The 144,179-nt window shown below is 41.3% G+C and overlaps 2 protein-coding genes and 1 long non-coding RNA gene across 7 annotated transcripts; 2 read left to right on the top strand and 1 right to left on the bottom strand.

Annotated features, from left to right (window-relative positions):
* The first annotated feature begins 46,810 nt into the window (after positions 1-46,810).
* Positions 46,811-69,782, top strand: AADAT (aminoadipate aminotransferase). 5 transcript variants are annotated; one of them, XR_004968334.1, is made up of 13 exons: positions 46,811-47,438; positions 48,037-48,205; positions 49,801-49,933; positions 52,430-52,504; positions 55,307-55,516; positions 57,678-57,743; positions 59,477-59,559; positions 60,033-60,129; positions 62,062-62,123; positions 62,375-62,439; positions 63,905-64,011; positions 67,268-67,331; positions 68,775-69,782. XR_004968334.1 is itself a non-coding variant. In XM_036314123.1 (13 exons), the coding sequence occupies exons 1-13, from the start codon at positions 47,372-47,374 to the stop codon at positions 68,814-68,816; spliced, it is 1,278 nt and encodes a 425-aa protein (XP_036170016.1). In that variant the 5' UTR covers positions 46,813-47,371; the 3' UTR covers positions 68,817-69,782. The 5 variants fall into 5 exon arrangements, 3 of the variants coding, with proteins under 3 accessions (XP_036170017.1, XP_036170016.1, XP_036170018.1); XM_036314123.1 differs by having other exon boundaries at positions 46,813-47,438; positions 67,230-67,331; XR_004968335.1 differs by lacking the exon at positions 63,905-64,011 and having other exon boundaries at positions 67,230-67,331.
* On the bottom strand, positions 65,354-73,795 carry LOC118658629. Its single transcript, XR_004968336.1, has 3 exons — positions 72,818-73,795; positions 70,781-70,948; positions 65,354-65,898 (listed from the first exon to the last, which is right to left on the bottom strand). It is a non-coding gene; the product is annotated as an uncharacterized LOC118658629 (long non-coding RNA).
* Positions 73,796-96,823: 23,028 nt separating this feature from the next.
* Positions 96,824-142,742, top strand: MFAP3L (microfibril associated protein 3 like). The gene is made up of 3 exons (XM_036312923.1): positions 96,824-96,957; positions 123,102-123,530; positions 136,954-142,742. Exons 2-3 carry the CDS (start codon positions 123,233-123,235, stop codon positions 137,916-137,918), a joined length of 1,263 nt encoding a protein of 420 aa, XP_036168816.1. The 5' UTR covers positions 96,824-96,957; positions 123,102-123,232; the 3' UTR covers positions 137,919-142,742.
* The last annotated feature ends 1,437 nt before the right edge of the window (positions 142,743-144,179 follow it).

Raw genomic sequence — 144,179 nt, 5'->3', positions numbered from 1 at the left:
GTTTCCCAGACTGCCTTATTTTGTGTTTAGCAAAGAGTCAGTTTGTGGCTCAGCCTCTGGGTGGCAGTGTTCTGGGGTTGGCCTCTGAGGCTATACGGCATCTCTATCGCACTTAAAAGTGATTTGGAGAGGTCAACTATCCAGAGCTGGTTTCTTAATAGTTACCCGCTCTGTGTTGTTGCTGGGATTAGCAATAAAATTAATTTTAGTTCAAGTACCTGTGATAAACTCTGAGCCTTTGCAGAAGTGGCTAATCATAATATGCAGAAAAGCAAAATTTAGCTTTAGAAAGACTCAGAGTTAGAGATCCAGAATACTTGACCATCATGTTGGGAATATTATCCAATCTCTTCTTCCTCCAGTATGCAAACTTATCTTCCAAATGAGGGAGGGAAAAAGAATGATCGATATTTAAGGTTTATGTTTCTTTTCTTTGAAGTAATGGGTAGAGAGCTGGAAAGGAGAAATAAGAGGGGGAAATGCTAAAAAAAAAAAAAAAAGATACATTTCACTGTCAACATTTTTTTAGTGTCATGTTTGTGTCTGGACCTGTTTTCTGAGGGGGGACTGTTTGCTCACAATGAAGAAAACATTTCCTGGTACTGAGAGGACTGTCTCATCCCTGGCCATGACCCTAAATTCTACTTACTCACTTGTACATTAACAGAAAAATGACTCAATAGTCCTTTGAACTCAATATAGCCAAACCTCAACCATTTTCCTAAACAAAGTCAAACTCCTCATGTGCAGCACACCTCCCCTAACAGGTCATCATTCCTGGTCCCACAAGCTAGAAGACTAAGGGTTAGCTCTAGCTCTTCACATCTTCTCTCTTACCTCTGTTATGTGTCAAGCCCTGCCTTAAATTCACCTTCTCATCCATTTTACTGCCCTTTTCCTAATTTAACTGCTCATGATCTTTGTGTGAACTAATGAAAACATTCAGTGCCACTTCCAATCTCCTTCCTCCCTCCCTCCCTAATAAATCCTTAGAGCTATCTTCCTAAAACACATGAAGATACTGTTGTGTTTCATTATCATACTTAAAAACCTCAGATGAGTAATACTGCCAAGCTCTTCTGAGTGGCATTCAAGCCCCTTACAATCTGGCACAACTTAACATTTAGAGTCTACTTCAATATATGCATCCACACACCTCATGCTACACTAAACCACAACCTATTTTTCCAAAAGCAATCTAGTTGTTCATACTTCCAAACCTTTCTCTCACTGGTCTCTGTATAGAGAATGCTCTCTTGCTTATAATACATCCCCAGACTACAGAGGTCTGAAATCTATTGAAAGCCAGAGAGTATGGGCTTGTAGAAAACTAGCCCTTGAAGTAAATGTAGGTGGGAAGACAAGATGTGGTCAAACATCGGCAAAGTTTAAGGCTAAATGACAAAGCTGAATGTGCAGGGGCCTTAAAATCCAAAGGGGGCAAATCCAAGTGCAATACTGGAAACATTTAATAAGGAAAAAAGCCATGCTGCCTATACCAGGTCTTTAATCTATCTGCACAATGGCCATGGACAGTGATTATTGGCTTGGTGCCTTTTTGGAGGATCCAGGACTCAATTCTCATGAGTTTTCTTATAAGCACAGACTTTATAAGGCTAGAGTCCAACAGACTGTAACGTAACAGCCTGTTCATAGCCGGTCAGCCTCAGGAAATGTCACTTGCTTAGAAAACAAAAAAACTATTTTTCTTAGGTCGACTATTAAGTTGGTTTCAAATGTTTTGGGTAACATTTTTTTTTTCATTACATTCTTTCTTTGGCATACTTCCTAACTTGAAGATTTTTTTAATGAAAAAATTACTGCATGCAAGGTAGAGCTAAAAACGGCATATGCAATTTTATATAACCAGGCTTATCCTAGCATGTCAGGTCACCTTGATCCCTCAGTGAATAAGGACTAATTGAACTATTGAAATATTTCCATTCATTATAGTCTTATTTCTTGAATGTCTGAAGCATCTGTAACCAAGAGCCAATTACCATTGTAGGCCATTAATCATCAGTGTTGCGTCACGCCAAAAACTAGAGTGAATCTGCCTAGACTATTTCACTTAAGTTTCTCTTCAAGAGGCATGTAAATGAATAGTTGATCCCATAAGGGGAGGCCAGTCTTGTGTAAGCTCTGAATCAACTGCACATTAAACTTTACAAAAAGTTCTTCCAACAAAATGTGGTATTTCATGTCATTTATCTGAACCTTTTCTAAGTTTTAGCAATAAAGTATATTCATTTCATAAACACCTACTAGACTATCAAAAACTAGTCAAAGTTTTCACTGTATCAAGAGATCAGAAGTGTTTTGAAAATGTTGATGTGTATCAAAAACTGCAGCCTGTTACCCTAACTGGTTTGGCTCAGTGGATAGAGCGTCAGCATGCGGACTCAAGGGTCCCAGGTTCAACTCTGGTCAAGGGCATGTACCTTGGTTGCGGGCACATCCCCGGTAGGGAGTGTGCAGGAGGCAGCTGATCCATGTTTCTCTCTCATCGATGTTTCTAACTCTCTATCCCTCTCCCTCCCTCTCTGTAAAAAAATCAATAAAATATATTTAAAAAATAAATAAAACCTAAAGAATTAAAAAAAAAAAAACTGCACCCTGTCATGTGGCCAATGCACTTACATTTTAAGTCTAATCAATATAAAGTATATGTTTTACAAAATAAATATTACTTCCCACGTGAAAGAATGGTTGTATTTTTAAGAAAGAACTACACTAGTCAAGTGTATCTAGACTTTTCTACTTTCCTAGAACCCTAGACGACACTGGAAAGGGGACACTATTTGTTTAAAATGAACGTCAAAGAATATAAAACCTAATTTCACCCACAAATGGGTAAAAACTCTATGAGATGGATTTTGGCCCAATAATGAAAGACTGCCCCGCTAGTCAGATGTCCTAAAATAAAATGCTGTGCCTTGGGAAAGAAAAAAAGTGGGATCAGGGAAATGAAGGGAGGCTGACGCTTGAGTAGATGAAAACAACATGAATCCCCGGTGCAGAAATTAATGACTTTAAAGAAAGAAGATACCTAAAATTTAAATTTAGGTGTTGCCCTGTGATTTAATTTTTAGTATTATCATCTCCTCCACTATTTCAGATCTTTAACAAAGACAACTATAGAGAATTTCAGGGAGTAAAGAATCTATGTGGGCAACAGGGTGCAGAGAAAGGACAGCACGTGGAAAAGCAGAGTGCAGGATGGAAATGAAGACTCCAAAGACAGTGGGAACTAAAAAGAAATGTAAGTTTCCCCAGAATTCACAAGAGATATTAGGAGCTAATCACAAAATGAAAGATTTAAACCAATTTTTCTTTGGATTTAAGAAAACAGTATGAGCCCAGAATATGTCTGGGTTACCATTTATTTATCCAAAATTCATTGAGCACCCACTATGTGCCAGCCATTATTCTCTAGGCTTTAGTGATAAGGTATAGCAAGTGATCAGAATGGCGAGAGTTCAGTGAGTGGGAAAAAGTATTAGGAGATGGAGCTGGAGAATTAACAGGGACAGGTTATAGGGCCTTGTAGGCAACTGAAAGGGCATGGTTGGTGAGATGAGAGTCTCTGAGTGAGATAGGAAACCATTGGAAAGTTTTAAATGGAGGAGTGACATGACCAAGCTAACATTTTACCAAACTTTTGTCCAAGGTGTTTAAAATAGTTTGAAGGGGATGAGGGAGGAAACAGACCACTTTGAAAGCCAGTAGAATCCTCCAGATGAGAGAGATGGTGGCAGGATGGTTATTTGCAGAGGAGATGGTGAGAAATGACCGTGTGGATATATTTTGAAGATAAAAAGTCAAGATTTGGTGACACATTGGAGGTGGAATACAAGAGAAAGAGAAAATTCAAGGAAGATTCTAAGGTTTTCAGACCGAGCAGCTGCAAAAATGGAAATCAATTTCTAAATCAGACTTTTTACCCAGCCTTTAAACTCTAGGGAGAGACAGAACTGAAAATATACAAATGAACATTAGAATACCCAAGAATTTTCCAGCCACACTGAGCCTGTTTTCTTCCCCATTCTCATCCTGAAACAAGGTTTCTCTAATTTTAGCCTGCTAGGAGTTAAGGCTCAACCATTTAATAGTACTTTAAGTGCAAATGATAACTCTTCAAGAGTGTTTTTATTAAGTATAACTAACACCTTATTTTTATTTTAAGCAACTTTTGAGCAGATTTTCATAATTTATAATTTTCTGACTTGGGGAAAAACTGCCTCTAGTTATGAACAGTCTATACATTTACAAATTCCTTGGACAATGAGTAAGGTGGCTCTGCAAACTTGACCATAGGTCTGAGCCCACATTAATTCTGGTGGAGAGAGAAAAAGGGACAGGAGACCAAGCTGTGCACCAAGGTCTGCTTTTCTTAGCCCATAGCCCAGAGGCAGGTCAGGCAAAGACTTGAACACCCAGAGATCTGCCTCTGCCTGCAGATCCATTGTTAGTCTCAGGCACTTAATGAGCTTCAGATTGTAAAGCTCAGCAAGGCATAAACTACACAGGATGTGGAAAGAAGATTTCCAACAGGTGGGGCAATTTCCCTCCCACCCCCATCCCAGGGCTAAAGCTGCATTGATGGGAAAGGTCAGCCTGAGAAAGGTGGCTTTTGCAGCATTGGGGGAGTGACTCAACACAGGGTCCCAAGTCTGCCCACTCTGCTCTCTCTCCAGAGAACCACCAACCCTAGACTCTGGTCAAGTAGCTCTAGTCCACTCTGTTTGCCCACTGCTGGAGTCCAAGGTAAGTGACTACAAATGAAATTTAGTGTGTTGGCCCTTAAAGGGGGGAAGAGGGGATTCTAGCCATCCAAAAGGAAGAAAAACAATTCAATTACAAAATGGGCAAAGGACCTAAATAGATACTTCTCCAAAGAGGGCAGACAGATGGCCAAGAGACATATGAAAAAATGCTCAAAGTCACTAATTATCAGAGAGACGCAAATTAAAATGACAATGGTATAACCTCAGACCTGCCAGAATGGCTACCATCAACAAACAAGTGCGGGCCCAGATGTGGAGAAAAGGGAAACATAATACACTGCTGGTAGGAATGCAGACAGATGCAGGCACTGTGGGAAACTGTATGGAGTTTCCTCAATAAATTAATATGGAACTGTCATTTGACCCAGTGATTCCACTTCTAGGAATATATCCTAAGAAACCCAAGACACCAATCAGAAAGAATATATGCACCCCTATGTTCATAGCAGCGCAATTTACAATACTAAGATCTGGAAACAGCCCAAGTGCCCATCAGTGGATGAGTGGATAAAAAAGCTGTGGTACATTTACACCATGGAATACTATGCAGGAGTAAAAATGAAGGATCTCTTACCCTTTGAGACAGCATGGAGGGACCTGGAGAGTATCACGCTAAGCAAAATAAGCCAGTCAGAGAATCACAATTATCACATGATCTCACTCATATGTGGTGGAATCCAATGAAAAAAATAAACTGATGAACAAAATAGATCCAGAGACATAAAAGCATGGAACAGACTAACAAATCTCAGAGGGAAGAGGGGAAGAGCAGGACAGGAAGAGATGAACCAAAGAACGTATATGCAAACATGCATAACACAGACAATAGTGGGGAGGGGGGCAGGTGAAGGGTGGAGGAGAGTTAATGGAGGAAAAAAGGGACATCTGTAATACTTTCAACAATAAAGATAAATTTAAAACATAAATTTTAAAAAATGGGACAGGGAGAAAGTTGGAGATAGGAGACTGGAGCTGATTTTGGCTATGTAAGCCCCTTCACCCAAGACATACTAATCTCTGTGCCAGTTTCCCAATTTGCAAACTTAGAGTGAAAAATTGTATCACAGGATGGATGTGAGAAAATGTCTTACTTTTCAAATGAAAGCACTTAATGAAAGCAGTTCGATATGACCAATGTTTGAGGTATACAGAGTGGGCCAAAAGTAGGTTTACAGTGTTCATATGGAAAATAACACAACAATTAATAAGTAAGAATATAAGAATAAACTTCATGTTTCACACAACTGTAAACCTACCTATGCCCCAGCTGGTATTTTTTTTAATATATTTTATTGATTTTTTACAGAGAGGAAGGGAGAGGGATAGTTAGAAACATCAATGAGAGAGAAACATCTATCAGCTGCCTCCTGCACACCTCCTACTCGGGATGTGCCCACAACCAAGGTACATGCCCTTGACTGGAATCGAACCTGAGACCTTTCAGTCTGCAGGCCGACACTCTATCCACTGAGCCAAACCGGTTAGGGCCCCACCTGGTATTCTTAGTAAGCAATCGCAGTGAAATGTGCTCAGAGAAAAGAAACCGTGACTGCTTGCCAGCTTCACCCTGTTGAGCACTAGGATTTGCTTCCCTTTTGAGAAGTAGAGCCACTCTTAGCCTTGATTAAATGCAACAGTTCCAAGAGGGGTGTGCTCAGAATCACGTGGTACTGTGCTCCCACCCTCCCCAGGAAGATGGGTGAAACTCCTTGCAGGCAGACTTCAGCCAGTGTCTGACCAGCTCCCCACCCCCACATGCAGGAGAAAGATAGGACCATCAGTACCAAACCCTAACTCTTCTATATAAAATTGCCTGAGCTATGTTCCATTCCTGACTAATTTTTTTAAAGAGAATAACAGAAAGTCTCTGTCTACAGCTTTCAAGGCAAAGACAAAAGAAGATTCATATGCCTTTTGGATACCACAGGGTCTAATAAAACCCAAAAAGATTTCAGACTTCTAGGATGGGTATGCTCAGAAATTTTATATTTCTTTCTGCTTTTATATTTCTCTCTGACAGATACAAACAGAACAAAGAAAAGAGAAAGGTCTCCAGTAGAGGAATGAAAATATAACAGAAATTAGGCTTTCTCTGAATTGAACGTTATCTGTGTAATTAAAAGTGGGAATAAGAACTACCTTCTTTCATGAAAATTATGAAGATAAAAGATCCTTTCTTTTCCATGGGGGGATCCAGGTTGAATCTATCCTCCTACACCCATAATTATTAACACGGCCACTTAATGTACTACCTAATCCTAACACCGAATTATCTAGAAATGTTGCCATTTTGAAGGATTTTTTTTTAAGATTCTAAAACCCCAGTTCTATCTCTTGAGATGGCTTTAATGTGCTCTTTAATTAGTCAGAAAGATGATCTTAATTTTAGACTTTAAAATAATTACTAAGTTCCCTTCCAGTGTGTAATTATATGGCTTTCTGCTTTGTTTTAAAATAAAAGCTAACTGGATACCACAGCTAAATTTTATTAGACCTTTCCTGAAAAAAAAAAAATGTCTAAACTTTTTAAATTTCTTAATTTCTAAGGAAATTAATTTGGGTGTCATTTTCTATGAATTCAATGCAAATGGTTTCTTAAACAGCAACTTACTCCTCTCAAACTATATGTGTTAATACGTATTATAATAGTCTACTTTGTGAGTTAGGTACTTTTAGCTACACACAATAGAAAATCTGATTTAAAGTGGCTTGAACATATTTACTGTTTGTTAACAAGTTGCCGGACGAGGCGGTGCCATGCTTGCTCCATGACAATGTGAGGATGCAGACTCCACCACGGAGGCTGCATCCTTGGTCTTGTTTTTCCATCCTTAGCCAGTTGGCTGCTGCTGCAGGTAAATTCAACAGCAGAGAGAATGTTTCCTCTCGCCCTCTGTCCTCTCAGGGTGGACAATCTCTCCTAGAAGCTCCAGAAGTCTTCCCCTGTCACATCATTGGCCAGAACTGAATCCCATGCCCCAGCCAATCATGGCGATGGAAAACGAGATTGACATGATGTCATTAAAATCATAACGAATCCGCTGGCTCTGGGCACACTGTCACTCAAATAGCCTCAGGATTCTGTTGGAAAGCAAAGAGTAAGGAAACTCAAGGGTGTCTGCCATATATATCATGTGCTCAATACTATATACACATTTTTTAAATCTTTAAAAAAAAAATGGTACATATACTTATCATTCACAAATGAAGAAACTAAGGCTTCAAGAAATCCAAGGATGACACTGCTCATGATTAGGCACATCTGCACCGAGGCCTGACTGGATGAAAGCCTCTATGGCAGTGGTTCTCAACCTTCCTAATGCCGCGGCCCTTTAATACAGTTCCTCATGTTGTGGTGACCCCCAACCATAAAATTATTATTTTTGTTGCCACTTCATAACTGTAATTTTGCTGCTGTTATGAATCGTAATGTAAATATCTGATATGCAGGATGTATTTAGGCAACCCCTGTGGAAGGGTCGTTCGACCCCCAAAGGGGTCGCGACCCACAGGTTGAGAACCGCTTCTCTATTGGACCGAGGCAGTGGCTGACACCACACCACGAAGAAAACAAGCAGGTTACTGTAGCTTGAGAGCAAGTGATGTTAGGCTCTGTTTGCCCAAATAAGTTAGAGCTCCAGACTGTTTCTTGGGAAAACCTGTTCATGTGTATCTTCAGTATATCCTCCAAACATTAATATGTTTTTGTTGTTGCAAAGAAAAACTCTCTCTGAAGTTGAGCTGACAGGGACCATCGGTTCCAGAGAAGAGAAAATATGACCCCTTCCAGACTCTCCATAAACTGGTGCCAGGCGCCTGGAGACCAGAACGGGTCGTATGTCACAGGTGGCATCTTTCTGATGATTTGAGAGCCTCGTAATTGTTTATTGACTCAGGCCCAGCTTCACTTCACTTCTGCTTTACGAGAAACTATTTTTCTATAATTTAGTGGTAAATGATTTTTGAATAATGAGAACTTCGAGAGAGGAAAGAGGAAGTTATACGAAGCGAGGCAAATAATTGAAGATGTTCATAATGCAAGTCATTTTTCTCCAGAAAATAGTACCTGCTGGATTCCCTTTCTTTCTTGGGTGGGAAAAAAAATAACCAAAAAAAAAAAAACAAGCTTTTTGTTGTTTTAACATATTGATGCCTGGGCATAGAGTGGCAGAGCAGCTGCTATTCACAAAAGTAGGCAGTAGCAAAATTTAATGTTTTCCACAAGATGCTCATTATTTCTTCTGTTGATAAATTCTTACTGAAATTTCCTATTATGTGCTTTATCTGCTCTCTTTAATCTTCCATTAAGGAAAATTGTATCACCATCATTCTATATTTTCTAGATAATGTTTTAGGGCAAATGTTTACTTTACGAATACATTTAACCCCAAATGCTAATGAAAATATAATTATATTGATACATGAGTAGATGTGAAAAAGGCATGACACTGTGGGGCCATATTCCCAGGATAGCTTTGAACTTGCTATATACTTGGTGTTGGTTAGTGGTAGCTCTTTATGTTGTATTCCTTTTTTCTTAAAATGAAGCTTGTAAAAGCTGCTTGAAGAAAGCAGTTTATTTGGTGGTGGTGGTACAAGAGGTTGACAGAGGAATAGCCATACAATTGACCTGTCCTGGATGCCTTCATGTCTACTTTTGCGTGGAAAAATACAAAAACAGCTCTAAGAGGCAGAATTGGTGGACCTCAAGTGTTTGTGAGAAATGAAAAAAAAAAAGAACTAAGCAATCTTTCATCTGAAATTATGCAATACAACCCCCATTCTTCTGTAATTTCTGTAACTCTGCTTTTTCCAACATATGCCAAGAAAATGTTTTTCAAGTTTGATGTGATATCTAAGGAAATTTGTCAATGCTTCCCAAATTTATACTTTTGTGCCTATTCTCTTAGAAATGTATTTTTAAGTGTTTTTAAGTTTGGTGATTCCTCAAACTATTAAACTTTGATATGCCACATGATCCAACAACTCCACTCCCAGGTATTATACAGCCATGAGAAATGAAAAATATAAACACAAAATTGCCACAATGTTCACAGCAGCATTATTCATAAGAGCCAAAAAGTGAGAACAACCTAAATAGTCATCAACTGATGAATGGATAAACAAAGGGGTATGTCCATACCATGGAATGTTATGTGATAAAAAATTATAAAGTACTGATACACGCCACAACATGGAGCAACCTTGACCCATTATTCCAAGTGACAGGAGTCAGCCCAGCTGGTGTGGCTCAGTGATTAAGCATCAACCCATGAACCAGGAGGTCCCAGTTCAATTCGCAGTCAAGGCACATGCCTGGTGTGAGGGCTCAATCCCAGGTAGGGAGCATGCAGGAGGCAGTCCTCTCTCCCTCTCCCTTCTTCACTCTGAAATCAATAAAAACATATTTCAAAGACAAAAAGAAGTCAGTCACAAAGAACCACATATTGCACTGATCGCACTTGTCCAAATAGACAAATCCATAAAGACAGAAAGTAGATTAGTGGTTGCCTAGGACTGGGGGAGCAACTGTTAATGGGGACAGGTTTCCTTTCTGAAGTATTAAAATATTCTAAAACATGGTCATGACTGTACTCTGAACATGTTAAAAACCACATAAGTGTATACTTTATGTCAGTAAATTGTATGGTATATATGAAATAAAACTGTAAAAGAAAAACTTAGTGTCTTAGTTCAGGCTGCTATAACAAACTGCCGTGGACTGGGTACGTGACGTGGGCTTAAACAACAGAAACTTATTTCTCACAGTTCTGGGGGCTCAAAGTCCCAGGTCAAGGTGCCAGCAGACTCCACAGTCAGCCATCTTCTCTCCATATCCCCACATGGTGGAAGAGGTGAGGGAGTCTTTGGGGTTTGTTTTAAAAGGACACTAATCCCATTTATGAGGGCTTCACCCTCATGACATAAGTATCTTTCAAGGACCCCCACCTCCAAATACTATCCCATGAGGAATTGGGTTTTAACAGGCATGAACATGGGAGGGGGTCACAAACATTCAGTCTATGGCATCTAGTACACTTGGGTCAAGTCTTCTAATTTGATGTTCAAGATCAACTGAGTCAAAAGGCCTGGGTATAAATCTTGGCTTTCTTATAAAAGACCGTGTGACCTGGACAATCACTTAATCTCTCTGCTGTTGCTTCCTCCTTTTATGCAAAGTAAGGTTTCACAAGTGACTGAAGATCCAGTCTAACTCTACAAAGTTAGGATTAGGTTGATCCTTACTGTCATAAAGCAGAATAAGAAAAATGTCTCATGGTACAGACAGATCAGGATGGCACACCATGTGCTGCTCTGGCTGCCTTCCCCTGGGGGTCTCAGACACTGTGAGAGAAGGGTAAGCTATTGCTGGGACAGCTTTACAGCTAAGGGAAGTGCGTGTCACCATAATCAGGTTAAGTGTTTCCACCAAAACTGCACACAAGATGTGATGAGAGTGCTGTAATAGAGTAGAAATAGGTGTGCACTTAAACTTTACCTTTTAAAAACCATTACAATGTATGCCTGATACTCCTTCCTATGATGTCAATAGACTTTTTATAATCTGTAGACTTATGGACTTGAATTTGAAATATTCTGTCCTATTTTACCTTTAGTGTTTCCCAGACTATGGAGTCTATGCTGTTTTTTCATATTTGCAAGAAAAGAAAACTCATTGTCATAAGTAGGTAAACCAATATTTCAGTTGCTCGTTTTGATTATTTTAAATGTGAGGGGAAAACATTTCCCCTGGCTGTACAACAACTTGGCTCTTAACTTGTTATAAATGAGCAATTTTACTTAGTTCCCTTTCACCAATTGCATCTCCACTTCTATCCCCTTCCCCAAAGTACAAAGAAGTCTAGAAATTAACAAAAACAGAAAGGGTTTGTTATTTGATTAGCTCTCTAACCACCCGCAGCACAACATGCACACACACAAATAATTAAAATGAGGAATAGTGTCTTGAGTAGCAATCTGAAAGATATACAGACATATTAATAGCACTAACATTTGCAAATGTTCTCAGCAGGCCTTTATCTTGATGCATTTGAGACCCCACTCCACAGGTGGAAGAGTTAGATAAGACAAGGCTATGTCTACTTTCTCTAACCTTCTAGAAGGAACCAATTCATTCACTCCTGAGAGAGAATAACAGGACTGTCAGGAAAAGAACCTGCCTTTGGATGCTCTGAAATCATACACATCACTCCTTCAATTCTTCATTCTCCCGGCGCCCATAGCCTGAAACACAACGCATACACAGGAAGCCCTTGAGATAGTGTTCTGCATTGCACACCTCACCCAAAAGACAGGCAAAATCAGGCTAAGTGTAAGGTCCCAAAGATGCATCCATTTTGATATCTAAAATGAAAAAACAGAGTAAGTCAGTGATTCCAAGAGTGTAGTTTGATTTTCATCCCATCTAGTAAGCATGCTCTCATTGCTACAAGAGGTCCTATCTCTTCCCTCAAGCTGCATGAATCATTGTTTGCAAAGCTCTTCAAGGCAAGCTGGGAAAGCATGTTTGGAAAACAAAGGACCTTTTAATTGCTGCTGACATGAATGAACTCTCTGAAACAACAGCTGTGTCTTGAGATTGCATTACAAGGCATGTGAGCAGGATGCAAAGCATCCTCATAAAAAGACAAAGCCAAAGAAGCCTTTTATTGTTTCTGAAAAATATTCCCAAGCCTCAGATGCCTAATTTCAATTCCTGCAGGAAGCAGCAATCATATGTTTACAGAAAGAAATTGAGAAGCAACCTTTCTATCTTCTATGGCTGATAAAAAGCAAAATCCAGGTAGACAGTTTGGGTAAGACTAGGACATCAGTTCTGAAGGTTATCCTGTGCACAGCCTAAAAGTTGGTTAGTGATGATGACATTTGGCTATTAAAATATTGTCCCAGGAGATTATTTCCTTTCTGTCTTTCTAGTCAAAGAATGTCTGCCTGGAGGTATAAATTATGGACAAAAGAACTCATTTGGAGAAATATTGACCCAGTCATACTTCATAGGTTTATTGCTACCCTGAGAGAAATGAACCTTGTGAAATTATAACTGCTGAACTACAACCAAGATCCTTTCAAAGACAGACCTCCAGGGAAGGGAAGAGAAGGTTAAGGGTGGGGGAGAGGAAAATCAAGAGTGCTTAACAAGGAGAGGAAAGGGCCAAGGAGATGGGAATTCAGTGAACATATCAATGGATCTGGCACCAAGGTAAGGATTTTAATACTATTTCTATAATTTCATTCATCAATTAGCTTTACTGTAGATATTCAAGTCTTCAGTTTAAATGTTTCCACCAACACTGCCCACAAAATGGTGATGAGAGTGCGTTTTCCCTTAACCTTCATCACATTCTCAGAAGGCTCCAGAAACTCAACAGTTAAAAACCATTGTAGGAAGGATTAAAGAAAGCTGCAAGACCTCTGGTCCTCCCTCCTTCCATGGAGAATTGGGTTCTATTTTCCCTCCCCTCAACCTAAACTGGACCACGGCTGCTTCCACCAATAAGGAGCTTCAGGGATGATGAGACTCTAGTTCCAGGCTCAGCCTGGACAAGCAGCTTCTGCACTGGTGTTCTGAAGCCCCGAGCCACTACGCTTATACCACTGTAAGTGGACGGCTCAGACCACATGCAGAAGGCCCTAGAGCAGCAGTTCTCAACCTGTGGGTCGAGACCCCTTTGGGGGTCGAACAACCCTTTCACAGGGGTCACCTAAGACCATTGGAAAACACATATATAATTACATATTGTTTTTGTGATTAATCACTATGCCTTAATTATGTTCAATTTGTAACAATGAAATTGGGGGTCACCACAACATGAGGAACTGTATTAAAGGGTCGCGGCATTAGGAAGGTTGAGAACCACTGCTGAAATGCTGCATGGGAAGAGAGGCTAAGAAGCACAAAGGCATCAGATATGTGAAAGGAGAAGCTACCTTCCAGCTGGATCCTACAGCCCAGCTGCTGCCAAATCAATCAGAGATGAATCACCAGCCAGGCCCTTCCAGGATTCCTGACCCACTGAATCATGAACAAAATGAAATGGTAGTTTTGTTGTTGTTGTTGTTGGTGGTGGTGGTGGTGGTGGTGTTGGTGGTGGTGGTGGTGGTGGTGGTGTGTGTGTGTGTGTGTGTGTGTGTGTGTGTGTGTGTGTGTTTAAATATATTTTTATTGATTTCAGAGAGAAAGGAAGAGGGAGAGAGAGAGAGAGAAAAGTATCAATGATGAGAGAGAATCATTGATCAGCTGCCTCCTGCACACTCCACAATGTTTCCACCAAAACTGCACACAAAATAGTGGAGACCAAGCCCTCAACCTGGGCATGTGCTCTGACCAGGAATCGAACTGTGACCTCCTGGTTCATAGGTCAAGGCTCACCCACTGAGCCATGACAGCTGGGCATGAAATGGTAGTTTTAAACCATGGAAATCTGGGGTAAGTTGTTTTAGAACAAGAGATAATCATAACACACTTTTGAAGAGACTTAATAATGTGGTATGAAACTTAAAACTTTTGGGTAGTCTGTGAAATTATAAACTAAAACGTAATTCTAAACCCAAACTTTTCATAAGGTGTTCCTATACAATTTTTGCCTTGCATGTTGCTTGCCAATGACTTACTTAACAACTCTTTTTTTTTTTTAAGTTGCCAAAACAAAAACATGTAAACAATAAGAACTCATCAACTTCAAACTACCTGTCTTCCATGCAAATGATGTTTAGTTTTATTAACTTTACATTGTGCCTAATTTCTTTCCATTCCTCAATCTAACTTCTTTGTATGTTCTGCTCACTGTTGTTCTTTGTTGACCTTGCCTTTTGATACCTTATTACATGAATTAATTGATAACTCTTATAAAATACTTTTGTTCTCAGAGGACTTACAGATGAGGTTCCTTCTTGAACAACTTGTAGAATTTTTACTGCCTAATAGATAGTTCTCATTTTATTTTGCTAAAGATTGGTTCAGGATGAAATCCTGATATTTTACTTGTTTAAGTTTAAATCCTATTTTTTCTCTAAAATATCTTATGACATTTTCCTTTTGAGTCCTTTGTGACAAAAGGAAATGTTAACTATGAAAGTCTCAACCTGATTAAACTGACTACATTTGCATATAATTTCCTATCCTCCCACTTACCTGGAATGAAAACTTACAAAGATTGGGTAAAACTTACACAATTACAAGTCCTACAACCCAATTTAAAACTCCAATCCTGATTCCAATTTTAAAACTGGATTTTCTAATTCCATATAACAATCAAATCTCCATATTTATTTTTACATTAATTTCCCATTTATTTAGTCAGAGCCTGCTGCAAGTGTAAAACCTAAAAACATCTCTCTGATTTTTCTTTGTTTCCCATCAATTTTTGCCTTCGCCTGCTAACTCTGGCTTCTGCATCTTCCAATGATTTGGGGAGAAGCAAGTGATAGAAGAGGAAGAGATCGTGAGGAAGAGCTCTTACCTAACTGGCATTGGTAAGAGTTGCTTCATGCTTTCTGGACTGGGCAGTTTTTATAGCCCACTCTCTCTTTCGTGAGGTTCTTCAGGAATTCCTTCATTTCTGCAGTACCCTGGATGTGAATCATGCACTCACCAAAGTGGGCATACAAATGGCCAAGAGGCATGTGAAAAAATACACAAAGTCACTAATCATCAGAGATATGCAAATTAAAATCACAATGAGGTATCACCTCACACCTGTCAGAATGGTTATTGTCAACAAATCAACAAATGACAATTGCTGGCAAGGATGTGGAGAAAAGGGAACCCCAGTACATCGCTGGTGGAAATGCAGACTGATGCAGCCACTGTGGAGAACAGTATGGAGTTTCCTCAAAATAATTAAATATGGAACTTCATTTGACCCAGTGATCGCACTAGAACATTTTTAACGTGGCTTTCACCTTGGCCCGTTTTGTAAAAATATTTTTTTATTGGTTTCAGAGAGGAAGGGAGAGGTTGAGGATCCAGCCCTTGAGTCCACAGGCTGACGCTCTATCCACTGAGCCAAACCCGTTAGGGCCCACTTAGACCAGTTTTTAAAACCCTGTGACTTGACTGCCATCTAGAGAAGACTAGAGATACTGACATTGATGGGTTTACTATTCTTTAGCCCTTTGGTGAAAAACCATAAGGAAAAACAGTTGAAAAAAGAAATGCAGAAAATATTTAAATGTTTTATTGTGGCTTTGGATGGTGTCATTAATTTGTTCTTTTACAAAGCAATATGCAGCAATTGCATTGTTCCTATGGAGAAATTACACTATTAGTGATAGCAATCTGCTTGCCTTCAAATTTATTTTATGGATTCCTTATGAAAATATACACCAAGGTAATGTAATTATTATATCGGCACATTTGTGGTGCCGTAATTAAAACTGGGTGGTTGTTCTCATTAAATTCTCCAGATTGTTTGTGGCTTACTTCCTCCTGTCATAGGGTTTTTATCTTAAGACAGGTTTTAGAACATCTCTAAGCTGTTCTTGTCATATTAGTGCTGATGTTACTGAATAAGAAGTTACTTCGGCTTTGTAAAATGTCCATTTAACAATTTTATCATGAAATGGGTTCAATAAAACTTAAAGACACAGGAAATTAAAAAATGATTTCTCACAAAAAATCACCCAAAAGTTTCTTCTGTTTATATACAACAAATATATGTATATGGGTTTTTTTTTTTTCTTGTGGCTTTGACTACCTAGAAACTAAAAGAATTGTCTTATACACTATACTAGGAATTATCTGCTACTCAATTGCCAAGAAGTTAACACTTAAACTTATTGAAATTCTGAACCATTTCCACAACAGGATTTTTGTTTGTCACAATTTGCAAATAATGGTGATGAGAGTGTTAAATTCAGGAAACTGGAAAACTGAAATGCATTAGGACGAATTACAATGAATGGTACACATCTTAAGGCCCTACACTAAAATAAGAAAGCATGAAGGGGCATGAAGAGTTCACAGAGTATTAACCAAAAACAAAAACAAACAACAACAAAAAAAAACAAGGACTAAATTTTGATCCCCTCCTACCGTATGTTGCCAGGTGCCCAATTTTTTGAGCATTGCATCCTCTTCAAAGGTTTCAGATTTAAAAGCTGAGCCACTTGAGTTTATGCGAAAGAGAATGCATATTTGTGAAAGAAAATGCATCTTTGAACACCTATGGATGCAAATTTAGAAAATCTAGAAACTGTAAATATTCCATTTTTCATCTTCTATATCCCAAGGACATTGGCTTATTTTTAAATATGATTAAAGCAAAGTGTCATTAATGCACCATTGGTATGGGAAAGTTCTAGTACAAGGTAATTTATTTTATAATTGACTCTAGGTAAACTTAGATGAAGGTGCTCCCAATAGGGGTCAGCAGACTTTTTCTTGAAGGTTCGGGTAGTAAAAAACTGTGACTTTCCAGATGATATGGTCACAACTAATCAAATGCCACTGTAGCATGAAAGCAGCACAGGCAACACATCAACAAATGGGAGTGGCAGGGATCCAATAAAACTCTACTTACAAAAACAGGCAGCCAGAGTTTGCTACCACTGTGTTAGAGCAAGCATCTTTCACTTGCCCAATGTAATGACTGTCAGATTGTAAAGCCTAGGAATTCTCTATATTCAAGGAGTCAAAACTTAATTCAGGAGATTTTAAGTGTGGTTTACACTGGAGCCAATCTACTAGAACTAGTTCCTTTTTTTTTTTTTTTTTTCATGCTTCTGGTATATCTTCTAACAATATCAAACTTAAAATAGTCTCAGGAAAAATAACTTTTTCTCAGATAGTGAAGAATTCAACAATCTCAGAGAAATTCAGCCACACATCCACCTCCCCTCCACTCCCCCACACACATTCTTCTCAGATTAGTAATGAAGCAGAGGTGAAAGACAAGTAAATGTGGGGTGGACAAATATTTATCTATTTATGTGCATCTCCACGCCTGTTTTAGATTACCAGTAGTATCCTATGACTGGATTCTGTACGAACTATCAGATGCATTTTCATTTCGGAACTTAACTTATATTTATTTCATGATTGGTATTCTCCCATAAGGCATGCCTATAAAAAGGACCTCAGGAAAGAATCATTCCCCTAAAAACCTAAATACCGGAGTAACTGTACTGCACTGGGAATTTCCTTAGAGCCCTTGCACCTAAACAGCTGCTGCTATCAGATGGAGCACATTTGCTGTCAGGCTATGGAGCAATTGCAAATGAGCAGAATAAAAGAAAAAAGAAAACAAGCAGAGACTGACAAGTTCTGCTTTAATCAAGTGCAATATTTTCCATTGTTTGTTTTGTCAATGTTTTACCATCTCAAAGACAATTAAGAGAAAGTCTGATCACAAATTTGATAGATTATCAGTTTCACCTTTTTTTTTTTTACTCTTTTTATAATTGCTTCTTTCCTCTCTGAAGGCACACTACTATGAATACCTATGATCCTTTATGTCAGTGATACTATCTTCTTTCTTCCTGATAGTGGCCAACGCGTGTACAGACAGAGCACACACTGTAAAGAGGACAGAGCTGAGCTGAAATCCCTGCTCCTACCCATTCTTGCCTGGGACCACGGGGGTGCCACTGCACTGAGACTTGGTTTTCTATGTATAAAATAAAGATAATATTAGGTATCATGCAATATTGTTGTTAAGATTAAATGAGAACATTTTGTGAGAGATCCTGAACATTGCTCAATGAATGTTAGTTTATCTCTTCTCTCTCCCCCTAAGACCATGGTCGGCAAACTGTGGCTCGCAAGCCACATGCAGCTCTTTGGCCCCTTGAGTGTGGCTCTTCCTAAGCCTTAGGAGTACCCTAATTAAGTTAATAACAATGTACATACCTACATAGTTTAAGTTTAAAAAATTTGGCTCTCAAAAGAAATTTCAATTGTTGTACTGTTGATATTTGGGCTCTGTTGACTAATGAGTTTGCCGACCACTGCCCTAAGACATAGATGGCTGAAGTTGGGCACTGATTTATTCATATCCCACCTCCCTATGGTGTCAGCTACTAGATTGGACACAGAATAGGTGCTTCATGAGTATTTTTTGAATAAGCAGTGGATTTTCATATTTTCCACTGTTATTGAAGATCTTGCCATTTGAAGCTGCTGTGAAGATGAGTCAAAAGGTATTTTCTGAGTTATGTAAAGAGAACATGTTTCATAAATAAAAACAAACAAACAAAAGAACATACTCATAACATACACATGCTACCCACAGAATAGGTACTGATACGTAAGTGTCTGGATTGCATTAAAAAGATACAGCCATGATATTTCACTCTGCTCTTAAGGGAGATATATGATCCACAATATTACCAAAACTGAGGAATGACAAGATGCTTTATTATGAGGTTTTATTACTTATTGTTAACTTCTGTAATTCACACCATGGTTCATTGGTCAAATTTATACACTGCTGAGCATTGTCCAAGGAAGAATATTTATGTTTATGCTTCCTGTCAAAATTGGCCTCAGTTTTTTTTTTTTTTAATCACAGAGTACTAAAGGCTGAAAAGTTAGTGGAAATGTCATTCAGGGAATCAATCATCAAGATTACATATGACTAATTTGGAGTCATCCAGGCAAAGGAGCTTTGATCAGAAGAGGATATTAAACTAAAGGATCATCTGGGGGATAAACATGGGAAGAGAATAGGACCCAGAAGTTATATAAGGGCTTTATCATGAGGAAAACAAATTGATCCAGAGTTATAGAGAATGTGAAAAAAAAATCACTAGCTGTGGGACACATGAACAGAGTAACTAAGATGCCAATAAAAATAAAATAGGATTTGTGAAATACCTAAAGGTATATAAAAAGAATCCAATTCAATAGAAATTTCTCCTTTGTTTTTCTGTATCCATCCTGATTCTAAGGAATATGATTACAAATTTGTCTCCTTCTCTTTGCATTTCTAGTTCTAGAAAACATAGGAGAATTGAGTTATGCTAAATAAGAATTAAATTTTTATTAGCCACTTTTCTAACTTGAATTTTTCCCGTGAAACACAACTACTGCCTGTTCTGGCTATCATTGTATATATGGTTTTCTAGAGTAGCATCATGAAAATAAAGTAAATTGTCATACATAAGTTACATTAATGGACCTCCCAAACTTGTATAGTCCATGCTGTTCAACATCCCTTATTAGTCTGGCCATAAAAGTCAGCTGATGTTTGCAAAAGTGATTTTACTTATCAAGAATCTCGGAGGGAAAGGGAGGGTGGGTGACTAACCAAAGAACTTATATGCATATATGCATAACCCATGGACACAGACAATAGTGTGGTGAAGGCCTGGCGGGCGGGGAGTACAGGCTAGAAGGGGTCAATGGGGGGAAAAGGGGGCACCTGTAATACTTTCAACAATAAAGACAAAATTTTTAAAAAGAATTCATTATCATTGCATCCGCTTTTAAAGGGATATTTATGTTCTTAGGGGTATTTATGTACACAGAAAAAAAAATCTCCATTCTAGCCCAGTGAAAATCCTAACTGTTCATACATACCCCTATTTACCTAGAAGTCATTGTACAAGTTATATCTGAACGACTCTGTGAAATGCTAACCTCTCCCATCATTTAAAACTAACTATGCATTGCTTTTCTTATTGACTCCCTCCCATATCGGACAATAACCGCGTATCTAAAATGTGAGGGCACTTAGGAAAGAAAAAATTGCAGCTTGATCCACTAACAACTTTGCTCAGGCGCAGCGTTTGTTTTTTCCAGAGAAGTAACAGTCCATACAAGCAGCAGAAGTCACTCAGTATCTGTTCATTATATTAGGTTCTTCAGAATAACTGATGTCCTAACTATTTTTCAGCTAAAACAATCAGAGCTAACACTCACGGATTGTGTATCATGTGTCAAACACTGTTCTAAACATTTTTTACATCATGAAGTAACCCAATGTTCACAGGCACATCAATAAATAAGTTATTACTACTATTCTCATTTTGCAGATGTAGAAACTGAGACCATATGGTTAAGTAGCTTACTAAAAGACGCACAACTGGTAGTCAGGCAGTCTGGCTCCAAAGTTCACACTCTTAACAGTATTCTCCCAGGCAGACTGCTGAGGGGATGGGGATCTAATATCTTAGCTTTTTAGAAACCAGCTTAGTACAACCTAGTATTACAAATAAATACAGAAAGGAAAGGAAGGGGAGGGGAGGGAGGGGAGGGGAGGGGAGGGGAGGGGAGGGGAGGGGAGGGGAGGGGAGGAGAGGGGAGGGGGAGGGAGGGAAGGGAAGGGAAGGGAAGGGAAGGGAAGGGAAGGGAAGGGAAGGGAAGGGAAGGGAAGGGAAGGGAAGGGAAGGTGAGGAGAAAGGAGAAAGAAGATATTTTTTAGATAGATAGAATTAACAGAAAGAAGGAGGAGGAAGGGGAAGGAAGGGGACAGGAAAGGTAGGGTGAGGAGGAGGGAGGGAGGGAGGGAGGGGGAGAGGGAGGGAGAGGAGAGAGAGAGAGATGAGAGGAGAGGGAGGAGGAGAGTGCGGTAGGAAGGGAAGGAGAGACGGGAGTGGAGCGGAGAGGATCCTTGCTGTAAAGGTATTTTTTAATAAAATTAAACAGCACGGAAGGAAGGAAAGGCGGAAGGAAGGAGAGGAAGGAAGGAAGGAAGGAAGGAGGAAGAAAGAGTTAGGGCAGGCAGGAAGGGAAGGAAGGGAGGAAGGATACCTTGCTGTAAAGGTATTTTTTAGATAAAATTAACAGGAAGGAAGGAAGGAAGGAAGAGGAAGGAAGGAAGGAAGGAAGGAAGGAGAAAGAAAGAAAGAAAGAAAGAAAGAAAGAAAGAAAGAAAGAAAGAAAGAAAGAAAGAGAGACAAGTTAGCTAGATGAGCATCTTTTTAATATGGTTCTATAAAGAAAGAACATGAGTGGAGGAAAAGGCTTTACCATTAAAACCTTAATAACCCACAAATTTCTCCCAAGGCCTGTGAGTATTTTGCTCTTCAGAAGCATAGTCAAACTTCTGTGCCCCTTTAAGTTAATCCATGACTCAGCATAATAGAAAATGTCCCACAACTCAATGTCCTTAAAACAAAAGAAATTAAACAAATCACAAAAAGAGGAATGCTCTACTTATAGTTTAAGCAATACAAGAAATGCTTCAACTGAAGGTTACAATTAACCAAAGGCCTTAACCCAAACTGATTAATCAGCAACAATAAAAATTTTAAAAATAAAGAATCATTGGTATCAAAGAGTGATATATCTGTCCTTTTTTAGTCAGGCACTTAGTCAGTGTTACATAAATTTTTATCAACACACTAGAGGCCTGGTGCACAAAATTCGTGCACTGGGGGGTCAGGGAGGGGGGCCTCAGTCCAGGACCCCTCGCTCCTTACCACCCACCTGCTTGCTGCTCCCTACCTCTCAGCTTGCTGCTCCTTAGTGCTGCCGCAAAGGATCCCGCCACCCGCTGCTGCACTTGTTAGCTGTGAGCCGGCTTCTGGCTGAGCGGCGCTCCCCCTGTGGTAGCGCACTGACCACCAGGGGGCAGCTCCTATGTTGAGCGTCTGCCCCCTGGTGGTCAGTTCATAGCAACCAGTCATTCCACCATTCAGTCAATTTGCATATTAAGGTTTTATTATATAGGATTCTCCAAGGGTTTAAAGAAAGAACTCAGGCAGGATAGTGGAATTTATTTCCCAATTTAATCATTTTAAAAGAGTTACATCTTACCCTTAGATTGTTTTTTCATGTATGCCCTCTTCTTATAACCGTAATATCTTTTTGTAAGATAATTGCAAGCAATTTTCCAACAATAATCATCTTGAATGACCTTGAAAACCTAAATTAAGGTTTTGATCTTGTTCACAAATATCTTCCAAGTAAATTAGTCTTCGTAGTTATACAACAAGAAGGAACAACTGCCCTACAGAAGCCAAACAACTCCACTATGGCCCTGGTTTGGGCTTGCTGTCAGATTCAACTCAATAGTAGCTCATAGAATATCAATCCTTTGAGCAAAAACCCCACTGGATCCCCACTGTCGGCAGAATGAAGTCAAACTACCCATGGAATCCCATGATTCCTCTTTCAAGTTTAATTCCCATCACTCCCTTTCTTGTTCTCTTCCAGCCAAGGAAACACTATAATTTTTCATACATACCCTGTTTTGTTTTTTTTCTCACTTCCATCCTTATTTTCATGCTGCACCTTCTATTTCAAATACTCTTCCTTAACTCTTTCTTGACAATTCAGCTTGAATACAATTTCTTGCACATACACACATTTCTCTAGCTATTTGTATGTGTGGTTAATTTTATATGTCAACTCGGTGAGGTTGAAATACCCGGTTTTAGGTCAAACACAAATCTAGATGTTGCTGTAAAGGTATTTTTTTAGATGAAATTAACATTTAAATCAGTAGACTTTGAGTAAAGCAGATTACTCTCCATAATTTGGATGGACCTAGTCCAATCAGTTGAAGGCCTTAAAAGAAAAGATTGAGGTCTCCTGATTGGAGTGTGCAACATTAAGTCCTTCCTAAATCTCCAGACTGTTGGCATGCCCTGCAGATTTCAGACTTGCCAGCCCTAACAATAATGTGAGACAATTCCTTACAATAAAAGTCTATCTCTCAATAAATACCCAGAAATAGACCATGAACATAGATAGATTGAATGATAAAGAGGTTTATATATACACACCAATAAGAGTGTGTGTGTGTGTGTGTGTGTGTGCGCATGCGCGCGTAGGATATATATGGCCAGATTATTATGACCACCTGACATTTGTAGGCAAATTAGTTATAATTTTGCGCTGAAGTTGCTAGAGGGCCAGACCATTATAAATAGGGAAGCAGGTTGTTTACCATGACAGTAGAAGTGACTTTTTCCTGAAGATATGGGTAAACAATGCGATTTAACAGCCTTTGAATGTGGGATATATTTGAACATGAGTGGCCAGATTATTATGACCACCCCATCAGTACTTCATTGGGCCACTTTTTGCCTTCAATACTGCGGCGATTCTTCTTGGCATTGACTCCATGAGATGTTGAAAGGTGATGCGAGGAACCTGACACCATGCCTGATGAATAGCACTGTCCAGTTCTGTGAGATTTGATGGTTGTGGAACCAGCTGCCTGATGGCTCTTTTAACTTCATCCCACAAATGCTCAATTGGATTGAGATCTGGTGATTGTGGGGGCCACCTAAGCAAGGTAAAGTCTCCCTCATGTTCTTGAAACCACTCCTGCACAATACGAGCACCGTGGCATGGCGCATTGTCTTGTTGGAAGAAGCCATCTCCATTGGAATACGCCATCAACATGATAGGATGAACTTGATCAGCAATGGTACTTAGGTATGTTGTGCTATTCAGACGTTGTTCCACACGAATTAAAGGGCCCAAATCATGCCAGGAAAACATGGCCCAAACCATAACACTGCCCCCACCAGCTTGAAGGGTTGTACTCATGCATGTGGGGTGCATGCTTTCATGCTGTTTCTGCCAAATTCTCACTCTGCCATCTGCATGATGCAACTGAAAACGTGATTCATCAGACGACATGACTTTTTTCCAATGCGCGACTGTCCAATCCTTGTGTTCCTGTGTGAATAGGAGATGTTTTATCTTGGTAACTGCAGACAGCAAAGGTGTTCGAACAGGCCTTCGGCTTCCATATCCCGTAAGATGCAGTGTATGGCTAATTTGCCTACAAACGTCAGGGGGTCATAATAATCTGGCCACTCACGTTCAAATATATCCCATGTTCAAAGGCTGTTAAATCACGTTGTTTACCCATATCTTCAGAAAAAAATCACTTCTATTGTCATGGTAAACAACCTGCTTCCCTATTTATAATGGTCTGGCCCTCTAGCAACTTCAGCGCGAAATTATAGCTAATTTGCCTACAAACATCAGGTGTTTATAATAATCTGGCCACTCAGTGTATATATCCTATTGTTTCTATTTCTCTGGAGAACCCTGACTATACAGTATGATGTCTGATTTCTCTACTAGGCTGTCAACTCCTCAAAAGCAATCACTTTTATATTCCTCAAAGAACAAGGCTTTAATAATAGAGTGTGTTAAGGAAATATTAAATGAACAGATTGACTATTTAGATAATAAATGAGGAAGTATTTGGTTACTTCCACCTGAAATATAACAAAATTTCATTCTCTCTTTCCTTTGGCAGTACTGTAATTCATACACTTACCCTCTTTATCTACATTACTTGAGATTCCAGACCCTTGCAACCCCTATCCAAGTGTATCCTTCACATTGCCACTTAGGATTCTCTAGAACCCCTCTACAGCTCTCATCATATCCACTTTGCCTTCATGGCAAGCGCATCTTACTAATCTCTCTTACACAAATGCTCTTAATAGGCTGCTTGGTTAAAAACAAGTTATCTGTGTGCATTATGTATCTTATAACTATCAAAGGTAACTGAAGAAAAAGTGGTTGAGACGTTTTAAGCTATTTCCACTTTAGGAAGATGGCCTTTATTATAAACTGTCCCAAAAGGCTAGGCATTTGGGCTGTGTGCTCTACCATCTTGGCACCTACATTGGCCAGACAATTGCTTACTTGCCTTTGAAGTTATGAGGTTACTGCCTCTGTGAGCACTTCCTTCCCTTCCTCAGTCACGTGGCTGTTCCTCCATCTCCCATATATATGTTCCATGTATTTTTCATGTGTTTCCCACCTAGAATGTGAATTCCTCCCAGAGTCCATTCTCATCTCATTTATTTGGAATCCCCAAATATCTAGCCTGTTGCCTGAGATAAGCCCCCAACTGCTCCCTAAAGTAATTTTATGTTTTATAAGCATGCAGGGATGTGTTAAAGTCAGCTGAAAAGCATAAATTACTGGCTTTTCCTTGGAAATTCTTTCCTAAAACCAGAAAAAAAAAATTAGGCAACATGAAGAAGCATCTGATGCTGTGCACCGATGAACAAACTACTTTTTCCCTTTTCATCTGGGCATTTTGACATGGTATTGAAATTATAACCTCCAGGTTTCTCATGTCTGATGAGAATCCTGCAAGAATCCAAGAGTTGTCTCCTCTGCACCTAAGAAAACTAACTGCCATTAGTTTATACAAAGTTTAAAGTGTTGTTTGTGGTGTGTCATCCAGTCAGTAGCCGTGAGTCTGTCAGGTTAAAGAGTTAATATCGCCATTTGTTAGAAGTACTGCTGTTTTGTAAATGCCTGACTTTTAAGATGGCTGAGCACAAACAAAGCCAGATACAACGCTGAAATCTTCTGATAAATGTCAAGTTGCCATTAGAATGCTGCTCATTGACTTTAGGGCACAGTCAATTGTCATCACTCTCACCAAAGAAGCAATTGCTTCCTCTCGATACTGTGACAGATCTGCGTGGGTCCACAGGTTATCACTGCCCTCGGAACTATCATGCTTAGATCTGTTGAAGTATGAAAAAAAAATCAAGTGTGCCTCACAAAACAGGATTGTAAAAACAAATTTGGCTTCAGCTGTCTTTGATGGGAGATTTTGAATCATGCCCCATACAAATAAATTTTTTTAAAAGATGGGGAAATCAGCTGAAACATTAGTGTGCATTAAATGCAAGAAGACAGGACTGTTCCATTAAGGGAAGACAAACCTCTGATACAAAATAAAACCAAACTTTTGAGGAAATTGCTGTGCAATATTGTCAGTATGAATTAATCTACATTTGAGCCCTTGTACAGCTTAGATGGATATTATATGCCTTAAAGGTAAATGATTAAATACTGTTTTCATTCCACATACAACATGAGATCTCTTCAGTGCCTTCTACTTTACGTACTCGCTTAAATAGGTGAAGTCTCATTATTTCTCTGTAACACGTTCTGACTGCCCGTGACACATGGATGCTTCTCACTTGCTTTCTATACTTTTCCTTTCATCCACACTACTTATCAGTGTGCTTTCTCACAAAATTATATGTGTCCCCAGACCTTGTTATCACTAACATCTTATTAGACATGTAAACTGATAAGATGAAAATGTAAAAGGAAAGCTGAGTTGGACATAAGAAAAAGCAATGAAATTTAGTCACTGAAAACATGCTATTATTTGATATCTGGTTAAGATCATTGTAGCAGTAAAAACATGAAATTCAGCAATCACATTGTTTGACAAGAGAAGAGAAGAGAAGAGAAGAGAAGAGAAGAGAAGAGAGGAGGGGAGGGGAGGGGAGGGGGGGGGAGGGGAGGGGAGGGGAGGGGAGGGGAGGGGAGGGGAGGGGAGGGGAGGGGAGGGAGGGAGGGGAGGGGAGGGGAGGGGAGGGAGGGAGGGGAGGGGAGGGGAGGGGAGGGGAGGGAGGGGATAAAGGAAAGGGAAGGAAGGGGAAAGGAAAGGAAAGGAAAAAGAAAGGAAGAGAGGAAGGGGAGGGGAGGGGAGGAAGTCAATAGGCACTCAGAGATGCCAAGCTGTAGAAAGGGAGGTGGGTCTGGAACTCCCTCTGTGTCTTCCCAGTCCAGATGCCGCAATGCTCGAGCATTAAGTCTGCCCAGTGCTTCATCTTGTCTGTCATACCACTGGCTTATTGAGCTGCTTGTGAGGACCATTATGAGAGACATGCATGCCCTTTCCATTGTTACCTCAAAAATATGCAAAAACCGCTCCACTGGGCTCTCAGCCTCTCCTAATTTCCCATCAAAGAAATGGAACTCCAGCTACTTGACTGACTTTTCATATTGAATCCTGAGACATCAGAGATGCTTCATGTATCTGCAACACTCGAGGAAATAAAATAGCTCACACTTGGTCATATTTGATGTCTGGATTCACAGCCCTTTCTATTTTAACATAATTCATCACTTTGCTTTCTATTTTATTTCCCTTGGTCTTGATTCAATATCAGGATTTCTATCTTTTTAACCTCAAAAATTTACCAACTATGACAATTCCAAAAACATCAAAGCATAAAATTAATGCCAACTTCATTTATTGGCTGTGTGTATGTATTATGTTTTAGTTCGGTGGGTACTGTTTTGACAATTTTGGAATTTGTGGGGCTTCTGAATAAATGATTTCTATAGAATTATGTTTATGGGAAATATTTTAAACCTCTCAGATTAACTATTAAAGATCCTGTTACTTCTGAATTGAAAGAAATGCATTATCCTTATATTTGGAAAAAAGTAATCAAATGGCACTTCAGTGACTATACATGACAAGAATGAGCTTGGTCCTTCTTCCATTCCTTTATGTGACAAAAATGCACACAGCCATCAATAACAAAAAGGAAATACAAAAGAATAAAGTGCTAATGACCCGTAACTGCTAATCTACCAGAGCAGCGAGGGAAAGAACTGTGCTGAGCCGTGTAAAAGGCCTGATTCCCTGGGTGGCTTGTCACATAAAGAACAAGAAAGACCCTATCCTGTTTTGCTCAGTTGTTAGAATGTCGGCCCTCAGACTGAAGGGTCCAAGGTTTGATTCTGGTCAAGGGCATGTACCTCGGTTGCAGGCTCAATCCCAGGCCCCAATCAGGGTGCACGCGGAAGGCAACTAATTGCTGTCTCTCTCTCATATTGATGTTTCTTCCTCTGTGTCTCTCCCTCTCCATTCCACTCTCTAAAAATCAATGGAAAAAATATCCTTGAATGAGGATCAACAACAACAACAACAAAAGAACAAGAAAGAAGTCAGCAACATGGAAATGAGGATGAGAAAGCCAAGAAGAATTAAAATTCAACCAAGAAAATGGACACTGATAAAACCATGGTGAAAACATTGAAGGGGTGTCTAAGACTGAGACCTACTGATTTATTCTTCCATTAAACCACACTACAAATTTCCGGGTAACTGTGCTAGAAGCCACAAATAAGTCAGACTCTCTGTCCTCAAGGATTTCACAGTCTAGGACAGAGACAGAAGAGCAAACCAAATACAATGAGCAGAGGGCTCAGTACAACAGAGATGCACATTCAGGCACAGCCAGAAGAGCAAGTTCAATGATTCTCCCAGCTGGTGCGGAATGTTTCTTACACTTCCTGTTTAGAGGTAAGTGAGTCTGTGGACTAAATTGTGTCTCCCTGAAATTCATATGCTGTAGCCCTCACCTCCAATGTGATGGTATTTGGAGGAGGGACCTTTGGGAGGTAATTAGAGTTAGATGAGGTCATGACAGTGGGATCCTCATGATGATATTAGTGTCCTTACAAGAAGAAACACCAGAGAGCTTGCTCTCTCTCTCCCCCACCACATGAGGACGTAAGGAGAAGGCCACTGTCTATAAGCCAGAGAGAGCTCTCACCAGAAACCAACCGTGCTGGCACCGTGAATTGGACTTTTAACCCTTTGCGGTCGTATTAGATTTGGACATGGGTGTTGTACTGGTCAGAATTAATTTCCATTGAAAGAGCAGTGATACATAACATGCAAGATTATGAAGGATAAACAAGATTTATTAATTCTTTTTTGGAACTACGTCACTACTAGTAGAATCACTACAAACGTTATCACTTTCTACGTCAGAGTCAGTATTCAAGGTGCCAAAATAAAACTCTTCATCGTTACTTTCAGATTCGCAGTACACTTCTTTCAGTAACTTTCTTTTTGCCATTTTGGAGTATTATTTTGAAATATCTTAACAAGCGAGAATGCCTAATTACAGTTAAACGTAATTTGTAAAGCTTTATTTGAAATTCTGCGAAGTATCTCTGAAGCTTGTCGATTTCTTCACTCTCAAAAGGCGACTGACTCGCCACGGTGTTTTGCATGGCGAGTGTGGAACGACCGCGTTTGTTTATATTGGGTTTCGATATCTCCGATTTGTCGGGGCATTGTTTTGGTTCGTGACAAGGTCGCTTAGACACTTAAGAGCTTTCAGAGAAATTATGAACTGATACATGAATGAACAGAGTTAAGATTCGTACGGTTCCTTGCTGTGGTGGCTGAGAGCAGACATATGACCGGAATGGTAAAAAAGCTTTGGTGGCTGAGAGTAGACAAACGACCGCAAAGGGTTAATTATTTGTTGTGGGTATTAATCCTCACTGGATGGTACTTTTCCCATTGATTTGTAGATAGAGTGGAAGGAGAGAGTAAAGGGGAAGAGAGGGAGGGGAAAAGAGAAGGGGGGACAAGGGAGGCAGTAAATGGGGAGAGAGGGAGAGAGCAAAAGAGAGAGGGAGAGAGGGGAAGAGAGAGAGAGAGGAAAAGAGAGGAGAGAGAGAGAGAGAGAGAGAGAGAGAGAGAGAGAGAGAGAGAGAGAGAGAGATGTGAGAGAGAGACTTATCGGTTGGTTGCCTCCTGCACATGCCCTGACCAGGGGCCAGGAATCCAACCTGCAACCCAGATATGTGCCCTTAACTGAGAATCAAAATCAAAACTCTCCAGCACTGAGCACACTGGCCAGGGCTTAAATTGGACTTTTAGACACTAGAACTGAGAGAAAAAATTTTTTATTATTTAAGCAATCCAGTCTATGGTGTTTTGTTACTGCAGCCCAAGCTGGCTAAGATAGCATTCTTTAAAAATTAGAAAGAGCCCTGGCCGGTGGCTCAGTTGGTTGGCGCATTGTCCGGTACACCAAAAGGTTGCTGGTTCAATTCCTGGTCAGGGGACATCCCTAGGTGTGGGTTTCCCCTAGGGAGCTTCAGAGCCTATACCCCATGCATGGTGCGGCACAGAGTACTTATCTGGCTCTGGGAACATAAAGTAGCTGAACCCATGATGAACTGCCACAGCTTGAGGAAGGTGTTAAAGAAACATAAACCCTGATTCCAAAATCTGGTGAGTTTTCACATAACAGCCCTCAAGAATGTCTGAGCACCATCTCAAGGTTGAACATGTCTCCTCTGATGTCAACAGAGACTACACAGCAAAGCAACTTCCCACTCACTGCTGCCGAGGAGTGATTCCATGAGACAGTAGACACTCTAAGGCCAAGGGTAGAACTGGAAAAGCTCAGGAACCCAATTCTTTGTTTTTTCCAAACTCATGGGGAAAAGTAAGAATCCACTGCCTGGGAGTCATAGTTGTAAACGTATATATTTTATTTCCAGCCTAGTTAGCTTTATTTATTTTCTTTTATCATCCTGTGCAAATCCTCTATGATTTGCAGCACTCTCCTACTAACATGCATTTAGATCCTTACCTCTGGGAATTGTGCCATGGCATCTCTCTTCTAGACTGCTTCCTACTTTCATTTGTCTACCCACTTCCTACCCAGCCCTCAAATATAGTTTCAAATTCTATCTCATCTTAATAGTCTTCTAAAAACGATTCTGGAAATGATTTCTTCCTTCTATGGGTTTAATAGAATTAGTATTGGAGCACATCTGATTCTATAGTTCAACATTTGACTTTTAACTGTCTACTTCATAGGGTAGTTTTAAAATGAAATTGAGAGCTAAAGTAATTAATGTAAAGAGTTTAAGACAGTTTGTGACCTACAGGAAGATTCCTGTGTTGCTATTATTATAATGATTTCTGATATTTCTCCCATTTACATTATTTTATGTTATTATTAAACTATGATATTTTATTTTATTTCATTATAGGCTTCCTTTGCACTTACAACAAGAATAAAGTCAATATTATATCTAATTTTCCCATAATTCCTTAAATTCCTAACATTCCACTAAACACAAAAAGTATTAGATGGTTAAAAACAGAACACTAAATTGTTGACAAATACTATATTTTACTCTCTGCAATTTCTGAACCATGTTCAGGTAGTAAAACAGATGGGACATTCTTACCAAAGATTTACAGCACAAAATAGTTGTTAAAATCTCTGTCAAAGCAATAAACTGTCATTCCAAGTAATAACTAGGTGGTCTTGACCCCAAGATTTCATGTGAGCTGTAAATCCTAGGGAGAAGATGATGTATAGCCGACCATCAATCTGTGGACAGGTTTCCACATAAAATTTCAGGATTGATTGGCTCACAAATTTTATCGTCAGATGTAGTCCACAAGATTCTAAAACTAAGGAGGCAGACACATTTGACAATGTACATAATTGTGTTTTAGAAATAACCAATCTGAAAACAGCTTAGAAGAAATGAATCGTATGAGGAGAGCTGAAAACAAGAAAAGCATTAGAGGCTACTACAGGGCCCAGATGAGATACACTGAAAGCCTAATCTGAAGTAATGCAAATGAGAACCCAGAAATCTGAAACGCCACTCTCTTGTGCCTTTCCAAATGCTTTCTCTATGCTCAAGCCCCGCTCCTTTACGAAGGATTTCAGTATCTGGATTCTGAGTGCAATGAAGTCTACCAGTATGGAGGTCATGTTTCCCATCACAGATCTCCTAATTTTTCTCTTAGCTTACAAATTAACATATCCTTAGAAGTCATTGATATCACTCAAAGCACAATTCAGCACTGAGAATTTCCATTTGATGTCTTCTTTCTCTACAGGTCTCATCAAATGTCCTCAACCCACATGCTTTGTTTGCACTTGTGGAAAGAGGTGGACATTGGAATAATTAGAAAAAGAAGAACTATAAAAAGAAATAAATGACTGGCCAAAGTCATGAAAAATGGAAGTATATTATACATTATCTACAGAGGGACATGGTACTGTTTCTAGGTGTCTCTACATAAAATGGAAAATCAATTTGAAATGCACACCAAAAAAAAAACAACAACAACAACAAAAACCTTTAGGTAGCAGACAGTAATTGTCAAAGAAACATTGTGAGTTCTCCATTAGTTTAAAAATTCTTGAAACAAATGTGATTGAAGAAATCTCAAAAAATGGAAAGATATCCTGTGTTCATGCATCAGCAGAATAAATATTGTTAAAATGTCCATACTACCCAAAGCCATCTACAGATTCAATGAATCCCTATCAAAATTACAATAGCAATTTCACAGAAATGAAAAATACCCTAAAATTTGTGTTTTTCCAAAACCCCATGTAAATTATTTTCTAAAAACATAAAAAACAAACAACAAAAATTATCTAGTCAGGTATTCATTTATTACAAAAACTTTCTGCTTAGGACAAATCACTGACTCTGAAGGTTAAAAGAGTCCAATCCACGTTCAGCCCTGAACACCTCCCAACTACATTCCTTGTTAGTGACCATCTGCTTGTGCTTGTGCGGCCAAGTTCAGGCCACTCTTGCCCTGGAGTCACTCTCATCCAAGTTGTAATGGCCCTGGCAATCACAAGTGCTTCTGCATCACACTGTCTCCCTATAATTTCAAACCACTGCTACTAAATATTATACTGTAGAGGCACATAATTCCTCTTCTCTTTATGACAGGCCTTGAAATATGTGCAGAAGTTTGAATCCCCATTTTTCTCTTTTTATTTTCAATTATTCTCTTGCAAGTTTCTCCAATGAAAGAGTTTCTAGTCCCTTCATAAAATAAAATAAAGACACTCTCTTCTGAACATACTTCATGTGTCCATGTACCTCTTCAAGAATGATATCAATCCCCTTTTTATCCAGAATTTACACTTCTAAGAACTTTCTCCAGGAAATTTACAATTCTAAGAACCTTCTTTAAGGAATTAATCAGGAATATGAGCAAATATTTACATATCATAATGTTCATCACAGCATTCATTACTTACAGTATTTTAAAGTAATAGCATGGTATAATATACATACGTGATAAAATTAAAAAGTATGTTGAAGAAGTAATTGAATGGCATTGAAATGTTTACTATAGGTTGTCAAAAGATTACAAAAAATGTGTAAGATCACGTATGTTTATGTATGTATTTCTGTGTGTACATAAACCTGAAATAATATACAACAAAATGTTGACAATAATTCTCTTGAATCAATTGGATTATAGATGATCTTAACTTGATGTATTTTTGGTATGTTTCAGATTTTCTGCGGTGAAAACACATTACTTTGTAATAAAAACAAATAATATTCTTTTTAAAAGAAAACTGTATTGCTAAAAACAAAAACTGAAAGATGGAAGTAGATTATCACCCCCTACTCTAACCCATTTCTACTAATATGTATAATATGCTGATGCTTTTGCAGCCACTTTTCACAGTTAATTCATTTTGAGAATGGTCTTAATTATAGCCTCTAACACATTTTCAGAAATATTACTGCTGAATTTCCTTCATCTTGTTCTTGAACATTAGTTGTTTTTTGGGGTCTTGTGGGGGGCTTTTGGAAAATCATAAAATGTTTATTCTCAAAATAAGTGACTTCCATTAGCTGGCTTGTACTCCCACCAACTCACCCAAGCCTCCACCATGCCCAACACTGCAGCGTTCAGCAGCAGCTTACCCCCAGACCTGTCCCAGAAACTGGGGAAGAGGTAGGCATGGGTCTGAGCAAGGTGATCACCAAGTTCGGCAATCAAGACACCCAAGTACAGAGTAGTGACAGTGTAAGAGAGAAAGCTGTCTATATCATAGGGTGTGACTGTGAATAAATTAGGATAACTCAGTGGAACCTATCGTCATAACTAACACTTGCAAAATTGCATCATCATCCAAAAGGATGTTTCTATCTACCCAACAAGACAAAAAACAAAACAAAAAGAAAAACTATGAGCTATGCTTCAATTTATGCAAAACTTGTAACCAATACAACTTCAGTAAGGAGGGAGAAGGCACACTTCTCAGGCAGAGTTTTGGGGTTTCTTTTTATTATAATATTCCTGCAGATAGTTTATATGCAGAATCTACAGTCTGCAGTGGATTCAAGAAAATGTTGCAAAGTATCATTACTTCTCTTCATGCAAGTGGTTCCAAAAGTGCTACTTAATTGCAGATAAACAGATTCAATGTGGAATGTACTGTGATTCACAGAGAGAAAGAAAGTCAACGAGATAGATGGGGTGGTTTTGTCTGTTATGTCAAAAAGTGTATGACTACCCTTGTGAATGACTAGACGGATGTTTTCAGCCAATATGCACAATGTAGATAAGCTACCCTTGATTGGAACAGTGAAATTGAAGCTATTCTTACTCATGGAATCTTCTCTCCCCAGCTGTCTTCAGAGTATATAAGTCAACTCTGAGGCTGTCATTGTCAAAAATGTAGTTCCCAAAGAGGACAACATGAGACAGTCATCCAAGATTCAGGCTGTTGCTCTTTTAATGATCTTGCTGTGATCAAGGTGAATCTGTGTCTGATCTATTTAGCCATGTCCCACTGTAAAATGCTGTGTTTTGAACTATTTATACTAGTATAATAATAGAATATGAGTTTTAACCATATAATTATATCTATATATATAAATATATATATATATGTTTTGAACTAATATACTCTGATATGCTTTGCTTGTGTTTCTTTTTGTTATGCTTTTAATGATGAGACTCAATAACTAAAGCAAAAAAAAAAATCCACACAATTATATAGTGCTTGCTATTTACTCCTATCAAACTATTTTTAAAGTTTGGTTCATCTCTCTACCATGTGAAGGCCTCTTTCATCTGATTCTGTCATTTTGGTTTTTTTATTAATCCTCTTAACTCTGCATCACTCACAGATTTGATGAGTGTGTCCTCAACACGTTTATTTAAATCCCTGATGAATGTATCAGACCAAATATGGGCCAAGATAAGCCATGACACCTGCAGAAAGCTGTCATCAGATTTGACACCTCCTGGATGCAGGTATTCAACCAGAAACTCATCAAGCTAGCAGCATTATGATTCAGACTGTAATTCTCCCTCTGTGTAATGTCACACATCAACAACAGACTTTACAGAGACTATTTGACTTTTTAAAGAAATTTAGAAAGTGACCTTTTTGTTTCACGCATATACCAGTGAACTTGGGTCAAAAATGTATTAAAACACAGTTGAGGCCTACCTGAGAAGTGAAGAGACCTGTCTCAAATAGGCAAATATTCCACCAATGCATTTACTTTCTGACCTGACATTTCACCGTAGACGCACAGTATTTCTTCTGCCCCATAAATATGAATCAGACAGAAGGACCACATCTTATTCGTTTCCATTTATTCCACAATGCCTAGCACACAGCTTCATACATGATGCTCCGGCCCAAATAGAAGCTCCTGTCACTGCCCATCTCACTGGAAGTCCAGGAATCATTGCAGACAGAATCACATGTACAGGATGCCAAAATATGTGTCATGCTCAAGGTATGGGGCATAACATTGATTCCCCACTTAACAGATTTGAGATAATTTGCTAAAAATATCTGTATGTGTAGGCAGGGAGAAGTTGCTACCACTGTCCAATTAACATCTTAGTTGTTAATATTAGCTGTAGGGGACTTTGAATGAAGTAGCATAATGCCTCCATTTATATTTGTTGTTGTTATTGTTAATCCTCACCCGAGATATTTTTCTATTGATTTTCAGAGAGTGGACGGGAAGGGAAGAGACACAGAGAGAGAAATGTTGATGTAAGAGAGACACATCAATTGGTTGCCTCCTGCACGTGCCCAGACTGAGCCTATGATGCACACAAAACGCAAACTCAGTAAATGCTCTGAGACTGAATCGATGACACAATATACTGTATATAAGATACCATGGACCTACTGAGATAAAAGAACTGTGGATAGAAGTCTAGGCATGTTACATGAAAAGAGATTTCTGAGAAAAGAAGAGCAAAAAATGTCAGGCTAGGAAGCAGTGAAATGGGGAGAATCAAGGCATTCTCTACATCAATTGACCAGGGAGCTGCAGGGGAAGAATGAGGGGTAAGCAGGAGACTGGCACAAACCTCAGAGAAGAATGTCTCAGTGCAGGGGAAAGTGCGGAAGAATCGAAACCAGCCGAGCTGAACAGTGTGGGCAAACGCAAGTGCGGAGAGACACCTAGTGTTCCAACGCGTAAACGCTATTCGGTCTGACCGCTTCCTTTCCACACCCCCGCTCTGCACCAGCGCACAAAATACACAAATGGATGCGTCAGAGATTAAAGCGTCAGCGGTGTCTTTAACCCGTGGCATTTCATAGCCCATCCACTCCCTTTAGATTGGGAGAACAATTCAAAAGAGAAAACAGCTTGCTATATAGAAGCGAGACGCGAAACCCGCAGGACCAGAACCCAGACCGTCTTCCCTCGCTCTCCCTAAGCTTTGCCTCTTACTTGGCCACCTCCAACACCCAAGTAGTCTTTTCAAAGTAGTCTGCTATGGAAACTAATAAAAGCAGTAAACGGCTGATGAAATATATTTGTGTAGAATAAATTTTGATTTCCTCTCTTGAGCTCACCTTGAGAAGATATTAAACCCAGAATTGCTATTTTTTTTTTTATATTTCAGTGTTCAATTACAGTTGACGTACAGCATTACATTAATTTCAGATGTACAACCCCGTGATTAGACATTCATATAACTTACAAGGTGATCACCCAATAAATCTAGAACCTATCTGACACCATGTATAGTTATTACAATCTTATTGACTATATTCCCTATGCTGTACTCTACATCCCCATGACTATTTTGTAATTTCTAATCTGTACTTCTCAATCCCTTCACCTTTTTCACCCATTCCCTACCCCCTTCCCAGCTGGCAACCTTCAAAATGCTCTCTGTATCCATGAGTCTGTTTCTGTTCTGCTTATTTATCTTGCGTTGTGTGTGTGTGTGTGGGTGGGTGGGTGGGTGGGTGTGTTTAGATCCCACATGTAAGTGACACCATACTAAACATGTTTCTGGGAAAGTTAGCCCTCATAAACTGCCACCCTCATAAACTGGGGCTAGTTAATGGCTCCCTCCACAGCAATGCTAATATGAGTGCAGTGAAAAAGAGGTTTCTGAAGGAAAAGGCTCTAATGCAGACATACTGCTTTACTATTAATAGTTATTAATAACAATATCTGCTGATTCCATATTGAGTGCTGTATGTGCTATTCACTGTACTGAAGACCTGATCAGTATTATCTCAAATCCTTGCAGCAGCCCTGCAAAGCAGACATTATCCTACAGAAATTCTATGTGTGGAAACTGCAACTTGGAGAGTGTAATCTACCCAGACACATATCTAAATTGCAGATTTAAACCAAGGTCTGTCTCCCAAAATTCAGGTGCCTCCCATATGCCCCACTTCCTCTTTGGACTTTGTGCAGTGTAGGAAAACTGGTCTAAAGGAAACATCTCATCATGGACATTTTATGATCTCTTTTCTAGATAGAGGTGTCTCTCTCAGGGTCTTTCCCCTTATTTCTTAACCTTCAAATCAGTATATACCAAACATCATTTTAACAACTCATAATTTTATTAGCACTTACGTCTATATTCATTTTCAAATGAAATATTTAATATTTCTTCTCAATTAAAGCTCCCTAATTTTCCAAAAGAAAACTTAATTAACTTACACCAGCTAAAGTCACACAACCAAGCCAAAAATACATCGTTACAGTAAGTTCTCAGTTAAAGTTCTCAGAATTTTGAAACTTTGGCAAGGTGAGCCGGCCAGCATGGCTCAGTGGGTGAGCATCGATCTATGAACAGGGAGGCCACAGTTCTATTCCCAGTCAGGGCACATGCCTAGGTTTCAGCCCAATCCCCAGTGGGGGGCATGCAGGAGGCAGCTGATCAATGATTCTCTCTCATCATTGATGTTTTTATCTCTCTCTCTCCCTCTCCCTTCCTCTCTGAAATCAATAAAAGTATTTTTTAAAGCATCTGGGGGAGATGATGAGTTACCCTGGGTTCTGAGGTTAGAGAGAAAAGTTTGTCCTCTCAGCACCATTCAGTCCTCAAAACAAAGGAAGCTTTGCTGCCTTTCACACTGTAAGCTTCTGGCTGTCCTCTTATCTCCCAGACTGTTTTATTTTAGGTTCCTCTAGTTACTGGCCGAAGTGGGTTAAATAGTGACCCCTCTCCCAAAAGTACATCTCTGCACAGAAGCTGTGAATCTGACCATATTTATAAAGAGGGTCTTTGCAGAAGTAATGAAGTTTAGATGAGGTCATCCTGAATTAGGTTGGCTCTAAATCCAATGACCAGTATCCATATAAGGAGACACACATAGGATTCAAGGCCATGTGAAGACAGAGGCAGAAATTGGACTGCTACAGCTACACACCAAGGAATGCCAAGGATTACAAGCAACCACCAATGTCCTACTCTGTAGCCAGAGGGACCTTTAAAACACAAAAACAGATCCAGAGACAGAGAAGCATCGATCAGACCATTAAACCTCAGAGACAAGGTAGGGAAGGGTGGGAGTAAGGGGGAGAGATCAACCAAAGGACCTGTATGCAAGCATATAAGCCTAACCAATGGATACAGACACCAGGGAGGTGAGGGCATGAGTGGGGGGCGGGGTGCAATGGGGGGATAAGGACACATATGTAATACCTCAATAAAGAAAACATTTTTTTAATTAAAAAACACACACAAACACAAATCTGAACACAAATGCCGCTCTCTTGAATAAAACACACCCTTTGCAAATAGGATAAACACTAATATCTTCAATACAGATAACAAACCCTTCTGGAATCTAGCCTGCCTACCACCCCAAAGTCAACCATCGGCACCCTCTTCACTACTCTTTCAACTCCAGTTATACTGGGCTTCTTCTGGCTCCTCAGACTGGCCATGCTTTCTCGCCTCTTCTTACTCACCTTCTATTGCTCAACACACGTTCAGTTATGTGTGTAATGTATAAATTCCACAATTGCATAGACTGCATCTGTCATATTTGCTAGGATATCCCCAGTGCCTAACATTTACCTGAATAAACTGCTCACTAAGCACTTTTTGAAATAATGCCACAGAAGGCAATCACATTTCCTCAAGTTACACTAGACCAAACCTGATCAGAGGTATTTTTCCCATAAATCCAAGTTTCAACTCAGAATAAATGTTAACAGAAATAATGTTTGAAAAATTAAATCACCATTTATAACATTGTTTCTAGGGGAATAACAATATTAAGTTTCATTCAAGCAGCCAGAGAACTAACTTTGGCCCACCATCTGTTTGAAAATCAGGAACTCTCTCTACTTAAAGCATGCTCATTAATCATTACCACCTTGCCTTATCATTCAAGCTAAACATGTACACATGCATGCTTTGGGGGTGCCAGGTAGAACCATAGGTCTTAACCCTTCCTGACATAGGGTACCACTACCGTAGAGAGTTTAAAGACAAGGCAGAAGGACAATGGACATCAATATTTCTCAGCCTGACAGGGGAGCACATTATTCCATCTTTCCCTTCCTTCCTTCTTTCCTTCCTTCCTTCCTTCCTTCCTCCCATTCATTCAAATACTCCACACAAACACTAATGTCAGCTGATAGCTTCAAAGAGATCTCTGCAAATAAATACGGTCCTTTTTTTTCTCTTCTCCTTTACTGCATCTTTCTATTACTTGCCCAAACCAGAAAGAAAAAACAACGCAAATCCTGTTCTCACCTAATCCATTCAATACATTTGTGATTACAATGTCCACCATCCTTTGCCCTGATATCCTAATATGTAAAAGTAGTAGAAGCACTGTCATACTCGCAACAGTACCACCCAAATCTAACCTCTCCCCATGATCCCTAACTCAGTTAATAGTGCCACTGTCCACCTAGCTCTGCCAACGAGACCTCGAAATCATTTTGTCACTTCCTTCTCCCTTGAATCCATTTCTAATCCATCAAGTACTACCAACTTTACTTCCTAGTCTGTCTGCTCCTCTCAATTTACACCATCAAAACCAATTTTCAGCCAAAATAAACTCTCATCTGGATTATGAGAGTAAATTCTTAACTGACCCTTCTTCATCTACCTTTGCTTCCTGTCTAACCCATTCTGCATGTTGAAAGCAAAATGCACTTATCATCTTCCCCCTCCAATCCTTCTATATCTCCCACAATATCTCTTCCATCCTCCAGCTTGAACTCTTCAGTATGTTCCCTTACTCTTGGGATAAGAACTAAAATTTTCACTAGAGCCTACAAGGACCAGTGAGATTTGACTTCTGGCTATCTCTCTTGTCTCAGCTCTTACCATCAACTCTTTAATTTCTAGCTTCCTTTCACTTCTTGAATAAACTATATTTCACTCACCCAGGAAGTACTTGCACATTCTCTTTCTGCCAGGGACAAGCAAAGTTACGCCAACGGAGCCGCCTAAGCCCCCAGCATTCCCGGCAGTGTGCCAGGTGATCAGGATGTACCACTACACCGCTCAGAATGACGACGAGCTGGCCTTCAGTAATGGCCAGGTCATCAACATCCTCAACAAGGAGGACCCCAACTGGTGGAAAGAAGTCAACAGACAAGTAGGGCTCTTCCTGTCCAATTACCTGAAGCTGACCACAGGTAGCAATGAATGAATCATATGTTGTCCACCCCCACTCAGGCTTAAAACTCCTCAGAGACCCACTTTCCCATATCACTATCTAGAGAGATGATGGGAGATGCAGCCTTGATCATGTTGAGATCATGACTTCCAGCATGATCACCTACTGCTTTCTTTTTTTTTTTAAATATATTTTTATTGATGTCAGAGAGGAAGGGAGAGGGAGAGAGAGATAGAAACATCAATGATGAGAGAGAATCATTGACTGGCTGCCTCCTGAATGCCCCACACTGGTGATCGAGCCCACAACCTGGGCATGTGCCCTTGGCTGGAATCGACCCAGGACCCTTCAGTTTGCAGGCTGACGCTCTAACCACTGAGCAAAATTGGCCAGGGCAATCACCTACTGCTTTCTAAGTAGAAGAACTCACTGCAGAGCAGTTTACCTCATTTGACCTTAGTTGCATGTGATGGCAATGTGGAGTTATCACTTATAGAGAGAGAAGCAAAAATTACAAAAATCCACAGGGTAGTGGTTCCTTTTGTGGCTTTCCTGGTGACTAAAACTGACTCCCCCTCACCTTTGCACAGGTGCTTTCTCAACCGTTTTTTAAATTTTTTAAATATATATTTTAGCCTTTCAAATAAATAAATAAATAAATAAAGTGCACTCTCACCCACTCTATTTTTGCCTACTTCTACTCAACCTTTAGATCTCAGTGGAAACATCACTTTTTTGAAGGACTATCTCCCTTCAAACCCTAGGACTACATCACTATGCCATCCTATATAATAAAAGCTAATATGCAAATCGACCAAAGGGCACAATGACTGGTGGAATGACGGGTTGTTATGACATGCACTGACCACCAGGGGGCAGACGCTTAATGCAGGAGCTGCCCCTAGCCTGCAGGCCCCAGGCTGGCCAAGGTGGGTGCCAGCAGGGGCCCCCTGATCGCCCTGCTGGTTGCCCCACAGATTGGCCCTGATCACCAGCCAGGCCTAGGGACCCTACCCTACCCTGTGCATGAATTTCATGCACCAGGCCTCTAGTTATATATACAGCACTGTGTGCCTTTCTTCTCAGCCCTTACCAGTGCCTATTAAAGCACTGGACATAGGAAATGTCAAACAATTATTTTTCAAATCAGTCCTTGTCCTGGGGCCTTTGACTTGACAAAAGGAACAATATCTTGCTGCCCACCTTAAGTCTTGCTTCAGCTGTCACCTGAATACTTCTTTTTGCTAAGAAAAAAGTCAACAGCCCCCAAATCCCTATTTCTGTTCTAAATTAATGTCCATACTGCAGACCTGATAACAGAGTACATGAGATAATATTGTACATCTCTCTTTGCTACAGATTTTAGGCCAGAATGCTCACAATAAATTTGGTTGTCTAAAACTTAAATCTCTCTCAGATTATGGCTAGATTCTGTGATAAATGTGTTGAATGAGAAATAAGTATCTCCTTTAAAATTAATCACTCCTATCTCTGTGTTTTATATATGTACTCTGATCAGAAAATTGTACTTTTCACATTGTTCTATCATTATTTGTTGACTTTTAGCAACCCACTGAATATACCTACATGTATACTTGCTCATCAAAAATAGTGACTCTATGTTATTTGTCTTAGTAAACTCAGTCCACAGTTTGTATTTGGTAAGCATTTAATACTTCTTTTTAGTATAACTGATTTACTCCCCTTAAGCTTTAATAAATCATTGAGATAAATCTTTCTTAAGTAGTATTTCTCAGAATATTCTGAGTTACCCCTTTTATCATTATTACTATTGCCAATAATAAGAATGAAAATAGCTGACATTTATTAGGCACTTATTATATATCAGACCTGCAAGGCAAATTATATGCACTTGATACTCATAATAATCCTATGAAATAGGTAACAATTTTATCTTATTTTACAGGTTAGGTGACTTAGACATAAAGAGGTTAAGTAATTTGCCCAAGGACACACAGAGTGGTAAGCCTAAGATTTGAATCAGGGCAGTCTAATTCCAAAGCCATAATCACTAACTACACTATACGGTCTCCCATCCCTTTAAAAAAAAATCCACAGCCATAGGTTTACACTTTGGATGTAATCAAACATGTCCCTACTGGACCCAAACCTCCTGCAGCTAACAAATATAAGTTCTGTGCAAAATACAAAAAGGAAGGAACGGAAGGAGGGAGGGAGGGAGGGAGGGGGGAGGGAGGGGAGGGGAGGAGAGAGGGAACAAAAAGAAGGGGGGAGGACCCTGAAGTTTCTGTAAAGTAAACAAAAGCCTGAAAAATCCTATGGGAATCTACACATGGGAGAAGAGATCTTCATTTTTACAACTTCCAGCAAAGAACAGACTAAAATCAACCCTTCACGAGGCAGCTAACTCCAATAGAAAACCTCCAGTCTCTCTGGTCTAAAGAACGAACGGATAGAAAGTTCAGGGCAACTACAGATGCTGGACAATGAAGAGCAAAACCCCATCAAGGAGAGAGACTGAGAGGAGGCATCCCAAATTCTCTACATAAACTCGGCCCAAGTCCCTGGCTGATCCTTGAGCCATGTATGCACAGCGAAGACTCAAAGCAGCCGAGCTAAAGGTAAAACAGCTGAACTGAGATTGGAACTGCTACCCAAGAGATAGGAATTACACTTTGATTCCAACCAAGGTAATTAAAAGCTAAAACAAAAACCTCAACACTCTTTGGAGGAAGATAACAGAATTCAGAGCCTCTACAGAATTACATTCACAATGCTGAGGTAAATTCAAAATTCCTCAACATGTAAAGGACCAGAAAAGTATTACTTAGTGTGTGTGTGGGGGGGGGGGGGGGGGGGGCAAAGGAAAGTAACATCTGAGATGAGCCAGAGGTTTGAATTAGCAGACAATGATTTGAAAGTAACTCTTATAACTATGCTAAGCCAACTATTAGTGTTTTCCTTGGCCCAGAATGTTCTAGGAAAACATGCTTCCATGAATGAAAAGACAGTTAATCTCAACAGAAAAATAGAAACTTTATAAAGGACCAAATGGAAATTATAGAACTGAAAAGTACATCATCTGAAATTTTTAAAAGGAATAAGGTAGAACTTTATGCCCCAGAAGAATGTGGAGAAAAGGGAACCCTCGTGCACTGCTGGTGGGAATGCAGACTGGTGCAGCCACTCTGCAGAACAGTATGGAGTTTCCTCAAAAAAATTAAATATGGAACTGTCATTTGACCCAGCGATCCCACTTCTAGGAATATATCCCATGAAAACAGAAACACCAATCAGAAAGGATATATGCACCCCTATGTTCATAGCAGCACAATTTACAATAGCTAAGATTTGGAAACAGCCCAAGTGCCTATCAGCAGATGAGTGGATAAAAAAGCTGTGGTGCATTTACACAATGGAATACTACTCAGCTGTAATAAAAAAGAACTTTTACCATTTACAACAGCATGGATGGACCTGGCTTATTTCATTTATTATATACTAAGCGAAATAAACCAGTCAGAGAAAGATAAGTATCACATGATCTCACTCATATGTGGAATCTAATGAACAAAATAAACTGATGAACTAAATAGATCCAGCGACACAGAAACATGGAGCAGAGTGCAGAATCTCGGAGGGAAGGTGGGGGTATGGGTCCGGGAGGGGAGTGATTAACAAGGAAACTTGCATGCATATATGCATAGCTCATGGACACAATAGAGTGGTGAAGGCCTGGGAGGGCCAAGGTGGGTGCAGGATAGAGGGGGTCAGTGGAGAAAAAAAAATTGTAATACTTTAAACAATAAAGATAAATTTAAAAAAGAAAAGGGAAATTTGGACACAGACATGCACAGAGGGAGAATGATGTGGTGATGATGGCAAAGATTGGGGTGCCACAACTATAACCCAAGGAACATCAAAATTTGCCAGCAAAACACCAAAATCGAGGAGGGAGGCACATTCAGATTCTCCCTTGCAGTTCTCTGAAAGAGCCACCCTGTGAGACCTTGATCTTGTATTTCTAGCCTCCAGAACTGTGAGACAATAAATTTTTTTTTTTTTTTGGTACTTTGTTACACCAGCCCTACAAAATGAATACATTGTGTGAACAAACCACTTTAAAAGCAGATAGATCATCCAATCCCAACCAGGCTTTCCGATGACTGCAGCCTTGACCATTATCTTGACTGCCACTTCTTGGGACACCCTGAGCCAAAACCACCAGCCAAGCTGCTCCTGAATTCCCAACCCACGAAAACTGTGAGATTAATGTTGGATGTTTTAACTTCTGTTAAGGACTTAATGAGTCCCCCAAAATTCATATGCTGAAGTCCTAACCCCACAGTGACTATATTTGGAAATAGAGCTTTGAAGAAGGTAATTATGGTTAAATGAGGCTGTTAGATGGGGGCTAATCCAACATGGCTGGTATCATTATAAAAAAGAGGAAGAGATAGCAGGGATACGTGCTCACACAGAGAAATGGCCACTGAGGACACAGTGAAAAGGTGGCTATCTGCAAGCCAAGGAGAGAGGCCTCAGGAGAAACCAGACCTGCCAACATCGTGATCTTGGACTTCCAGCCTCCAGACCTGTGAGAAAATTAATTTATGTTGTTTGTCACTCAGCCTGTGGTGTTTGGTATATGTGGCATAACTAAAGACACAGTCTGCCTTAAAAACTGTCACATAGTTTCTCTAGCCAATAACATGCGGAGGCTGAGTCCTTAAGTTCTGCTAAAAGCATTGTTGCTATTCATCATAACAGCTAATATTCACGGAGTGCTTCTACAGTGTGTCAGCCACCATGCTAATCAGTTTAATATGGATTATCTCATTTAATCCTGCTAATAGCCCTGTGAGAAAACTGATGCACAGAAAGATTAAGTAAGTTGGCCAAAGACGTCCAGCTGGTAAACCATCAAGTGGGATTTAAACTACTTCAAATCTCTGAATCCAGAACCCTACTGCCTCTTGGGTTTCTAGCAGCTTTACCGAAGATATTCCCTTGTTACCCAGCTGCTGGCATGAAGATTTCGCCGGTTACCTCATCTTTCTGTTGCAATGACCTAGATAAGTACAATTAGCTAGGTCTTCTCTGGACCGGTCTATTTTCCTCTAGAAGGGACCCCTGTGGCAGTGTCATTGCTCATCCAGGAAGTACTCAATCAAAGTTTACTGAATGAATGAATCCAGTTTTGAATTTGTGTGGTTTTTTTTAAAGTAAAATGACTTTTTTATACCCATTGAAGAATACGAGAGATTGTCTCAAAATCATTTTCACATGGAAACCCTGTGCATTCCATGTCGGTGGTTCAGGAAGGAGAAATCACGGAGAAAACTGGGTGGCGAGGAGAGAGGTGGAAGACAGGGAGGATTATTCTGTAAGAAAAGAGGGTGAGGTGCTTATCTCAACTAGATGAATCTCTGGACATACGCATCTAACCTAAGGCCATATGAATGGTCAAAAAACCCAAGGGGGAGAGACACTCTAAAACTTGAGGAGACCCTCCGAGTGATTCTTCCAACATTTTTGTCAACATTCCACCCTCTCCCTAAAATGCTCCGATCTTGGAGAAAGTGACACTGGCAATCATCTGCTCCCCGTTGCCTTCCCAGAATAGTGCCTATAGTTGTGTTTTGTTTTTGTTTTTGTTTTTGTTTTAAAAGGACAGTATTTTACACAACAGTGGTCCAAGGGTAAAATGCACTGTCTGCGTGGCCAGAGACCAGCCAGAAAAGCTGCGCGCAGCAAGCGCCAGGCTGAAAGCAGTTCAGGGAGCCGCTGCAGTGGACCACAGCAGCCGCCAGGTGGTACTCACGATCAGTATCGTGGGGGACTTCCGGCCCCGCTCCGGGGAGCCCTCCCGCTGGATTCCAGCCGGTTGCGTTTGCCTGCTGGGACGCTTCCTTGCAGCGATTCCCAGCCGCAAGGTCAAGAGTCATACTCACTTTGAATCGATTCAGGCACCGGCCCAGGTCTGCAGATGCCTCGCAGCGCGCCCTCGCCCCCAAGGCCCGTGCACCGAGGGCCATGACCCAGGCGGGCGGTGCACGCGGCCCGCCAGCTATAGGCTGCGGCGCGGGGCGGGAGGGGGCGCGGCCTCGGCCAATGCTGCGGCCGCAACACGTGGGGTGCGGGATCGCGAGAGCCAGTGGACCGATCCTCCGCGGGTGGACTTTGCTAATCTTGCCTCGCGCCTCAGGCCCGAGCAGAGCCCAGGCTCGCGGTGCCGCCTGGATCCAGCCCGGAGTTTCGGAGGCGCTCTGCCGGCACTGCGCTCGAGGACCCGGGCTAAGCCTGGCGGTCAGCCACGGTGTCTTTTCAAGATTGAAGAGGCAGCCCTTGACGCGGCTGTTCGGTTGTAGTCTGCAGCCACTGAAGAAGGCGCCTGGTGCTTGGGGATCGGAGACATGAATTACGCACGGTTCATCACCGCGAGGAGCGCAGCCAGACGGCCTTCTCCCATCCGCGTCTTTAGTGAGTGCTGGGGCAGTGTCCCTCCCCCCGGGATGCGGGTGGTGCCTACAGTCACCATTTGGTTGCATTCATTCAACCGGGAAAGCTCACTGTGAACCAGGCTCTGAGTGCAGACATGCACTGGAGTTAGAACTGAAGGCGGAGAGGGAGCAGCAGCAGCGAGAACTGGCTGTTGTGGGACTTGGCCTTGTAAGAGAGGATGTGCTGTCTAAAAAGGCTCTTCCCGGGACCTAAAGAGGGATTAGACACAGTGTGCAGCCGCGTGCAGAGTGAGGAAGGCCTGGTAAATTGGAGAGAAAAGGGGAAGCCACGAAGCTAGACAGACAGGTGGGGGCTAAATGGAGCAGGGTTTTCTGGTATTGTGGCTCTTTGCTTAACTAGATGATCCTGATCACTCTGCCTTCTTAGTTGGACACCTCTACTCCTCAGCTCCGCCACCGGTGAAGTAGGTCCCGACAAAGTTATTTTATGTCTATGTTAGATTAGCATCCTATCACTAGAAATTGTTTAACTTGACAGTGTTATTGAGTGTAATGCAACATACAGAACTAGGAATGTTTTCCGTGAAAGTTTTTCTTCTCTTCCGTGTTCATTGTAGCTGAGCTACAGAACAGGGCACCGAAATCTGTCATCTCCTTGGCTACTGGATCACCAAATCCAAACACGTTCCCTTTTAAGACTGCTGCTATCACCATAGACAATGGGAAGACCATCCAGTTTGATGAACAGATCATGAAGAGAGCCCTTCAGTATTCTGAAAGTGCTGGGTAACTATAGATAATACAATTCTGCTGGCTCATTTTCATGAGCAATATTCTAAAGGCCACTGATAAAGTGACTTGTGTCTTTTTTCTTAACTGGAGTATTCAACAGTTAGGAAGGTTTGGGGAAGAGTTTTCAAAGAAGAATGAAAAGCAACAGGATATTGAATGCTCCTTGGTGACTGAGAGAGAGAGAGAGAGAGAGAGAGAGAGAGAGAGAGAGAGAGAGAGAGAGTGAGTGTTGAAGAAGCAAGTTAGAAGAAGGGAAGAAAAGGATGCTCCAGGAAGCAACAATTTTAAATGCTGGGCAATTTTCTAAGATGTTTGTTCCCTTCCCAGCTATTCAAACACATTGCCCTCAGTTCAAATGTCTTTCATTCTTAAAGGCAAGCTACAACACATTCTTTAAGATTTTCCTTAGCTGATCCTAAAATGATAATTTATAGAGTTACTGTGATGAAAAACTATATTGAGATGTAATAAAGGTTTTATACAGAGTATCCCCCCAAAATTTATACATACTTTAACAATCTGATAGCTCAATTTTGAAAATGAAATGTATTTTAATGAACACTGCCTTTGTAATTATTCAAAGTGTGTTATGCATTTTGGGGGACTCCCTATATATATGAATTACTAGGGGTCCCTTGGCCTGGCATGCACCCTCTTGCAATCTGGGACCCCTCAGGGGATGTCGATAGCAGGTTTCAGCCCGATCCCCTCAGGCCCGATCCAGACAAAAGGGAGCCCAATCCTGTGCGTTAAGCATCTGTCCCCTGGTGGTCAGTGCGCATCATAGTGACCAGTCGTTCGGTCATTCAGTCGCTTAGGCTTTTATATAGATAGACTAGCGGCCCTGAGTGCACAAATTTCGTGCACTCAGAGGGTGGTCCCTTAGCCTGGCCTGCGCACTCTCAGTCTGGGAGCCCTCAGGGGATGTCCGACTGACAACTTAGGCTCACAACAGTCGGATTTCCTTAGCGCTGCCACAGAGGCGGGAGAGGCTTCCGCCACTGCTGCTGCGTTTGCCAGCTGTGAGCCCACTCAGGGCTCCTGGCTGAGCGATGCTCCCCCTGTGGGAGTGCACTGACCACCAGGGGACAGCTCCTGTGTTGAGTGTCTGCTCCCTGGTGGTCAGTACACGTCATAGCAACCGGTCATTCCTCTGGTTTATTTGCATACTGGCCTTTTATTATATAGGATAGGTATGTATTATATACATAGGCCTTCCCTTCCATGATACAAAGAACTTTGGGGGCCTGAATTTCTAGGTAGCTTATGGAAATTTTCCTGAGTAGAACAAAGAATCAATTATTAAGTGTTTGCTCTATTGTAAAATAAACACTAAAATAAAAACTATAGGTTTTTAGACTAAGAAAGATGTAGATTCAAATATCAGCTGACTGACTTTATGTGAATTTTTTAATCTCTACATCTGTTGCCTTATCTTTGAAATAGGGAATATTAATATTGGCAAAAAGTGTTTGAGGATTTTGAAATTGAATGTATAAAGTACCTAGTATATGGCTACCATTTAATTCCTCTCTACTAATATTATGACATTTACTTCTATAAATTTGAAAATACATTTTATGCTTTAGAATCCCAGAGCTGTTGTCCTGGCTAAAACAGTTACAAGTAAAATTGCATAATCCTCCCACCCTCCATTATCCATCCAGTCAAGGACAAATGGATATATGTGTCACAACTGGCAGCCAAGAAGGTCTTTGTAAGGTAAGACTGAAAGGTACCATACATTAAAAATCAAGTATTTCCATAAATACAGTCATCTCTCACTGGCAAGCAAGAGGATCATGTTTTGTGAATTTCTGGTAGTCTTCTTGTCTTTACTTAGAATTATAAACAGGGAACTTAAAGACATCCACCAACCTGATTTTTCTTACACCTAGAACATGTGGTCACTGACTGAGAGCTATGAGTCATTCAAACAGGTTCCCACCTAAAGGAGTACTCAACTCCTACCAAAACCATTAGTGATCATTGCTTAATTTTACCTGGCTCAAAGATTTGGGTTACATTTTGTTCTATGTTATTTTAGTTATGAGATTTCAATATAATTTTTAAATTCTTTAGAGGGCATATCCTGATACTCCTCAGGTGAAATGTGATGCCTGTGCATGTCTGCTTACATAATTATCTGTGCTCACCACTGCTTGTATCTTGTCTTCCTACTGTCTGTGCTTCTCTAGCTCTATAGGGTGTCCCCCAAAAAATGTGTACACACACCTTGAATAATTATAAAGGCAGTGTTTATCACCCAGCCTGCATGGCTCAGTGGTTCAGCATTGACCTATGAACCAGAAGGTCACAGTTCAATTCCCAGTCAAGGCACATGCTTTGGGTTGCGGACTCAATCTCCAGTGTGTGGCATGTAGGAGGCAACCGATCAATAATTCTCTCTCATCCTTGATGTTTCTATCTCTTTCTCCCTCTCCCTTCCTCTCTGAAATCAATAAAAAAAGTTATATTTCTTTTTTTAAAAAGAGATGTAAGTTGTTAACATGATAGAAAGGAGAGGCTTGAACTGGGGATTATGAACAATACAAGACAAGAAAGGATTATTCCATGATTTATGTAAGATTTAGTCATAATAGACCCCTTTGATTAGGCTGGAAAGATCTATTGTCTGGCTCTATTGATGTTAGTATGCATGATACCGACTGCAAAACCTACGATTTCTCAACCTTTGTCTTACTTGACCTCTAAATATCCTTGAACACTGTTGACCTCCCATCCTTTTGAACCGCTCTCCTCCTCTAGTGCTCTCAGCACCACATGGAACAGCTCTCTGCCGGCCCACCTGCCTGCCTCCATGGGAGTGGTCTCTACACAGCCATTATTTATTGGAGTTCCTCAAGGCTCAGCCCTGGAGCCTCTGCTCCCCTTCATCTGTTCACCATCTCTTGGTGCTTCCATTCACACCCATGTGATCAATCAGGTGCTAGTAACTGCCAAGCTCCTTTCAAGTCCATTTGTGTATCTGTCCATCTGACATCATCACGAGATGTTTTGAAGACACCTCAAACCAGAACACACTCCTCAGACATGGACAACTTTTTGGGTCTGCTTTTCAGTGAATGGCACCACCCCCACCATCTATCTAGTTCCATTGCCAAAAATCTAGGAGTCATTCTTGACACCTCCTCTTCCTTGTGTCTCTGTAGTCCATAATTATGTTCTGTTGGTTTTGACTTCCAAAATAACCTCTCAGTTCTCCTCTCCAAATCCCCTGCCGTTACCCTAGTTCAGACTACTCTTCTCTGTCCCAAATAATCACAAAACCTTCCCAAACTCTCTACATGTATTCCATTCCTCTTTAATCCTGTTATATTACAGCCAGAATGATCTTCTCAAAAAGGAGATCTGACCATGTGATTCCCCCTTTCCACACTCTACTTAAAATTCTTACTGGCCTCACTTGGCCTAGCGCCTGCATGGTATGGGTTCTGCCCACTTTTGTCTCATCTCATTCCGTTCTCTTTACAGTCTGCTTCATGCCACAGAATTCTTTCAGTTTCTCAAAATGTACTTATTGTTACCCCTACCCCCAACTCATCACTTCCTCAGGGAAACTGTTTCTGAACACTCTGAGTTTCCTCAATGCCCAAGAGCTCCTACGATGAGCTTTTATAACATTGCACACCTGTACTTAATAGCATTCATCACTTTTAAATATACATTTATTTGAGTAATTATTTAACTAGTGTCTAGCTTTCCTGGACTAGTACCTCTATGACGGTAAAAACTATGTCATTATGTTCATCATTCTATCATCATACCTCATACAGGACTGGCTTATGGTAAATATTAATACATTTTCAAAGAAGGAATAAAAGGATAAAATGAATTTTGGGAGCCAAACCAGTTGTTATTTTTCATCTAAACCTAGAACAGAGGTTGGCTACTATGGCTTGAGAGGCAAATCCAACCTTCATCTGATTTTGTAAGTAGGGTTTTATTGCAACGTAGTCACACTCACTGGTTTACATATTGTCTGTGGCTCTTTCTCACTACGGAGACAGAGATAAGTAGTTACCACAGGGACACTATGGTCCACAAAAATATGTACTCTCTGACACTTTACAGAATATTTGCCAACTCCTACTCTATAATCCTAATGAGTTAAAACTAAAATGGGGGGTGGTGGAGGGGAGGGGCTCTAAGAATGGAAACAATACTATGCAAGCCAACCTATTCTTCTTTTGTTAGGTGTTTGAAATGATCGTTAATCGTGGAGATAATATCCTCCTAAATGAACCTGTTTATTCAGGAACACTTCAAGCTGTGAGTATACATTTCTACAAAAGGCAGCTCTCTTTCTTATACTAAATAGGAAAAAAACCATTGCATCATTAGAATGACCTGGCCACTGAAAAATAAAATAATGTCTTTCACCTGTAAACAGGAGAATCGTAAATGACATATGCAAGCTATATTAACTATTTAAATATACCCTCCACTTTATACATTTCTTTTTACCAAATCTAAATGAATACATGCTTAAATTAGGTTGTACAAATCATGTCCAGTTTTCTTAATATTTCACTTGAAATGTGATTTAATTTACAAATATTTATTTTTTCATTACCATCTTGAATTGCCATATGCCAAAGTATAATCATGTTATATGTCAGTTTACTGTAACTGTAAACTAATACAGTATAATTAAGACTTTCCACTCCAGTGATAAATTAATGGGATTGTAATAACCAGAAAGAGGAACTGACCATCTGGCGCTGCTGTGCACAGGTCAGAACACACTGCTGAGAATTAGGTTCGTTTAGGGCACAACACCCTAGGATAGATATGCACACAAACTAGAGCAGTCAGAGAAGAGTAGTCAGAGTGAATAGGGAACTGGAAACTATACCGCATGATGAATGGTTTTAGGAACTGTGGCTGTTTTCCCCCAAAACAGAAGACTCAACAAACATGAGAATTATCCTCAAATACATAAAAGTTAGCCATGTGACAGAAGAATTAGATTTGCTTGCACATGTCCTTAAGTTGGGAAAGGCTGGAAACTACAGGGAAACAATTTCAACTCAGTATAGCAACTTTCTAACCATCAGCCTTCCCTGACTCCCTGAGCCTTCCCTGACAGCCTTACCTGACTGCCCATCACTGCAGGTGCTCAGTTACCCTTGATAGCCACTGAACACAAATGTTGCAAAAGTAATTCTAGCCTAAAATAGGGAAGTTGAAGGAGATGACTTTTATGCTCTATTGATTCATATTTCATTGGTTCTCTCTTTTAATCAAATTTAATATTATCTTTACAAAAATATATAAAGCAGTTAGCTAGTCGTAATGAAAGGCATATTTTCTCAACATTCCTAAGTAGAAATCAAATTGATATTATAGCCCTAGCTGGTTTGGCTCGGTGGGTAGAGCGTCAGCCTGTGGACTGAAGGGTCACAGGTTGGATTCTGGTCAAGAGCACATATCTCAGTTGTAGGCTTGATCCCCAGCCAGGGTGCATGTGGGAGGCAAACTCTGTCATATAAGCGTTACTGTCTGTCTCTTCCCCTCCTTTTCCATCCCTCTAAAAAATCAATGGAAAAATATCCTCAGGTGAGGATTAACAAATAATAATAATAATTGATTTTATAAAAATTTCTTTTTCCAGTGAACAATCTGAAAAGAAAATTTAAATACATTTTACATTTATAATAACATCCAAAAGAATAAAATACATCACCTATTTATGGGTTGGAAGACTTAATATTGTTAAGATGCCAAAACTGCCAAAGTGATCTACAGATTCAATGCAATCCCTATCAAAATGCTAATAGCCTTTTTGTAGATATAGGAAAGCCAATCCTCAAATTCACATGGGATTGGAAGAGGCCATAAGAATCCTGAAAAAGGAAAACATAGTTGGAGGCTTCACCCTTCCCCATTTCAAAACCGACTGCAAAGCTACAATAATCAAAACAGTATGGTACTGGCATAAGGATAGACAAATATTTCAATGGAGTAGAAATTGAGAATCCATAAGTAAACCCATACATCTGTGGCCAATTGATTTTGACAAAGGTACCAAGTCCATTAAATAAGAAAAGAAGTCTCCAACAAATTGTAATGGGACAACTGGATTTCCACATGCAAAAGAAAATTGGACCCTTACCTCACACCATATAAAGTTTTAACTCAAAATGGATCAAAGACCTAAATGTAAGAGCTAAAACTATGAACTCTTAGAAGAAAACATAAGGGCAAATCTTGACCTTGAATTTGGCACTAAATTCTTAGATATGACAATAAAAACACAAGCAACAATAAAAATAAATAAATAATTGGGCTTCATAAAAAATTAAGACTTTAAAGCATCAAAGGACATTATGAATAAAGCAAAAAGACAGCCTAAAGAATGGGAGAAAATATTTGCAAATCATATATCCAATAAGGGCTTACTATGCAGAATATATACTAGTCAAGACCTCCTATAACTCAACAACAAAAGACAAATGAATTTAAAAGTAGACAAAAGACTTGAATAGACATTTTTCCAAAGAATATATACTAATGGCCAGGAAGCACATGAAAAAATATTCAATATCATTAGTCATTAGAGAAATGAAAATCAAAACCACAAAAAGATACTATTGCACACCAGGATGGCTTTTATTTTTGAGTGGAACATAGTAAGTATTGGTAAATATGTGGAGAAATTGAAATCCTTGTACATTGTTAGTGAAAATGTAAAATGGTGCAGCCACTGTGTAAAACAGTTTTTCAGAGAACCACAAGCTGGATTTTGAAGCTTCTGCTTGGGAGGAACACACATCACTTCTACCCACAATTTATTGGCCAGAGCAAGACACACGGCCAAGCCTGAGCAAGGAAGTAGGATCCTTACTCTGGAAATTGACAGGGGCTATTGTTGAACAATAACAGAATCTGGCCCAGGGCAACAATAGAATTAGAATGTACAACCTAAACCCTCGGGCGGTAGAGCTGACTGCAGGTTATATGTTCAAGGGCATAAAGGGTAACATTCTTAGTTATTATAAGAAGAATCAATGACACATTTTGTAATCAGGTCTGAATCTTGGGCTTTCTTTTTTTCTACGTGCTCAACAGCTGCAACCACTGGGCTGCAACATGATTAACATTGCCAGTGATGAATATGGGATTATTCCAGACTCCCTCAAAGAAATACTTTCCAAATGGAAACCAGAAGATTCAAAGAACCCCGGGAAAAACACCCCCAAATTTCTTTATACTGTCCCAAATGGCGACAACCCTACTGGAAAGTCATTAACAAGTAACCGCAAAAAGGAAATCTATGAGGTATTTTAAAAGAATGTGTTATGTGGCTATATTCCTGTTTCTTTTTGACCTTTTAGAAGAGCACTATGCAAGTTTCATTTCTTATTAGCCTCTTGCTTTCAAGGGAGATAATTTTTAATAAGAGGGAGTCATCTATGCCAAGAATCCTAATAAATTTAAACACAAGAATTTACTACAGCCTTTGTTAACGCTAAGATTTTTCTTTCCCTTTGATATTTTCATAAAAAGAAATAGCATTCTTGGTCTGATGTTAAATTCTATGAGGTCATTTGGTATTTGACTCCAATATTTGATTTTCATTATTTTATATATTTGTATTTCCAACTTGTCTCTTTTCTTTCTTGCTCATTGTCACTTCAATTTACAACGAAATTCTTTGAAAAATAAGAGGCATGTGCCTTTTGTAAAGTCTATTTTAGGGACCTGACAACAATGCCTAAGTTCTTCACCATAAACATTTTTTTTGAAGTATCAAGCAAATATGCAGCTATGCAGGAATCTTTGAAAAATAAGAGAAACATGCTTTTCTGTAAAGTCTTTTTTATGCCTATTGCCTAGACCAGTGGTTCTCAACCTTCCTAATGCCGCGACCCTTTAATACAGTTCCTTATGTTGTGGTGACCCCCAACCATAAAATTATTTTCGTTGCTACTTCATAACTGTAATTTGGCTACTGTTAATCATCGTAATGTAAATATCAGATATGCAGAATGTATTTTCATTGTTACAAATTGAACATAATTAAAGCATAGTGATTAATCACAAAAACAATATGTAATTATATATGTGTTTTCCGATGGTCTTAGGTGACCCCTGTGAAAGGGTCGTTCGCCTAGACAATCGCTAGGTGGACATTAAACGGGGTGATGTTTGAGAGAGACAGCATAAGCACTGACTATGATCCCAACCCTTGCACATGAATAGTTTTTCAACATAAGTACCAAGCCTATGTTAAAGTAATATAGAAATTAATCATATAATGGAATCATAAGAGATATTTCGAAAAATTCCTTTTACTGAGTGTGTGTGTACTGCCGTATTCTTATTTTTCACACTCCTGGCTCCATCGCTCATCCAGTTCTGTGCCTGTAAATTGCGTTCTATGATGGAGATGCCTGAACTCCAGACTTCTCTATCCAACTTCTGTATACAGCATCCCATGTAAATGTCTAATGGGCATTTCAAACCTAACATAGCCACAGAAAGCTCTTGATTTTGGCCAGCCACACCCCAAACCTCTCATTCACAACCCCTCCCATTCTTCATCTCCATACACTGTGCCAGCATGATTCATTACCTTTTATTCCTCTCTTTCCCCGTCTCCTCCCCCCACCCACTACATCTAATCCATTCTGTGGACTCTCCTGACAACATATTTATCCAAATCCATTCGTTTCCCTCCACTACCACTCCTCTCACTATCTTCTCACACACCAACTTCTTCCCTTGCTGGTCTACTGGGACGTTTCCTCACCGGACTCCACTGCCCTCCACTCTTGACCTCTAACCACGCAGCAGCCACTCATGTCCTTCCCCTGCTGAAATGTAAATGCAAAGCCAGTCTATGGTCCTCTTTACAGGCCTCCAGTGGCTTCCCCTTGCATTGAAAATAAAATCCAAAAGCTAGGTGACCTGGTCAGCTATTCTCAGTCTCTTACCATCATTGTTGCAGCCCACTGGCCTTCTCTCTAATATGCCAAATTGTTGTCTCACCCAAGGGTCCCTGCTCTTGCTCATCCCTTAGTCTATAAGCTTCTTCCGTGATATTTGCACAACTGGCTCCCTGCTGTCATTCTGAGATCTTGTGTTATCTTGTCAGGAAGGGTTTCCCCATGATTCAACCTGAAATAGCTACTCTGTTTTTTTTTCTCTCTCTCTCTCAAACATCACCCCGTTTAATGTCCGCCTAGCCTTGAAGTCCTCCACCCAATATTTCTTCTGTTCATGATCCATTGGCTTATGTATATTCTCTCTTTCCCACTGGAATGTAAGTTCCAGGAGAACAAGAGCTTTTGGAGCCTTGTCTCTTTATCTTCATGGTTTAGGGCAATAGGCACTCAATAGCTTCTTGAATGAATGAATACAAAGAATTTTGATTCCAAATACTTTTAATTTTAGGTAGCTCTTAAGAAATAATTGTATTACTTTAACCTTTTCTTAGCTTGCAAGAAAATATGATTTTCTCATAATAGAAGATGATCCTTACTATTTTCTCCAGTTCAACAAGGTAAGTAACGATGTGAAGTTGTTTCACAATTAAAAGATAAATTATTGTAAGTTATTGCCCTGCCTTTGAGTTTAACCTGGTTGCTAATCCACTTTTACATTGGAATTTTAAAAATGATTCTTAATTTGCTACCACTTCAACATTTTTAGTCTTTAGTTTTATTATGGAATTAGTACTTTTCATGTCTTATATTACACCTCTTTCCAGAAATTACTTAGCTTAAAAATAGTATGTGGTTCTCTCTACCATACATTTGGAGAGAGAAAGTCGGGGCTAATGGTCTTGAACTCCAGATCCTAGTGCATAGCTCCTTAATCATCGTACCAGGGATCTAAAGTGGGTTTCCTCTTGGGTGTCAACTACAGTCTCTCTCTCTCTCTCTCTCTCTCTCTCTCTCTCTCTCTCTCTCTCTCTCTCTCTTTCTTTCTCTCATCTTTTGTAAATCCTCATCTGAGGGTATTTTCTTCATTGATTTCTAGAGGGAGTGGTGGCAGGGAGGAAGGGGAAGAGAGAAAGAGAGGAATATCGATGTAAAAGATGCATTCATTGGTTGCTTTCCACACATGCCCCCACCGAGGCCAAGGATAGAGCCTGCAACCCAATATGTGCCCTTGACTGGGAATCAAACCCATGACCCTTCAGTTAGGACCAATGCTCTAACTACTGAACAATACCAGCCAGGCCTCAACTCCAGTCTCTTGATAGTAGTTGACTGGCATGATGTCTGAGAAGGATTTGGAAGCTGTGTTCAAGCTGAAAGAGAAGGGCTGTGCTCAATGAGTGATGTCCATTATGGACATAGATAAGGCGTTACTGGCAGCAGAACACTTTTGCCAGTCCTGTCATGAAAGTCCTGGATAGTATCTGCAGAAGAATGGGTTTTTAAGTTTCCTTCCCACTCTATATGTATGCCACTTTCTATGATCATTTTTTCCTCATGGACAGTAGTAGTGACACATGATCCCAATGCCTGATTTTTCAAAATCAAACACTATCTTTAGTTGCTCTCAGGGCTGCAGAGAACATATACCTGGACTTGGTTCCTTCTTTAAATCTACAGAAAAGAAAAACTCTTTATTTTCCTACATGTATTGCCTGAATGAATATCATGTCTGCCAACCTGTATCCTACTCTCAACTGGATCATGCCCCCTTTTCTTGTGTGCATCTACTTCTTAGGTAAAAACTGAAGTCAGTATTTCATGTTGACTACATTTCTTACCCTTGGTCTCATCTTTGTATCTTTCCAGTTCTAAGAGGCAGCATTCTTTCTGTAAACAATCCTGAATGCTGCTGGTCCCCTCTGCTTATATTTTATCCAAACTAGTTTTTCTTTTTTTATTGAGATGCATTTTATTTCAACAATCAGGCCAGCCAGGCATCATGGGGACCTTACAGGATTTCAGAACCTTGGTTCTCAGCAAAGCCCATATTTTTTTTTTCTTCCTCTAAATCTGTTCATTCAACCCCTGGGGCAAATTCATAATGGATCTTGAGCAAATGAGTAAACCCTTGTGTGCATTTTTGGCAGAAAAGTCATGAAGACAGGCAGATAGTAATAAAAGAACACGCATCTGTTTTTATTCCATTTGAAAGGGTTTGGATAAAGGTAATGGAAATGATTGTTGTGCTACTGTTATTTGAATCCATATCCTTTCCAGTCTCTACATGAAGGAATTACATAGTCACTAACAGAGTTCTCAGACCAACAGTGTTTATCTTTTCCATGTCAAGCCCTGGGTACCAACGTTTCTTTCCATGGACGTTGACGGGCGTGTCATCAGAGCGGACTCTTTCTCCAAAGTTCTGTCCTCTGGGTAAGGCGCTATGTCTCTAACTTCAGGCTGGATCTAACCGAGATAGAAACTGTGCCTCAGTAGCTTTCTGTCCAAGCAATTCTCATTTAAAATGCCTGTATTCTACTTGCCTTAAAACACCAGTTAAATTATTAATATAAATATAGGCCTTTTCTCTCTCTCTGTCCATCTCCATCATCAAAGGAACCTGGGCATTCATCAAAAGTTGTAGAGGAACTGGTCAGGTTTGGAGTTTCATATATGAAGGAGCACATTTAGAAATGCTTAGTCAGACTTGCATTATGTTTTAAATGTACACTTGAATTTTAAGTAAGTAGTGGTTAATTTTATCAGGATGCTTTCATTGTCTAGGTTCATTTGCCCCCAGGCCACAGCTCTCTTCCTAATGAAATCAGGAAAATGACATGGATTCATTGTTAATACAGTAGTATTGTACCTTTTCTCACTCTCTCTTTTTTTTTATGTGTGTGCAGGTTGAGAATAGGGTTTATAACAGGACCAAAACCCTTGATAGAGAGAGTTGTTTTACACACACAAGTCTCAACATTGCACCCCAGTACTTTTACACAGGTAAGGACAATTTAGAAGTAGAAAAAAATTTTAATTAGGTAAGAATAGAAAATAGATCTTGACAAGTAAGATTGAGTTAAGGTGCCAGGGAGGGAAATCACGGATATTGAATCTCTAGTTCCAGTATGTAGTGAGTCAGCAAACCTGGCACTGCAGGCGTTTACTCTTAGAGATAAACTAGAGGCCCGATGCACAAAATTTGTGCAAGAGTAGGCCTTCCTTCCCCCGGCTGCTGGCACTGGCTTCCCTCTGGTACCCGGAACCCGGGCTTCCCTCCAGCTGCCAGCAGGCATCCGGGACCCAGGCTTCCCTCGCAGCCCCGGCTTTGTCCAGAAGGACGCCCGGAAGGACGTCCGGTCTAATTAGCTTATTATGCTCTCATCATTATTATAGATGAGAATCAAATTAATCTGGTGTTATTTTGTGGCATAGACTAAACTCCATGAGAGTTGGCTATCTTATTCCTCTGCTGTCCCTCACATCCAGCCCAGGAACTCCATAAAAACTGTTGAACTTCACATAACGGAACTGGGCTTGATGCAGTAATATAATTTGGGCTTCTTTGTCTTAAAGTTTGTAATGAGAACAAGAATTGCAAACCTGAATAGTGATTCATTGACTTCACTGCACATGTGCTAACCTGTCCTAAAGATACTGGTTGGTATGTACTTTAATTTTTAAAAAGTTAATTTTAGAGAATGTGTAAATTTCCTCACAAGCTTTGAGAAGTTATTGGCTCTATCCCTAATGCAACCATAGAATTAGATGTTAAGGATAGAATTGCTACCTAACTGCACAGAAGAATTTATGTAGAATAGGATGTTTGTTTGATATTTTACATTCCATAATGTACTTTATCATGTTTGGGAACTTCCTCTCCCCCCCCCCCCCCCCCCCCCCCCCCCCCCCCCCCCCCCCCCCCCCCCCCCCCCCCCCCCCCCCCCCCCCCCCCCCCCCCCCCCCCCCCCCCCCCCCCCCCCCCCCCCCCCCCCCCCCCCCCCCACCCCCCCCCCCCCCCCCCCCCCCCCCCCCCCCCCCCCCCCCCCCCCCCCCCCCCCCCCCCCCCCCCCCCCCCCCCCCCCCCCCCCCCCCCCCCCCCCCCCCCCCCCCCCCCCCCCCCCCCCCCCCCCCCCCCCCCCCCTCCCCCCCCCCCCCTCCCCCCCCCCCCCCCCCCCCCCCCCCCCCCCCCCCCCCCCCCCCCCCCCCCCCCCCCCCCCCCCCCCCCCCCCCCCCCCCCCCCCCCCCCCCCCCCCCCCCCCCCCCCCCCCCCCCCCCCCCCCCCCCCCCCCCCCCCCCCCCCCCCCCCCCCCCCCCCCCCCCCCCCCCCCCCCCCCCCCCCCCCCCCCCCCCCCCCCCCCCCCCCTCTCTCTCTCTCTCTCTCTCTCTCTCTCTGTTACTAACAAAACTTCATTATCCATTCATGGCATTTAGAACTTCCATTTTAGATAGAAAATCTCCAGATATATTATGTAATTTTATATATTACACCTACTATGTGTTTTTTATATTTAGAGAGGAAGTGCAGTGTGGTAATTAATGGCATGGATCTGCAGCTGGGCCCTCTGACTCGCACCCAGGCTCTGTGACGAGCTCTGTGACCTCAGGAAGGTTAACAACCCTCATGCCTCATTCGCTCATCAGTGAAATAGAAATAATAGCCTGCCTACTAGGGTCATTACAAGGTTAAATTAGCTAAACTATTTTAAAGCATTACCGTAGTTTCTGGCACAGCAAGTACTCTATAAATATTTGTCACTTTATTAGCATTGTCTTTGTTATTAACATTTATTCTAAATCACTGACTGACTAAAGCTTGGTTGGGTCAGCTTGTTCTGTTTTCTTATGGTGCTTTACATAGACTCAAGAGTGACTGGCAGAAAATACCTGGTAGAGGATGAAGCATGACCCCTGTTATTGTCTCACCTCTTTCAGCTCCTGGTGTCACAGCTTCTTCACCAGTGGGGACAGGAGGGCTTCCTGGCCCACATAGAGAGGTAAGGCATTTCAGGTCCCATTTTCCACATAGAAATGGACTCTGACTTATAATTTTCTATTTTTAATTATTCCACAATAGAGGAAAAAGCATGGTGGTAAAAGCTTACCACCAGACAAGTCAAATAAACATGCCCTATTTCCTTATATGGCATTCATTTTCATCAAGATAGAAAATGGATTCTTATAGAGCCTCTTAGTTTCGGCAGTCAGTGTACTAAACACATCTTTTTTCACTGTTTTCTTCATCTAGGGTTATTGATTACTATAGGAAGCAGAAGGATGCATTACTGAAAGCTGCAGACAAGTGGTTAAGTGGTGAGTAGAACATATACCCCCGTCCTTCGATAAACAGCAGTACTATATAAGTGGGTGATAAACACTGCATAGTATTGTTAATAATCCCGGGGTAAAGAAACAAGAGTCCAGGAGTGTTCTTGTCAAGAAAATATTACCCTATAAATAATCTCAGAAGGAACAGTCTGCAAACCCTGACCCATTTCTACCTAGCTGCTGTGAAGAATTTGTCCTTTAAAAAAAAAGACCAATTCGTCTAATAATCAACCAGCAATGTTAGTTCAAGATAAATAACATCTATACTCAAAAATTTTTAGAGTTATTTCAAAATTTTCCTCTAAGTAGAAGAGGAATTGTGAAACAAACAACATACTCTTTTTCTAGCTGGATTATCTAAAGACAAAATGCTAATACAGTCTACAGAGGATTTCTCATTACAAATGACTTGCCTTTTAATCACTAACCTCATTTATCTGTCTACTACTCTCTATTGCTAATTTAATTGCAGGGTGGGTTTAATTTTCTATGAAAAATAAGGAAGTAAAATGAATTACGTGGCTTTAATTATATCATGAAAAATACCTCTGGTGTGAATAACAGTAAGCAAAATATATTAATTCCTTAATACTGTCATAGCTTATTTCCTATGAATTATTGATAAAAATATAATTTTTTTTTTTATAAAGAGTACTATTCTACCATTTTGTACAGTGGAGCTGAAGAAAAGGTTTTAATCAACAGCAACAAAAAGATAATTAAAGTCAAAATAATTATCCTTCCTTCTTGGTTTCTCTATCCTAATACTCATTGAAACATAAAGCCTACAAATGCAACTGGAATGCCTGATTTTAAGTACTTCTGTTCATAATTAATTACATTCTGATAAAAACTTTATTCCATGGGACTTCTAAACTATTACATAAATGACAGCACTGATTGAAACACTGGAAGAATCTAGAAAGAGTTGAAGAATCCTCTTCTAAGATTGAAAGAGTCATATTTGGCTCAGGTATGGTTCTAACTAAAGGAAGTAGACATAGACACTAGACTTGTGCCACCCTAAGTCTGACTAAAATTGTAAATAGGCACACACGAGTCTCCCTCCCTGCCTTCACCCCCTTTCTCATTCACTTTTTATTTTATTTTATTGAGAGAGCGAGAGACATCAATTTGTCTCCTTTTACTTATGCACTCACTGGCTGAGTATTGGTTGTGCCCTGACCAGGGCTCAAACCTGCAACCCCAGAGCATCTGGACGACGCTCTAACCAACTGAGCTACCTGACCAGGGCTTACTTACTTTTTTAAAAAAAATAAAACTCAGACCATCAATTTTCAGGACTCATAAAACTATATATTTTTAAATGCTATCACTGAAGGAACTTTTATGGAAATACTAGTTTATAGTCATTGCAATTATGTCATTAAATGATATGTGATATCAAATATAGCTTCAGCAGATATTTATTCCCTTCTTCTATTTGTAGGTTTGGCAGAGTGGCATGCTCCTACTGCTGGGATGTTTGTATGGATTAAAATTAAGGGCATTTCTGATGTAAAAAAACTGATTGAAGAAAAAGCCATTAAGAAAGAGGTAAAAAGGCAGAAATAGTTTTACTGTTACTATAATGTAATTTCTTACTTAAATAAAAATGGAGAGATGTTTATCATCGCCTAACACCCCAACTCATCATGTTTTAATATCAGATATGTTATCTCATTATTAAAATCATAATAGATTTTTGGGTTACATAGTTATTATTCTGGTCTAAATTAATGGAAATATAGTCATCGATCTCAGCTGCTGGTTGGTTTAATGGCTAAGAGCACAGTCCCTGGAGCCACACTCCTTGGGTTTGAATCCCATTTCCACCCTTTACTGGATGTGTGGCTTCAGGCAAGTTACCCTCCCTGCGTTTTAGTAATAATGAGACTTTCTCCCTCATAATGTTGTTATGATAATTTAGTAAATATATATAAAGCACATAGACTAGTAAATGCTCAGTAGGCATTAGCCTTTAGTATTTAAAATAGAGCCCCCTACCCTCTCCCCCCCATTATGAAAGTAAACCATATTCATGGTAGCAAACTTAGAAAAATATAATGAAAAATTTTTAAATAGCTCAATTTCACCACCCAGATTTTATGACCATTTGTGGTGTATTTATTTGAAGAGCCTGTATATAGCTGATATTTTGGCTACACAATTATTTCACATGGTTAAAATTACCCAGAAAAGTTTCTATCCTGCTGTTTGTACTTCAAATTAGCCCATGATGATTTCTTCTATGTTTTTTAATTCTCCCTTTATACTTAAATCATAAGTCTATTTAGATTTCATTCAGGGGCATTGAATAATCTCAGAAATCCAAGTATTTTTCTGTATAGCTTTCCAATTTACCAAATAAATTATCCTTTCTCCATTAATTAATTCTCTTACCATGTTTATCAGTCTTTTGTAAACACTAAGATCTATTTCTAGTATCATTTTATAGTATTAATTTTTGCCATGAAGCAATAGAATAAATGATACAAAAGAATAGATTGTAAAAAAAAAAAGAACAGATTATGTTGATGATAGCAAGTGCCCTGCTAGTACCTATGAGATGAAGCAGTCTAAAGGTTAGACCTAGCAACTGGCTGGATTTCTGGGCTAGCCCCACTCCCTTGGGAAACTCATTCATCCTCTCTAACCATCTTACTGGAGGGAAAGACTCATGCTTTATGCATTGTTCTAATCCTAGCAACAACACATAGTAGGTACTTACTAAATATGTAACTGGTTTATTTCAAATAAATATATTTTAGTATAACAAATCAATTTTATATTTTCTTTAGTTTTCTATCAATGCCATTATCTTTAAGAACATTTGATAAGTGGCTATTTGTATGTATCTCTGAGCTACATGCTAAGGATATAGACTTCATATTTTATTGCACTTCTTTTTTCAGTCCTTTTCATTTATTCCAGATATCCTGTTGCCTGTACCTTTACTTTTTCTAAATAATCTCCAATTTTATCACCACTGCCTTAGCTCAGACTTTGGTCATCTTACAGAGATTTTTACCACTCCCTCCTTCTCATACAGCAGTTTGTTTCTAGCACATCCCAAAACTTTTCGGCTAAATTGGGAAAAATGATTTTCATTTTATTGTTATTAAGAACACAAAAACCTATCTTCTCCATTAAAATCTCTTCCCCAGAGTGCCCCCAAATCATTCCATTCCCTACTCCTCTTACCTTAGCAGACACTGCCCATATTTGTACCATGTAACAACAAGCAGTTACTAATACTTTTGAATATCATGATTGTACTACATTAACAATCTCAAAGATTGAACATAATTGACGTTTATTTCTGACTCACATAAAATTTCAAGTAACTGATCTTTAGGCAACTGTACTCCAAGCAGTGATTCAGAGACCCTGGTTCCTTCCATCTCCTTGCTCTTCAGTCTTCAACACAGAGAGTCCACATGGCTACAAAATGGAAAGAGCATGGTGGATCACACAGGGGAAGAATTTTATGGATCAGGCCTAGAAGTAGCACACATCACTTCACATCCATTGACTAGGATTCAATCATGTGTCCACGTATAATTAGAAAGAGGCTGGGGAATAGAATATATTTGTGCTTTGCCACATATATATGTTACATGAATATGTATAAAAAAAATATCCAAAAGGACCAATGATAAATGCTGACAGCAATTGTCTTTGGGGGGTGAGAAAATAAGTGGCTGCTTTTCCTTTATTCCTTATATAAAGGAAATGTGCTTTGCCACAGTGAGCTATCTGCCACAGTGGTCCTCAAGAATCACAGTGGTTTTCACCACTGCATCTTGACACACTTACTCAACATTGTTATTCCTTTGCTTTAAATATTAAATTTTTTACCTTCTTTCAGTTCTTTTCTTCCCATCTCTGGGCCTTTACACTCTGTATCATCTCCCTAAAATATTCTTCCCCTACTTTTTGCTTGGCCAACACCTTTCAGATTCCAGCTTAAAAGTCACTTGCAAATTTGATAACTTAAAAATGGATCTCATTGTTTGAACTTAGTTTTCTAGTTAGGTTACACATTTATTCATGGTTGTTACTGTTTCCATTTTTGTAAGCTGCCCTTTGGCTATAAAAGCTAGAATTCTGGTGTGTTTTTTTCTGTTTCTATGCATTCTTTTTTTTTTTTTTTAATCCTCAACCGAGGATATTTTTTCCATTGATTTTCAGACAGAGTGGAGGGGAGGGAAGAAGTGAGGGAGGGAGAGAAACATCGGCATGAGAGAGACACATTAATTGGTTGCCTCCCTCATGCACCCTGACCAGGGCCAGGGATCCAGCCTGCAACTGAGGTATGATGTGTCCTTGACTGGGAATAGAACCCATGACCCTTTGGTCCACAGACCAACACTCTAATACTGAGCCAAACTGGCTAGGGCTCTGTGCATTCTTTCTTTTCTTTTTCTTTTTTTTTTTTTTTTTTTTTTTTTTTTTTTTTTTTTTTGGTCTAAAGTTTTACATATGTCTCCTGTTTCCGCAATTGACAACCCCCACCCAGCCATTCTGCATTCTTTATATGTGAAGATGTCGTATTTGCCATATTTATTGTAAACATTTTTCCAGTTTCTCTGTGTTTATTTTTGTTTATTGTATGATATACAGGATTTTACATAAAATTATTTTTTCCTTGTGATTTGTTTAATTGCCTTTAATTTTAAAAAGTCCTTCCCCATTCTGAGATTTGATTTACCTATATTTTCTTTCAGCTTTTCTTTAATAGTATGTCGCTTATTTTCCATAAACTCTCTTAGATATTAATGGTTCCTGGAAATGCTTTCTACATTGACAGCTCAGCTCCTAGCCCTTACTTTAGAGCATCCTTCTCGTTGGCTTCTCCAGAACAAATGGATATAGTAAGTACAGTATTCTCTTCAGCATAACACTAGATATCAGTTCTAATTTGTTGTTGTTGTTAATCCTCACTTGAGGATATTTTTTCCATTGATTTTTTAGAGAGAGTAGAAAGGGAGGGAAAGGAAAACATTGATATGAGAGAGATACATCTATTTGTTGTCTCCCACGCATGCCCGATGGGGCCAGGGATCAAACCTGCAACCCAGGTACATGCCCTTGACCAGGAATTGAACCCACGACCCTTCAGTGCATGGGCCAACACTCTAACCATTGAGCAACACTGGCCAGGGCTCAATTCTGTTTTTGGGACATGTGTTCATTTTGTGAGTTACATTATGCTTTTAGGTCTTGGGTTTCTGGGGGGCGGGGAAAGTATTAGTTGAAAAGTCATGAACTATCATAAAAAGACACATTTACTTTGTTGCTAGACTTCTATAGACAAATGAAGATACTGACTTTAATTTTTTTGTTTTCAAGAATAGTTTTCAGACCTACTAAACAATGTTCATTGATCACCAATATATTATGAAGAAAATATCTTCCCTTCCTTCATAGAATTAACATGAGCCCAAAGTGCAAATTGAGGCCAGTCTCCCTCATTGAGGAAAAAAAATATCAACAAATCAAAGGGAATAATACTCTCAAATTAATCACAAATCTAGCTTTAAGCAAAATAATAAGAAGCAAAGAAACAAGTTCCTCAGAACTGTATGTCTGGGAATCCAAGCAGAAGACCCATAAATTGAATGGTGCCATTAACCTTAAAATGAGTTGGTACCTATCTTTGCAGATGGATTGGTTCTTTATTTATTTGCTTTCTCATGTCATTAAATATGCTTTTCATAAGTTTTATTTTTTTGTTTTGTTTCATTTTCACCCAAGGATATGTTTTTATTGATTTTTAGAGAGAGAAGAAGGGAGAGATAAAGAAAGAGAAACATTGATGTGAGAAAAACATCAGTTGGCTGCCTCTGTAGGCACCCCAACCAGAGATCGAACACACAACTTAGGTATGTGCCCTGACCGAGAATCGAGCCCACATATACAGGGTGATGCTCCAACTAATTGAGCCACTCGACAAGGGTTTATATTTTTTTATATAATAGATTTGGGCAATTTCAACTATATATAATGTATATGCAGGTGAGAGATTACATAAAAAATAAAATAATAGGTGGTGTAGAGAAAATCAAAAGTGGTGACCTTGAGGGCCACACGAACAACAAAATAAAAATCCTGGGAATCTGATATGCTTATATCTACATATATTATGACACTGACAGCATCCGACCATGATAAAACTGATGCTTCTAGTAAACTTGGTTTTCACTGCTTTATCTCACCCTTAGATGGATATTCTTTGTTTGAATTTTTAACATTCTGACAAACCTTTCCTAAATAGTACCCTACTTTCATTAATTCTTATCTATTTTCTATTTTAGGCCTTCCAGAGATTAGCTGAACTTATAAAAGAATCTTTGTGAAGACATCAAACTCTTCATAGTACTCATGGACTTTTTAAATAAATTACTTCAATGTTTTAGCAGCAAGAAATGATCATTGATTAAGACTTACAGATTGTGTTTCATCAAACATGTCATATCTGTAGTCATTAACTAGATAACTTTTAAAGTGCCCTTATATCCACCATATTGCCAAAATATATTTATAATCCATGTATACCTTTTGATAAATTTTCAACTTGAAAAAAATTATTTTTATCATGAATTTTATTGTAAAGAACTTTGTAACTGTTTTATAATTTCTCTTAAATTTTCTTTGAAACTAACATTTGCAGTAAATTATTTTGAAAATGTAAAAATATAAGTCCAAAATGGTATATAATGTAAACTTTTTCTATGTTTTAGGAAAATATAATAAAATCTTGTTGCAAAAATTGTTAGAATTTGACCATTATAAATGATTTTAGTAAGAATACCACAGATATTATGTTATGCCATAAAAATCCCTTTAAAATAAAATTCTGAAACTAAACATACCTGAAGGCATCAGACTTATTAATTCCAAGTAAGGAGGAGAAATCAGGACTTAGAAAAATGTACTACATTGCTTTTTCATAATACTGCACAATTTATAAAAACATATTATGTAATTTGAATCATTACAACCCCTTGAGATATTTACGACATATTAATTTGATTATTTTCTTTCTCACCTTTTAAAAGGTTTATTTTTCCCATCAGATTACTAAAGTAATATATGCTTATTTAAAAATTTCAAAACAAGCCAGGAAATATAAGGAATAAAGGAAAAGCAGCCACTTATTTTCTCACCCCCCAAAGACAATTGCTGTCAGCATTTATCATTGGTCCTTTTGGATATTTTTTATACATATTCATGTAACATATATAAGAATAGGATCTCGTTATGGTAGTGTATCATAAATACCCTGTATTTTTTAATGCCATGTAATTATCACATTGTTTCAAGATCCAGTAATTGTGAAGTTATAAGTTTCTTAAGGAATTAGTAAATTTATGTCATCCTTTGTGTGTATAAACTTCAGTATTATAATTTTTTTTCCTGGCATCCAGTTGAGATGTTACATCTTCCTACAGTTAAAGCTCTTGAGCAAAAATCTCACCTCAGAGCTCAAATCAGCTGGCTCAAATCCCTTTTTCTAAGACAACCAATGGTAGTTATTTAGAATATTGTAAAGACACAGAGGCTGGAGGAGGATTGAGATGGAGAACCTAAGAAGAAAGTGTAACTTAGAGAGTTAATAAAAGTAAAACTAGCCTTCCAGCCCTGACCGGTTTGACTCAGTGGATAGAGCGTCGGCCTGCGGACTCAAGGGTCCCAGGTTTGATTCCGGTCAAGGGCATGTACCTGGGTTGCGGGCATATCCCCAGTGGGAGATGTGCAGGAGGCAGCTGATCGATGTTTCTCTCTCATCGATGTTTCTAGCTCTCTATCCCTCTCCCTTCCTCTCTGTAAAAAAAATCAATAAAAAATATATATTTTTTTAAAAACTAGCCTTCCACTTACTTTATTCAGTTTTTAACAATAACCAAAATTGCTTAGCCTGTATTATATAAATGAGTGCATTGTTAGTCACCAACATGGAGTAATTGATTTATAAGTTGACTTGTAATCCCCATATTAACCACAATCTATAGGAATCTGTTTCTTCCAAGAAAAACAGAGAGAAAGGCAGAGAACACAGGTGACGACGAGACTGTCCCTTAATATTTATGTTTGTCCATTGACTTTACCTTCCCCTGATACTAAGAACTAGAAAACTAGAGCCTCACATGTCATGGCCATTGCAAATGTTTCCAAACTTTAAAAAAAGCAATTGGGCAGTATCAAGGAACATTAAAATGTTTATGTTCTTTAACACAATGTATGAGATACTGTGGATTGACTCGGCATAAATTCTGATTTCCTTCTTGTGTCTTTGAGCACTGTAAACGTGAAATACTACCTTTGCAGACTCCCTTGAAGTTCCGGGTATGACTGAAATTCCTTCATTCAGGTGCCTGGATTCAGAACTGAGTTAAAAGGGGGTCCAGGCAGGATGCAAGAATCCTCTTGCTGGCATAGTTGAGGCAGCGTGAGTTCATAGCTAGCCGCTTCTTGGTGGCTTCTGCTTCTGCAAGAATGAAATTCTGGGGCTAGAAATTGTTCCTGGAATCTCCATCTACTTTTTCAGCCATTCCAACAATGTTGGAAACCACAGAATACATGATGATAAGCACTTTTTGCCTAACCGGCTAGACTAGTTCTCCTTAACGGCAACTGAAGGCCATTGGGCCAGTGTGTCAGGAGTCTCCAAGACCATCCTCAAGCTTGGTGTTTCCCTAAAAGGACCCAGAGGATGCAGAAGTTGTTTTTGAGGTACAATTTATTACAGCAAAAGGATATATTAAGATCTCAAAGGGGAAAGGTGCATGCAGCAAAGTCTGCAGGAAACCAGACACAAGCTTCCAAGGGGACCCTCCCGGTAGAGTCACACAGGATGTGCGTACGTCCTTCAGCAATGATGTGTGACAACATGTGCACAGTCTTGTCAACAAGGGAAGCTCAGTTGAGCCTGGTTGTCCAGAGCATTGGGGGTCAGTCGCATATGTATAACCCTATATGACTAACCTCAGTTACTGAGCTCCAAGCCCACAGAGGGCACGCAGGTGTTCAACATGAATCACTTCGTTAGTATAAACCACCTGGAAGAGCTATTATAGCAGGCTCATGACCCCGCATGCAAAACACTCTTATCAGTCAGAATATTCCAAGAACTCAGTTCCCAGGAACCAGCCAAGGGTCAGTCAGGAAACAGCCTTTCTGGGAATGTTTACTGTTTGGATAACCCAGAGCTGCTGAGTTATCCTTTCCCACCCACCAGAAATCCTATGTCTAGACATTTATAATAAAGAATGACCCAAAATATGGAAGAAACTAAAAACCACAAAGGTAGTAATTATAACTTAAAATTCTCTAACATGGCCCTTTAGTTTTATCACTTAAGATTAATGTTTTTAATATAACTTTGTTGATTTCAGAGAGGAAGGGAGAGGGAGAGAGAGGAAGAAACATCAATGATGAAAGAGAATCATTGATCGGCTGCCTACTTCACTATTGGGGACCGAGCCTGCATCCCGGACATATGCCCCTGACCAGGAATCGAACCGTGACCTTCTGGTTCATAGGTCAATGCTCAACCACTGAGCCACTGTGGCCAGGCTAAGAATAATTTTTTAATGCCTTAAGCAAACCAGTCACACTTGTTTCATTTGGATAAACAGAGATTCTTAAAGGCAATCGTAAAAAATATATCTGTCAGGACTAGGGGGTAACTGCCACATAATGGAAAATCAAATTGGAAGTCATAACCACACAACAACCATCACCAATTTGAATCTGGTCAAAAATTGCATAGGTTTAATTTCCTATGGTTAGTCTATGTAGCTTCTTTATGGCAGCCATGGGTCACTATTCATGGTCCCCAGTTAACTGAAGCAGCTAGAAGCAGATGGCTATTTCAAGTTGGCCTAAAACGGAACAGTTATCACTTGGCATGGCTCTCTTTTGATTTGAATTTGAGTATTTATTTGTGGACTTTGGGAATTTCCTCCCCTCTAAGTAAGAAAGTCTTTAATGTTTCCCTAGAATACTTTTATAGCAGAGTGCATCTTCAAGTTCCTTTTTAAATGCTAACTAAATCTTCAGTGGGTAGCCATGATTAACTTTATCAAAAGTGAGTGCAATTAAAAATTTTAGAGAATCTAAAAATCTCCATGAAAATCAAATATTGGCTGAACCTCTCATTTTAACTAGTGATATGTATTTATGAAGAGTTTACGTTTCCTGAGGTCAAGAACTTCCTTCTCTGGCTAAATTGCTTTTCTTTCCTATTCCTGCCTTCAAATTGTTTAATCCCCATTTTATATCATGTACTTTTCGTAAACAGTTTCTTTTTTTAACTTGTAATTTACAATTGAAATTGAGAAATGTAAATACTAACCTGAAATATGGCCATAATTTCAGCAACACTTCGTATTTCAATAGTGCCTTTGCCCAGACACTATAATAGTGTGTTCATTGGAGTCCTTGGAAAAGCAATAGAAATTAGAACCTAACAGAGCTCTGACTGTTACATGTAAGGCAAAACTAAGAGAAAAGAAGGATATTTTTGCCTACACTTCAGGGATATGGGCACCTGATGTGAATGTGCAGACCTCTGGCTACCCTCCTGCTTGTGGCGGGGCAACTGTCCACCAGCCTCAGCCCCCAAAGACTTGCCACAGGGTCTTCTTTCCAAGGCTCCTGGAATCCCACCAGAGCCATCTCAAGAAGAAGGCAACAGAGTAGCAGGGCACCTCTAATTCCATAGACACCTAACTACCACCCTTCCAGCAATGTAATTCATAGCAGAAAGTTAAGAAAGAAGAAGGGAGGGCAGACCTGCACACACTTGACCTGGCAACTTTAGTTCCAAGAATTTATCTTAAGGAAATAATTTCAGGACTTCCATCACAGCGTATATTAGTGAAAGAATGAAGCCGATGTTCAGCCGCATCAACCGTCCTTCTAGTGCCCCTACCTGGCCCTACTTCCTTCACCTGCTAATTCCTACTCACCCTATAGGGCTCAGTTTAATTTCCACTTCCTGAAGGAACCCCACCCTGGGCCCCAAGACAAGGTAAGGGCCTTCTGTGAGCTACTCACACAGCCCCCTATCTTTTTGTAGCATTTACCACAATAACAAGTAATTAACTGTGCAATTATTAGTTAATGTCTGCCTGTTTCCTTCTCCTCCCAGACCATAATCTTTGTGAGGATATGAATTGTCTCCATTTTCTTTACAGCTATACCCTCCAAGTCTGTCACAGTGCTTGGCAGGTAGCAGACTCTCCAAAAATGTGTGTTGCTATTGGATTGTTCACTCTAAATGGTTAGAGGGGGTTGGGGAAGTAATACAAACATTAAAAATAAAAATAAATAAATGGGTAAATTTTATGGTATGTAAATTACATCTCAATAAAGCTATCAAAGAAGATGTTACCATCCTATACAATAAAACCCTAATATTCAAATAGAACGAATGGCAGAATGACCGATGGCTATGACGCATACTGACCACCAGGGGGCAGATGCTCAACGCAGGAGCTGCCCCTGGTGGTCAGTTTGCTCCCAGAGGGAGAGCTCTGCTCAGCCAGAAGCCAGGCTCACGGCTGGTGAGCACAGTGGTGATGACGGGAGCCTCTCCTGCCTCCACAGCAGCACTAAGGACCCTTTAGGGGATGTCCGCCTGCTGGCTTAGCGGGGAGTGGGCCTAAGCCAGCAGGTGGACATCCCCCGAGGGTCCTGGACTGCAAGAGTGTGCAGGCCGGGCTGAGGGACCACCGTCCACCCACCCCCGCCCCCAGTGCACAGATGTTGTGCACCGGGCCGCTAGTTAAAACATAAATTAAACTAATAAAAAAAATTTACTATTTAGTAGCATACAATGTAATTAGAAAAAAAAATATTTGGGTTGTGTGTCTGTTGGCATGGGAAAATATTCAAGAAGTACTATGCAAAAGTTTTTATATAACAGTTTATATATGATCCTTTTTTGCTTAACAAAAAGATATATCCATGTATTTAACTAATATTTATTGATTGCCCATATTTCCAGCACAGGTCTATGTGTTTGTGATACATCAATGAATAAAGATCCTTGTTATCACCTGGCCTGGTATGGCTCACTGATTGAGCATTGACCCAGGAACCAAGAGGTCACTGGTTGATTCCTGATCAGGGCACATGCCCAGGTTTCAGGCTTGATCCCCAGTAGGGAGCATGCAGGAGGCAGCCAATCAGTGATTCTCTCTCATCATTGATGTTTCTATCTCTCTCTCCCTCTCCCTTCCTCTATGAAATCAATAAAAAGAAAAAATTAAATAAAGATCCTTGTTATCATGGAGCTTACATCCCAGCATGGGAGAGTGACCACAGGTAATAAACATAAGTACATACATTATACAGTATGTGAGAAGGTAAAAAGGACCATGGGTGGCAGAAGAGGGTTTGGGAGTGTCAGGGAGAGGCATGCTGCAGGGGGATTTTGTTGTTGTTTTTATATACATTTATAATGTTAATTTATTTCAAATTTCACACATCAGGCGAGGTGAGCTGTGTCCCAGAAGATGGAATATAAACAGATCTATTTGGGACCTCATTCAAGAAGTCAACTTACCAACAGGAGGGAGGGGGGTAAGAGATCAACCAAAGGACTTGTATGCATGCATATAAGCATAACCAATGGACATAAGACACTGGGGGATAGGGGAGGCTAGGGGACTGTCAAAGGCGGGGGGAAAAAAGGACATATATGTAATATCCTTTGTAATACTTTAAGCAATAAAAAAAAAAAGTACCTCAATATAACATGGCCTGCACATGGCTTGTGGCAGGCACCATGGCAGGTAGCAGGTTTAAGTAGGGCAGTTAGCCTAATCCTTTGAGAAGGTAAGCAAAGACTCAAGAGAAGGAGCTAGCCAAGCAGGTATTTGTGTAAGCAGCAACCCCAAAGCAGGTTTGAGCCTCACCTGTTTAGTGTGGCTGCTGCAGAGCAAGCAAGAGAGAGTGCATTAGAAGAGAGTGGGGTAGCTGGAGAGTGTCTTATTGCCAGTGTACGGCTTTCACTCCATGAGGGGTGGGGAGCCATCATGATTTTGACCCGAAGAGAGAGGTCTCCTGAGAGAATGGTGGCTCAGACCAAAGAGAGGGCAGAATGGGTGGTTAGGAGAGGTTAGTGTCCATAATTTTAAAAATAGAGCCCATCGGATATCCTACGGATTGAATGTGAGACATGAAAGAAAAAGGGATCAAAAACAAAGCGTTGGACTAAGCAACTGGGGAATGGCATTGACAATAACCAAGAGGAAGGCAGAGGGTGAGGCTGATTGCAGAATTGGAGTTTAGCTTTGGATGAGTTATTTTTGAGAAGTCTAGACATCTGTGACAGTTTGTTTTCAACTCATTATCAGTAGCACACTCTTCTGAAGCACAGCAGGTCCTCAAATAACGCTGTTTGTTCACTCACATTTTGTTATTACAGTGATGAAAAAAATCGATTCCTGCTGGCCTGAGGCCACTGTCTGTGGAGTTTGCACAGTCTCCCCTCGTCTGCATGGATCTTCTCCAGGGTCTCTGGTTTCTTCCCACATCCCCAAGTTGCACATGTCAGTGACTGGTATGTCTTCATTGTCACCGTCTGAGTATGAGTGTGGATGGGAGTGCACCCTGCAATGGAAGGGTGTTCTGCGTGGGTCCTGCTTTGCACCCTAAGTTGCTCAGAGAGGCTCCAATCACACAAAACCCTGAACTGGAATAGCAGGTTGGAAAACTTGTTTTTATTAATCTTTCATTTACCTGCTCACATGTATCTGATAAGAGATGGGACTATATTTCCCAGAGCTCCCTTCCCCATCAAAGTCAGCTGATGAGAGGCCTGAGATTTGAAGCCCCTGTCCTCTGGAAGTTGTTAAAGCAGGAATGAGTTCCAAGTGGCTTCTGAATGAGCTCTTTGAAAATTGCCCACATCAGGGATAGTTGGTGGGTGCATGTTATTCCAGCAGCTCCATAGCTTTGCTTCTGCCTGAGAGAGTTGCAGGGGGAGGGAGGGGAGTGGGGGTCCTGCAGTGCTTACTGCAGGCTGAAGCAGAAGTGACAATTCTTTGACAATTCTTTTCTTGTTAATTTTTATTAAATTTATTGGGGTGACATTGGTTAATAAAATTATACAGGTTTCAGGTGTACAATTCTATAATACAACATCTGTATATGGTATTGTGTGTTCACCACCCCAAGTCAAGTCTCCTTTCAACACCATTTATGCCCCTCTACCCTCTTCTACCTGCCCCCACTCCCCTTTCCCTTTGGTAATCACCATACTGTTGTCTGTGTCTATGAATCTTTGAATTCTTTTGCCTGCCCCTCCCCGAGCCTTCTCACCATTGTTTTAACTTCCAGACCCCTTTATCCAAACCCTTCATACTCAGATGCATAGTGGGTCTTCTGATTTCCTAATTTATAAAGTATTCAAATGGGGATGTGAAGTCAGCAGTTGGTAATGTCCACTGGGAGTTTGGGAAAGAGGCCAGGGCTGGAGATGAGATTTGGGAGTCGTCAGCAAATATGGATGTTTTAACCTTGAGCTTGAATGATCAACAAATGTAGAGAGAAGTTCAAGAACTGACCTTGGATCAAACCAACACAGACAGTCCAGTACAGGAAAGGAGAGACCAAGTCGGCTGAGGAGGAACCAATGAGGCAGAAAGCCAGGCCAATGCAGTGCTCAGGAGAGAATCACCAACTATGCCAAGTGCTGCTGGTGGGTGAATTAGCCAAGGGCCGAGAATTGGCTCATTGGATCACGAAAAGTGAAGGTCATTGGTGACCTAGACAAAAGAAGTTGTTTGAAGTGGAGGGGGTTTGTAACGCTGGTTGGAGTGGGCTTAAGAGACAATGGGATGGTCCTGGCTTGTGTGGCTCAGTTGGTTGAGTGTCCTTCTGTGTACCAAAAGGTTGCAGGTTTGATTTCCGGTCAGGGTACATTGATGTTTCCCTCCTCTCTTTCTCTCCCTTCCTCTCTCTCTAAAATCAATGAAAAAACCATTTTTTTTAAAAAAGAGAGAGAATGGGAGGAAAAGAATTGCCCTCAGCTGTGTGCACTGCCGAAAGCACAGTGGTATACATGAAAACATGAACAAGCAATAGCTCTGGGTTGTGAGGTTACAAGTAAGGTTTTGTCTCCTGTATTTTTTTTATTGATTATATGAAATGAACATGCAATCCTTCTATAATAAGTAAAAATTATTAGCAACATCCCTCTCTGAATGCTTCAACCACCGGCCTATGCTGGCCTGAGGCTGACTCTTTAGTTCCAAGGGTTCAGGTCTTAAGAAATAAAAATAGAAAGTTCTCAGATGTGAGTCTCTGTTCCCTTGCTCCGCCTTCCCAAGAACCCCAAATGAACATCTAGGCTGCTGTTCCCCAACTTCAATTATTGAAGATTTTGAAATTAAATGACAACTTGAAAATTCTTTTTAATAAGTAAAACAAATGTTTATGGACCACTTTCCATGTAGCAAGAACTTGCTAAACACTACATTTAAAAAGAGGAATGCACTAGCTGGTTTGGCTCAGTGAACAGAACACTGGCCCATGAACTGAAGGGTCCGGGATTGGATTCCGGTCAAGGGCACATATCTCCGTTACAGGCTCCATCCCCAGCCCTGATTGGGGCTTGTGTGGGAGGCAACCAATCGATGTGTCTCTCTCACATCAATGTTTCTCTCTCAGTCTCTCTCCCTCCCTTCCACTCTCTCTAAAAATCAATGGAAAAATACCCTTGGGTGAAGATTAACACACACACACACACACACACACACACACACACACACACACACAGGAATATACATGCCAAATGCTTAATTTACACCATGAACACCATTTACTCAGGAGAGCCACAGACCTATCCAGCTGTTAACTCCATTGAGAAAAGAGGGCTAATATGAGAAATTTCAGGCACTTGAAAGTTGTAAGACCTAAAAAGGTAAAAAAGAAACCTTGGGACATCCAAATGTGACATTATATAATAGCCAGGAATGTCCCCTTATGGGGATGAAAATAGCTGGGAGATTTTTGAGAACTGCTTCTACAGAGGGGCTCTTTTCCTCATCTTGTATTCCCAGCACCTCTCCCAGTAACTGCATATGGTTGGCACTTAATTAATATTTACTGAACTAATTGCCTTACTTGCTCTTCTTTACTGAAGTCATGATGATTACCCCCTCTTTCGGGCAAATATAAAGTTGGGTTTAAAGAGCACACTAATTACAGACGAGTAAAGCTAGAGAAGTTTCTGAGGACCCACGGGGGCATTGCTCTCCAGCCTCCGGACGATTTCTGGAGGCTGTCATGCTGTGTTGATGCGCTAAGTTTCTAGTCCCTGCGACTGCAAAGTCTGTCTGGCAAGGAAGGGGATCTTCAAAAGGGAAGAAAACAAGGATACAAAATGGATTAGGCACCTGGCTGGTGTGGCTCTGTGGATTGAGCATTGTCCCATAGACCAAGAGGTCCCAGTCAGGGCACATGCCCAGGTTGAGGGCTCCATCCCCAGTAAGGGGAGTGCAGGAGGCAACCAATCATGGATATTTCCATTTCTCTCTCCCTCTCCCTTCCTCTCTGAAATCAATAAAAATGTTTTTTAATGGGTTAGGTAATACAAATAAGGTGGAAAGTCATAGTCATATCTTGGTGAATCTTCTAACTACTGATGATAGACAAAAAGAGTAAAGTCTTCTAAGGCTAATAATAATAATGAAGCTAAGTGCTGCTCATGCATTTCCTAGTTTAATGCTCAAAACAACTGGAAGCAGAATTATTACCCATATTTTACAAACGAGAAAACTGAGGTTCTTGGGTGGCCTGAGTAATGGGTGACCCCAAGGCTGTGCTTGGAGCCAGCCAGAGGAGTGGGGGACAGTGCAGGCTGGGGTCCTACATGGGGACACAGCAGCATTCCCAGTATGTTTGTGCGGTTTGGTCAGAAAAAGAAGAGGCCGAGGAGAACAATTCTTCAGGTTTAGCAGCACTGAGCCACCTCTCGCCTACAGATATGTTCTTGGCACACAATTACTTGAGAGTAAAAGCCTAAATCAAACTTAGACTCTACAGCAGAAACTCAGAAATATATAGCCATAGATTTGTTGTTGATGGTCATCAAGAGGCAAGGATAAACATGAAAGGCTTGTAGTTATGACAATTATTAGAACATTGAGCTTCAATACTTTGTAACAACCTAGGAAATCTCAAAAGTCTGTATGTAGGATTGCTTCAAACTGTATTACATTCCTGTGCTGTGATGAAAATGTCCTTTATTTGAAATGTAAAATGAAGTAACAAATCTTAACCAGCAGGTGGCAGGCTTACCCCACAACTTCTTTAAAAGCTTGCAGAAAGGATTATAGTACATTTTTAATTCTGAATGATAACCATTACAAAAATCCAAACATATCTTATATTTAACATAAATTGTGAATACAATGTTATTTGATAATATAATGACCTGGAGATTCGTGAGTAATGTTGACTAAATCTGTTCATTTAATTAACTGCAGGAGTACAAGATAATACATTTGGGTATTGATATAAATCATCAAGACATTTCTGTACACTAGATTATGAAGTACAATGTCTAAGCCATTCTAATTAATAGTATGGGGAAAGGCATATGTTTAAATATTGATTTTCCTATTAAGATATTTAATATATTCTGTTTCCTTATGTGAGATCTGTATTAATTTTATATTACATACTCCTGTTTCATTTAATCCATTAAAAAATGCTTTCATTCATTCTAGAGGAATATTAAAATGTATTTTTAACCTTTCCTAAAGGTTAATATGTTCTTTCAATTTGTACAAGTATTTAAAAGTACACTTCACATACTGTTCAAAGTTAAAATGGCAAATCTCATTGGATAATCATGGTAAATGTATGTTTACTCTCAAAATATTTGCTGAGTCTAGTACAGTGAGATAACACATTGTTCATCTACTGACCTTATCTATATTAATACAATCTCTGGTTTCACTATCCAACACAATAAGTTAACCATCATGCCCCACCCCCGCAGCATGCTGGGCACTTAGAAGGAAAAGAGATGGTTCCTCCCGTCAAGGAGCACATAACCTTCTCACAGAGACAAGGCCAATAGAGTGTGATGTCCCTGGGAGCTTTCTAATATGATTACACACACATTCCCACCAAAAGGCTTACATCATCAAAGTGGAAAATGGCAGCTAGTGTGACTGGGGTAAGGAATGGTCAGCTGGCCACTCATTAACTCAGCTACTCTTACCACCTCACTCCACAGCCCGACCCCCATACATTCACACAACTACTCCTCAAAACTCAAGTGATTAAAACACGTATCTCAGAAAAGTTTCCTGTGCCTATTGGAGTTCCTTTTAATAATAGAACCAGAAAATGTTCAATCTACCAATGCCAGGAGTCTTATAAATGCATGGCATGATAAAAACATAAGGTGATAGGTACATCTCAAATGTCAGTTGATACAAATCAGGAGACAGAATGGGCCACGTTGCTGAAGGTTGCTGGTACAGAGTGCAGCGTTGGGCAGTCTGCTGGTGAGAATAGCTAAGGAAGATTGCCCATGGTGAGGAAGGGGAGCTGGAGCAGGGATGGTGAGGGAGATTCTGAGAAAGAGAAAGAAAAAGAGAAGGACCACATTTGCATTGGGAAAGAAACATGGAAAAAAAAAAGAAGAAAAACTTTATTATGGAATATTTTGAGGACCCTTTACCTAATTTAATTTTTAAAATATGTAATATGCCCTTTATTGCCCAATGATCCCATGTGGAAAATAAGAGGGTTGCAGCCAATAATCTTCCAGGATCCTACTGGTGCTAACCTTCCATAGTTGATTATCTTCATGTCAATCACACCTTTAGGGGCTGAACTATGCCACCTCCCCAAATTGATACGTTGAAATCTTCACTCCAAGTACCTCAGAATGTGACCTTATTTGGAAATAAGGTTGTTGCAGATATAATTAGTTAAGATGAGTCACAGTGGGGTAGGGTGGGCCACTAACCCAACACGAGTGATGTCCTTACAAAGGGGAATTTGGGCACGGACATGCACACAGAGAGAATGCCACGTGAAGGCTGGAGCTGTGCTGCCACAAGTCAAGGAACTACCAGATGCCAGGAGAGACTGGCACAGATCCTTCCCTACACCTTCATAGGGAGGATGGCTCTGCTGACACCTTGATCTTGAATTTTTAGCCTCCGGAACTATGAGGCAAGTTTCTGGGTAAGCCACTCAGTTTGTGGTTCTGCTACAATAACCCCAGCACACTAATCATACACCTCAACCAAAATTCACCGTCTTTCTCTCAATATTTTCTATTTATAAACATAGACCGTGAAATCCAGCGTAAGTAGTCAAATGTAGTCAGCACATTAGAATTGCAAATTAGGGGGAAATTGTTTCACGCAGAGGCTGTATACATTCAAAGGCTGGGTAAATCCTCCTTTGCCAATTTAAAATGAAGTGCGGCTGCCTATGGAGGCCAGTGACATAGCAAAAGGGACCAGCTTGCAGGGTTTCGAATCATGTGGAGGGCTGGCTGCTCCGCTGTTCTACCAATCAACAGCATGTTTGGGACAAACATCAGCTTGACTCTCAGTAGTCACTGCTTTCCTTGGTCACTCTCCTTGTTCCTGGTCACACAGAGCATCAGCTGGCATACGGAGCACCAGGTGTCCAGGACTGGCTGTCCCCCGACTGCTAACCTGAAAGACGATCAGTGTTCCACACCCTGGCCCGTGACTCTCCATCTTCGGTGGCAGTATTGCGTTAATCTGAAACACTGTCCACATCTCTTTGTTTGGTGATTTATTTTACTGACCTCTTTATTTCCAAGAAGGACTTGAGGTGACTTAAAAACAAAAACACCTGGCCAACACATACATTATGAACTGTGTGGTCTGAAATAGGCAGGGTAGTTACACATAAAGTCTGTTTGTTTGGGGTTTGTTTGAAGAATTGAAAGACTTTCTCAGATACCTAATGAACATGTATGCCTATCTGTGCTATTAGAAGACATGTGCTTTCAAACTCTAAAATAATAGGTTTTATCTGCCAACATTATCACATAGAGCAGATAATCAGAGGTAAACTGATCAATGTAAATGGCAAAGAAAAGGTGGGGGGAAATGTTCTCATTTCTCATTCTTATTATCTCCAGAGCACATTTAACAGGCCCAGTGATACAATAGAACTCCCTAAGCAGGAAAACTCACTGTGGAAATGGTGCTTTCTTTTTGTTTGTTTGTTTGTTTCTAATTTGTTCTTGTACTAACTCTAAATATGATAAAACTAAAAAATATGAGATACGAAAAAAGTAAGATAATGGACAAATATATAACAGGAAAACAAGGAATATAAAGAACAGGAGAAATAAAATAATTGAGTGAATAAGTACTTTTTTTAATAGAGAAAAAAACATTCAAGCACTACAACTCCTTACAAATATTTACACAGAGAAATGCAATTCAAGAAAAGAGGTAGGGGTGAGGAGTGACTTCAAAGTTTTAAAATTTTTTATAAATTGATTTTTTAAGAAAACTTTAAAGGAAAACAAGAATTTTGATGAGAAAAAAATACTCATAGTCCTTTTCTGTAGATTCTCTGAATCATCCTAGTGTCCCCAAACAAACAACAAACAGAACTATTTATTCAAAAGACATATATATGCCACCGTTGCATTCTAATCACAGTTCCATATATACCACGTACAAACTACTCCATGGCAACACAGCCCACTCTATTCTGAAAGCTGCATTAAATTGCATCTTTACAAAAGGAAAGCTCAGTCCTTCGTCATAGCAGCACACTGCAATAGCATGGCACAAATGTTGGCTCCTCCTTAAATTGTTCCTTAGTTGTCCTGATGTAAGCTAATTCCTCTGTATTGGGAAACATGAGTCAGAGTAAGGATAACACTATGTACTAGACAAATGTTTTCTGGAACCATACCGTCTGAGTCACTTTGGGCTGCTTTAACAAAATGCCATAGGCTGGGTGGCTTAAACAACAGACATTTCTTTCTCTTAGATATGGAGGCTGTAAAGTCCAAGCTCAGGGTGCCAGCATGGTTAGATTCTGGTGAGATCCCCTCTTCCTGTCTTCTCACTGGATCCTCACCTGCAGAGAGAGGATCCTTTCTTAACTCTTCTTCTAAGGGCATTAATCCCATCATGAGGGCTACATCCTCCTGACCTTAACTACTCCTGATACCATCCTAATACCATCACATTGGGGGTTAGAGCTTCAACATATGGATTTTTGAAGACACAGCTCAGGCCATAGCACAGATACAGGACTAACCCAGTTTGCCTGCCCTACGAGGTCCTCTCCCATGTAAATTACTCATGTGTGCACAGCTGGCACACCAACCCAGCAGGACTCAAACCAATGGGTTTTGACTCTGCACCTCTGCTAAGATGGTACTACATGTGTCACTCAAACATGGTGGTATGTTGTATGCATTTGTGTAAAAAGCTTTAAAATGAAAATTTATACACCATACAGTCAGGACATTCCTACACAAGACCACAAGCGCTTGAGAAAAGGACCACTGTGCCTGTTTTGTAAATGAAGAGCAAGTCAAATGGTGAGCACCCACAGGTGGCAGGAGAGAAGTATCCATGGTAGGCCAGTCAGAGGGCACTGGCAGGATTCACAGTAAGATAATGGGCAAATATATAACAGAAAAACAAGGAGTGTAAAGAACGGGAGAAATAAAATAATTGAGTGAATAAGTACTTTTCTATATAGAGAACTAGAGCCCAGTGCATGAAATTCATGCACGGGTTGGGTCCCTAGCGGCCAGCGGCCACCGGCCAGGGCCTCCCTTTCCGTGGTTGGCTGGCCTGCCCTGCCCCCCGATGAGGGGGTAAGGCTAATCGGGGGCAGGGCTGGCCGGGGGGAGAGGCTGCAGGCAGTTGGGGGCCCCCCCCCCCCACCCCCGGTCGAACTCGTGGTTGAACTCTCCATCAAGGGGACAATTTGCATATTAGGCTTTTATTATATACAATTACTCTCACTCCCGAGTAATTCAGCAACTGGAGGTCCAGCTACTCTGCCACCATGGAATGCAAACGTGTCAGATAGGGGTTCATTATATTCCACTCCAGGTTGTGGATATTAAATGTTATTAAATGAGAAGAGCACAAAAACTCATGGAGCTCGGGGAGTCCATGCTCTCCATCATTCAGTTTTCACTCAACAACATGGCACGTAGCAGTGCTCTTGTGATCCCCAGAAAACCATTCTGTAGCTGAAGCTCGAAGTAAATCTGGTTGCTAGAATAAGCCAGCATGGGCACTGATATTAGGAGCCTAAACTTAAGTCAGAATTCCTGGCATCTAAACTGTGAAGTTTCAGAGAAAATCTTGCAAGGGTTTTGATCATCCAGGTTCCTTAAGCAGGTTACAAACAGCCCTGGATAACACTTACATTAGTAAGGATGTCATTAAAGGAAAGGCTGGGAAGCATACAGTGCACTCACACAAATGGAACAGAAATAATACATCTTCTGTCCAAAACCATTATTAATAATGAACTTCAGACAGATAATCAGCTTCAGTTGGCCCACCAGATTTTGCATTTTTTCTAATAATGATGACAAGCTGCACTAATCCTCTACGCCTTATGAAATCTCCCATGTGAGACTATCTTAAAACGGTTAGACAGAGGCTCCCTAAAACCGAAACAAAGTGAGATTAAATTCCAAACATAAATGATGTCTCGGTTTTACTGCCCCACTGTCGTATGTTGGGATCTGAGCATAGTGACCCACTGAGCAGGCCTTCATCAAGTAGTTCCAGCTGGAGCAAGACCTCTCTGTGCCAACCCTGCTCCAGAATAGGTACAGCATGGAGCGCCAGCAACTATCAAGTCATTTCACTGAATCACTGAATTGCCATGGACTTCCAGTTTCCCTTCACACCATGAGAAAACTCTACAAGACAGAGGCAGTGGGGTCTCTGACTTCAGCATCTGACCCTACAGAACATGTAAATCCTTGTTCGGTTGAACCCTCACAGTGACATGTATTAAAGTTATAGGTGTAATATTAAGACAGAATGGAGTGAACTCTGTGGGCAACAGGAACTTTCGGGTGTCTCTCCCTAGCCTCCATTCACTTGGGATCTTGACAGATGTCTTCAAACAGATGGATCTGACTGCCCAAACATTTGTATAGAGACTCTCATTTCATCCCTCCCTTTGGAAATAGGTTATATACTCAAACGAGTATGTTAAATTTTATGGTCAACATAAGGGATATTCTAGATTAATTTTTACTACATACTAATTTTAGAACCTAAACCTATATGAGAAGCCCCAAATACCAACTTTCTTCTAGCCAAATCCTCATTCTTTTATTTATTTATTTAGTAAACAGCTATTCAAATTAAAATCATTGCCTTTCTTTCATTTACTTCCTTTCCTAATATAGACTAGTTTATTTGAAAATTGTATAAATCACTATGAAGCTCATATTTTATTCAACAGACATTTAGCAAGTACCTACTATGTGTAGGTAATACCTTGGATGCAGAGGCTGGATGTGGCCTCTATCCTCAAGGGGTTTTAACTAGTTTGGGACTATAGGCAATGTATGTTAAAGGTATTTTGCATAAGACAATTTTAATGTACCAGATAAAAATAAAATCATTTAATTTGTTGTTCCATAAAATTCTTTAGACTGATTTAAAATGTAACATTTTATTTTTTATTGTTGCTGATATTTATTCTTACTACAATCTTGTCACTGAAAATGTATTCATCATGCTCAAAGTTTTTATTAATCTTCTACCATAAATAACTCAAGGGACAATAGCCATTCTCCAATGTTCTTTTATCGTTTAAAAACAAAGGGCCTTCTAGTTCTTTTGTAAATGAACTGTCACAATAAATTACTCAATGTTCCTAATTTGTTACACAAATCCGGCATATTTATTTTATAATAAATTAAAATGTATTCATTAGAGTTGATTTTTCCATTTATTTTCAATATTAGTTTCAGTGGTCCAAAATACCTCACTAACCCATTCTAAAACTCATTAATTATATGGTTAGTTTCTTGTGATGACATTAAGAGCCAAGTGTACTGGAGCCCATGTAACATTGCCCAGTTTACTACTATATCACAGGAGTGCTGGTGATCTACAGTCATCTTAATGTTTAGCATGACACCAGGTGACAGTTAAATGCAACAGAAGAAAAATGTTCTCACTCTAAAACTATCGATATAAATTTATAGATATTAAAAATATTGATCGCATTTCAAGTTGCACTCAGTTGACAAGAGTAGAAAGTGAAGATACACATACCCCCTTCTTAACTTCCTCTTTCCTGTCACTCTGAGGTCCCGCCTATAGCCTCTCAAGGAACTCAAGGCTCTAACTGCAACTCCAAATTGAACAGCTCTGAGAGGCCTCCTGGCTTTTGAGGGGCTCTGAGGAGATCCCCAGGAGACTAGGTATCTTTATCAGGACTGGGTCAGGTGTCAGTAACAGGTGCTTGGTGAAGCAGGGATAATAAGAGGACAGTGAGGAAGTCATTTCAGCCCCAATACCAGGCTTCAACCTGATGCCACCATGAAGGGTTGGGAGGTTGGAGGGAAGTTAAGGGCAATGGCAAATGACCACTACATTCTTCCATCACCCTCAACCCTGATGACAATAGTCAGGGGTCATGAAACAGATGGAGCCTGAAGTATGACAGAACACTCCTCATCCAGGGTGACCTTGGGCACGCAGAAGGTCCCAGCACCCTGTTCCTTTGGTCTTCAGCTTCTTGGCCTCCAGACACTGATTGCAGAGAGGTGCACTTAGACCATGGCCTTCTCCTAGATGAAGTAAGAGTCTGGCAGACCCAGGGGCAGGGGTGTCATTGGGGAAAGCTGGGAGATTGGGCAAGGAAAGCTTAAGAAGGGATTTGACAGTACAGCAGCCTCATGGAAACTAGCAATACTGATTTGCTAATGTAGATTCTACAATTAAATGCATTAGTAAGCCCAGCATGGCTCAGTGGTTGAGTGTCAACCTATGAACCAGAAGGTTCAATTCCTGTTCAAGGCACATGCCTGGGTTTCGGGCTTGATCCCCAGGAGCGGGGCGTGCAGGAGGCAGCTGATTGATGATTCCCTATCATCATTGATGTTTCTATCTCTCTGTCCCTCTCCCTTCCTCTCAGAAATCAATGAACATATATATTTTAAATGCGTTAGTAAGTAGATTTCACAAATACAAAAAAAAAAAAGTGTATTTTCATACAAAATGCTGGTGTCAAAAAGCCAGCGATCCTTAAATTACATAACTTCTTTGACTTGCCTGTCATATCACATTTTGAAATCTTAGGTTAGATACCTACTATTTGAAGGAAACCTATGCTGAGTCAGAATCTTACAAGAAATGAATCAATTCAACCATGTAAGCACGTGGTATTTGGGAACTGTCCTGAACGCCAGGCCAGCAGGAATGCTGAGGGCTACAGCCTGGCTTCCGACAAGTTTCTGGGATCCTTCCAGTAACGACTTTGGTTCCTCATTTCCCCATTGATCTTCTCATGAGTCTTCCTTAACATTATGAAAGGAAAGCAATTAACACTCTCAAGAAAAATAAATAGCATAAGAGTAAATACAAGTGAAAGTAAGAGACAGTGAGAGAAAACCAAATAAGACCTTTAGAACCAAAGCACCTGGTACTGAAAAAAGTACACAGGAATTTCAACATGCCAACAATGACAAGCTGAAAACCTAGAGTAAGGCTGGATAAAGGGGTATGATTTTCCCAGGGATGATTACTGTGCCGCTCTTCTGTAATACTAACACCTTCCAAACTGTTTTTGGTTCTCCTGCATTCCTGGTGCCCTCAGGAACAGGGGTCCAGTGCTAGGTGAATGACAGGTTGGTAAAGGCCTGAAGATGACAGGCAGTTCTGCTCTAAGCGAACTCATTACCTACCGTGTGTCTTATGGGTAATAGGCAATAGTGGACTTTTAATGTAATTAAATGTAATATTCATGTAACAGTAGAAGATTCCTAAAGACAGGCTGGGTATTCCCCTTTCAAGTGTAATCCATTTCCAGTAATTAGTACTACAGGCCAAAGCACACACAGAGAATTATTAATCACTGCAATCAATCACACCAAGGCAGGTCTGCAGAGTCCTTTTATACCGCACTCTGTTTTCTCCCTGTCATTGCTACAGCCAATGTCATTATGCTTATTAGCAATTCTTAGCTGCTCTTCTGAGGCACCTTACCCTACTTTGAGCAGCAAATAGTAACTTCTATTCAGCTTAAGGAAACTGGCCCATTTAGTTCTTAAATATTCCTCAAGTTTTAGGGATGGTTAATTTCAAAACACCTTTAAAATTCCTATTAATGCAAAAAAGGAAGGTTCATTGAAGTTAATAGCAGAAATGCTGTATTACAATAGAGAACCCATGAACCATGATACTGAAAAATAGACACCGTTCCTTAACCTTGCTCTTTAAATGTGTTCATGTATGTGGCCGACTCATCCACGTTTATTATCAGCTTTGCCTTTTTCATCAATTGACCCAGCCAAGGAGAAACACGCTGGTAACAGGTCTGAAACCCTCTTCAGAAAGAAAAGCAGAATCAATACCATGCAGACTGGGGCCAGAGTTTGAATGGCGTTTCAGAAAACCAAGTGACTAATGGTGTTTGGATTTTAAAATGCCTGCCTCCGAGGTACGCCAATGTGTAGTTCTAGTACCAATCTCCAGCACATAACTCAACAAAATTTACTGGCATCTTTATATGCCAGGACCTATACCGGATTAAATTGAAAAGACTACTAAAGAGAAGCTGCAGAGCATATAAATGCCTGCGAAGCAGGTGTGATCCAAACAAAGGAACAGATTTCCCTCGGCCGGATAACTGCAGTTCTATTATAACCACCACGTGGTCCATAAGTGAGGAGAAACTGTTCATCCGTATGGAGAACAAACCAAGCACAGTCGTTCCTGTAATTACAGCCAGACGGGGAAGGTGAGATCATACTGAAGGTGAGCACATTGTGGTCCATGTTTTTTGTGATGGGGAAGGAGAGTTTCAATTATAGGAGAAGCAACAGTAAATTTTAGTCCCCACTTCAGTCCTTTCCCATGGTGACAATTCACTAGTAGATGTCCAGGCCTTCACGCTCCCCACTGTGTGGACTCTCAGGACAGGACCTGGCCTTTGGACAGCAGCTTCCTGATCTATCCAAACCTCACCCCGCAGAGGGGAAGGCCCGAGGGAGGAGGCCACACATCCACAGACAACAGCGCTTCTGAGCCTCCTAGTGTCCTTCAATCTTACCAAGCGAAAACCAGCTCCTTCCACCTACTGCCAGGCCAGCATGGCATGCTCATCACTCCTGCCTCTGTAGGTCTCCTAAACCCCCAAAAGGGCTCCTACTCCCCTGGCATCCAGCTGGCCCTCCGACCTCTCTGCCTTGGCCACACACCAAGGCTTCTTCCCAGCCTCCAACCTGGCCAGAACCCCCATGTCCACACCGAGACTTTTGGTGTCACGTGTATGCATAGGATAAAAAGAAAAAATATGGAAGTTACTATCCTCTTAATTCTAGTCAATAACTACTCATATAAGAGAGAGGCTTGAAAATCACCAGCACAGAAAATCCCAATTCTGCATCCCGTATTTACAGGACATTTCTCATCATGCAGGTTTCTCTGGTTACTCCTGCTAAGGTTGCAGTGAAGGTGCAGAGGCTCACCTGGACTCGGGGGGCCCTGTTCTTTTATTTTTTATTTTTATTGATTTCAGAGAGAAAGGGGGAGAAAAACATCACTGATGAGAGAGAATCATTGGTTGGCTGCCTCCTGCACACCCCCTACTGGGGATTGAGCCCGCAACCCGGGCACGTGCCCTGACCAGGAATAGAACCGTGACCTCCTGGTTCATAGGTCGACACTCAACACCAGCCAGACCAGGGGCCCTCAGTTCTGAGCCATGTTCCAAAGTGGGTGCTATGGCCTCCCTGTCAAGTGTTGGGGCAAAGGATTATCCTTGTGGGCCACATTCCTGGGCATCATGTTGGCTTCTTTGGGTGTCTGGTTTCCCACTTGCTGACCAGTGATTTGTTTGTCTGTTTGATTACTTGCATCACCCAACTTTGACCTCTTCTATCCTATGGTGATGAAGTGGATGTCTGGCCTTCTGTCCTTCCTGAGGAAATTATAAACTAAAAAAACAAAACTTCAAGCTATGTACATGACAAAACTTTTCCAGAATCCAAGGTAAAGCCCCTGTGAAGTCAAATTTACACAAAGGAGACTCCCTCTAGGACTCACTCCATTTCCCCAGTGAGGCTCTCCAGGCCCCTCTTCACAATCTCTCTCACAATGAGAATCCCTCTTCCAACCTTCCTATGCAAATATCCACCCACTTTCAAGGAAGTCCCTACACACAGGAGACTTGGCTGCAATGCCCAGGAATGTCCCAGGTTGGGAAACTGTCCAGGAGAGCAGGGCTTTGGAGTGGTCCCACAGGGAGGCCCAGAAAGGGCATGCTCCTTCCAGTGGGGTCTCCTGCCCCACGTGAGCTGCAGGCACACCATTTGCTCTCCTGATTTTTGCAACTGGCTCACGTTTAGACCACACACATGCACACACACCTCCAAAGGACCAACATCAATGCTCAACCTAAAGCAATACAGAAGGGAGTATTTCCCAAATACTGACTCAGACTTTTAAAGAAGCATTGTTCTCTCCAGCAAGTCACGAGATTATAGAGAAGTGTTGGTTTTCTTTCCTTCCTCCCCCATCCTCCTTCCTAATTGTGCCCTTTCAGTCTCCCAGGAACCAGGAAAAAGCCTAATGTAGGGTCTCACATCTGTGACTGTCCTTTTCCAGGAAGGAGGTAAGGTCAGAACCTTCACTGCCCCATCGCCCTCTGTGAGAGGAGGCTGCCTTAGGAAAGAGATGCTGGAGAATAACCCTGGGCCTATATGAGTCACCAAGTAAAATCCCCCTGCAGATCAACACATGGAAAAACAAGCAGCCCCCATATTACATACAGTCTATATTCTCCAGACTCTCTAACGTGAATAAGAACAAACATGAATAACACGTTTAATAAATAGGCCAATATTCTTCCCACCCATATATATCTTTCTGCCAATGAAAACCAATTTAGGAGCTACTTGAAGTTTTGGACTAATAGGTTTTTTTGTTTGTTTGTTTTCCTTTTATTCATATGACGTAAAACTGTGTTTCTCGAGTATACAATGAGGACCAACTGGAGGGGCTATGAACATCACTGTCCCTGGCCCACTCTATTCAGGAGGTCTGGAATGAATTCACCACCTCTCCTTAACCTAAAGGAGGCAGTCCGTCCATCCACAGTTATCTCTGGGTGCTCTCAGCAGGCAATGGGAGCTGGTAGAACTATAAAAATCATGTTCATTCCTAAATGGTTAATCTGCCCTTCCAAAACGCCATACTTTCAACAACAAACAACAAACTCTGTTCTAGGAAGTAACCCTATAATTATGAGTTTATAACTACACTGTGGAAGGAAACCCAGTAAGAGAGAACAATGGACTTTGTGCTTAATTAGCAATACCATGCTGGCTTTGTGCAGTTACAGGCTGCTAAAACAAGTACATCAGACTGGCTTACAAAAATACTTCCTGATTTCTGAAGCTGAAGAAAATCACTGGGTTTAAAGTCACATCTGAGATCTTGCTTTTATTACTCAAAGGAGCATAACCATTCAGCAGGTTATATATGATGTGACTGTTCTGGTTTTTTTTCTTTTCATTCAATTTACTATTCTCAGATAGAATTTTAAAAATTAATAAACTTTAAATATTACGTGGGTATATATGTCTATAATTCATTTATCAAGTAAAATTGTATTGAGGACTGAGAACAAAGATACAAAGACGGTTGAGATGAGCCTTTGTGGTCATGTTGCCTACAATATAACAAAGGAAAGTAAATCAAGGTTAGGTGTCAAAATGGAGACAAGGTAGACCAGACTAGGCAGTGACTCACACCCTTCTTGGTTCATTTTCCCCGTGGCCCTGAGTCACCAAGTAAAATCCCCCTGTAGGTCAACACATGGAAAAACAAGCAGCTTCCTTACTACATAACCAGTGATTATGTAGGAGCCCCAAGAGTAGGAGGTGGAGGCGGAGAGGGAGCAGGTTTTCAGGTCCAAGTGTTTCGGCAAGAATTGTGAGGAGGAGCAGACAGCAAGGATAGGCCCAGGAGTGATGGCATCCAAAGAGGTACAGGCAGTAAAAAAATCTCAACAAGGAAAATGCCCAACAGGAAAATGAAGGAGGGACTGGCCCCTATGCAGAATGAGGAGGAACCACACCATCTGGAGGGGGTGAAGCCCGGAAGCCAGGAGGAGATGTCTGGCTGGGGTGGGTTAGGTGACTGTCCCTAATTTTCCATGGGCCCTAACTATCAAGCCTATTGATCACAATGAAGTGGGAGATAGTGTAGAAATGAATGGAAATCAGAAGAAAGACTAGGGAGCAGCAAATGAGTCAGGATATGCACTTCCAAACTCCTGAACCCGATAATCATTATGACTTTTACCTTATACTTTGAATCTGAAGGCTTTCCCTGAGGTTAACAGTGTGGCCTCTGCCACGGAACAGACTGACAAATCTAGGAGTGGAGGGAGGGGATCGGAAGAGATAAAACAAACAATTTACATGCTTATATGCATAGCCCATGGAGGCAGACAATAGTATGGTGAAGGCCTAGAGGCACAGGGGTTGAGCAAAGGGGCCAAGGGAAGGGGGAGGAATGGGTAACATCTGTAATACTGTCAACAAAAAGTATACATGTTTTACAAATAATAAAATAATAAATAATAACACAATATGCAAAAATAATAATAAAATAACGTGGCCTCTGCTCTAAAACTTAGTAGTTTTGTGATTTACTTTTCTGTAAACTTGTTGGTGTTTCCTCTTACCAGTTTCTAACTGAATATTGTATGGCCTATGTGTAAAACTCTGTGTCCAGCAGGTCAATTTCATCCAGTTTTGGGGGAAAAAATATTCTTTTCATGATATGAAATTAATAAAGCAGTTAAAAATTAAGTTAAAAATGGAGACAAGGTATATGATGCAGGTGAAGTATTCAAGAGGAAGTCATCTTGGGGAGGTTCAGAAGAGACCCAGCCTGAACTGAGTCTTGAAGATGTTGCCAAGGGATGGACAAGGAGAAAAGACAGAGGGAAGAGTAATGGAACCCAGAGGCGTGAATTTACAGGACAAGGAATTCGGGTTGCTAGGATGTGGGGCCCTAGGGGACACTGGCTGGAGGCTAATCTGGAGAAGGACACAGGGACCAGTTCAGGTTTGAAACTTAGATTCTATCCTGAAGGCACTATGAATCCACTTAAGGATTTTTAGCAGACAAATTGCAATATGATTTGCTTAAAAAGAAAATATGAGGAGGTGTGGAGGATGGATTGGCAGGAACACAGAGAGAGGAAAGTGGAGGAGGAGGTGGAGGTGGAGGGTCTGTATGCAGAGATGTCTAAGGGCAGGGTAGTCAGTGCCAGTGACTAGCAAGATGATAGGGGAAAGGCAGATGGATGAATCTAGGATAACATCCATATTTGTGGTGTGCATAGCTGAGAAGGTGGGGGTCCCAGGAAACAGACATATAGGCAGAAGAGCAACCACAGCTCCCGAATTCTGTTTGGGACATACTGGGTTCAAATTTCCTGAGGGTCATAGCAATTAGGATATTTGGTAGATTACATACAAGGGTCTGAACTCGGGTAGATGTGTAAAAGAGGTTATGGCTTGGGGCAAAGATAATATTCAAAATATTACCAACTGGTATGGACAAACAGTCAGGCATAAATCATCAGAACAGGTGCCTGGTGGAGCAGAAAGGATCCCAGCAATAAACAACTAGCATGGTCACACGTGCACACCCAAATGAACACCACCTTGGAACTGACAATCATCAGAGTGAATGAGAGCCCTCAGAGAAATGGGAAGGGAAGAGGCCACCGGACCGAACACCTACAATGGGGAGTGGTGCCGAGGAAAGGAACCTGGAGAAGGAACTGTCAGACAGGTCATGGAACACTGGACCATAAAGTTTCAGCTGGGAGGAGTGGTGGAATGGACTGTTGAAGAGATGTCAACCTTTCCCAGGCTAGATTATCTGTGATGTGGATGTCTATGGGGACCTGGGAAACTCAAGAGCAGTGCTCAGAGGTACCAGCCACAATGACATGTGAAAGCTCAGGGCTGAGGATGGCTGCAGCACAGATTAGGAGCCTAGCGGGAAGTACTTAAAGATGGTGTCTCCAGCCATGCTTATGCTGAACTAGGGCTGCACAAGGGAAGACATTGAAATGGAGCCAACCCTCACTGAGGGTATTTCCCACTGTCACCCCAGACCTCACTGGGCAGCTGTCCCATGTGCCCATCTCCCTCTTCCCCAGACAAAACACACAACTGTCCCGTTTCTGCCTGGACTCAATGCAAGGCTCTCTGGGTTCCCAAGTTTATCTCAAGCCTATAAAATCTCTTCCTTGGAAGCTTACTCCATTTCAGTCTCCTCTTCTGTGACAGAGAATTAAAAGCAAGTTCCCCACACCTGCCTCAAGTGTATCCAAGACAGTATGAGAACATTCTGCAGGTTCTCTGAGAATTTGAAAGGGAGGCAGGAGAGTGAATGCAGTACAGCCTAAATTTTTAAAAAGAAATATAATATTGCAGAATTGATAGTGAGGATAAAAATTTAATCTTTGATAAAACAGGTGAAATTTCAGTGTTTGAGTGCAACTGTAAAGAATGCCTATTAAATACTTTAAAAATGTATATGAAAGAAGGCTTAGGTTGCCTGGGAGCAAACCAGGCTGAAAAATTCTTAGAGCTAAAATGTGTTGTTATTCGAGATGTCATAAAAAGTGATGTTAAAATATCATTTCTAATGTCAGTCTTTTAGGGAAACCAAATGTCCCGCACCCCCATCCTAACACACACACACACACACACACACACACACACACACACACACACTCGTCCCCGTCCCACCATGGGCCTCAGCAGGGGCGACCTGTCCGGGCTCTCGCGCACCGCTAGTGCCCAGCTTCCATCGGCCTCCTGACCTTCCACGTTGTGATGAGCGAGCAACCTTGGGCAACCCGACGCAGCTTTTGCGGCTGCCTGGCACTGCCCGGAGCATGCTCAGTCCGGTCCTGACCCACTTCTGCGGGTCCGAACTTGGGGCAGGGGGTCGGCGGCGCTATTTTGTCTCATTGGCCAGGGACCGGGAGAAGGAGGAAAGCAACTGGGAGTCTCTTAAAGCCTCCTTTCTCGGTGACAGCGGTCCCTGACCCGGCGGCGGAACAAGCCCAGTCTGCCTGCAGGAGCCACAAGCGTCAGCGTGCAGAGTCCACCTTTCCGGGTTTTGGCAGCAACCGTAGGCGAAGGGGGAGGTACGGAAGTAAAAGATGGGTGTGGGTGTGGCCAAGGGCGGGCCTAGAAGAGCCGGGGAAAAGGAGCTCGGTCCTGGCCCCAGAAATTGAGCCTAGCAAGTCAAAAAAAAAAGGGGGGGGGGGGGCGGCGTGCACAGAATATTGCTGCCAGACTTCTGCAGGAGTTTTAGACTAACCTACCTTGTTTTAAAAGCATCATATTGTACATCAGATAAAAACTTAGAAACGACAAATAATAAAAAAATAAGTAAGTTTTAAAATCCCTGGAACCACACCACTCAGAAGACGCCAGTGAACGTCCTGCGTGTTTTCTTCCAGCTTGTTCCGTGCGGGCTTTAGAACTGACAGTAGAGTCGCCCGGGAAGGCTTTCGAGGCCTCTGATCGCAAGGTGGCTTGGCAGGTGGCCTTGGAGGCGGGGTAGGCTCGGGGGTTGTGTGGCTGGTTCTCTCGTGTCCCGGGATGGGATTCTAAGAAACCTCTCCCTGAGTAACAGTGCGACGCGCCGCTCCACAAAGTTGCAATAGAACCCCTGGTTGTGCCCTGCATCTCAATTACCAGTCATGCTGCCCGAGCACGACAGCATCCGAAATAAATGCCCTCCGCTCCGTTATAAGCTCGGCGTCCTGCAGCGGAGGCCGGCGCCAGAAGCCGCGGAGATCGAATGGGGGACTCCCTGGCACCCACAGCCCGCCCCCTCTTCTGCGGGAGGATCCGCGGCTCCCACAGGTTGGCCCGCCCCGCCCCGCCCCGGTGGCTGCTGCGAAAACCCGGCGTTGACACCGCACCCGGTTCCGCGCCTCCGCGCCGCCCGGCGAGCCGCACTGGGCATGCTCAGCACCGGCCGGCTCTGGCTCCAGTGGGTGGGAAGCGCCGCACTCCCGGCCGCCCGCCGGCGACGCAGCCCTCGCTGCACGGAGCTGGCGGAGGGGGCTCACCCGCTGTAGGCGCTGCGAGTCCTCGGACCGGGAGCGCGGCGCGGCGGCCACTCTCAGGCTGGCCATGGCGAGCGGTGCACGGGGGCCACCTGAGTGGCACGGCGGCGTCAGGTTAGCGGGGGCGCCCGGTGAGACCGGGCTGCGAGGCGCGGATAGCGGGGAGCCCCACACCTGGTGGGCGTTCGAGTCGCAGCTGCGGCTGTCACCGCGGAACTTTCTCGGGCACTTAGGGTGGCGGAGCCAGCGGCGCAGGCTGCGCACTGGGAGGCGCGGCGAGATCCCTGCAGCAGGCTCCCGGGGGTCGCAGGATGCTTCAACATACTGTGGGGCGGGACCCGGGGAGGGGGGTGGGATGGGCTGGGGACACCGCCTCTCAGGCGTATACTATAAGCCTCCTGTGGCGTGGAACGCGGTGTCTACCGCGCGCTACCGAGGAGCCTCCCGGGTCTCCCAGGGGAAGGGGAAGCCAAAGTGCGCTGGGGGCCTTCGCCTGACTCCAGGTCGCTCCGGTCACCGTGCCTCAGTTTCCCCGAAATAGGGGGTAAGGTGTATTGTCCTGGCCCCCGAAGGCCCTGAGCGGGGGTTCTGGGTCCGGTTCCAGGAGAGCGCCTTGTCCTGCTGCTGCAGGAGTGCGGGAAGCTGTGGGTGCCTCCAGCCGCCGCCTCACGACTGGAGCTCTCTGAGTTTGTCGCATTTGCCTCCATAGCAAGTTGACACAGAATTGCTTCATGACGTGGCAAGGGAAACGTTATTTCATCGGCTTAAAAAAAATAAAGTATTTGCAGAGCTGATTTATTTTACGCTCGACCATTAACCTGCCTTCCCCATCCAAAAAATTGGAGCTTGCAAGTTGCAAGATTTATAAAGCAAGCTAGCAAAAAAAAAAAAAAAAAAAAAAGGAAGAATGTTTGCAGGTCCATTATCTGCTTACACTGTAGAAAATAACCTTTTATGGTTGAATTGCCATTGTTGTTAAGAATACTTGTTACAGAAAAGTTTGGTTACTGTAGCAATCTTTATTTTGTGTTAGCTTTATATTAAGAAGTTGGGAGGCTATCGTTGCAGAAGAGCAGTTTTTTGTAAAGTTTTCTCACTTTTGTTTCTACATGAAACACATTTTTTCCAGTTGCTACTATGCTGAACATAGTAAAATTGTTCAATATGAAATGCAAGATGGAAGATTCATTTTCAGAAAAGTTAGACCAATGTAGTTTTACTGGCATTTTACTTATATATTTTTTAAAAAAGACAATTTGTAGATCCCACTGTGGTTTCTACTGTTGGTTCTTCCTAAAATATTTAGTACCATTACCATTACTAGGATTTTTGGACCTATTAAGAGCAAGGTAAGCCATCCTTGTTTTAGTAGGAACTAGTTCTACCTCTAAATTAAAATTATGTCCTCAAACCTATTTCCATAAGTACCATTTAGTGGGTTCAGTTTTTTCTTTATTAAGCTTATTATCTTGTTTGTATTCTTGATAGACCTTAATAGATTTTCAAGGTGCATTGACTTTTCATTGGGCTGTGAATAGCTTTTAATGTTTGTTCTTGCCTGCTCTGGTTCCCGCTGTAATTCCAGCTATCCTGGATGGTTTTCCCAAGTGTGCTCTATGCTATGCCTAAACATAACCAAGATTTAATAACAGGAAAGGCTTGAAATTTCCAGACACCTACAATAGCAACAATATGATTTCTATAAGCTAGGCCCAAAGTCCTCCATTTTAGCCAAATAGTTTGGTGTTCATTGCTCCTAAATGCATTTCTAAACACATTTATAGATAACTTTAGAATTCAGTGGTTCTCAACCTTCTGGCCCTTTAAATACAGTTCCTCATGCTGTGACCCAACCATAAAATTATTTTCATTGCTATTTCATAACTGTAATGTTGCTACTGTTATGAATCGTAATGTAAATATCTGATATACAGGATGGTCTTAGACGACCCCTGTGAAAGGGTCGTTCGACCGCCAAAGGGGTCGCGACCCAAGGTTGAGAACCGCTGCTTTAGATAATTGAGAAACACATATTGAGAAATTGTGCTTCCCTTTTCTATAAATGTGCACCAGGTTAAAAATCTGCCATGAAGTAACACATATGTGTATAACTTATCCTGTACAGCAGGTCGGGTGTTCTCAGGCTGCATTCCCAAGTGGAAGATAGTACTGGCTCTGCTGACCTTGAGGAAGCACTAAGCCTTTGTGAATGTGAGGGTTAATATAGATCAATAGGCCCCTTCTAGATCTATATATATGGTTTTGTTTTTTAGTTAGGAAGGACAATGAAATTTAACAAAAGACATATTTAAACTCCACCTTCTCCTAACCTAAAAGCAACAGGGTTTAGATTCAAGAGGGATTTTTATATTGCTAATGAAGAGAAAGTAGCAAAGTAGATTTTTGTATTCAAATTAGAAAACAGGTAATAATTTCTTCTCTTTTGTACCTAACTGTTGGGTTCTTGCAGCTCAAATGCCAAGCACATAATTATTTTTTCATGTCTTTATATTTCTGTACTTTATAGAAATTAGTAACATTAGATATTCATAGCAAATTATTACCTTTAAAAATATAGTCAAATCTCACTTCTGGAATGTCTCCCATCTCAAATAATTTGGTTCTCAACCCAACAACCCTTTCAGACACCTGTATGATCAGTCACACGTCTCTTAGGTGACAAAGGAGAGAATGTGTGAGTATGAGTCAGTTTACCCCTAAATCTCGAATTGTTAATTGTGCTGTATTTTTATGTTTTTTTGGTGTCGTTGTTGCTAATTATTATTAAACTAGAGGTCTGGTACATGAAATTCTTGCACGGGAGGGGGTGTCCCTCAGCCCGACCTGCATCCTCTCCAATCCAGGACCCCTCGGGGGATGTCCGACTGCCAGTTTAGGCCCAATCCCTGCAGGACCGCTGGCTCCTAATCGCTCACCTGCCTGCCTGCCTGATCACCCCTAACCACCTCTGCCTGCTGGCTGGATCGCCCCTAACTGCCCCCCCCCCCCCCCCGCCAGGCTGGTTGCCCCTAACTGCCTCTGCCTTGGCCCCTGCCACCGTGGCTTTGTCTGGAAGGACGTCCGGATGGATTTCCAGTCTAATTAGCATATTACTCTTTTATTAGTATAGATACATACAGTATGACACCATGGGCCCTAAGAAGATTAGTAATAGCAGCAAGGTGAAAAGAAAACTTATGAGAAAAATGATAGAACTTAAGAAATAGCCCTGCCGGTGTGCTCAGTGGCTGAGCACCAACCTGTGAACCAGGAGGTCACCAGTTCAATTCCAGGTCAGGGCACATACCGGGTTGTGGGCTCAAGTCTAGTGTGGGGCATGCAGGAGGCAGCCGATCAATGATTCTCTCTCATCACTGGTTTCCATCTGTCTCTCCCTCTCCCTTCCTCTCTGAAATCAATAAAAATATTTTTTTTTTAAAAAAAGAAAGAATTGCAAAGTATGATAGAGGTGTTTGTGTGTCGGACCTGGCTACTAAGCATGGCATGGCGAAATCCACAACTAGCACAATTTTAAAATAAAGAGGCCATCGAGAGTGCTAATGTTGCTAAGGGTGTGAAAGTGCTCACAAAACAATGATCACAGGCAATTGAGAAAGGTTAAAACAGGGAATCACTTGGGGGTCTGGAATGGATTAATTCAATTTACTTTCTTTCAGATGGGGAAAATGATTCAGATTTTGAACAAATGGTTTCTTGAACAGCCTTTGGGAATGAATTAAGTTCGAGAACCGAGGTTTCACTGTAGATCTTCCCCGCCACCCCATTCACATGACCTTAATTTATTCAACTCCTTGTTTGGCTTGCAATTTAAATATTTGAGGCTATATAAACTTGGCTTAATTTGAACTTTCTGTTCTATGTTTTTAATGCAAGAAATTCCAGACACTGAGATACCAAGTAATTATTGTGGCAAAGTTGCTTTTAGCCTCCAACATAGTACAGTCAGATTTGTTAGATGAGTGTCATTTTCTTTTCTTTTTTTTTAAATCCATAAATCAGGCAGATAATATCTGCACTAACTGGACATCTAACTAAGCACTTGGCGTGTGGCCTGTTCTTTTCTAGCCAAGCCAAGGACACTTAAAACTATGACCACATTTTGTGACCCCTGGCAAATCATAATGAAGTTAAACATGGCCTTAGATGCAAATGGTTGCTCTAATACCTCCTTGGAGTGGTTAAAGGATTAAGGGGTTTGGTTGATCATCTGATGATAACCAGGTAAGAGCTGTCAGAAATAGTTTCTAAACTGTACTCAAAACAGAAGTCCTCTGAATTTATTGGTCTTGTGCCTGTCTCCACCTGAGGTCTTTTCTCATCAAAATATCACAATTCATTTTTCTTCTCCACAATCTTTTATAGTTAGGCCCCTGAGGCTGCAAAAATGAATAAGACAGTCACTCACACCCAGTCAGCGAGACATGCTTGAGGACAGATAAACTATAGTTCAAAGCAAGTGCTGCAGGAGAGGTGGTTGTACATGGAACTGAGGAGACTTAGGAATGAGCCCCTTGGGTTGGAGGAAGAGGAGGGGTCTCATGAAAATAGTGACATTTCCATGGGACTTTCAGGAATGCCTAAGGAATTGGATGGGGGACTTCCAAGCAGAGAAGGAGACTTTCCAGGCAGGAGGAACACCATCGTGGTATTTAGAATGATAGCTACCCCTCCCCTAAAAGATACTCCCTTTGGGGCTTGGCAGATGTGATTCAGTTGAGGATCTTGACATGGAAGATTTTTCAGGATTATCCAGTGGGCCCAGTATAATCACAAAAGTCCTGATAAGTGAAAGAGGGAAGCAGAAGTCAGCCTCTGAGTGATGCCATGTGGGAGAGACTTGATCAGCCCTTGCTGGCTCTGAAGGTGGGAGGGGTCCATGAATCAAGGAATGAGAAGCTGGCACAGGCAAGGAAACAATGGTCCCCTAGAGCTTCCAGAAGGAATACAGCCCTGCCAACTCCTTAATTAACCCATTATGACCCATGCTGGACTTCTAACCCACAGAACGGAAAGATAATAAAGTTGTGTGTTCAGTCACCAAGACTGTGACTTAAGTGCCCTAGAAAGGAGCCATAGAAAGCAAATGCAGCCACACACAAAGAAGGATTTGGTGTGATGGAATAATAGACAGGGGCAGGAGAAGGGGAATGAAGTGGTCCTTTCATTGTGAGAAATTTGATGTCATGCAAACGAGTTTGGATTTGATCTATTATAGATAAACAGCGGGAAACCAGCAAACGACTTTTAAACAGGAACGTGCAATGACGACTGCTGCCAGATTCATCTAAAAAAAAAATGCAATGTACAGCTGAATCTCAGGTTTCACAGGGCATTTTGACAGAGGGTGTCTAACCAGAGGTGGGTAGTGATGGATAGAGATCTGGAATCAGCATGTTATGTGATTCGGTTCTCTGAGTTGACCTGAAAGGACATTTGTAGGCATGAGTTAAATTAATTAACTGAAGGAAACTCATTCACAATTTCCAGCAGAAGAAGGACATAGACAGTAAAGCAGAAAGGCCAAGTAGCACTTAACTGCTTTGTTTCTGCCAGGCAGCTGCTGAGTTGGCTGCGTACCATGCAGACGTGAGCAGAGAGCTGGGAAAGCTCAGATTTAACATAGTTAACTTGGGAATGATGTTAGGTCATCTGGACCAACTCTGACTAGTGGGTAGTAGCTGCTTGTAGCACTGTGGGCTTATACAGGCTCAGCTGAGGAGTTGCCATGATCAATTAGCAATGTTTACCATGGGCTCCATATTCGCTGGGGCTGGGTGACAGCTATAATACTAACTGACCTAACTTCTGTGTTTACATATATGGAATGTAATCATTCTTTCCAGACATATTTATCCGGCCTCTTTAATGTTCAAGGGCTTAGTATCTGTCCTGAAAATCCTTACAGTCCGGTTGAATTGACATCTCTGTGTGTCCAAAAACCTAACGTGAAGAAATCTTCTATCTTAGGGTCACAAGAGTGGCTTTGAATTGAAACTAAACTGTATGTCAGGAAAAAATGAGTAAGAGAGAAACAAATTTTTCAGGAATGATAAAGGAAGCCCTGGGCTGGCAAAATCTGACACTGGAAAGAACAGTAAAACTTGATTAAGATTGATATTAATGAAAATAAAATCCTACATCTGTATTGTGTAGCTTCCATTTGCATAACTTTGTAAGATTTTTACCCAAACTTCCCTATACAGTGATGCAATAATTGTTGTCCACTGCAGAGGAAGAGTTCAGCGTGAACTGTTCCTCTTTTTTTAATCTCTTCTGTCTTAGTTTCTGGGATGTGTGCCTTAGATATTTTTTTGTTTTGTCTTTGCTGTTGATGATTCATGTGTTTCTTTTTGTTGTTGTTTGTTTTATTTTATTTTTTATATTTTATTGATTTCAGAGAGGAATGGAGAGGGAGAGAGAGACAGAAACATCAATGAGAAAGAACCATTGATCGACTGCCTCCTGCACACCCCACACTGGGCATCGACCCCGTAACCCGGGCATGTGCCCTGACCAGGAATCAAACCGTGACCTCCTGGTTCATAGATTGACACTCAACCTCTGAGCCATGCCAGCTGGGCATTTTTTTGTGTGTGTGTGTTTTTTTTTTATTGCTCTTCCTCTGAGTGTTTGCCTTTCAAATTTCCATAGCTTCTACCTCACCTTCTCATCTTGTGGCCTACTGTGTTCTTCCCAGGTAATTTAATTTTTCCTGAACTGCATCAGTCACCCATACACCAGTGTCTCCAAATCTGTATCTCCAGATAAGCCTTTCTTATCTATTCAGTAATTAATTCATCATTTAATTCAATAAATATTGGTAATCTGAGAGCTTATAATCTAATGGGAGGATCAAATGTACAAAAGACAATTACAGTGAAAATGTAGAGTTATGAGTAAAGGTCAGTGAGAAAAGGAGTGTCTGGGGCTCCCCGGGCATCCTGGAGAGCTTCTGAACCATGACTTGAAGGCTAAGTAGGGGTTCACCAGATGTGCAAGCTTATGGAAGGCAGCATGGTGAAAGACACAGAGGTTCTGGGGGGCTTCAAGGAGTTCAAGAAAGGGAATGTGATGGGGACCGGGGAGGGGATGCTCCAGAGATGAGGTGAAAGAGGCCATGAAGGATCATCTATGCCCTGCCGAGGACTTTATAGTTTCCTGCTTCTGACAAAATGAAGACATGGAATATGTTTTAAATCAGACTTTTTAGCATAAGCTGACTTCCGCAACAACATGGCCATGGCGTATGGACGAGAGGACAGGCAAGACTAGAGGCAGGTCAGCAAGAGCAGGTAAACTAGGGAGTGGTAGCCATGTGGGCTGGAAAGAAAAGGATGTCATTGGATGACTTGGGTCAAGTACTGCTGATGTGTGGCAGGCACACCCTCTCAATGGATTTCAGGCTTAGAGCAATTCTCAAGGGCTCTCCTACCAAGTGCAAGACTTTGCATTACCAGAGGGACTAACTTCCACTGCACTGGCTTAGGCAGAGGGACCTAAAGTAAGGAAAGAGTGTACACAGCTGCGTGTGAGGGAAGAAGTCGGAACTTCATCATCACAGGGCACAGAATTTCGTAAGAGAGGATGGAAGAGAGAAGGAATTAATTCCCTGCTGGCTCTCCAGCTTCCCGACAGAAGCATTTGGGGTTTGCTGATGAGAAAGAAAGAAACTTAGTGTGGGGTGGGCTTCCCTAATTCTGGATCACAGAGTAACTGTTTGAGAGTCTGGGCTGAAGTTGACTCTTTGTAATCGGTGGGAAAGAGGAAGCTGGCTGAGATTTTTAAATATAATCCCAATTCTTTCCTTCCATTGAGGATTTGAGTGGCTCTTGGTCCCGGGAAGAGTATAAGGGAAGGCTTTGCCTCTTAAGGAAATAAATGGGTTGGAGTCAAGTGCTCCTGAATTACCCACTGAAGGGGCCCATCCAGTTCCAACAAGGCCAGAGGAGCCTGGGGCTAATTCGAATCATTCTTATCTGTTTATTAAAGCAGTGCCTCTCATAGACAAGCTGGGAGGCTGCTGTTCGGGTACCCTCCTGAAACTAGAGCTCTATATTTGTAACAGTGGAGACCATCCCAAATTGACCAGCAGTTAACTCTTATCCCAGAGGCCAGGCTCCCCTATAAAGAGGTAGGTAGATGCCTAGAGACTGTGCCTTCTTAAAGACCACTTTCCCTGGTCCTCAGCAGAGGGAGATATTTGAATGAAAACTGCATTAGTGTTTGGCTCCAAGAGTCACTGTTTGGCTCCAAGAGTCACCCAAGCCTTGTAATAACTATTGATGTTTCTTGCTGCTCAGCTGCTATTGCTAATTTTGTTTTGTAAATTTCTGCTACCCTAGGGAAAGGGTGGGCTGGGCTGCTTTGCCATGTTACTGGGCAGCCTGCACTTCCGCTCTTGCTCTCTCCCAGCCATCTTTTTGTTATTCCTGCTGCCAGCCCCAAGTGGGAGGGAAAGTTTTTCCCCCCTGAAGGTTGGTTCAAGCCTAGATTACTTGGTCTCTGAGTGAGTCTAGCTCCTGTTAGACTTCTGAATGTTTTTCTCCTTTCTAAAACACTTTTGAGGAACTTGAAATTAACGAAAATATTTGAGTATCACCAATCCTTTGCTTTACTGGAGGCGGAGCATTTCTCCCCAGTACATCTGAACCCAGGACTTATAGTGGATTTCTGGTCCTTTCCTGCCTTCATAGGACATCTCATCCCCACCTCCAGGTTATGGCCATCTATCTCCCCTTCTTTACTGGGGTGGTAGTTTTTACTTCCTAAGTAATGGATCATGTATCCCAAAGTCTTTTTTATTATTTCTCCTAAGAGCCCCTAGAGGCCTCTTATTAATAGAATTTCTGGAGGGGTGCCTAATATCCAATAGCATTCTAGAGATGGGCCTTGCTAAAAGATGCTGTAATAGGTTTCTATTCTTAATTGGCATGCCATGTTTGTTTCCCCCCCGCTTGTCTAAACTGCCCTATCACCTTTATTCATCTTTCAGGACTTGGTCAACCCTAGGAACATTCTGTGACCTTTCCAGCTAGCCCTGACTGCATTTCTGTGGTATTTACCCAGTTTGGTGCTTAATTATATGTGACTTCGTATGCAGATATCATCAAAATTCTAGGCACCTCTAGGGTAAAGACCTGATCTTAAAATGTTTTAATCTGCCCTGGCCAGTGTGGCTCAGTTAGTTGGAGCATCATCCCTGTACATATCAAGGTCACGGGTTTGATTCCCTGTCGTTGGGGCATGTATGGGAGGCAACTGATCTCTCTCTCTCTCTCTCTCTCTCTCTCTCTCTCTCTCTCATAAAAAAAAAAAAACAACCAAAAAAAAAAAAAAACCATGTCCTCAGGTGAGGATTAAAAAATAACAAGTTTTTTAATTCCCACAGGAATTGGTACTAAATTGATAATAGTAGCCTCATAAATACTTTGTGTTCAATTAATTGATATGACTGGCTCCTAATTGTTTTCCTCACTTGCATGAATCTGACTGCCCAGCTGAGAAATGATTGAGAACACACGGAAAGTGTGCTCAGCCTAAAGCAAATCTTCCTTCAAAAATTCTGTGGAAACCCTCGAATCTACATTTTCATCTATCTTCTGATGTTTCGTTTAGTGTATTTCCCATTGTCACATTAAAAACCACTTGACTTGGGGGAAAGGGTGATCTTAGAATATGCACTAAAGTATTGCTCTTTGTACAAATATTAAAACAATACTTTTTAAAATAATAAATAATCACAATATTTTTTAATTCTTTTAAAAAATAATAATTATGACAGTTTGGAGGTGCGCAAGCTGTGGTGTTCCTCACCGGTAACTGCATGCAGACAGCTAGAGTCCTGAACTGAGTCAGATGTGTTTCTACGAGGGTTGGTGGCTTGGCCTCTCTGCTCTTTTCAGTGCATGATGGATAGAAACACATAAGCCTGCGTGTGTCCTGGGACAGTGGTAAGACCCAGAGGGCATAACTTCTGCGGTGGTGTTATGTAAACCAAAAATGCTAGGGGAACATAAGGGACATCGTCTCATGCTCATAGTAAGAATTAAATTGAGTAGAATGTAAATTAAAGAGCCTCTTTTGGTCTGTTTTTCAAGAGGATCCAGTTCTTAGTGAATGTCTGTTAAAAATACTTGGCATGAGTGATTTGGAGAAATGCTCATTATGCAATTCCACTTTGTGATAATGGGCTGGTAGAGAAAGGAAACTAAAAAAAAACACACTCGCCCTAACCAGTTTAGCTCAGTGGATAGAGCGTCGGCCTGTGGACTGAAGGGTCCCAGGTTCGATTCCGGTCAAGGGCATGTACCTGGGTTGCGGGCACATGCCCAGTAGGGGGTGTGCAGGAGGCAGCTGATCGATGTTTCTCTCTCATCGATGTTTCTAATTCTCTATCCCTCTCCCTTCCTCTCTGTAAAAAAATCAATAAAATATATTTTAACACACACACACACAAAAACATTAAAGCTTTTTAAACTACCCTCTCCAGTTATAGAGCATATTTTTTTCAAGTAGATGAAACTTTATTCTGATAAAAGAACAAACCCCGGGTGATCCAGATCTGAACTGTGGCTCTGAATGGCCCCAATCATAGAGCCAAAGAGACAAGGAATGCAGATTGGTTTTGACATTTTGAAATCTAAATTAAGTAGGCAGTTGCTTTTCATTTCAACAGTGGGAAGAATGTATATTTTGGGGGATGGGGAAACTTTCCCCTTTTCTTCCCTGTTAGTTCTTCTGACTGGTCGAATCATTAAAATGACATAAGGCAGATTGGCAGGAGAAAATCAAATTTGCAAAGTGCTCACAGGGAATTCACACAAGCAAGAAAATTCCTAGGACAGTAAGGCAACCTGAGCTATAGATGTCATTCTGGATTAAGGAGGAGGAAGAGGGGGGCTAGGACTTTAAAGGGAATTAAGCAGGTCACAGGGAGATGAAGAGTTAATGTTTAGTAAACAAATATTTGTTGGGCCCTCATGAATCAAAGACACTGGGTGGACTTTAATGAAATAGCTTTGCTGGGTTCCTCCCTGTCTACCACTCCTAGATCAGGTTAAACTATAGTTATCTATGAAGATCATGCCTTCCTGAAGCAGGTATTCTAGCTTAAATTCTTTTAGGCAGTAAGGGGAAGGCCAGAGGGTCTTTCTGATCCTGCTGGACCGTGACTGTTTCTAGCACAGAATAATCTGCCTAACAGAGTGACACATCTTAGGGCGGCTCATCAGAACCTACACAGGCTTCGGAATTATTCCCCACAAACTTACTCATCTCAGACCACAGCCAGAGTCCAAGGACAGGCTGGATTCCCATAGCCTCCTTCCACGCTCCCTGAGCCTCGCTCCCAGGGCCGAGTTTGGAACACCACAGCTGTCACAGCTCATATTAGGATAAGGTGCGTTTCCCAAGACTGACTTTTAGAGAAATCTTCATTGATATTTTAAAGTTAGTTTTGTCCTAGAGAATATTTACCTAGAATTTCTAAGAAATGGGTGGAATTTGTCAGAAATGCAGGGCAAATGTAGCTGCCCAGTAAATTAGTAATATGTCTAAATGAAAGGGCCCAGAAGTAATATAAATTCAGGTGCTTGGCTATGTGCAAAGCACGTCTCCAGACATGGGGATATGACAGTGAGGAGTGTCTACTGCAACAGAAGCCCAGCCCTCTGGGAACTTATATCTTTGCAGGGGCAGACACGTGCACACATACATGGTAGAAAAGGGCAGAGTAAATGTGGACAGCAGGTGATGGGGTGGGGCCCACTATCTATAATAATAAAAGCGTAATATGCAAATCGACTGAATGACCCAACAGCAGAACGACCGTCCAGACCATCTTCTGGACGGCAATGCTATGACACACACTGGCACCAGACCAGCCAAGGCGAGTACAATGCGATTGGTCGTGGGGCCCTGCCATTGCCCCAAGATGGCCCCGCAGAGGGAGGCCCAGGCCACCGGCCAGCAGGGCGATCAATTGGGGAGGAGGGGGCTCCTTGATCACCCCAAAGAGGGAGGCCCAGGCCACTCTCGGCTTGGTGATCAAGCACGGAGCCCCGGCCGGGTGGGTGGGGCCCCCCGGCTGGCAGCCACAGAGGGAGGCCCAGGCCACCAGCCAGCAACACTGTGGCAGGTGTGCGGGGCTGACCAGTGATCGCCCCGCAGAGGGAGGCTCAGGCCAGCCAAGCGATAGCACCTCATGCCTGTCACCCACAGAGGAAGGCGAGCAGTGGTGGGGGAGGGGGGGTGCAGCACCGCACAGATGGCAAGCAGTGGCAGCGGCGGGGGCAGGGCCAGCTGCTGGCAGCCAGGGGAAGGAAAGCTCTGATAGGCCCTGATCACCAGCCAGGCCTAGAGACCCTACCTGAGGAGTCCTAGATTGCAAGAGGCACAAACTGGGCTAAGGCACGCCCCCACCCCCACCCCGTGCACAGATTTCATGCACCAGCCTCTATCTAGTTCTATATAAGATGACTAAGGAGGGCCTGCTGAGGAGGTGTCATTTGAGCTGGGACCCAAGAAGTCAGAAAGGAAGTGTGGGAGTGAGTTTTGTAAGTACCAGGGGCACTGCTTCCAAATGAAGAAATAGCAAGTGCAAGGGTTCCAGTGTATGAGGCATATTCTAAGATTGGCAGAGCCCAGTGTGGCTGGCAGGAAGTGATAAATGAATACTGCGAGGCAGCCAGACACCAAATATCCTAGAGGCCATGGAAGGGCCTTCTCTAGCTTTTACCCTGGAGTGAGGAACCGTTGCAAATGTAGATTGTAATAACTAAAGTGTTAGTGTTTTGTTTTAATTTTCTTTGAGGCATTCCCCATGCACATATTGTTACTAATCATTCAAAAAAAGAAAAGTCATTCATGCCTCCTGCCTAGCACAGCCAACAAATATTTGAGCACCGACCACATTTTGTTATAAGGGAATTTTCATGATAAAAATTATACCTCAAGTTGCAAGAGCAGACAGACTACTCTGTAGTGAATTATCAAGTGAAATTTCAAGGCCCCAGATGAGGGTTGTGGTAATCATCAGCCTCTCCGTGGTACAGCAAAGATCCTTGTGGTCCTTGGTCTGAAGAGGAAAGGCTGGGTAAGTGGCGTGGCCACAGGTGCTAGGGTGATCATCTCCAGGTAGCAAGGTCCTTGTACTGAGCTGCCCCAAGAGTGGGGTTGAAGGGAGAGGTCTGCATCAATAGCCATGAGGAGCATCCATCTGTGCGTGGCAGCCTAGCAGCTGGTCCATCCTGCCTACCTTAAGCCCTAAAGCAGTGGTTCTCAACCTTCTGGCCCTTTAAATACAGTTCCTCATGTTGTGGCCCAACCATAAAATTATTTTCGTTGCTACTTCATAACTGCAATGTTGCTACTGTTAAGAATCGTAATGTAAATATCTGATTTGCAGGATGGTCTTAGGCGACCCCTGTGAAAGGGTCGTTCGACCGCCAAAGGGGTCGCGACCCACAGGTTGAGAACTGCTGCCCTAAAGGAATCTGAGCTGATTCACCTCTGTAGTATGCTGAGGACAGCTGGAGGTTGTGGCTGGGGGTGGGGGCAGGGGGTCCAAAGGCTTTGGAAGCATGGGTCTGTTTTCTCCCTCATCATACCGTCCAGGATGTAAGGAATACACAAGAGGATGCTTTTTCTATGGAGAACAAGTTCCCTTGTACAGTATGGTATACAAGCTGGCTCCTGGACCATCCATCAAGTCACAGATGGCTTGGCAATCAAAGTACTTCGCCCTGGTTGAAGTCTCTGTAGTGGGATCTTTATCTGAATATGAACAACCCCCTTGCTCTTTCCTTCTTCTCTCCTCACCTCACCATTTCTTTCCTTCACCAGCTGCAGTCACACCCCTGGCTGTGTGGTCACAGAATGGTAGATTTGGAAGGGACCTAAGAAAGAGAAAGGTCTGTGGCTCCGAGGATCAGCTAACTGCCAGGGGCCATTTACTAGTAAGTGGCAAAACTGAGGAAAGGAGCTAGTAGGTCTTAATCCTAAAAGGCTAAACTGTTCCTCTCTTCACACCTCACCTCCAAATTTCTGTTCTTGATCTTAACCTTAGGGCCCATCCCATGTTATATATATCTCAGGAACTTAATTCCACCCTAATTCTGATCTCAGCTCCTAGGCCACAGGGAGACTTGTAGTTGTCACTTGGAACATTGGCTGTTCCTATTGCTACTCTCTGTCTTGGTTAGGCACTTATTAATACTACTAGTGGCCCAGTGCATGAAATTCGTGCACAGTAAAAGGGAATTAATTAGAGGAAATATTTTAATATTGCTATTTGCCCTTTATCTATAATAGAAGTGTCAGAGATGAAAGAAAATTAGTATATGAAAATCTCCCTCCTGTCAGAGTCTGGGGCACGCTGCGGGACCCAGAGTCAAGTCCCTGCCCACCCATGTGCACCTTGAAATCGCGCGAGACCCAGACCCGGCCGGCCCCACCCCCATTGGGCGAGATCCAGACCTGGCCGTTCCCAACCCCGTCAAGCCCCACCACATGGGGGATGCAGCCTCAGGTCCCCCAGCCTGGCGCCAGGCAGGGGGCGCAGCCTCAGGTCCCTCATCAAGCCCCACTGGGTGGGGGGGGGGTGCAGCCTCAGATACCCTGTCAAGCCCCGCTGGGCATGGGATGCAGCCTCAGGTCCCCTGGCCTGGTGCCGGGCGGGGGGCTTCAGCCTCAGGTCCCCCGGTGCACTCTCAGGTCCCCCGGCCTGGTGCTAGGGCAGGGGGTGCAGCCTGAGGTCCCCCAGTCCGGCGCCGGAGCAGGGGGCATGGCCTGAGGTTCCCTGGCCCAGCGCCGGGGCAGGGGCCTCAGCCTGAGGTCCCCTGTCAAGCCCCGCCGGGCGGGGGAGGCGCAGCCTCAGATCGCCCAGCCCGGCGCCACACAGCCTCAGGTCCCTGCTGATCGTTTGTTATGGCTCATTATGGGAACCCTGCCTCCACTGTGGGCGCAGTCATCTTGTGTTATGGGAACCCTGCCTCTGTTGTGGGTGCAACCATCTTTGTGATGGAGTGAGGGTCAATTTGCATATTACCTCTTTATTATATAGGATAGGATCCTTCACACTCAATAATGAGATAGCTTTATCATGGGCAGTCCCACCACATAATAACCAACCTATTTAAGAGTGTTCCTATGAAGAACGGCCCTCCGAGGTCCAGACAAGTGCTCTGTGTTTGGCTGATGGGAAGCCATCTGTGTATAATCAAATGGGGGGGAGAGGGTTTGAGAAAGGCACTTTCACTATCAAGGCTTAAGAGTTTGCAAAGTGTGCCAGAATCTGCAAAAAATGTAAACTCACAGTTGCATCAGGCCATGAATCACATTTAGGAACGCATGGTAAGAATATTGCTCTCTGATTTATAGACCTGTGTATTCTGCAGGCTGCCCAAGTTGGGGCAGGGGGAGGTGGGGGGGCGGGGCATGGGGTTGCCTCCTCCATCCAGGCAGAGTGCTGGCCTACCTGGACTTGCAGGCAGGCAGCAAGGGGCCAGCACTTTAATAAAATAGCTCCCTGATGCATGGGATGCTCCGGCCATCTTCCCAGCCAGAGGTGAGTTCTGACTCATTGAGATGTGGAGGCTTCCAGGGATCCCTCAGCTCCTGCCTGGCTTCACTCCGGATTTAGGTGCTTATGTATAAGATACATCAAGATCTTGGGAAATGGGCCTGCGATGAAGTTAAAGCAAGAATTGAAAACTGGCAGAAGTAGTGCTATAGGTTAGCAGGTAATAGATTTGGACTATAAATGAACATTTTAATCTCCCTATATACATCTATAATAATAAAAGTATAATATGCTAATTAGACTGGATGTCCTTCCAGATGAAGCTGGGGCTGTGAGGGAAGCCTGGGTCCCTGGTGCCTGTCAGCAGCCGGAGGGAAGCCCGGGTTCCGGGGGCCAGAGGGAAGCTGGTGCCGGCAGCCAGGGGAAGGCAGGCCTACTCTTGCATGAATTTCGTGCATTGGGCCTCTAGTACTCTAATAAATGAGTAGGGAGAACATTTTGAAAAGACATGCTTTTCTTTGGGGTGGGGACACTTTCTTTTTTAAGATGCTGGGGAGATGCTGAAAAACTATGTAGTGGAAAAGACTGGCCAAGCAGGACAGAAACAGCTAGAGAGGCTTCTGAACCAGCTTTGGGTGGACTAGAGAATCTGGTAATGATGGTGTCAGAGATGAAAAAAAATGTTAAGACAGTATTGTCAGCCCTTTCATCTACGTGTTTATGTGTTTGGGGAATTGGCTTGGGCAGCATAAAGGCACCATCCACCAGTGTGTCTATCCCATTTGTATTCCGTTCCCAGGTTTGATTTATTTCCTGGACCATCAGACTTCTGAGGAAACATCTCTCTGATCAATTAAGGATTTACATTAATTGGGCCCAAAACTATTTCAGGCAACTCATTTAGAATGAGAATTCGAAGAAATAAATACACACTAAAACATCAATAAACTCTTCTAAAAGATATACCTGATTAGAATAGCCCTCATTGCATGTCTCAACTGTTAGAGCCACGTAAACATTGCCTATGTAGCGAGAGATTTTAATGCAATATCAGACCCCGTCTGGGCAGGAACTTTGTATCCTGGTTCTATCCTGGGACTCTTGGTCATTGCTTACGTTCTCTGGGCCTCCCTTTCTTTTTTATTTTTGTTAATCCTCACTGGAAGATATATTTTTCCATTGATCTTAGAGAGTGGGAGGGAGTGGGGGTGAGGGAGAGGGAAACATCTATGTGAGAGAGGCACACTGATTGGTTGCCTCTTACACATGCCCTGTCTGGGGCTGAGGATCAAACCTGCAACCCAGGTAATTGAACTCGAGAGCCTTCGGTGCTCGGGGCAGCACTCTAACCGCTTTGGAACACCAGCCAGGGCTGGGCCTCCCTTTCTAATATTGTATAAAGAAAAACCTATGAAAAAAATCTGAGTTTTTTTTCATACCTCAAATTCTAGTTTTGTAAACAAGTATCTATGGTAGACCTATTTTATCTGGCTTAACGATAATCATTTTATTTGTAGAGGAAAGCCTTTAATATCTTCTTTCCTCTTCTCCTTTTATAATCATTTTATTTCTGAGAGCTTTATTTTATATCATTCTTACTTTTAATCAGAAAAACATACCACATGAGGGAAAAATATGACGAAGATCCAGAAATGGTTTCTTAATATTTTGCAGCATCAAAAATTAAGTACCAGAAAGATGGTATCTGAGCCAATAGTTCATTTTTAGGTTTGAAAACCAGTGTCTTAAAACAGATCAGTTTTTTGAAAAGTATGTGCCTTTTGCGTATCAAAAATAGCAGCATAAAATTCTGCACATGCTTTAACATTAGTGTAGTCCTGTGATGGCGAACCTTTTGAGCTCGGCATGTCAGCATTTTGAAAAACCCTAACTTAACTCTGGTGTCGTGTCACATATAGAAATTTTTTGATATTTGCAACCATAGTAAAACAAAGACTTACATTTTTGATATTTATTTTATATATTTAAATGCCATTTAACAAAGAAAAATCAACCAAAAAAATGAGTTCGCATGTCACCTCTGACACGCATGTCATAGGTTCGCCATCACTGGATATCGATAGAATAAAATGAGATCTTTTGTTCTAGCTCTTTCTAAATTATTCAGTGAGCTTAAAGAGCTCCTCTGGTGGTCATTCACAACAGTCCAGCAAGACGGGATATACTTCGTTCTCCCCGTTAACTATCGAAATCATCCTAATACCACACAGTTAAAGGAAAGGGTGTACGAAGAATGCTATGAGGTCACCTTCTCTTGGTCTCTTATTCCTCCTAGGGAGTGACTATTTTCCTAAGACAGGTCCTAGTTCCTCCCATGATATGCTGCCTGCCACGTAGCTCTCCATTGGTGACAGTTCATAGATGTAAGAGGCGCTGCTGCTGCTGGTCATCACGATTCCGTCCATCAGTCAGGGGTTCTGGAGAGAGAGGCGAGTGGACCAGGCAGGAGCCACCATGGTCTGCTTGGCCAGCGGCAGCTGGCAGGCCCTCCTCCACGTGCAGCAGCGCCTGCGCAGTGCTGCCCAAGGGAGTTGTTAGGTGAAATTGCTCATTCGTGTACTTATGTGCATTCCACTTACAGTGCCAGGCATTGGTTCTGGACACAGGAGGCACTCCTTTCTGCAGAGAGCTGTCTGTATAGCCATAGGCCCCGCCACTCGGGAAGTCTGGTGTTACCTTCACCTGCTCTGCAGTCAGCCAGTCATTAAGTCTTGTATATTCTAATTCCTATTCCTCTTCAGGATCTGCCTACCTCTTCCTTCCCCACTGCTTTTAGTTCAGGCCCCTCTGCTTTCCCTTTCCTTCCTGGATATTGTTGTAGGCTCCTAGCCATCTCTACCTCACCAGCCACACTATGAACAAGGTGATCTTTCTAAAAACAAAACTGGCCATGTCACTGCCCCTTTCAAGACCTGTGGGTACGCCCCATCCTCAGTATTTCATACCATTCCTTCCTTATCTGGACCAGCCTCGTTTCCGGTCGCTTCCCCTCCCTTCTTCTGCACACTACACGCAGTGCCTAATTATATACATTTCCCCAATTATACCAGATTCTCGCTAATCACCATTTCTTGGAATATGCTTTTCCTCTTTTTGAGTCAGCTTCCCTTCCGTGTTGTACTTGGTGAAATCCTTGAAAATTAAACTAAATGGTCACGTCTTCTAGGAAGTTCTTCCTGGACCCCAGGCCACTTGGGTCTTCTTATCTATACCACGATGGGTCCTTGGCACCTCCTTGATGGGGCAGTCATCACACTGTGTTAGGACTGTTATTTTACTTTTCTCTCTCCCTCTCTCAGATTCTTGGATGACAAGTATAGGACTATGTCTTACCTTTGTTTTCCTTACCCCTGGCATAGTGCCTGACACAGGGAAATTTCTTAGTTAATGTGTATTGATTTGGCCCGGCCAGCGTGGTTCAGTGGTTGAGCGTCAACCTATGAACCAGGAGGTCATGGTTCGATTCCCAGTCAGGGCACATGACGGGATTGTGGACTTGATCCCCAGTGGGGGGAGTGCAGGAGGCAGCCCATCAATGATTCTCTCCCATCACTGATGTTTCTATCTCTCCCTCTCCCTTCTTCTATGAAATCAATTAAAAAATAGTTTTTAAAAATGTGTGTTGATTTGGATTGAACTGATCTGTCTGGATGCTTCTAAAAGTAAAAACGATGCTCTTCCATACTTTTGTGTAATGATCACATTTGCCATCTAGGTCAGGAATTACCTTTGTGTGATTAGAAGTATCAAGAATCTCTACACAACCCTGGCCGGTGTATCTAAGTGGTTAGTGTCAGCCTGCACGCCAAAGGGTCATGGGTTCCAGTCCCAGTCAAGGGCACGTACCTGGGTCAAGGGTTTGATCCGCAGGGCCCCCTTCAGGGCATGTGTGGGAGGCAACCAATCAATGTGTCTTTCTCACATTGATGCTCTTTCTCTTTCTCTCTCTTCCTCCCCCCTCCCTCTCTCCCTCCCTCCCACTCTTTCTAAAAATCAATGGAAAAATATCCTTGGGTGAGGATTTAAAGAAGAAAAAGAATCTCTACACAAATAGATTCTTGAACATGGATAGAAAAGAAAATGGACAGTATGAATCTCTTTCTGTAATATGACTTTGGACACTGAGCTAAAACTTAGCTGATTTAGCACTTAAATGATTTGATTCTAGATGGCAGTAATTGCTACAGGAACATTCTTCTCCTATAAATTTCTTGACCTTTGATTTGGGGTTCCCATAGTCCATATTCAGACATCACTTTAAAACTCAGCATATGCTGATCTTGAAAGAAGTTAGAGGAGAAATAATGGGCTGGTGAGAATTTTGTTGTTGCAAAAGAAAATTATTTGTTTTTTAAAAAAACTAGTGTGTATAGTTTTCATTAATTATAATATGTGGGAAAGGAAGTTGGAGAAATATATCCATAATTAAGGTGGCTACCAATTTTGAGAAGTTAGCATTTATGACATAATGAGTATTTCAGTGCCTCTCTCCATTTCACATCAAGTTGGAATTTCCCCTTCTTGCTTCAGGAGTAGAAACCCTGTGAGAATGTCTTAAACTAAAAGGCAGCCTTGTGGTTGTGGCATCATTTATGCACAAGTGAGAAGAGTGGAAACTCTCCGTAGATGTTGTGAGAAAATCCAGTTGTGTAACTATAAAATTATTCATCATAGTTAATGGGAAAATGCCAGCATGGACACTGCCAAGAAAAAACAATAATGTATATTCATTTAGTTCAAAACACCCTTAAACAAGGGGCCCTTTTCCTCCCAACTCCAGAAATACATAGTCAGTGTTTTATTACTGGTAAAGAAACAAACAAAAAATAAGACTCAACAGAGCATATTGTTAAATATTTTTAGATACAGTTCATTTGTTGGGAGGTAAGGAAAAGAAAGGACATTTGATGTTTGCTACATATTTTCTCTTTTATTTTAATTATAAAAATATTCTGTGAAAGTTTTCCCTAACACACAAAGCTTAACAATTTGTCCATTGTTGCTTCTGTGAAACCCTGGTTTTGGAATTGGTGGCCTTTGTTCTTGGTATTTTGAAGGACTGCATTTCGAGCTGCTGGATTATAGTCCTCGAGGTTGATTCCTTAGTGGCTGACATGTCTTTCACAATGCTGTATAGTGTGATTAACTGAACTTTTCATAATTTGGTCTGTAAAATCTGACAAGCTGAACAAAGTACATTTATTTGTAGGCTATTTCCCCAGTGTCCAAAGTGACATGTCGTAAACAATTGCCATCAGATTCCACATAAGTGTGGCTTCTTAAGGCAAGTGCACAAGCATTCCTGTGGCCTCACAGTATTGGAGAAATTCTAAATCGAGGAGCTATTCTCGTCATTGAAGACGTTTCCTTAAGACAAAATTGAGACAAGGGCAAGCTCCCGTGCCAGAGAAGAGTGTTCGAAGTTTGGTATAAACTGCAAGTGCCATGGGCAGATTAGAAGACCTCTGAGCTGTGGGATTCGTGAGAAGGGGAAGATGGAGCTGGGAATGGATGCTGGGTTATGGCCATAGCTTATGTCTGATTGAGCTTCGTAGGACTCCCAACCCACCCACCCCCAAACCCCTGGCCATGTGCCCAGCACATAATAAATACTTAAAATATACATATGAACTGAAGGGTGTGTGGTATAGTAGAGTCTTACCAAAAATGATTAATGTATTAGTGTTAATTTAATGCTTGATTTTCAAAAATAAATGTTCGCAAAGAGGTTTAGGATAAACATGCTTTGATACAAACAACCTATAAATTATACATTATGTTTTCTGTATCTTAGTAACTTTTCAAAATGAAAAAGGAGGAGAGAGAATGGGGGGAGGGAGGACTGAGTTCGCTAACAGAAATTCTTGCATTCGAGTGACAATCTTTCTCTGTACATCTCAAGGTCTCTGAGGGAACTAGATGCAGCTTCAGAAAGGGTTACTTTGTTTCTAGCCCAAAGCTCCTACCGACATTATTAAAATAAACTAGAACATCAAGCAGTATCCCCTTCTCTTTCTTCTTGCTAGCACAATGTGTTTGAAAGTATAACCCAAGGTGGTTGGCCTTTGTTTGAAAACTGCTCTTGAGTTATGCATTTTAATCAGTTTGATCTTTCCATGCGGTGCATGCTCTTTAATTGTGAGGGCGGGGGAAATGCTGCAGTATACTGACTGCACATTTATTAGAACCTATCCTCCACTTTGTCTTGCCTCTCATTCCCTCCCAAGGCATTTAGTTGGGCATCTGCTCTGACCTACACATCGGGGAGTCCCAGACGAGTGACCCCAGCTACAGTACCCATAATATGCTCACTGCAGCGTCTGCCCAACGGGGCAACTCATACATTTTCACACTTGAGTCCTGCACAAGGACCCAGTGCTGAAAATCGCTTATAATTCTTTCTGGTGGTCGAATGACAATCAATAATGTCTTAAACAAAACCAAAAATAAGGTCTGTCTTTTAAGTGATACAATTTGAAGGATAAAATAAAAATCAACTTGAGAAGCCTGATTTCAATAAAGGATGCTTGGTACATTATGTTGATAATTCCTGTTTATCAAGCCGAGCAATATGTAAATGCTTTGTGGACATTTAGCCCTGAATCATTATAATTGCCCTGGACTTGGTAAGGACTTGGCCAGAAAAACACAGCCGATAAAGGTGGCTAGATCCAGGATCCTGGCCCAGTCTATCTAAAACCTGAGGCCATGCTCTTCACAACCATTCTGTATCGAATAGTTCACATTTACAAACTCCCTGTTCAAAGGAAACCCCGCATTTGGCCAAGTAAAGGAAAACATTTACACAGTCATAGCAGGGTCTCTGGCATGCCTGGCGCCTGTGCTATCTCCGTCAGCCACACGATTCCTGTGGGTGGAGTAATGTGCTGGCCTTCCTGGGGCAGGAAGGCACCCTAGTCTAGGCGGGAATGTGGACGTCTAGAACGCTAAGAAAACTCCTCTTTCTCAATGAACTAATCTATGGTCTGAAGCTAATTTATCACCCTCTCCCCTAGTACCTCTTCACTTTTATTGTCTACAGGATTGGAATAATAATTTCTGCCTTTGGAGAGAGATTCATTCATTCAGCAATTCATTGAGCATTGAAAGTGTCAAGGACAAATTCAGACACTGCAGATACCAAAAAAAAAAATGAGGCAGATAGTATGGTTAATGCGGTATTGGCATAAGGATAAACATAAATATTAGTGGAACAGAATAAAGAATTTATAAATAGACTCTTTTCTTTTTTTTACAAGAAGGCAAAATAATCCATTGTAGAAAGGATAGTCTTTTTGCCCTAGCCGGTTTGACTCAGTGGATAGAGCGTTGTCCTGCAGACCGAAGGGGTCCTGGCTCGATTCCAGTCCAGGGCACATACCCCGGTTGCAGGCTACTCCCCGGCCCGGGCCCTGGTTAGGGCGCGTGCAGGAGGCAACCAATCCATGTGTTTCTCTCACATCGATATTTCTCTCTATCTTTTCCTCTGTCTTCCACTTGCTCTAAAAATCAGTGGGAAAATATCCTTGCGTGAGGATTAACCAAAAAAGAAAAAAAAGAAAAGAAAAGAAAGATAGTCTTTTTACAAACAGAGCTGAAACAACGGGATGTCCATTTGAGAGTGGGAGGGGGAATGAACCTCAATCCATATCTCATGCCATACACAAAAATAACCGGAATAGTCTGGCTGGTGTGGCTCAAGTTGAGCATCAACCCATGAACCCAGGAGGTCACAGTTTGATTTACAGTCAGGGCACATGCCCCAGTTGTGGGCTTGATCCCCAGTAGGGAGCATGCAGGAAGCAGCCAATCAATGGCTCTCTTTCATTGACGTTTCTAGTTCCCTCTCCCTTCCTCTCTTTGAAATCAATAAAAAATATATTAAAATAATAATAATAATTAGAATGGATCAGTGTAAAAACTACAACTGGGAAGGGATACAGGATAATTTTGGGTAGTTATTGAAACGTCCTCCATCTTATTATAGTAGTTACATTGGTGTATACATTTGTCAAAACCCATTAAAATGCATACCCAAAATGGGTATATACTTATTGTTTATAAGTTATACCACAGTAAAGTTGATTTTCAAAAATAAATCACATTCTTTGGAGTCATATTCATTGGAAGATCCCAATGAATGTTAGATAAAATCCAAAGTCTTCACTCTGTCCTGCAAAGCCCTAGGTGGACTGAGCTTGCCTGCTTCCATGACCCATCTTGTCACTTGTTTGCTTTTTATGTTCCTTCTTCCTGGAATGCTCTTCTCCCAGATCTAGGTGTGGCTGATTCCTAAAGCACCCCAGCTCAGGAGCTACCTCCTCAGTACAGCTCTCCTGAATTGCCTAACTCATCACTCAAGTGCATCATGGTGTGTTTTTCAAAGCATGCATCATTAGTTGAAATTATATTCACATGGCATTTATTTATTGTTTGCTTCCCCCCAACACACGAGAATATAATCTCCACATAATAGGAAAGGTCTGTCTTCTCTACTCTTCTATTTATAGGACTAAAATAGTGTCTGCCTAATAGTGGGTGTTCAATAATTACTTTTTGAGTGAATAAAAAGGGTAAGGAATTCAGGTTCTATAATGCAGACAGTGCAGAGGCATTGAAGGTTGCTAAGTAAAGAAATGGCACCATATAATTTGTGCTGTAGAATGGTTATAGGATTGGATTGGGAGCTGAGGAGAGATGGAAGGCAGATCCTGTAGAAGGCTACCACACCATTTCTGGTAAGAAGATAGGGAGGCCTGAACTAAGGCTCTCTCAGAGGAGACTGAAAGGATGGAACAATCCAAGCAACATTTAAGGGGTGAAATCAACAGCATGTAATTACTGACGTTCTGAGGGTAATGAGGGCAACAGTTGAATTCAGGACTAATACCCATGCATGCATGTGTGGGTGGTGCCACCTAAGCTGAAATAAGGAACCAGGCAATGTAGCATGTTCAGCAGATGAGTTTGTTTGGGAATGTTAATTTTGAGTTACCTTCAGAACATTCTGGCAGGGATGTCCTATGGACAGTTAGTAACACCAGTCTGAAACCTAGAAAAAAGTCAGGTCTGAGAGCATGGATTTGAGAGCTGTTAGGTTGGAGGTGATAATAAAGGCATGAGAATGGAACCTTAGGAAGAGATGTGGATAAAATGAAAAGAGAGCCAGTGATGAAACACTGGGGGTTACTAATTTTCAATGATGAGGAAGAAGAGGAACTGGTACAGAATAGTGAGAGCAGGCAGGGGGAGTAGAGTGCAGCAGTCATAGAGAGAGTTTGAATAAAAAAGAGTTAATAGTGGTGATCACCACAGAGATTTGGCAAGAGAAAGACTGAAAACTTGGCAATGAGGAGTGACTGGTGACTTCAGCAAGAGCTGTTTCAATAAAGTACAGGCAAAATACAGAATTGGGTATTTAAAGTAATTGGCAGGGGAGGAATTTAGGGCAAAATGCAGGATTTTTTTTGGAAAAGAAATTGGGAATTCATGCCTACAATTCTTAGTATGAGAAAGGTGCCTTTTGAGAACAGTAGGAATAACACTGGGCTAAGATGCTTGATTTGAAAGCTGAAGATGTCCATAGCATTGTGAAAAGCAGCTACTGAACCTATGAAACCCTGATAACCAGAATGCCAGAAATCACCAGAGCCCTGGCTGGGGTTGTAAATAGTTCCTTAATTTGGCAATAATGTGGTTGTATGATTCTCTCCAGTATATGCTGGCAGAGTCATGGCAACAGAGGACAAAGGGTAAAGATGTTTGGGATTGTGGTCTACATGATTGGGTCTAGACTGAGACAGAATTGGAACATGAAAGGGGGAGGAAAGAAGATAGAGACTGAGAGAAAATAGAAGGCCTAGAAAGTCCAGTAAGAGGAATAAGAGATCTGGAGGAATGGTAGGGTGAAGTTCAAGATAGTTATTTAAAACTTCAGAATTACTTGGAACTTCAGAATTTAGAATTTGGACAGATGAAAGTTCTAGAGTGTGGCTGTATGATTAGTGGGTCAAACGGAGGATAGAGATGTAGGTGAAAGTTAGATCTTTGATCATGGAAGTACTGCCACCCATCATGTCACAACATACATACTGATGTTCACCAGCCTCTGGGAGGCAGATGAAGAAACTAGGGAATTCAGTGAGTGATCATGAGTCAATAGATAACAAAAATATAAAACAGAGTTGGATGCCATAAAGCTCAAAGGAACATGGGCAATTGCATGAAAGGGAAGGAGTATCCCAGAAGCCATAATGGGAACTTAGGAGAATGCCAGACTGATTCTGGTGGAGCCCTTCCCCATGCTGGCAGGGCTGTGTTCACTGGAAGAAAATTGGTTAAGGAACCACTGAGGTGAACAGTCAGGTCATCCACAATGAAGTCAGGTGATGGAGTGGAAAGAGACCTTGTCATGCTAAACAAAAGAAGCCTGAATCAGTTTTTGAACTTTCTGAAGTAATGTGATACATTTATAAGAAATATATATGTTTGTTCCTATTAATAGCTACATATTTCAGTAGTAAATAATATTTGTTATGATTCCTGTGAAAAAAATGTAACAACATTTGGAACATCTGAATTTGTGTATTGTTTAAACATTTTGTAGGTATTTTAGCTGGGTTTCTAACATTTTATAAATAATATTTTTAAAGTATGAATGCTAATATTTATGTGTGTGGTTTGTTTGTTTTAACAGGTTCTTAATCAAGAACCAGCTTTATGGATCCAAGTCAGGTTTGTCCCATGGCCTGCTCTGAACAGAGTGCTGTCTGATAGAAGATTCCATTGGCAAACCGTCTCTGTTGCCTTACAGAGCAAACAAAGAAGATGGATCGATTGAAGAGCCATCTGCCTGTGTGCTTTCTACCTTCTGTGCCCTTTTTAATCCTAGTATCCACTCTAGTGACTGCAAAGAGTATGACTAACAGCACTTTAAATGGCACTGACATGGTCTTGGGCTTTATGCCCGTAATCATTGCCAGAACTGACCATATCATAGTCAAGGAAGGGAACAGTGCCTTGATTAATTGTAGTGTTAATGGCATCCCTGATCCACAGTTCAAGTGGTATAATTCCGTTGGCAAGCTGCTGAAAGAAGAAGAGGATGAGAAGGAGAGAGAAGGAGGTAGGCTTTAAAGTTGGGTCAAATGTCATAAAGTATAAATACAGACTGTGGAGCCAGCACCTTGAATGTGAGTTGTTCGTATTCGGGTCATTTAAAGACCTCATTTTCTCTTCTGAGGCAAAAGAGTGAAATATCTAGCCTTAAGGATTCAAAGCAGTAATGAATTCATTTTTTTTCACTCTCTGACTTAGAAGACAAAGGACAAACATTAAAGCCTTTTAAAAGTCCTCTTGGCATTTTGTAATTGAATGAGTATACAATATTATAGGGACAAATGTAAAAAGGATTTTCCCTTAAGTGTATATTCCATTTATAAGGGAGTTTTATTTTGTATCGTGGAACTGGCTCAAATAAACAATATAGCAGTTGTTTATCATTAAATGTCAGTTTAATCTGTGGACTGTGGATTTGAAGACCACTCTTCTTAAAGGAAGTCTCTGTGCAAGTTCACAGCCACCAACTAGAGATCAGTCTGGGCTCCTGGGGACCTGGCTGAAGTTTCTAGACTGTCTCTTGCAGCTGAGGCCAAGGGGGAGGAAGAATGCAATGTCAAGGAATAACACGTACTAATAGGAGAACGCTTGGTTTTTAATAAATGAGTTTCTGACCAAAAAGTGTGAATCACGTACCTAAACACTGAGCATACTTCAGGGAAATTTCCAGCCAGAGAAAGGATTGATTGGGTTATTGGGAATTAGGACATTTCTTGTTTTAGGTGTGAGAAGTAATTCAACACCCAAGCCTGATCCCATTGACCTGAGGGAGTTAGTGTCCTTTCCCAAGCATTTTCTTTGAGATCAAGTAGGGGGTTGGGGACCAGGGAGTAAAAGACCATTGTTCTAAAGTCACAGCTTATTCATTTCTGTCACCCTTTCCTTCACATTGTCCTTTCCTTCCCACAGGGCTTTAACCAATGAACAATCCCCATAAGAGTTTCTGCTCCAAGGAAACCTACATTTTTAATCTCTTTCCCTCATTTTATCTTAATTGCTCTGAAAAAAGAATAGAGGCTAATGCCTCATGTCTCATTAGGAGCTGAGTGAATGGAGTTTTCTTGCAATTGCATACTTCTGGTTCACAGCCCTGCTCCTAATGGTGAAGGTGGCTCAAAGCCTAACACGGTTGTGCTCTAACTTCCCTTGCTTTGGGTCAGCCATTCAAAGATGCACAGCGTAAATAATAAAATCTTATATATTAGGTATTGTGTATATGTTTGCCTGTTTAACCTGGAAGAGTGGAATGCTTTCCCTACCAAGTAAAATTAAGGGACCACAGAATTTTTTAAATTAGAAGGGACCTTAGGACAATGTAATCCAAATCCCTCTTTTACTTAAAATTTCCCAAGGTCCTGCTGTCAGTAAGTGGCTATGACTAGAACCTTCACTACTGACAGTGGAAAGATGAAACAACCTCCCCCCCACCCCCCCGCCAGCCCACATTTGGTTATCATTCCTATAGTTCCTTCCCCCCAGACTACAAGGCAAAAGGAAGTGACATCACACTTGTGAAGGACAGTAACCATGGTAACATATACACTCTCAAGTCCCTATAATTCATCAGATCTTTCTGCAGGGCTGGGCCACTTCAAGGAATATCTAGGTGACTGAATTGAGGGGAGCAAGGACTCCAACCTGAATCTACCTTTCCTGTGGACCTTGGAGCAAAGGTTATCCCTGGGTATTAAAGAGTTGGGACCGAGGCATTGAACCCTTAAGTCCTAGAGAGAAAGAAAACCGTGGAAAAAGCCCATTCCTGGGGCCTTAATTTCAGTCGTGACATCTTGAGTGCTGTCGCGAGGTAGCTGTTCCTGCTTCCAAGAGATCATGCGATGTCTTAATTGAAAAGGTCTTTATTTTTTTTTTTAAATATATTTTATTGATTTTTTTCAGAGAGGAAGGGAGAGAGATAGAGAGTTAGAAACATCGATGAGAGAGAAACATCGATCAGCTGCCTCCTGCACATCTCCCACTGGGGATATGCCCGCAACCCAGGTACATGCCCTTGACCGGAATCGAACCCGGGACCCTTCAGTCCGCAGGCCGACACTCTATCCACTGAGCCAAACCGGTTTCGGCAGGTCTTTATTGCTATTTACTCCATCTTGGCAAGCTGACTCTGTACCCTGCCTTCGTCATCTGTTTATTGGGAACTTGAACAATATGGAAGTTACATTTGGCTCTGTATTCTTTTGTTTCATGGGTGCTCAGGTGGTCTACAGTAGCAGCCTGTCAGTGACCCCGGGGCCATGGCAACCGGTGGAGAGCCTTTGGCACAGAGAACTAACTGCTAGATCAGAGCTCCATAGCATCATCATGTTTGTAGCCAGCAGCCTTGCTGATAAATCAGCCAGCTATGTTGAATTCTTCTCAGACGGAAGATGCACTGTAGATTTTTAAAAAGAACTCATAAGACTAGTACTTGATGTTTTAGCTCAGCCTTTGCAATTACAATGCATAATTATAGTAATTTCAGAACATAAGTAATACGGGGCAATAGAAAACACTGTACCTAACAACCAAGTAGAACATAGGAAAGGGTAGAAATGGCCCTCTTCATCATAAAATATCAGAATTTTAGTCCTAGAGAATGACCTATTAGAGGACCAGTAGTCTTCAAATGGAGAAAATGCCTCTATTATAACACAGACATAGATTTTAATTTTCAGGCTGATAGGCTAGAGAAGGTTATGAGTAGTGTTTCATAACTCAACAAAGTGGTGCTTGAATAGAGAATGAAAAATGATGCTAATATCCTGGAACGTTGCCTAGATACGGTAGACTACTGTTAAAGCCAAACTCACAAAATGAACGTAATTTTCATTAACAGCCACTACCAATGATGAAGCCCCCATACCAAGTTCCCTGCACTATTTCTAATCTTTACAATAAGCATGACAGTGAGGTATTATTACTCCTCATGTTGACAAATGAGCAGCCAGGTGAATGGAGAGGAAATTACACCACAGTGCAGCCAAGCTGGTATTTGTTCTCCCTCTCTGTCCAGCCAGCAACTAGCTGCTCATCCTTCAGGTCTCAGTAGGCGAAAAATGTTGAAGAGCATCTAACCCAGCCTAAGCGAATGAGAGAAGCCCTCCTGGATGGAAGAGGCGTTGTAACCACCACCATCACAGTCTGACAGTGTTAGGATGCATGCTGTGACATGTATATACAGAAATGTATTCAAAATCATCTGGGGAGTTGCTCCAGGAGCACAAACCATTCGCTTTGTGATTAGTCGGGAAAGGAGCAATTTCATTTCTTGTTTGTGCTGCAAAAGTGAGGTAGCGATTATTCATGCCGGCCCTGCCCTCCTAGAGAGAATGGGGCTATTTCCTGGTATTGGCAGAGGTGCTGCTTTTTTCCCTGGTGCTTGTCACTTCAGTTCCACGGGACCAGGAGAGGCCAGTGTGTAATCTATTTCTGGAGGAAGACTTTTTGTGTTTTTGGTTTGTTTTTTTATCGTTCACTGAAGGACATGTTTGGGGTCAGAATTCAAATAGCATGAATAATCAACAAACAGCCGTGCAATGTGCTGGTCCCAATTTTCCTTTTGCTAGAGGTGAGTAGAAATATATAGTTGACCGAAAGTATTATGAAAAAGTCTTAGTTATTTCAGGTACATATTATTAGGTGCATTTCTGCTGTGGCTTGTTACCTTGACTTGAAAACATTTAAATGCACATTAGCACCTTTATCAGATGCTAAATAACAAGCATTTCCAGAAAGTCTGCTGGTACAGGCCTTTGTAAACATGTCTGGCTTGTTAGTGATGAAATTTAAAATCTTCCTTAAAGTTGGGTTTTAGACCTTTCTGCGGATTTGTTTTCCGTACTCTTGTAGCATTCTGTCACCAAAACTAATTAAGAATTATCTTTAGAAATAAACATGCACAGGGTAACTGAGCAGAACTATACTCAAAAGTCTACACTCATCACAGCTGCTACTCCAGCTCTGTGGTCATCATTATCAATTTTGCATTTAGCTTATATCACTGTGTTGTTTTTATCTCTCTGCTTTTCAGATTTTTCTAATAGACTATGAATTGCCTTTTAACTTCTCTGCAAAGGACATCAGCAGGCTGTGCCAGCCAAGTTTCAACCCTGTAGACACAGTGTAGTGTATCACACCTCCCTACTTAATATCTATGGAAGGAGGTCAGTCCCCACAGCATTGAATGTAAATTGTCTTTGGACTCTAAGATCAGCATGAAGTAGTGTGTTAACTTATGGAAATATTATATTGAATTCCTCTTTTAGTAGATTCAATATTTGAGATTTAAAAAAAATCAACTTATCAAAAGGCATTAATCAAAGTATATGGGATTATTGAATATGTTATTGGAAGTTCCCAAGAAGCACATGATAGTTTTTGTTTGAACAAGTTCCTTTCCTTTTTCTTTTTGGTTAATCCTCACCTGAGGATATTTTTCCAATTGATTTTTAGAGAGAGCAAAAGGGAGGGAGGGATGGGAGAGAGATAGAAAATAAAAACATCAATGTGAGAGAGACACATTGATTGGTTGACTCCCACACATGCCTGACCAAGGCTGGGGATAGAATCTGCAACAAAGTTATGTGCCCTTGACTGGGAATTGAACCCTCAACCCTTTGGTGTGTGGGCTGATGCTCTAACCATAGAACAGTGATGGCAAACCTATGACATGCGTGTCAGAGGTGACACACGAACTCATTTTTTTGGTTGATTTTTCTTTGTTAAATGGCATTTAAATATCCTATCTAATAATAGACACACATGGTAATTGACCGTACCTTCGCTATGCCTCCCACTGGCTAACGAGTGAAATATGCAAATTAACCGCCAACAAAGATGGTGGTTAATTTGCATACGTAGGCGTGAAGCGGCAGAGTGAAGACTGAAGGTGGCTCCGGCCACAGCAGTGAAGGCTTGAAGGCGGCTCAGGCCGGAGCGCAGGCCTGGGTCCCAGGTGCCACAGGAAAACCGGTGCCGGCAGCCAGGGGAAGGGAAGGCCTACTGCACGAATCTTTTCGTGTGACAGGCCTCTAGTATAAAATAAATATCAAAAATACAAATCTTTGTTCTATTATGATTGCAAATATCAAAAAATTTCTATATGTGACATGGCACCAGAGTTAAGTTAGGGTTTTTCAAAATGCTTACACGCTGAGCTCAAAAGGTTCGCCATCACTGCCATAGACCCACGCTGGCCAGGGCTGTTAACTTTTCTGAGCCACAGTTTTCCTATCTATAAAATAGAGACAATTCCTTGTACTACCATGTGAGTATGTGAGTCTTAAATAAACTATTGTGTGTTCAATGCTTAATACAGTACCTGGCACATACCAAACTATCACTAAATGGTAACTGCTATCATTGGAAATATTGTCCTATATCATCACAATCATAGATTCTAAGAGCTTAAATCTCTGGTTTGTAAAGAAAGGAAATCATTTTCCCGGTAATTTCTTATTCTCTACCTCAGTTTTTCAACCTTTTAAATAAAATTTAATAAACTCACACATAAAAATTATATCCCTTAAATGTTAATTTGAAATTTCAAAAGAATATGACTGCCATGATAGCTAGTTTGGAATCTCTCCACCAGCAGAGGCTCGCCTCCCCTAGCACATCACTTTATACACACAGGGCCCATTGATATCCAAGAGGCTTCAGTCTGAAGAAGCAGTGTAAGTGGAAACTGCAAAGTATAATAGAGGGTGACCTTTACATTTGCTGAACCCAGTGTTTCCAGAGATGCTGTTAACCCCCCTATAATGCACAGGATAGACCCCTACAAAGAATTATCTAGTGCAAAATGTCAGTAGTACCCAAGTTGAGAAAGTCTGGTCTAACCCAAAGAAGCACACTTCTCAGTTAACTAAAGAATCATTGTGAAGTGGATCTTCAGTTGTGTGGACCCATCATGTCTCTTGGCATAAAACTGGTTTAATTTATGATACATTGATTCACTTTCCAAACTGAGTCATATTAAGGGCCAACTTGACAACAAATCACCATTTGTGTTTTTCTTTTCTTTCTTTCTTTCTTTCTTTCTTTCTTTCTTTCTTTCTTTCTTTCTTTCTTTCTTTCTTTCTTTCTTTCTTCTTCTTCTTCTTCTTCTTCTTCTTCTTCTTCTTCTTCTTCTTCTTCTTCTTCTCTTCTTCTCCTCCCCCCCCCTCTCTCTCTCTCTCTCTCCTCTCTCTCTCTCTCTCTCTCTCTTTGTGTTTCTTTAAATGAGTTGTGCTCCATTTGAGAATGTGAGACACGATGCTTTAGTCTTAGCCATGAAAAGACCCTTCCAGATCTACCTCAGATAAGGATGACAACTGAGATTCCCAAAATGTAATCCTTTTATATGAACCCAGTGTAGGGTGCTCCTGTCTTGGAAGGCCACCTATAGCTACTGTCAGAAATGACTCTTGCTAATCTGCATGGAATTACATGCTTGGCACTGTTTTAAAAATTAAGAATACCAGATCAAATTAGCTGAAGCATATGTTTCCTTTACCAGGAAATGAAAATATAGGTGCTGCCCCTAGCCACTTTGGCTCAGTGGATAGAGCGTCGGCCTGCAGACTGAACAGGCCTGGGTTCAATTTCCGTCAAGGGCACATGCCCCAGTTGCGGGCTCAATCCCTAGTGTGGGCGTGCAGGAGGCAGCCTATCAATGATTCTCTCTCATCATTGATGTTTCTCTCTCTCCCTCTCTCTTCCTCTCTGAAATCAATAATATATATATACATACATATATATATGTGTATATATATATATATATATATATACGTATACATATATATTTAAAAATAAAGAAAATATAGGTGCTTTCCAGATATTATTCATGCCTTTAAGCAGAGCAGAAGTGCAGGATCTGTCCAATCCTTCCACTCTCACCATCCTGAGCTGAAAGCTGAGCTAAACCTATGTTATCCTAGGCTACCGTGGCTCCACATGATGGAGGAGCTGGCTTGTTGGAGCTGCTGAGTAGTATTCTGAATAGGTTCCTTGGGAGGACTGGGGAGGGAGGGCACAAGAGCCTTTGCAGCTTGCAATGTTTATAACCTGACTATGCGGTGGCTTTAAGGGGCCGCTGTGTACTGCAGCAGCCCTGTAACAGGTGCAGCCACACAGTGCTAAATTTGTTTTCAATTATGTTTTGTAAAAGGGCATGGATCCTTTTGCTACAGAAGCCCGTATTTCACATGGTGGAAAATAAGGGCCACATTTGTAGCCACAAACCCACAGTACATTTTGTTCTTACTTGAAGAGCATCAATGCAATGCGATGCTCATTCAAGTGAATGTTGTGTTTCATTTATGTTCATTTAAACACTCACTGGAATTCTCACCATCTGAAAATTTTTATTTAAGTTGGTTTCAGGAAAATAACCTCCTTGTTTTGGCAGATTGAACTCTTCCTTCTTGAATAGCATGAACACGAGGAGCTTCAGAGCCTGAGTATCTAAATGGAGTTGTGAACAGTTTTAATCTTCTTATACCACTCACTGGGGACATAGACGAACTGTACGTCAGTTTGTTGACACATCCACAGACATCTCTATGGCAAAAGAAATCCTTCTCTTCTAATACATAATTTGAGGGAAAGTCTAAGAGCTTAGCATTTGGGTATAATGTTAATTTTTAATCCTCAGTGATCCGTAGGAAAAGCTGGGAAGATTTAAGATTTCCATAGACATGGTATTTGGAGAAAAGTTGCAATGACAGTGTCTTTGTTGGTTGTGCTCTCACTTTCCTTAGTGTTCTTCAGTTCTAGAAAGTGTTGATGCAGCTTATCTCTGTACAGCAAGACCTGGGTCAGAAGTTGTTTGCATGAGCGACAGTTCTGATCTGGTACGGTATATTGGTTTTACGTCGGATCACAATAACCCCTATACCATAGAACGTCTTGATGTTTACAGGTTTAACTGTAGTCATATGGTGCTGTTGATCCACTTCTCTGATTGCTAGACAGTCTTCCTGACACTGTCCTATTGACACGATGTTGTGCTATCTTGAGTGACTTCCCCTCCATGTGTGCATGCATGCCCCAGGGTGGCATAGAGATGCCAGGGCACCCACATTCCTGGATGGGACTGTGGTGATGGCTTCTCCCAGAGAATGTTGGCAGGGGAGGAAAGCTCTAGAACTATGTCCCTCGAGAGAAGAACCTCTGGAAAGAAGTATTTTTCATTACTTTGATTTTCTTGCATTCATGAATGTTTTCCCAGTCAATCTAGGCTTGCCTGAGTTGAAGAATTTCAAGTCTAAACGTGACTCATAGGTTACATTCACTTTAAATTTTGAGGATTCCTCCAAATCAACCTTCCAAAGGTTTTTAGCCACCCAACTCCCACCTGCAGTGTGGGGGAGTGTCCCCTTCTCTATTCTCTTGGAAACATAATGTATTCTCAATGTCCCCCCCTTTTATTTGGCACTCTGAAAAGTGAAAAAGTAATGTTATTTAAAATTAATCCCTTTAAATTTTAATTATAAATCACTGGTGGTTTTTTACACTTAGATACCACTTGCATTTCTTTTTTTCCCTGTGACTTATCCATTCACATCTTTTTCCCATTTTTTTTTTTCTTTTGGGTTGGCCCTTCTGGATTATAAAAATGGTTTGTCAGCTACAGGAGCGCCCACTGATTTCCCTCTTTTACTCATGTGCTTCCCCCTCCCACCAAGCATCCCCGCCCCCCTCGGCCGCTGTCCTTAAAAGTCCTTTCTCTTGACCCTCCCTGCCTGCACCACCCCAGCTGGTCCTGGTCCTGGTGAGTTCCTCAAGCCTCTCTAGGAAGCCTGTCCCCACTGTTCCCTTCCCCAGCCCCTGTCCTGTGCCAGGGAAAACCCAGTTATTTATTGGAGTCTGTGTCCCTCTTTGGCTTGGATGGTTTTCGCAGTCAGGCATCATCTTTGCATTTGCACAGTCTGGTGTGGAAGCTGGTATATAAACAATGTATTCAACAATCGTTACTGAATGCATGAACAAGATTAAAAAAAAAAAAAAAAGATCGCTGCCTTCTAAAGATGTCAGCTTTGTTGTGCAGCTTAGCGCACACCACAGCTCAGCTAAGAAATAACATCTGCTAGCTTTTCTCTTTGCAAAGAAGAGACTGTCCCCACAACACTTCTGTTCATGTGTGGGTGATTTTCACGTGTGATTCTAGTGCTTGGAGTTTCTTGGGGAAGACTGTGACAGGTTCTGTGCAAACTCTAGCCTTCCTGGCTCCTTTTTTCCAGTCTCTTCCTGCTGCGTGTGACAGGGTTTTAGCCTGACCTTCAGATGACACTCAGAGGACCGGAGTGAAGAGGGGGGATGGAGGAAGGGTGTTTCAGAGCGGGAACTACAATTTGAGCAAAGCATTGGGGGGACGTGAACTACCATCAAGAAGGTTCGGGAATACATGTAATCTTTTACGTTCAGAAAGTAATGGTTCAACTGCTGCCTGTTTTATTTCCTCTGAAATCATTGCATGTAGAACTGACAGCATCAGCTGCTGACATTTTAGATGTGTGTTGATGCTGAAGTGATGCAATGTAATGAAAATGCAGCACATCCCTTCGACATTCCCTCTCAATTACAATTTAAAACACACGGGGACAGAACAGTGTATACCTGATTCAAATGTATAGCTCTGGGGGTGTTATTATTTCTTTAACTTTCTGAACAGCTTAAGTTGGGACCGTTTCAGAATGAGTCTTGGGACAAGGTCTCTATAGGTGAATGGCTCCATGCAGCACAGAAAATGTTCTCAGGATGATCTCAGCTGGGCAGGTACCTGCGGCAATTCTGCATGAGCCTGGGCTCCAAGCTGACGTAGGAGGACCCCCAAAGTGGAATTTGTGCCATCTTCATAGTTTCTAGGGGTCATATGGTAGTAGAACAAGCAGAAATCTTTATCACTAGTCACAGGTTAACTGAGGCTGAGGCATAATTTAAGTCCCAATTCCTAGGGAGGAATCAATGTATCAGCCTTTATAAAAGAAGCCAGACAGACCTACATCATCTTTGAGGTCCAAATCTTAGCTCTTCTGACAGTATAGTCTTTAGAGAGGTAGGTGTGTGTGTGTGTGTGTGTGTGTGTGTGTGTGTTGGCTTCCAAAGACTTGCTTTGTGATCTGATAATAGAATGTTTAATCCAGGTCACACATTCATTAAAGCCTAAATGTAATTAATATCACATTAATCCATAAAATAAAGATGATGGTTGTTTCAAGAGGAATCTAGTAAAGGATACAAAAGAGATGTCTTGGTATCCTCGTCTTAGATTGGAAACAGGAAATTGCTGGCAGGCAGAGCTGTGGTCCCAGTCATTTAACTAGGGTGTTGCAGCTCAGATTATAGGTAATAATTCAAGTGTTTTAGGATCATAACATAGGTTCATTTTGTCATAGTTTATAGTTAAGAAAATATAGTCACTTCACAGATACATAGCCGGGCTTCAGAATTCAAGAACAAACTAAATTAATGATTGAATAAAGTAGATAAAAGATGTTAGTCTAAAGACCCACTGCCCTGGACTAAGAAGCAGAATATGCTCCTAAGTAAATATCTGCTGAAAATCTGCTTTCCCCCAAAATGAGCCACAAATGTCACCTACTAGGGTTATGTTTAGTTCCAAATTGTGTCTCTTTTCACAAAGTGAAAAGAATCTTCTGAAATGTCTAAATTCTAATCTGCATTGAATCACTTGGGTCCAGAATAAATACATGTCAATACACAATTACAAATATGCTTGAAAAGAACTATGAAATTTATATTCAGAAACATCTTTAAATACCAGAAAGCACGGGCATGTTGTAAACAAAAAATATTGTTGCATTTCATTGTCTGTAACAAAATACAATATGACTAAAGCTATTATGTAGGTGCCAGGAGAAGGTTGTTTATATTACCACTAGAGGCCCGGAACACAGATTCATGCACTGGTGGTGTCCCTCAGACTGGCCTGTGCCCTCTCGCAATCTGGGGCAGCTCGGAGGACGTAGCAGTGCGTGAAGCAGCAGGCAGCCTGGGAGGAGCCCGAGCGCACATGGCTCCTGCTCACCCCGGCCCTGCTGTGCCTGCTGCCACCACTTGATAGCGCTGCTGAGGAGGCAGGAGAGGCTTGCGCCACTGCAGCTGTGCTTGCCAGCCATGAGCCCAGCTTCTGGCTGAGCAGCGCTCCTGCTGTGGGAACGCACTGACCACAAGGGGGCAGCTCCTGCAGTGAGCGTCTGCCCCCAGGTGGTAAGTGCGCATCATGGCAACTGGTTGGCTGGTCGTTTGGTCACTTAGGCTTTTATATATATAGATTAGCTGCCTGCCTTCCTAGCTTAGTGTTCTTTTCTGCTTTTGTTCTTCTGCACCCAGATTTAGACTACTCTGTCTATATATTTACAGATTAATTCCTCCATAAAAGGAGTGGCACTGGGGAGGTTAGGAGATGAATAAATTGATTCTAATCATTCCCCAAACAAATAACCTCACCTCCTCACCCTCTTCCCTGTTGTATTTTCTTACAAATAAAGGAAAGTAAATGTATCACCTGTAATTCCTGGAGCCCAGCGCCTTCCATATCTAGAATAAGCTTTCAGTCAACTAGAGGTTTATTGCTTTGTTTTTGTTTTGTTTTTTGTCCCCTAGGCCTGTTGTAGTCTACTCTTATGAAACAAGCAAATTGTAAGAAAATTATAATTTCCCTTGCCTCCTATTGTTATACATTTGGGTAAATCTGCAGTAAAAGTATCAAAATTCAGGTTCAGGGAATGAAAGGGGTGGAAGGCTTGCCCCTGCCCCATGTGAATGAGAGAAAATTTCACAGACCGGGTGCTAGGCTTGTTTATTCTTGCACATTCACAGAGACTGAACATTTCGCTAGATTTTCCAAACCAGTGTTTTCTACTCTTGGGGTAAATATACTGGCTGAATTGTTAGAAAAGGGTTAGTCAGGGACAGCAGGAACTGCTCTTCACAGATGTTCTTTCAGAAAGCAAAGTAATATGACAGCATCCATTAAGAGCATCCTGCCAGATTCCCCAGGGCTAGCAAGTCAGGGACTGTGGCCCCCAGGAGGCACCTCACCGCTCCTGCCAGCTTCCTTCAGAATGTTCCTTGGACTGCAGTCACCATGTGGTAGCAGAACGACGGTGGAATATAGAAGGCCCTCCGTTGCCTTGTTCCTCAGTCCCCGGTCATGTATGTGCTCACTAATTTTAAAAAGGAGCATTTTGCTTGTTGTTTTGGGGAAATATCAGACTATTAATTAGAATTAAAAGTCACTGCCAGAAGGGAAGAAACAAGTAAAAAGACTATGCAATAATAGGTACTTAAGAGGAAACTACATGTTAAATGATCCAGTCTCTCAGGAGAGGTCCTCTAGCTGGCTTGGGGAACTAGAGTGCTTTTATGGAGAAGTATCTGCCTGCTCTGTTCCTTAGACCTCCCCCAAGGCCTAACCTGGACCCTCCCTTCTCTATAGGACAGTGTAGATAGGCAGAGATGGGATTACAAAAAGGCTCAGATCCCAGACCCACAAGCCAAACCTAGTATCATGTTGTCCAGGGGTCCTCTGACCTATGGATATACAGGCAGACTAAGAATTAACCCCAACTAAAGAGTTTTGCCCGACTCAGAACCTCATTCACAAGGCAACACTATGTCCTTTCCAGGCCAGAGAGGGAAGTATTTCTGTTATCAACATGCATTCTCTATCATGTGAGGCTTATTTTCAATTTGATGAGTCTATCATTTATTTGAAAGACTAAAGCAAAATGATACTAATTCATGCCCAGCCTCCAAATCTTCACATTGTTAGCTAATAACTTTAAGTAGTATGGATAATTCATTGTAGATTCTTAAAATTAATGACATAATCATGTTCTAATCAACGGAGGTCACACAAGGACAACTTCAATGTCAAATATGAGCAACCCAGGTAAATAATATAACTTAATTTGATTTACTCCAGATTTTATGTTGGTCCTAAACTACTTGATATTCTGAGAAGCATTAAACTCCCCAGTGTTCAACAGAGTCATGCTCACAGGCAGGTTAGAAAATCAGATGCTACAGTGAAGGAATTCTCTAGTAAGAACACAGTATTTTCCAGATGGCTTATTTTTCTTGTTTTTCACTAGGATATGGAATTACACAGTATGCTTTGGTGGTTTAAATTCAGCCTCTTGAACCCGAGTTCATCTTCTAGCTCTACTACTTCCAAACTGGTGATCTTGGGAACATGGTTTAATCTAACTGTGCCTCCGTTTTGTCATCCTATAAAGTATTAGTACCCATCCCACAGAGTTGTTGTGAAGATTAAATGAGTTTATACACGTCAATGTCTGGCACACAATAAAGGTTCACTGTTGCTATCATCAATAGAAGATAGTTCTAGTAACGTGCAAGCTTGTAGCCACTTCAGTGGGAACCGTATGACCTTTTTTTGAATGTTCTCTCCCTTCCAACAGGAAAATGGCAGATGCACGAGGGCGGCCTCCTGAACATCACCAAGGTGTCTTTTTCAGACCGAGGGAAATACACATGTGTTGCCTCTAATGCCTATGGCATTGTGAACAACACGGTGACCCTGCGCGTCATCTTCACCTCGGGAGACATGGGTGTCTACTACATGGTGGTCTGCCTCGTGGCCTTCACCATCGTCATGGTCCTCAACATCACCCGCCTGTGTATGATGAGCAGCCACCTGAAGAAGACAGAGAAGGCCATCAATGAGTTCTTTAGGACAGAAGGCGCGGAGAAGCTGCAGAAGGCATTCGAGATCGCCAAGCGGATCCCCATCATCACCTCAGCCAAAACTCTAGAGCTTGCCAAAGTCACCCAATTCAAAACCATGGAGTTTGCCCGCTACATTGAAGAGCTGGCCAGGAGCGTGCCTCTGCCTCCTCTCATTATGAACTGCAGAACCATCATGGAGGAAATCATGGAGGTGGTCAGGCTGGAGGAGCAGGGGCAGAATTTTGTGCAGCACACGCCAGAAGGCCAAGAGGCCATGGACAGGGATGAGGTGTACATGATCCGAAACTCTCTTAAGCGAAGTGACTCCCCCACCGCTGACTCAGACGCTTCATCGCTGCATGAACAGCCTCAGCAGATTGCCATCAAGGTGTCCGTACATCCACAATCCAAAAAAGATCATGTGGATGACCAAGAGGGTGTACAGTTTGAAGATGTCAAAGATGAAGAGGACACAGAACTGTCAGCTGAACAATCCCCAGAAACTGTAGAGCCTTCTACAGATGAAACATCCACAGAGCTAACGCCTGAAGAGCCCACGCCCATTGATCCCATGGATGTTGAGCCCACGCCTGTTGAGGTATCAGATAGAGTCCCGCCGCCTGCTCACCTGGAAACTACAGAGCTGGCAGTGGCACATGAAAGAAACACCTGCATTATTTATGAAAGCCATGTCTAATATCAACTCTGAAAAGCTATGCATATTAAGAAAACCAGGGGCTGCTCCTCGTAGTCCAGATGTAGTACGCACTTGCCGCTAAGCCTTACAAGGAGACTCTCATCCCCTAGGTAGGAGTGATGCTATTGTAGAAGGGGAAACACCTGTGTGCAGTCCTTGTGACTGGACCTTCCCCAGGAGAAAAGGATGCAGGAAACATCAGGGTGCAGGATTGATGCTATTGTCCAAGTGATACAAGTTTTAGAGACGATTCTCTGCCAAATACCGTCATTGGTAATGCCCTTTTGGCAAAGAGTACACTACTGTAAGATAAATTTTGAGTTCAAGAGCCCTGTCCAATGCACACTGCATTGCTTTTCTTTTTAAAAAAATTACAGGTCTGCTACAATAGCAAATGCACGTATATGGGTTTGTTGCACTTTCTTCTCAGTCTTTGTTCCTTTCACTGTTCCTTGATAATGGAGTAGTTGTTGTTATATTAATACTAATTGCTCTTTCTGATTTGGTCTTCTTTGTCCTTGCTTTCCCCTAGAACATTTACCTCAGAGGCGTTGGTATCAGTCACCAGTACCAGGGCTGATATCTACAAGTCATTTATAATGTTCCAGAGTAGTCACTAGACTCCTTGTTTTTATTATTTCCAAGGCCTATTTTCATACCTTGATTTTTACTTGTTTCCAATGAAGCTGCTGTAAGTGAAACTGAGAAAACCTTTGCCCAGGAACAGCACTTTAATAGCCAAATGAAAACGTGTTTACCTGTCCGATTCTGAGAGCCTTTGTGTGAGCTCAACTGAAGTGTGGTGGTGGTGGTGGATTATAAAAGGTTGAGTATACTCATAATAACCATGAAAACTGCTGTTTTTACATTTAAGTAACATCATCCTCCAAACAAAAACTGATGTTTATCTGGAAAATTTATTGCTTCCTAAGTCAGAGGCATTTGATGAATCCCTGTAAGGTTGTATAGTATTAGCTACCCAGAAGGACTTGCAGGGAAGGCTGTCCTATATAATAAAGAGCTTATATGCTAATTAGACCAAACAGCAGAACGACCATCCGGACGACCTCCGGACAACCATCTGGACGACCTTCCAGACGAAGCTGGGGCTGTGAGGGCAGAGCCCCTTGCATGAATTTCATGCATAGGGCCTCTAGTATTATAATAGTATAGGAAACTGTACCATCAAATTTCATGCCAAAAGTATTAAATTAATTTTTAATCTCACAAGAAAGCGGTTATATGCAAGGCAGAATGATGTCATAGACAAAGGACAAAACTAGTCATCCAAAGGCCAACACCTTACCTGACCGTGCCAATAACCAGCTGCCTGGCTTTAGGCAAATCTGGGTTTCAGTTTCCTTATCTGTCAGAAGACTTGGTGAGTTCTGAGCACCATTTAAATAGTCTCATTCTCTCACAGAACCAAACCAATACTATTATCCTTGTTCTTTTTCACAGTTACTTTAAAGATTTTCATTTGTATCTCTAACGTTGTTTATGCTGCATTACTTACTCAGTAATGAGTAAGTATGATTTTCAAAAATCATAGCATTTTAAGTAAATTGTGGATCTTTTCCCTCCCTTCCCCCCCCCCAAATTAATCATGTGACCACTTCTACAGTTTAGATTTAATCATGATGAGAACAAGTGGTGTTATTTCATTTTTACTTAAGAGCAGGGAGATACTAACATTAAAGCAGTTATAAGGGTCATGGCTGATGGGGTCATGACATCAGAGATTAGTTACATGGACCACACTGGTAATGAGAGAGCAGATGCAGATGTTTAGTCCTTAATCTATCACTCTCTGGATAAGTGACCTTGGACAGTCCCCTTCTCCATTCTGGGGTTTAATCTTTTTACTTACAAAGTATAGGGGTGGTTGTGCTCACAAAATCCCTTCTCGCTCATACATTTAAAGTTTTATGGAAAGTTTGTAATCTCTCATGGTGGCCCCCATAGCAAGACATGCAATATTAGGAGCAAAAATGGGTACATGAGATTGGATGTTTTCGCTGTCCAAACTTTACAGCAAATGTCTCTAGCTCTGTAGCTGAAGGCAGTGGGTATGGCTTTAGGAATGGCTTTGACAGTTTTTTTACTCATAGATACCTGATGTTGAAGGCATACTCACAAGATGTGGAGTTTGATCAGACATCTCTTAGTCAGGAATGAACTGTTGGCATCTTGGGTGGTCACATAAAGAAATTAGTAGTGAGCAAACAAGAGAAACCATGACTCCTGATTGGGCTCTCCTGACTGGGATTTTATGTATTTGGGTGCAGAAAAGTTTTCTCTCCAACTCTCACTTGTTATAGAGGTCAACAAATTCTTACCAGGGATCTGTATGCCCAAAACAATAGACTTAAGCTCACTTTGGGGTATTGGGAGAACTGTTTCTCAATGTATTCAGTTTTCATTCCACCCAAACCCATGTGCATATTTCCACATGAAAATTACAGGAGAAGACATCTATTTCGTCTAGACATTGATTCAGGGTAAAACGTTTAAAATGGGCAAATTTTTTACGATGTAGGAGCAGAAATGTGTGACCAAAGAATGTTTCCATTTTGCTTTTAGCTTCTTTAGACTGAGGAAATTATATAGATTTTCAAAATGTTCTCCCTCTTTAAAGCATCAAAAAGCTCTTGATATAATAATAGCCAACCTAAAGGGAAATTAGCTTACAACAGAGATTTCTCCTCCCAGAAATTCTACACTCTTCCTATTCATCCTATTGCTTCTTACAAAGGGAGAAAGGTTCTCCTGCTAGAAATGTAGATGACCTTGTGACTTTCAGCTGATTTTCAAAGATAAATAACTGCTCAGATTCATAGAGGTATGGCTGTGTGTGCGTGCGCGCGCGTGTGTGCGTGTGCATGCGCACGAGCATTCACAACACACGTCAGACTCATTTGGGCAGTTTTAAAAGCTTAACACCAAATCCCAAGACATGTTCCTTGGGTTGTATGTAGTCATTCTCAAAATCAAACAATTTCTGGTTTCTGAGACATCTGGTTATATCTCTAGCAATTTTTTTCTTGAAATTCTAAAAATAATTCAGATATGTATGCATATTTAATTCACTTAGGTGATCTGCAAACTTGGATGGTATTTATTGTAAATGGGAAAAATTTATAATGAAAAATCTATGTAATTTATAGTGGTTTTGTTTAATATATTATATTTTCATATCGTTAGGGCACATCTACTCTTCTCATCTTTTTGTATATCATACTTAGTAAAAAGAAATACTAATACTTGACTAAAATCTCTAGGAACTAAATGTGATGCCTAATCTATAGAAATCACTCTGATAATATGTGAATGTTCTCACCCATACCAAGCATTATTATGTCATTACATCAAGAATGATCTGTCTCAGATACTTACAAGCATTCCTTTTTTTTTTTTTTTTTTTTTTCAAAACTATGGATTCTGGAATCCACTTCCTTTCTTTTTCTTTTTTGTTGTTTGCTACATTTTTAATTGTGTATGTTGTTTAAGCTTCCCTTTAAAGGGCAAGTGTGAGATAAGAAAACAACTTAATGGAAAGACAATTGAACTATGGCTCTGTAGATTCTTTAATGGACTGATAACCTGTTTTAAATCTAATGCTTGGGTTGTTATTTATTAGTGATCTAAGATCTGCTCACTTCTTTAGTACATGAAGAAAATGTGAGGCACAATGAATATTTGCATGTTTTGTAGAGGCACACTCTCAATGTGGTGCAGCCAACACAAATCAAGTTCACTACAGAAATACCAATCCCAACCATGGGAGGAACCGTTTTACAAAGGCAAATCAGGCATCTTTTATTCACAAATGGAAATATTGTGTCAGTGTTGAAATTCTGAAATGGTTCTGCTAAAGGGGGGATTTCCTCTGTGTTTCATTTGGTAAGAAAATGGAGCGTTTAACTCCTCTTTCAGATACTCTATTTTATACTCAGCACGGTTCAACTACTGACCTATACCTATCTTCCCATATCCTTTTAGCAATCCCTTAAGATTATTATTCCTGTTTCTATTAGATTTTTAAACTAATTTATTGTACTCTTTAAATACCTACCAGATCTCATGGTATATTCCCACATATTTTGAACACCTGATATCTTTACGATTTCAGGTGCTCAAAATATTCATTTTTATATTTACCTATTCATTTAAAAGCCCTTCAGTAGATGACAACATTCATTTTCCTATTGCCTTTCTTAGGGCTTCTACAATGATTAATCTAGTTTGGATTAAATAAATCAGTGGTGGGGGGGAAATCAAGTAAAATAGAACTGCTTATTATGTTTTCCAAAGGACTGAGGGTTTGTTATACAAGAAAATATCATAAGAGGTTGGCAATGATCTTTGTGATTCTATAGAGATATCATTTTAAAGAGGCTAATACTTAGACTACCACAATCAAAATTGAAGCTTTAGAGCATATAAACTATAAAACAATTAACTCTAAGAATATTTTGGCATGAATTATTTTTTATTTTACCTGTAACAATAGCCTTCAAATGTATCTCTCTGACACCATAGAGCTGCCTATAGTGAATTAGGGTCCAAGAAGACACTTGTATTTCTGTTTGGTTTGCTGTATATCTATTTCTGCATATCCTGTATTAAAATTGGAAAGTAAAAAAATTTACCTGGGGTAAATGTCAAACTGGCGATTCTGTGAACTATAAATGTTCAACCTTTTAAAAGTAATTTAAATATGGAAACAAATGAGTGATATTTAAGTTGATGTTATAGTAGAAAAAACAAACGTGATTCATCCTGTATTTTGATTGTTGCTTTAATAAAGGGTTTGCACAGGTGTGAGGATTGTTGTATTGTGTCCCACCTAAAGGGCATTTCATTGTGGCTTGATTTACTTTTTGCAATGACATGAGATTTGTAGTCAATTATTTTCCCTACCTTCTGCATCTGCAGCTTATCTTGGCGGGGGGGGGGGGGGGGGGGGGAATGAAATAATTTTTATATAAAATTACCAACTATCCAAATTTAGAAACATTAACTTCATCCTAACAAACTTCATAGCAATTTACTTTTATCTATATCAAGACATAATTTTTTTAAAATATATTTTATTGATTTTTCTACAGAGAGGAAGGGAGAGGGAGAGGGATAGTGAGTTAGAAATATCGATGAGAGAGAAACATCAATTCAGCTGCCTCTTGCACGCCCCCCACTGGGGATGTGCCCGCAACCCAGGTACATGCCCCTGATCGGAATCGAACCTGGGACCCTTGAGTCCGCAGGCCGACGCTCTATCCCAGAGGTCCTCAAACTTTTTAAACAGGGGGCCAGTTCACTGTCCCTCAGACATTTCACACATGCGCACTGCGTGCCCGGGACCAGTCGGCTGCTAAGCAGGACAGGTAGCGGCGGCAAAAACACCCGGCGGGCTGGATAAATGTTTTCGGCGGGCCGCATGTGGTCCGCGGACCGTAGTTTGAAGACCCCTGCTCTATCCGCTGAGCCAAACCAGCTAGGGCAAGACATAATTTTTGACATGTTCAAGCTTACTGAAAAGAAGCCAGAAAGATATGGAAACTCACATATCCAGAATTTTCCATGGGAGTAGGCATGAGTAATAGGTCTGCCACAAACATCTAGACAACACCCAATCCAGGCCAAATCTAAGAACATGCTAAGTATGTCGGTTCCTTTGACGATCAGTAAGCTTCGAAAGCTGAATTCCACTCAGATGAGACACAAGCAAAACAATAAAGGAGACTACTAAATGGGAAAGTAAGGCACATGACAAGGGTAGAAAGTATTTTACTGTGGACTAAAGATGCTAAAGAAGTTACTGAGTGAGTGATACAATAAACCATGCATATAACTAACCATCCATAGGTTCTCTCAAACGATAAAAAGGGTTTAAGACAGCAGTTCTCAACCTCTGGGTCGCGACCCCTTTGGGGGTCCAACGACCCTTTCGTCACCTAAGACCATCGGAAAACACATATATAATTACATACTGTTTTTGTGATTAATCACTATGTTTTAATTATGTTCAATTTGTAACAATGAAAATACATCCTGCATATCAGATATTTACATTACGATTCATAACAGTAGCAAAATTACAGTTATGAAGTAGCAACGAAAATAATTTTATGGTTGGGGGTCACCACAACATGGGGAACTGTATTAAAGGGTCTCGGCATTAGGAAGGTTGAGAACCACTGGTTTAAGAGAATTATGCTGGCATTCATGAAAAATGAATGACTGTGTCCTCATGAAAGA

Source organism: Myotis myotis, unplaced genomic scaffold, assembly GCF_014108235.1.
Source record: "Myotis myotis isolate mMyoMyo1 unplaced genomic scaffold, mMyoMyo1.p scaffold_m19_p_6, whole genome shotgun sequence".
Classification (NCBI taxonomy): Eukaryota; Metazoa; Chordata; class Mammalia; order Chiroptera; family Vespertilionidae; genus Myotis; species Myotis myotis.
The sequence above is the reverse complement of the archived record's forward strand: the minus strand, read 5'-3'. Positions and strand labels throughout refer to the sequence as shown.

Coding starts and splice junctions, on each gene's coding strand:
- AADAT (XM_036314123.1), top strand. CDS start 47,372: ATGAATTACGCACGGTTCATCACCGCGAGGAGCGCAGCCAGACGGCCT. Junction 48,206..49,800: donor CAGTATTCTGAAAGTGCTGG/GTAACTATAGAT, acceptor TTTATGCTTTAG/AATCCCAGAGCTGTTGTCCT. Junction 62,124..62,374: donor TTCCTGGCCCACATAGAGAG/GTAAGGCATTTC, acceptor TTCTTCATCTAG/GGTTATTGATTACTATAGGA.
- MFAP3L (XM_036312923.1), top strand. CDS start 123,233: ATGGATCGATTGAAGAGCCATCTGCCTGTGTGCTTTCTACCTTCTGTG. Junction 123,531..136,953: donor TGAGAAGGAGAGAGAAGGAG/GTAGGCTTTAAA, acceptor CCCTTCCAACAG/GAAAATGGCAGATGCACGAG.